The 144,179-nt window shown below is 41.5% G+C and overlaps 4 long non-coding RNA genes and 1 pseudogene across 12 annotated transcripts; 2 read left to right on the top strand and 3 right to left on the bottom strand.

The window, feature by feature from the left end:
* Window positions 1-2,187: 2,187 nt before the first annotated feature.
* Window positions 2,188-42,064, bottom strand: LOC127543121 (rho GTPase-activating protein 20-like; annotated as a pseudogene).
* A 40,245-nt stretch (window positions 42,065-82,309) lies between these two features.
* Window positions 82,310-93,892, top strand: LOC127543190 (uncharacterized). The gene is made up of 3 exons (XR_007949144.1): window positions 82,310-84,098; window positions 88,934-89,782; window positions 93,217-93,892. It is a non-coding gene; the product is annotated as an uncharacterized LOC127543190 (long non-coding RNA).
* A 362-nt stretch (window positions 93,893-94,254) lies between these two features.
* LOC127543189 (uncharacterized) lies at window positions 94,255-108,798 on the top strand. 7 transcript variants are annotated; one of them, XR_007949140.1, is made up of 5 exons: window positions 94,255-95,315; window positions 97,438-97,712; window positions 101,149-101,903; window positions 104,297-104,790; window positions 107,990-108,413. It is a non-coding gene; the product is annotated as an uncharacterized LOC127543189 (long non-coding RNA). The 7 variants fall into 7 exon arrangements; XR_007949143.1 differs by lacking the exon at window positions 97,438-97,712 and having other exon boundaries at window positions 101,640-101,903; XR_007949142.1 differs by lacking the exon at window positions 101,149-101,903 and having other exon boundaries at window positions 97,438-97,688; window positions 104,273-104,790.
* Window positions 97,541-143,571, bottom strand: LOC127543191 (uncharacterized). 3 transcript variants are annotated; one of them, XR_007949146.1, is made up of 4 exons: window positions 113,406-113,737; window positions 113,135-113,229; window positions 108,994-110,421; window positions 97,541-97,630 (listed from the first exon to the last, which is right to left on the bottom strand). It is a non-coding gene; the product is annotated as an uncharacterized LOC127543191 (long non-coding RNA). The 3 variants fall into 3 exon arrangements; XR_007949147.1 differs by lacking the exons at window positions 97,541-97,630; window positions 113,406-113,737 and adding exons at window positions 115,104-115,252; window positions 143,348-143,571 and having other exon boundaries at window positions 108,805-110,421; XR_007949145.1 differs by lacking the exon at window positions 97,541-97,630 and having other exon boundaries at window positions 108,805-110,421.
* LOC127543193 (uncharacterized) lies at window positions 102,115-104,738 on the bottom strand. The gene is made up of 2 exons (XR_007949148.1): window positions 104,640-104,738; window positions 102,115-102,250 (listed from the first exon to the last, which is right to left on the bottom strand). It is a non-coding gene; the product is annotated as an uncharacterized LOC127543193 (long non-coding RNA).
* Window positions 143,572-144,179: the final 608 nt, after the last annotated feature.

The raw sequence follows: 144,179 nt of genomic DNA, 5'->3' as shown, positions 1-144,179 counted from the left end.
CTACCCCACCATCAGGCTTTGGTGGAGCCAAAGCTGTTTCTTGACCCTCGTCCAGGGCTACTGTGCATATGGAAAAGCAATGTATAGAAGGTGTTATCATTTATGCCCCAAGTGGACATTGAATGCCTCCCTCACAAAAGGTGCAACTGGGTCAGGCCTCATGTGTGGTGCTGCCTAGACTCACACCTGTCTGTGGAGATCCCCACTCAGCATCTAACTGAAACCATCAGCAAACATTATTTGTAATAAGGATAAGCTAGAAGTCTTCCCAGTAAGATCAGGAGCAAAACAAGGGTGCCCATTATCAATGATATTATTCAATATTGTATGAGAAATACTAATAGCAAGAAAAGAAGAAAAACAAAGTGAAATAATCAGAATGGGCAATGAGGGAAAAAACTATCTCTTTTTGCAAATGATATGATGATATATTTGAAAAATTCTAGAAATTCAACTAAAAACCTAAACAATAATCTTAGCAAAAGTAGCAGGATATAAAATAAACCCACATAAGTCATCAGTGTTTCTCTATTTCACAGCTTCTTAAACTTTTTACTCTCATGACGCCTTTTTGCCTGAGAAGTTTTTACATGACCCTGGGTGTATAGGTATATAAAATAGGTATACAAATCAAACATTTACCAATAATAAATCATAATTTCACAACCCCCACATTCAGTTAAAAAATCCTATATGGGATAGCAAACCACTGTTTTAGAATCTGGGCTATATAAATCAACAACAAAACCTGCAAGAAAGAAAAGCTAGCTAGATGCCTTAAATCTTTAAAATAACCACAGATGGCATAATATACATGGGAATATACCTGCAAAGATAAACTCAGGAATTACATGAACATAACTATAAAATATTCCTTATACAAATAGAGACAAATTTAAGCAATTGGAGAAATATAAATTATTTATGGATAGACAGAGCCAATATAATAAAAATGACAATTCTTCTGAAACTTATCTACATATTCAATTTTTCTTGTTGTTCAGTCATTTCAGTCACGTCTGACTCTTTGTGATCCCATTTGTGATTTTCTTGGCAAAGATACTGAAGTGGTTTTCCATTTCCTCCTCCAGCTCATTTTATAGATAAGAAGCTGAGGTAAAGAAGGTTAAGTTGAGTTGTCCAGGGGCACACAACTAGAAAGTGTCTGAGTCTGGATTTGAACTCAGGAAGACAAGTCTTCCTAACTTCAGGCCCAGAACTGTATCCACTGCACCAACTAGCTACCCATACTTATTCAATTCCATCCAAATTAAATAACCAAAAATTATTTTATTGAGCTAGAAAAAATTATAACAAAGTTTATTTAGAAGAATGAAAGCTTAAAAAAATTAATGGGGGAAAACATAAAGGAAGGAGATTTAGCAGTACCATATCTTAATCTTGAACTATATTATTAGGCAGTAATTAGCACTACCACCTTTTATTGGTTAAGAAATAGAAAGGTGAGGATCAGTGGAATAGCAGAGGCATAATACAATACATAATACAAACTTATAGTAAATGATTACAATAAACTTGTGTTTTACAAATGTAAAGATTTAAGCTTTGGGCATAAGAATCTATTTTTTGGTAAAAATTGTTGGGAAAACTGGAATAGGGATAGACCAATATCCTTTACTATTTGCCAAGATAAAATCAAAATGGATATGTGACCTAGCTATAAAGGGAGATATCATGTGTAAGTTAGAAGGACATAGAACAGATTACCTATCAGTCCTAAGGATAGGAGAAAAATTTTACAAATAAAGAAGAGGTAGAGAGCATTGTGAGATGTAAAATGGATAATTTTGATTAAATTAAATTAAAAAGGGGTTGTACAAATAAAACTAATGTAGTCAAGATTAGAAGGAAAGTAGAAAATTGGGAAACAATTTTATAGACAGTTTCTCATATAAAGGTCTCATATCTCAAATCTATACAATGTATAAGAATACAAAGGATTATATGTATAATATAATATGTAATATTATGTTATATATAATATGCATAATAATATATAACATTATTGTACATATATAATAATATATAATTAATAACAAATAACAATATAATTAAATATGATTAATAATAAGTAATAATACACAATAATATATAATATTATTATACATATATAATAATATGAATAATATAATAAAATAATGTATGCTTGACTGCTTAGATTTGCTTTCAGTTGACTTTTTTTTCATTTTTAGGCTCATCCAAGTCACATTCACTCAGTCAGAGCCCATGCTATGGCTGTCCTGACCCAGCTTCTTTATTATGTCACTGCAAGGAACATCCACGTCATCATTTAGTTCATTTTCTAAAGCTGTTGGAAAGTCATTTTCTCTGTCACAGATGATTGAAATAAATATCTCTCAAGAGGAAAGCAATTTCTTCTCCAAATATCCTGTAGCAATTTTTAATTTAGAAATTGTACAGTGGAGAGATCTTTTTTGGTGAATTCATTCTCCAGCCCAGGACTGGCAGAAGATGGTGGTCAAAGAATGCTGGGAGCAAAGCACACTGCCAGATTAAAAGACGTCATTTGATTGGATGCAGATTGTTGCACATTGCTGTGCAACATTCCAAATAAACACTGTGGGAGAAAGACACTAGCTCTAGAAAGCTGCTCTATTAACTGTGTTTATCTTCTCTTCATCATTCCTTTGATCTATGATGCAGATCCACTGTTCAAAGAGATCAGATTAAAAAAAAAATACTTCCTAAAATGTTTCAAAGAAAACTCTTGAAGATGCTTGATGTCACAAAAATAGTTTCAGAGTCTTAAGTCCACCTCCATCCCTGAGTTAAGTTTCCCCTTTAACTCTCTGAAGGATTTGATATTCCCAAATAGCCTGAAAATGCCATTTGTGAGAGGCCTTTTTTGATTTAGAAGAAAAAGCATGTCCAAAACAGATTTGGGCAAAGAGCTACTCTGGCATTGAGAATGTTGAATACACTAACATGTTGTCCAGGTGAGAGCCCAGTTTATGATAGTTAAACATCCTCTGGCTGGGATCAGACAGTGGTTGGCTCCTAAGCAAACACCTGGGTGGGCTTCAATATGAAATGGCATCGCATCTCCTGGGGCAGCTGCTCTTTGAGGAAAAACTCCTGGAGGTCCAAAGGAGATGAAGTCCTTTGATTCCCTCATCAGAAATAAAGTGTCTTGAAGGTGGCCCATTTTAATTCCATAACTTACTCATGGATATGGAGCTTCTTTTTTCTTTTTGTGTGAATTCACCCACAGCTAGCAGTCTTTTATAGAACCACTTATTCCTAGCATTGACGAGCCATGGTGATGACTTTATTCACTGTACTGGAATTCTGGATTGTTATTGTTTTGGAGTGAGCACAATTCCCACCGTTTTGTGGAGAGATTTTAAGGGAATGCTCGTTGGATGGTTCCTCTCCTCTTCATCAATATACCTCTGGAAAAGATATATTGGCCTTTTGTTCTAGAGAGCTGAAAGTGACAACCAAATTGACAATAGGCCATCCTAAAACAAATGACTTCATAGCACTCGTATTTCCTTCACCCACTTCATCTGTACATCTTGCTGTCCATGTGTCATTTAATTTAATTTAATTTATTTTTTTATCTTAAGATTGTTCTTATAGGACTCTCCATGCCTCTGGAGACTCAAAGAAAGATCCAGTTTAAGCCACAGATTAAATGGATTAAATGGATTTTTGGCCTAATTAGTAGTTTTAAAGCTCAAGAGAGGCTTGACCTTGGTCAGAACAAACAAATTATTAAACAGGTCCCTGTTGAGTTCATCATGACTGTCAATCAGCAGAGTCCTGCTGGATCCCATAAAAGAATTAAGAAATGTACATAGGTCCAAATTGGCAGATGGACTCTTTCTATTATCATCAGATTAGAACTGCTACTTTTGGCCCAGGCAAAGAGACCTAAGGAATTTGAGTTAATGTTTCCCCAGACAGAAATCCTCTTTTTATCCTGCTACTCTTCACCTTTTAACATCCAGATCAAAATTAATTCTTGGTAAAAGGTGCCATCTCATGCCTGTCAAATTGGCTAAAATGATAGAAATCATTGTGAAATGACAAATGTTGGGAGGGGTATGGAAAATTGGGACATTAATACATTGTTGGTGGAACTGTGAACTGATCCAATCATTTTGAAGAGCAATCTGGAATTATGTGTGCACCCAATAGAGGGAAAAAGGAAAAGAACCTATATGTTCTAAAATATTTCTAGCAGCTGTCTTTATAGTAGCAAAGAACTGGAAATTGTGGGGGTATGCATAAATTGGGAAATGAATAAAGAAGTTGTGGTATATGATTGTGATTGAATACTGTGCTGAAAGAAATTATAAGGTTGATTTTAGGGAAAAAAACCATGGAAAGACTTACATGAAATGAAGAGGGAAATGAGCAGAAGCAAGAGAATGTTAGATACAGCAAAGTATTCTTGTTCAAAGAACTGTAAATGACTAAGTTATTCTGAGTGTTATTTAAAAGCCAAATAAACTACAAAGGAACTTTGAAGGAAGATGTTATTGAATTGTTGAGAAAGAACTTATAAGTAGAAGTATGTATAATATGGTTTTCCATGTATATATGTATGTAATACACCATATTTGTTTCACAAAATAAATTTGGTAGGATTCCTTTTATTCCAATGATTCCAATTTGGAATAAATTATTCCAAATAATTTATTTAATATTGGGATTGGTGTGTTCTTTAAATGTTTGGCAGAATTCACTTATAAATTCATTTAGTCCTGATGCTTTTTTCTATTTATTTATTTTTTAATAACTTTTTATTGATAGAACCAATCAATAAAATTGCCAGGGTAATTTTTTACAGCATTATCCCTTGCATTCACTTCTGTTCCAATTTTTCCCCTCCCTCCCTCCACCCCTTCCCCCAGATGGCAAGCAGTCCTTTACATGTTGAATGGGTTGCAGTATATCCTAGATACAACATATGTGTGTAGAACCGAACAGTTTTCTTGTTGCACAGGGAGAATTGAATTCAGAAGGTAGAAATAACCTGGGAAGAAAAACAAAAATGCAAGCAGTTTATATTCCTTTCCCAGTGTTCTTTCTCTGGGTGTAGCTGCTTCTGTCCATCTTTAATCAATTAAAGCTCTCTTTATCGAAGAGATCCACTTCCATCAGAATACATCCTCAAGCAGTATCGTTATTGAGGTATATAATGATCTCCTGCTTCTGCTCATTTCACTCAGCATCAGTTCATGTAAGTCTTGCCAGTTCTCTCTGTATTCATCCCATTGGTCATTCCTTACAGAACAATAATATTCCATAACATTCATAGACCACAATTTACTCAACCATTCTCCAATGGATGGGCATCCATTCATTTTCCAGCTTCTAACCATTACAGAGAGGGCTGCCACAAACATTTTGGCACATACAGGTCCCTTTCCCTTCTTTAGTATCTCTTTGGGATATAAGCCCAGTAGAAACACTGCTGGATCAAAGGGTATGCACAGTTTGATAGTTTTTTGAGCATAGTTCCAAATTGCTCTCCAGAATGGCTGGATGTGTTCACAATTCCACCAACAATGTACTTGATGCTTTCTTCTTAGGAAGCTCATTGATGGCTTGTTCAATTTCTTTTTTTTTTTAATAGATTTATTTAGATATTCTATTTCTTCTTTATATTTTGTAATTATTTTTCCATTTCACTTAGATTATTAATTTTATTGGCACATATTTGGGCAAAATAACATTTCATCTTCATTAATGGTATGTTTTATTTTATAAAAATATTAAAAATATATATTATTATCTTTTATTTTTGAAATTGGTCATTAGATTGATGTTTGTGATCATTAGATAAGATACTTCAACTTTCTCAGCCTATTCTATAAAATTCTATGAAATGAATCTACTATAACCTCTTCATTTTACAGAGGAGGAAGCTGAGGCCCAGGGAAGAGAAATATTTTGCCCAAGGTCTCATGGATTTAGAGGTGGGAAGGGTCTTAGAGGCCATCTCATCCCTTCATTTCATTTCATAAATAAGGAAACTGGGGGCTTAGGGAAATGATGTGACTTATCCAAGGTCATACACAGGGCCTTAAATTGAAACCTGGACAGGATTTCAGAGGCCAGCTAGTGGAATCTCATTTTACGGAAGGGGAAACTGAGGCCTAGGGAAAGAAAATGACTTGTCCAAAGTCATAAGACAATAAACATAAGAGGTAGAATATGAATCCAGTTTTTGCCACCACTACCATTATATATACATGTGTGTACATATATATATGTATGTGTGTGTGTATATACACAAATATATTCGCATCATTGTATGCATTCATGCAATCCCATGGAGTGTACATGTATATGAATATAGCATACACACACATCCCCTTGCCCTTGCTCAGCATTGCTTGGCTAAGCTGGGGTCCAACCTCCTCGGAGCCAGAAAGGAAGTGGTTAAACCTCCCCAGGGCCAGGCTGTCAGCAAGTCTGGCTCTGACATATTACAGGCCTTGGGTTCTGAGAGTTGATAAGGACAGTGAAGGGAGCCTGGGCAGGTCGGCTGTCCTCAGCTTTTACTCTAATTATGGCGCAAAGAGGACATGGGCGGGCAGGGAAAAGGGACCAGATAGAAGGGTAAAGCAGTGGAGCTCTGAGGGAAGGGAGCAGAGATTGGCTAAGCCCATTCACTTGTTTCTACATCCTGGGGCCAGCCCACCCGTTACCGATGAGGGATCCTCTTGTCTCCCCTCCTTATCAAAACAGCCAGTGTCAGGGAGGAGTGGGCAGCTAGTCAGGTTTCCAGCTGGAAACCCAGAACTTGTGGTCCCTTGAACATAGACACGAAGGAAGAATTCACGGAACTGGAATTGTACTCCGACATGAGTTTCAATTTCATGATGTGGCTTTACTCAAATCCCTTTGTGGGCCTCAGGTCATCTGTAAAAATAAAAAGCTATAATTAGATGATTCGATCCCTTTAAACTGCAATGGCTCCCTATTACTTCTAAGATAATGACAAACTCCTCTGTTAGGAATTTAAAGCCTTTCACACTGTAACTCTGATTTATCTGTCCAGGCTTCCTGCCCATTATGCCCTTGCACATACTCTCCAATCAAACTGGCCTTCCTATTCCTTATAAACTTCATACGATCCCAAATCCCAGAAAAGACGTTAGTGGCTGTCCAGTGCTTTCATTTTTCCAAAGGAAGAAACTGAGGCACAGAACAATTAAGTGACTTGCTCAGTGTCACACAGCTATTAAGGATCAGGCAGAATGTGAACTTGGGTCTTTCCTACTCCAAATCCAATGCTCAATCGACCATGTAGCTGCCTCTCATTCCATCTCCAGACTCTGGGCCTTTGTTCAAGCTGTGCTCCAGGCCTGGAATTCCCTTCCTCCTCACCTTTGGTTCTAAGAATCTTTAGATTCTTTCAAAACTCAGTTCAAGCACTGCCTCCTACATGAAGCCTTCTTGATACTCTGCCCTTCCCGTCCTGTCTACCTTGCCTGTTTGTTTTGTAATGAGTGCCTGTTGTGTTATGTGATGACTGCTGGTTTTGTGATGTGTTTGTTTTCTGCTGTGTATTTGTTTTGTTATATATCTTTGTTTTGTGATGAGTGCTTCTTTTGTGATGTGATGAGTTTGTTTTGGGATGTGTGTTTATTTTGTGATGTGTGTTTGATTTGTGATTTTTTGTGTGTTGTTTTTTAATGAGTGCTTGTTGTGTGATATGTCTGTTTTCTGCTGTGTGTTTGCTTTGTTATGTCTTCGTTTTGTGATAAGTGCTTGAATTGTGAAATGTTTGTGTTGCACAGTGTGTTTGATTTGTGATGTCTGCTTTGTGATGAGGGCTTGTTTTATGAAGTGTTTCTTTATTTTGTCATGTGTATTTGCTTTGTGATGTGTGTTTCTCTTGTGACGTGTGCTTGCTTTGTGATGTCTATTTTGTAATGTCGGCTTATATTGTGAGGTGTGCTTTTTTGTGATGTGTCCTTCTTTTGTGATGTGTGCTTCTTTTGTAATGTTTGCTTGCTTTATAATGTCTATTTTGTGATATGTCTTTCTTTTGTGATGTGTGCTTATATTGTGTTCTGTTGGTTTTCTGATGTGTGCTTCTTTTGTGATTTGTGCTTCGTTTGTGATGTTTGCTTGCTTTGTGATGTCTATTTTGTGATATGTGCTAGTTTTGTGATGTGTGTTTATATTGTTATGTCTTTGTTTTGTAATTTGTGTGCTTCTTTTGTGATGTTTGCTTTCATTGGGTTGTCTATTTTGTGATGTGTGTTTATATTATGAAGTGTGCTCCTTTTGTGATGTGTGTTTGCTTTGTGATGTCTGCTTATATTGTGGCATATGCTTGTTTTGTGATCTGTGTTTGTTTTGTGATGTGCTTGCTTGCGATGTTTGCTTGCTTTGTGATTTCTATTGTGTGATGTGGCTTTGTTTTGTGATGTATGCTTACATTGTGATGTGTGCTTCATTTCTGATGTGTGCTTGTTTTGTGATGTTTGCTTGCTTTGTGATATCTGCTTTGTGATGAGGGCTTGTTTTATGAAGTGTTTCTTTATTTTGTCATGTGTATTTGCTTTGTGATGTGTGTTTCTCTTGTGACGTGTGCTTGCTTTGTGATGTCTATTTTGTAATGTCGGCTTATATTGTGAGGTGTGCTTTTTTGTGATGTGTCCTTCTTTTGTGATGTGTGCTTCTTTTGTAATGTTTGCTTGCTTTATAATGTCTATTTTGTGATATGTCTTTCTTTTGTGATGTGTGCTTATATTGTGTTCTGTTGGTTTTCTGATGTGTGCTTCTTTTGTGATTTGTGCTTCGTTTGTGATGTTTGCTTGCTTTGTGATGTCTATTTTGTGATATGTGCTAGTTTTGTGATGTGTGTTTATATTGTTATGTCTTTGTTTTGTAATTTGTGTGCTTCTTTTGTGATGTTTGCTTTCATTGGGTTGTCTATTTTGTGATGTGTGTTTATATTATGAAGTGTGCTCCTTTTGTGATGTGTGTTTGCTTTGTGATGTCTGCTTATATTGTGGCATATGCTTGTTTTGTGATCTGTGTTTGTTTTGTGATGTGCTTGCTTGCGATGTTTGCTTGCTTTGTGATTTCTATTGTGTGATGTGGCTTTGTTTTGTGATGTATGCTTACATTGTGATGTGTGCTTCATTTCTGATGTGTGCTTGTTTTGTGATGTTTGCTTGCTTTGTGATATCTATTGTATGATGTGGCTTTGTTTTGTGATATGTGCTTATGTTGTGATGTGGGATCTTTTGTGATGTGTGCTTATATTGTGATGTGTGCTTTTGTGATGTGTGTTTGCTTTGTGATGTCCGTTTTGTGATGTGTACTTATATTGTGATGTGTGCTTGTTTTGTGATGTGTATTTTCTGATGTGTGCTTGTTTTGTGATGTCTATTTTGTGATGTGTGATTATTTTGTGATGTACATTTCTTTTGTGATGTGTGCTTGCTTTGTGATGTCTATTTTGTGATGTGTGCTAGTTTTGTGATGTGTGTTTATATTGTTATGTCTTTGCTTTGTAATTTGTGTGTTTCTTTTATGATGTTTTCTTTCATTGTGTTGTCTATTTTGTGATGTGTGTTTATATTATGAAGTGTGCTCCTTTTGTGATGGGTGTTTGTTTTGTGATGTGTATTTGCTTTCTGATGACTATTTTGTGATGCTTGCTTATATTGTGATGTGTGCCTGTTTTGTGAGCTGTGCTACTTTTGATGTGTGCTTTCTTTGTGATGTCAATTTTGTGATGTGTGCTTATTTTGTGATGGGTGTTTATATTGTCACGTGTCATTGTTTTGTGATTTGGGTGTTTCTTTTGTGATGTTTGCTTTCTATGTGTTGTCTATTTTGTGATGTGTGTTTATATTGTGATGTGTGCTTGTTTTGCAATGTCTATTTTGTGATATGTGATTATTTTGTGATGTACGTTTCTTTTGTGATGTGTGCTTGCTTTGTGATGTCTATTTTGTGATGTATGCTAGTTTTGTGATGTGTGTTTATATTGTTATTTCTTTGCTTTGTAATTTGTGTGTTTCTTTTATGATGTTTTCTTTCATTGTGTTGTCTATTTTGTGATGTGTGTTTATATTATGAAGTGTGCTCCTTTTGTGATGGGTGTTTGTTTTGTGATGTGTATTTGCTTTCTGATGACTATTTTGTGATGCTTGCTTATATTGTGATGTGTGCCTGTTTTGTGAGCTGTGCTACTTTTGATGTGTGCTTTCTTTGTGATGTCAATTTTGTGATGTGTGCTTATTTTGTGATGGGTGTTTATATTGTCACGTGTCATTGTTTTGTGATTTGGGTGTTTCTTTTGTGATGTTTGCTTTCTATGTGTTGTCTATTTTGTGATGTGTGTTTATATTGTGATGTGTGCTTGTTTTGCGATGTCTATTTTGTGATATGTGATTATTTTGTGATGTACGTTTCTTTTGTGATGTGTGCTTGCTTTGTGATGTCTATTTTGTGATGTATGCTAGTTTTGTGATGTGTGTTTATATTGTTATTTCTTTGCTTTGTAATTTGTGTGTTTCTTTTATGATGTTTTCTTTCATTGTGTTGTCTATTTTGTGATGTGTGTTTATATTATGAAATGTGCTCCTTTTGTGATGGGTGTTTGTTTTGTGATGTGTATTTGCTTTCTGATGACTATTTTGTGATGCTTGCTTATATTGTGATGTGTGCCTGTTTTGTGAGCTGTGCTACTTTTGATGTGTGCTTTCTTTGTGATGTCAATTTTGTGATGTGTGCTTATTTTGTGATGGGTGTTTATATTGTCATGTGTCATTGTTTTGTGATTTGGGAGTTTCTTTTGTGATGTTTGCTTTCTTTGTGTTGTCTATTTTGTGATGTGTGTTTATATTGTGATGTGTGCGTGCTTTGTGACGTCAGCTTATATTGGAGTGTATGCTTGTTTTGTGATCTATATTTGTATTGTGATGTGTGCTTTTTTTGCAATGTGTGCTTCTTTTTTGATATGTTTGCTTTGTGATGTATGTTTGTGGTAATGTATTTATGAGGTACATCAGGTCTTTCAGGGATCCCAAAACAAAGAATTTCACTGCTAGCAGGGAACCCAAAACACAACTCCAGGCCTCACAGGGAGCCCAAAACATAAAATATCAGGGACACCCCAAAAACAGGACTTCACAATTTTAGACACCCTAAAACCCAGAACATCAAGTCTAGCAGAGACCTTAAAATAAAAAAAATCACAACTAGCAGGGATCCCAAAACAAAGCTAGCAGGGACCACAAAAATAGAATATGAAGGCTTTCAGGGACCCAAAACATCAATGTTGTCAGTCACCCCAAAACACAATATTTGATCTAGCAGGGACCCCAAAACAAAGAATTTCACAGCCAGGAGAGACCCCAAAACAAAGCTCCAGTTCTCATAGGGAGCCTAAAACACACATCAGGCCTAGGAGGGACACCCCAAAAACAGGACATCACAATTTTAGACACTCCAAAATTCAGAACATTAGGTCTTGCAGGGATCCCAAAACAAAGTGTTTCACAGCTAGCAAAGCCACCACAACAAAGCTATTAGGAACCCCAAAATAGAATATGAGAGCTTTGAGGGACCCCAAAACACAGGACATCAGTGTTGTCTAACACCCCAAAACTCAGAACATCAGGTAGGGACCCCAAAACACATCTCCATGTCTTTTTCATTTGGATTTCCAGTCTGAACATTGCCTGTCAATAAACCAGGATCCAGTTTGAATGTTCTCTGACGTCTCCAAATCTATAATTCTGTTACCCTTTCATTTGGAATTCCAATCAGAGCATTGCCTATTAATGAATCGGGATGCAGTTTGAGTGGTCTCTGATGTCCCTAAATCTACAATTCTGTGACCCTTTCATTTGGATTTCCAACCTGAACATTGCCTGTCAATGAATGGAACCCAGTTTGAATGGTCTCTGATCTCCCCAAATCTATAATTGTTACTCTTTCATTTGGATTTCCAACCTGAACATTGCCTGTCAATGAATGGGATCCAGTTTGAATGGTCTCTGATGTCCCTAAATCGACATATTGTCTTGCGCTTTCATTTGGACTTCCAGTTTGAACATTTCCTGTCAGTGAACTGTGATCCAGTTTTAAAGGGCTCTGATGTCCCTAAATCTATAATTCTGATACCCTTTTTGATTTCCAATCTGAACATCTTGTCAATAAACCAGGATCCAGTTGAATGGTCTCTGACATCTCCAAATCTATAATTCTGTTACCCTTTCATTTGGATTTCCAATCTGAACATTGCCTGTCAATGAACTGAGATCCAATTTAAATAGCCTTTGTTGTCCCCAAATCTCTAATTCTGTTACCCTTTCATTTGGATTTCCAGTCTGAACAGTGCCTGTCAGTGAATGGGATCCTATTTGAATGGTCTCTGATGTCCCTAAATCTACACTTCTGTTACCCTTTCATTTGGATTTCCAATCTCAGGATTGCCTATTAATGAACGGGATCCAGTTTGAATTGTCTCTGATGTTCCCAAATCTTTAATTCTGTTGCCTTTTCATTTGGACTTACAGTCTGAACCTTTCCTGTCAAGGAACGAGATCCAGTTTGAAGGGTCTTTGATGTCCCCAAATCTATAATTCTGGCATTTTTTCATTTGGATTTCCAATCTGAATAGTACCTGTCAGCTAAATGGGATCCAGTTCAAAAGGGGATTCAAATATCGATGCCTTGACAATTGCCCCGGTGCTCAGCTGTGCCCCACTTCACGTCTATATCATGAGGAGTTCTCAGATGTCTCAAAGCCATCCTCATTAGGAAAGATTAGTATAGAACCACATCTTATTCTAGATGAGAGCAGACATGGTAAAGGAAAGTTCAGGCTCTATAAGGTTCTGTTGAAGGAACTGGAAGCATTTCGAGAAAAGGCTTGGGAGGTCTTAGATGGCAGTCTTCAAATACTTGCTGGACTGTCACGTAGAAAAGATTTGTTCCACTTAGCCCAGAAAAAAAGAACTAGGACCGCTGGGTAGAAGGTACCGAAAAGGCTTGGTGTAGCCAAAAATATAATTAGAACTACCCGAAAATGGTCTCTGGGCAGCTTAGATGGCGCTGTAGTGGATAGAGTGCCAAACCTGGAAAGAAGCATCTTCCTGAGTTCAAATCCAGCCTCAGACATTTGTTAGCTGTGTAACCCTGTTTGCCTCAGTTTCCTCAACTGTCAAATGAACTGGAGAAGGTAAACCATTGCTGTATTTTTGCCAAGAAAATCCTAAATGGGGGCTCAAGAGTCAGACATCACTGAAACAATTGAATAACAACAATAGAAATTGACTGGGTTGCTCTGCTAAAGGGTTCCCCATCACTGCTATATACAAGCAGAGTGAGGGCTGCTGAAAGGAGCAGATAAAGTTTGTACTAGATGCAATCTGAATCCCTTAGTTCTACCGGTCTGGGATTTTGTCAGAGATTCGTGACCCCCTCCCTGACCTGCCATTACTATAAATATAAATATTAAATATTAAGTATAAAAAATTCACCATCAAATAGAAATATAAACATATTCAGTGTTAAATAGAAATATAAAATATAGATATTTTCAGAATTAATAGAAATATTAATTATACATTTTTCAACTACATAGAAATATATAAAATATACATATTTTCGGCATTAAACTCCTCAGTGTTTACTCCCCATGGCAAAGAACGCTCCTTTAATCCAACTCCCCGAACCTCCCCCTAATAGCTCTTTGGAATATCTGCTCAATAGGAGACCACTTTGCTTTCATCTTAAATCCTTTCTCTCCCACTCCTTTCATCTTGTGGCTATTCCTCCTTCTGGCATAGCCTCCAGGCTTTCCAGCATTGGCTGCAGTCTCCTTTATTTCCCCGATCAGACAGGGGAGTTACAATATTCCTTGCTCCCCTCTGAGACTTGAGGCTCTCCCTCTTCCTCCATCATTCAGTAATCTCACCTGCTTAGAGGTCCAGTCCATATCTGTCATCCAATCAAAATTCTGGTAGCTGTTGCCTAGAAACCTCCAAGACAAACTCCTTCTCTTCTTCCAAAAGGTCTGGGCCTGGCCTTTCCTTCCCACTTCCTGCCCTCATGCTAGGGCATTTCAGCATACTGTTCTTCATTCTTCCTCAAGCGCCCCCCCCCCCCCCCGCCATTTCCTCATCCTGTTCAATTACCACGACCTCTTCCTCCACCCCACCTTAGTCACATACCCAGATATTTTCCCATATCTTCTAGCAGCCCTCTTCAAAACTTCTGTGGGGTGTCTACTTCCCTTCTGTTATGCCACAGTTCTCTTTTATTGTCCTGACTCACTTTCCCTAATTATCCTGACCCAGTCCTGCCTCGGTTTCCCTGCTTCTCAGTTCTGCAACAGCTGCCCTCCCTCTTTATCAGAATAATTGATAGAACATCAGAATGCCTCTCTCCATCCCAAGCTATTAGAATATCAGATACCATCTTATCAAGATGCCTCCCCCGATTGTGTCACCCCCTCTCCAGAGGCTCACCCCACCCTGTCAGAATCCCATTCCCACTCTCAGTACTCTGACTCCGCCCCTGCCTCAGTCTACCCCCTGCATCTGAGCCACAAGTATGTATGTCCTCAAGAACTCTGATTGTTTGCTGGATTCTTGGAGACGATAGTCTCATTCAGCCCTGGGACCAAACATGGATCCATTGATCCCAGTATATCTCTCCATTTAATAAATTACTAAATACTCTCTAATCTCTGTCTTGCTCAGTTTCTTCTGGGTTACATTTGCTTCGGCCCGTGGGCCAGATGTAGCATCTGAGGTCGATTATCCCCCTCACCCAGGGCTGTGAAGTTTCTTTATTCAAAGGCCCACAGAACAAAGTTTTTGTTTTTACCATAGTCCGGCCCTCCAACAGTCTGAGGAACAGTGAACTGTCCCCCTATTTAAAAAGTTTGAGGACCTCTGGTTTAGTATCTCAAACTTGGGTGCCCTAGAAAGCATGATAGTTTCATCACCCACCATGGGGAATCTAGTAAGCAAAGGTACATTTTTTTGTTCTAACTTGGGGGCTCTAGAAAGCAATGGTATATTTTGTCACCCCAACATGGGGGCTCGAGAAAGCAGGTATTTTAATCACCCCAAAGTAGGGTGTCTAGAAAGCAGTGGTACATTTTATTACCCCAACTTCTCTGCTCTAGAAAATAGAACTCAATGCTTGAAGTTTCTCCAACTTGGAAGCCCTAGAAAACAGGATATTTTAATTACCCCAGTGTGGGGATGTGTGGAAAGGTGAAGAATTTAACAGATTAAGCACATATTGATCAGAGACTGTTCACTAAAGTAGATCAGGCCTATAGGCCCCAGTCACGTGATTTTAGATGAGCCCTGGACTGCATCCCATTGTCCAAGAAGGAATTAAGGGGCCGAAGCTGTAGATCACCTTTTTCACTGCATTCCATTGATCAAATAGGGTGATAAAGGTTTATGTAACCAATCACAACCTATAGAGGATGGGATTTGGGGGGTTCTTTGTCTGAAAGCATCTTTAAGTGAATGACACTCCTCCTGTGGGTATCCTTGCTGTCCTTTCGGGCCCACAGGCCAGGACGGTCCGCTTCTCGAGATTCTAATAAAGTCTTTCTGTGCATCATTTGGAGCGACTCCTGAGTAGTCAGTTTGGGGAGGTGCAATTGCCCCAAAGAGTTTTGGGGACTCTCCGGGATGGTGCCTTTTGGGGAGACGGGTGCGCACCTTGAGCGGAGGTGGGCGCCCATGGAGGAATTTTTCCAGTGGTCTCCCACGCAAGCGTGCGCGTCCTTCCTTCCTATCAGACAACGGACCGAAGCAGGGGGACTCAGTGATGTACAGAAACTAATCCTTTGGAAGGAACGAATGTCCTGACTGGCCGGCGCCGTTTAGAATCCGCACCGTGTGGCTCGGTAAGCTCTTGGAATAGTTTGGGGGTCTTATTGGCTGGGTTTTAGGGAACCCGAGGGAATGGCCCTCGCTAAATTTTGTGGAGTGCTGGACTGTGGCAGGCCCCAGGGGTAAAGAACTGCCAAGGGAGGCTGCCGAGAAACTGCTGAACTTAGTTTGGGGAACTAAGTAAGATGGGGAAATCACAGTCCAAAAGTGAGTGTCAGGACCTTAGTCAGGGAATTCTAGTCGACAGCCCATTAGAAAGTCGACTTAAGGACTGGGAGGAACTTCCCAGGTACAAAGGAAAGGACAAAAGAAAGATGGTTCAATATTGCTGCTTTGTTTGGAGCGGCCAAAATATTGGCGGGGGGAGATTTGGTTCCTCCGAGGATTGGGCATGTCGACAATTGAATTTGTATGTGAATGGTAAAGACCCTTTTGACTCAGAGGAATCCGCTTATGCTAATCTCTGGCTTGATGGGTCTGCTAAAGTCTTTTTGTACCAGCCCCAGAAACCACTGTCAGAGAAAACAGAAAAGAGCCAGGGGCTAAAGAGAAAGTAGTAAAGGAAGAGAAGTAAGATTGGGACCCTTTAGAAGCTCTAGCCCCCTCCTCCAGGGGAGCAACAGCCCATTGAGGCCCAGTTTGTGGCTGAAGCTCCTGGAGAGCAGATAAGAAAAGGGCCGGATTCTCCTATTTCCAGGGAATAGCACCTGGTGCAGAAGGCTATTCAGAGCCTCCCCTTTAGGGAGGAGGCAGGATCACTCCCAAGAAAGACGCGGGGTTTAGTGGGAGATATACTTAGAGAGGTGCCCCTCCTAGCTGGGGAGGTTGATATGTTTCCCCTCAGGGAAGTCCCATTAGAAGGGACTCAAGGGGCCATGGGATATGTGAATGCACCCCTATCAAGAAGTGAGGTCTGGGCATTTAAAAAAGAATTAGTTTCTGTTATGGAGGACTCAGTTGGGGCGTCAAAACAGTTAGATCGATTCCTGGGCCCCAGTTTATATACTTGGGGGGAATTAATGCATGTATTGTCAATATTGTTTATTCCTTAAGAGTGCTGCTCAATTCGGGCACAAGCCTTGCGGAAATGGGAAAGGAGGCACCCACCCCTGAATGATGGGGCGGTCCCCATCACAGAAGTATCCTGTGAATGACCCAGGGTGGGATGTAATACTCAGGCGCATAGACAGAATATACAAGATCTGAGGGAGTTAATAGTTGTGGGGGTGAGGGATGCCTTCCCAAAGAGGCAAAATGTAAACAAGGCCTTAGCTATCACCCAAGAAAATTACTAGTCACCAGCGCAGTTCTTAGAATTAGAGAAGGAATAAGTAAATATTCAGGAACAGATCCTGATAGCCCAGAGAATGAACAGATGTTAAAGGTGCAGTTTGGATCTAATGCCTGGCTGGACAGAAATAGGAAGTTACAGTAGACTGAAGGGTAGATGCGGTCTTCTTTGGAAACTTTATTGGAGGAAACTACTAAGGTTTATGTAAGGAGAGAGGAGGACCGGGCTAAGGAAAAAGAGGGGCAGAGAAGGGAATGGGAAAGCACAGGGATAAGAGAGAAAGAAAGAGAAATAGGTTCATGATTCAGCAGATCCATAACTCAGATGCTGCTAAAAAGGAATATAAGGGACCCAGGAGGGGCTGGGAGTCCGAAACAATAAAGGAAAGGGTGCATTGAGGAATCCAAATTTAGAATGTTGGCCACGTGGAAAACAAGGAAACATAAATTGGGTAATTTGTTAACATTGTGAGTTATGCTTTATGGAGTTTTTCTAGCTATTCACTATATTGTGAATCTTCAAAGTTCTGAAGGGAACTGGAAAGAAGAATGCAGGAGATTTATGAAGGATTGATTTGTAGGAGCGAATTGAGAGCCTGAATGATATCAAAAAGGAATCCGTTGGAAAATGAAAGGAAATAAACTGATTGCCTAAATCTTGAGAAGGATTCCTAAGTGGGAAATTGAGTAGAGAAACAGGAGGGAATCCTTTGTCTAAGAGTGCAGGAGTGGGGGAAGGGTGGCCACATGGAATTCCCTCTTCCCCTCTCTCCCCCCCCCCCCCCCCACCAAGTGCGTTCTAATCATTTTCTGGAGTGGCTTGGTTAATTGACTGAATATTTGTTTCTTTGAAACATAATGGTTTTCTTGTTTAAGGAATAGGATCATAAATGCGATCTATAGTTTGAAAGGGTTATTTCAAAAAGTTTAATTGATGTTTTTAAGAACTTTTCAGATTCTTTTATGTGAAAATAGGAAGTTTTAATTAAGTGTATCGATGCCAATTATTTAAAGGGATTCCGAGGATAATAGTTTTTGCCTTTGTCCTTTTGAAAAAGTTTTTGTTATGGACAATATGTAGTTTGGGATTTTTCTGTGTATTGGGTATTTTAAAAGCAAAATGATTGGTATAATTTTCAATTTATGAAACATCTACTTGGGTATGTAAGAATTGTGTGAACATTCTGGGATAAGTTTCTTCCTGTTAAAAGTCTTACAATATGTAGGTGATCCTCTTGTGGCAAGAAGGAAAAAGAGTGACCTTGTCCAAGTCACTATCAGTTTATTAAATTATTTAAGAGTACAGGGACTGTGAATTTCTTAAGACCAAATACAATTTGTGAAAGGCGAGGTAAAACATTTAGGCCATTGTATAAGTGAAGGAAAAAAGAAATTAGATCCTGTAAATTACTTGGGGGAAAGAATGGAAACAGAAAGGTAAGGGATTGGCACACAGGGCATTGGTCACTGAAATTTTGACTAATCTTATGTCACCTAAGAACATTGCAGTGATTCATGTGCAGGGGCACCGAAGAGGAGATTCATTTGAGACAAGAGGCAACTGCTTTGGGAATGAGGAGGCGAAATGGGCTGGAAGAGAGGAATCTGTAAGGACGGAGGAGACGACAGTGCGAATTCTGGCATTCTGCCTCCGATGCCTCCACCTTCTCTTACCCCAGAAGAGAAGCAGGAAATCCAAAGCCTTGGCGCTCAGGAGGAGAAAGAGGGGCCCTGGCTCCTCCCTGACGGCAGAGAGGTACTGACCACAGCGGGTATGGGACATGTGCTCCACCATTTACATCAGGGCAGTCCTTGGGGTGTCCAAGGCCTGTGTGACGCAGTGCTGACTAAGTCTGTGGCACCGGCTTGTACACACTAGCAGGCAACTGATCAGCAGGTGTCCTGTTCGTCAGAGGATGAATGGGGCGGCCCAATGACAAACCCAAAAAGGAGGAAGGCCCCCTAGTATCAGGCCTTTCCAAAGCATTCAGGTGGACTTTACCATCAGTGCTGCCATCAGTGGGGCATCTCAAATAGCTTTTGGTCGTAGTGGACCATCTGACCTCATGGATGGAAGCCTCCCCCAATGCCTGGGCAACTGCCTCAGCGGTTGTAAAAGTCCTCCCTGAGTATATCATTCTAGGGTATGGGTTGATTCGGACCAAGGCACCTGTTTCACAGCTAAGATCCTCCTATTTGTGGCCCAAGCTCTAGAAATATCATGGGTCTTACATATCCCACGACCTCCCCTCTCATCAGGTAAAGTGGAAAGGATGGATAAGGAAATTAAACAGCAACTGACTAAATTGGCTGAGACACAATTGTCCTGGACCAAGTGCCTTCCCCTTGCCTTATTAAGAATAGAACAAAACCCCAAAAGGAGGTGGGATTATCACCTTATGAATTATTGTATGGTCACCCTTATCCAAAAGGGATTCAAAATTCTTCCTGGGATCCAATATTTGACACCAAGGATCTGTTTTTAAAGAAATATGTTCTGTCTTTACTGTAACATCTGAAAACTTCACAACTAAAAGGGCTTATTGCTCAGACTCCTCCCTTAGGATTCACAGTGCACAAGTTTTAGCTTGGCGACCGGGTCCTGGTTTGGACGTGGAAGGAGGACAAGTGGACCCTGAGCTGGGAAGGACCGTTCCAGATCCTGTTGACTTCAGACACGGCGATACGCACCAAAGAGAGAGGTAGGACACATCACACTCAAGTCAAAGGTCCCGTGGATGCGCCAAAGAAGTGGGCAGTAGAGACTGATCCAGGAACATTGAAAGTGCAGCTGAAATTACAGGAAGCTTAGCAAAGACTGATGAATTGTGCAGGTAAAATCTTTTTGACTTATCTCATTTGGGGAACTCTCTTGGGAACTTTTCTTGTTTGTATTAGATATTACATTTTGTTGAACTGTATTGTTAGGATTAGGGATATTATATGCTATCAGGAAGAATGGGGTGTGAACCAAACCCAAAGGGTTGGAGACTGTGCCTTGTATATGCATGTATGATGTTATGTGGGTACATCTTTTGTACTGGTACCTCGAGAGCCAGTGGGGTATGAAAATACCTTTCAAAACCTGATCCAAACAATAGCCACTAGCTTTAGATCGACTGACTGTTGGATATGTGGGGGACCTGATCAACTTACACAGTGGCCCTGGGTTCCTGTTCCCTTGTCTCCGGCCTGAATCTCAAGCAACAGGTCAGTGATACACAACAGAACGGGTTTCTGGTCAGCAGAAGAAAAGCATCACTGGACCCTGACCAGTAGAGTTTTAGGGAGATATTGCCTGAGTCAGTCTGGTACAGGGCCACGGATGGGAGAAAGTGAATGTACATGGACATTTACTTGCAGACCAGAGAAGTGAGCTGTCATAGACTGCAGTAGGTATGGGAATAGATGGGACCAAACCAGTATAACTTGGTATGACGGGTCAGTGGTTCGCTGTATCCAACGTTCTAATAGTAGTGAGGAGTGTGCGAGGAAAATGCCACCTGCCTGTTTAATCCCTGACCCAGAGGGACCCCAGATATGGACATGTGTAACCTTGAATAGCATAACACTAGGTTCAACTTACACTTCGATGGAATGGAAGTGGGAAAAGAGAGGAGGCCCTGTTAGGAAAATGTTTCATAATTTCTGGAGCCGTCAGGATCCAACTGGGGAAAATGGTCGCACCTGCCGATGGGTAGTTGAAAGTCATCTTTGGAGATGTAATTCTAATATGGGAGGAGAGCCTTAGGTCCCTGGGATGTCAGGTATTTTCCACCTTCAAGTGGACCTGTTATATTTTAGTATGAAGATAATCCTGCCCTGAAGGGGCATTATTGGATCTGTGGTCAGACAGCTTATACCCATTTACCCAAAAATTGGTCTGGGGTTTGTTATATAGGTATAATTAGACCTAAATTTTTCTTTCTCCCATCAAGCGTTGGTGGCAATTGGGGATACGGTTATACGAAGATTTGGAAAGGGAAACATGGAATGCGGATTGCTCCTTAACCCTCATTGATACATCTTTGACCCAGACAAATGATGCCAATGGGTGGGGAGATGCCTGGGGAGAATTAGAAAAGAGTACGGATCAGTAACATGGGCCCAGGACGGTAGCTGGGGGCACCGAACGCCGACATATGTGTTAAATCGGTTGATTAGGCTACAGGCAGTCCTAGAGGTAATAACCAACCAAACCGCTCAAGCCTTAGACTTACTGGCTGATCAGGCAACTCAGACAAGGGAAGCAGTGTTACAACATCGGCCAGTCCTAGACTATTTGCTAACAGAAGAAGGAGAGTCTGTGGGAAACTGAATTTGTTCACCTGCTGTATGCAGATTGATGATAATGGGCAAATTGTTAAGGAAATCCTGAAGAACATCCCTAAGGTTGCACATGTACTCGTGGAGGTTTGGAAATCTCCCTTTACAAATGGCTGGTGGTCATGGTCAGTAGAAGCTGGTGGAAATAACTGTTGGGATATGGGTTAATAGCTATAAGTGAAATCATCCCGTTGCCACTATGTTTGCCCCGTATGATTACATTGGTAACAAAAATAGTTCGGAGGTCACTGTCAAGAATCTTACAGAGGATGCCATTAAAATGATGATTTTTACAAAAGGAGGGATGGGAGGCGGTAGCAGGGGATGATCCTGATGAAGCAATTAACAAGCCATGTGTAGCAATGTTAATCGAATTTGACCACAATGTTAGTTCTTCATGAGGAAATATATATACATATATATTTATGAATAACAGGGAGGATTGTGTGGAAAGGTGAAAAACTTACAGATTAAGCACATATTGATCAGAGACTGTTAACTAAAGTAGATCAGGCCTATAGGCCCCAGTTACGTGATTTTAGATGAGACCTGGACTGCATTCCATTGTCCAAAGAAGGAATTAAGTGGCCGAAGCTGTAGATCACCTTTTTCTCTGCATTTCACTGACCAAATAGGGAGATAAAGGTTTATGTAACCAATCACAGCCTGTAAAGGGTGGGATTTGGGGGGTTCTTTGTCTGAGATGTATAAAAGTTGTCAGCATCTTCAAGTGAATGACTCTCCTCCTGTGAGTATCTTTGCCGTCCTTTGGGGCCCCCAGGCCAGGACGGTCCGCTTCTCGAGATTCTAAGAAATTCTTTCTGTGCATCGTTATGAGGGACTCCTGAGTAGTCAGTTTGGGGAGGTGCAATTGCTCCAAACAGGTGGTTTAGAAAGCAGTGGTAAATTTTGTCACCCCAAATTGGGGACTGTAGAAAGCAGGGTATTTAAATCGCCCCAGTGGGGGGGCTCTAGAAAGGAACGGCACGTTTTGTCACCCCAACTTTGGGGCTCTAGAATGCAGGACTCTTTACTTGAGTATCTCCAACTTGGGGTCTCTAGAAAACAGGGTATTTTAATCACCCCAGCATGGGGACTCTGGAAAGCAACAGTATGTTTTGTCACTCAGTCTTTGGGACTCTAGATAGTAGGATATTTGAATCAACCCAGGGTAGGGCTTCAGAAAGCCATTGTACATTTTGTCCCCCCAATCTGGGGGCTTTAGAAAACAGAACTCAAAGGTTTATTCTCTCCCTCTCGCAGGCCCTAGAAAGCAAAATATCTTAATCAGCCTGGCTTTGGGGCTCTAGAAAGAATGGTACATTTCATCACCCCCATCTTGGGGGCTGTACAAGGCAGGATAATTTAATCACCCCGAGGTGGGAGCTCTAGAAAGAAGGGTTTTATAATCACCCCAATGTGGGGGGCTCTAGAAAGCAGGGTATTTTAATCACCCAAGGATAGAGGGGCGTAGAAAACAATGTTACATTTTGTAACCCCAACTTGGGGGGTTCTAGAAAGCAGGATATTTTAATCATCCCAGCATGGGGGCTCTAGAAAGCAATCGTATGGTTTGTCATTCCAGGTTGCAGGCTCTAAAATGCAGGACTCGATACTTTAGTCACCCATGGTTGGGAGGTCTGGAAAGCAGAGTATTTTCATCACCCCAGCATGGGGGTCCTAGAAACCAGGATCTTTTAATCACTCCTGCATGGGGGGTATAGTAAGTAATGGTACAGTCTGTCACCCCAACTTGGGGCTCTGGAAAGCAGGACATTTTAATCTTGCCAGCATGGAGGGTCTAGAAGGCAGTGGTACATTTTGTCACCCCAAAGTGTGGGCTCTAGAAATCAGGGTGTTTTCAACAACCCAGCATGGTGGGGGTCTCAAAAGCAATGGTATGTTACGTCACCCCGACTTGGGGGCTCTAGAAAGCAGGGTGTTTTAATTACCCCAGTGTGGGAGCTATAGGAAGCATGACCCATTTTCTCACCACAACTTGGATGCTCCAGAAAGCAGGATATTTCCATCATCCCAGAATGGGGCCTCTAGAAAGCAATGGTACCTTCTTCAAACCACCTTAGGGGTCCTAGGAAGCAGCCCAGAGCGTGGGGGCTGTACAAAGAAACCGTCAAAAGCAATGGTCCCTTTTGTCACTCGAGGTTTGGGGGTTCTAGAAAGCAGGAAATTTTAATCATCCCAGCGTGGGGGCTCTAGAAAGCAATGGCAGGTTTTGTCACCCCATCTTGGGGACTGTAGAAAGCAGGGTATTTTCATCGCCCCAGTGGGGGGGCTCTAGAAAGCAATGGCAGGTTTTGTCACCCCATCTTGGGGACTGTAGAAAGCAGGGTATTTTCATCGCCCCAGTGGGGGGGCTCTAGAAAGGAATGGCACGTTTTGTCACTCCAACTTTGGGGCTCTAGAATGCAGGACTCTTTACTTGAGTATCTCCAACTTGGGGTCTCTAGAAAACAGGGTATTTTCATCACCCCAGCATGGGGGTCCTAGAAACCAGGATCTTTTAATCACTCCTACATGGGGGGTATAGTAAGTAATGGTACAGTCTGTCACCCCAACTTGGGGCTCTGGAAAGCAGGACATTTTAATCTTGCCAGCATGGAGGGGCTAGAAGGCAGTGGTACATTTTGTCACCCCAAAGTGTGGGCTCTAGAAAGCAGGGTGTTTTCAACAACCCAGCATGGTGGGGGTCTCAAAAGCAATGGTATGTTACGTCACCCCAACTTGGGGGCTCTAGAAAGCAGGGTGTTTTAATTACCCCAGTGTGGGAGCTATAGGAAGCATGACCCATTTTCTCACCACAACTTGGATGCTCCAGAAAGCAGGATATTTCCATCATCCCAGAATGGGGCCTCTAGAAAGCAATGGTACCTTTTTCAAACCACCTTAGGGGTCCTAGGAAGCAGCCCAGAGCGTGGGGGCTGTACAAAGAAACCGTCGAAAGCAATGGTCCCTTTTGTCACTCGAGGTTTGGGGGTTCTAGAAAGCAGGAAATTTTAATCATCCCAGCGTGGGGGCTCTAGAAAGCAATGGCAGGTTTTGTCACCCCATCTTGGGGACTGTAGAAATCAGGGTATTTAAATCGCCCCAGTGGGGGGGCTCTAGAAAGGAATGGCACGTTTTGTCACCCCAACTTTGGGGCTCTAGAATGCAGGACTCTTTACTTGAGTATCTCCAACTTGGGGTCTCTAGAAAACAGGGTATTTTAATCACTCCAGCATGGGGACTCTGGAAAGCAACAGAATGTTTTGTCACTCAGTCTCTGGGACTCTAGATAGTAGGATATTTGAACCAACCCAGGGTAGGGCTTCAGAAAGCCATTGTACATTTTGTCCCCCCAATCTGGGGGCTTTAGAAAACAGAACTCAAAGGTTTATTCTCTCCCTCTCGCAAGCCCTAGAAACAAAATATCTTAATCAGCCTGGCTTTGGGGCTCTAGAAAGAATGGTACATTTCATCACCCCCATCTTGGGGGCTGTACAAGGCAGGATAATTTAATCACCCCGAGGTGGGAGCTCTAGAGAGAAGGGTTTTATAATCACCCCAATGTAGGGGCTCTAGAAAGCGGGGTATTTTAATCACCCAAGCATAGAGGGGCGTAGAAAACAATGTTACATTTTGTCACCCCAACTTGGGGGGTTCTAGAAAGCAGGATATTTTAATCATCCCAGCATCGGGGCTCTAGAAAGCAATCGTATGGTTTGTCATTCCAGGTTGCAGGCTCTAAAATGCAGGACTCGATACTTTAGTCACCCATGGTTGGGAGGTCTGGAAAGCAGAGTATTTTCATCACCCCAGCATGGGGGTTCTAGAAACCAGGATCTTTTAATCACTCCTGCATGGGGGGTATAGTAAGTAATGGTACAGTCTGTCACCCCAACTTGGGGGCTCTGGAAAGCAGGACATTTTAATCTTGCCAGCATGGAGGGTCTAGAAGGCAGTGGTACATTTTGTCACCCCAAAGTGTGGGCTCTAGAAATCAGGGTGTTTTCAACAACCCAGCATGGTGGGGGTCTCAAAAGCAATGGTATGTTACGTCACCCCGACTTGGGGGCTCTAGAAAGCAGGGTGTTTTAATTACCCCAGTGTGGGAGCTATAGGAAGCATGACCCATTTTCTCACCACAACTTGGATGCTCCAGAAAGCAGGATATTTCCATCATCCCAGAATGGGGCCTCTAGAAAGCAATGGTACCTTCTTCAAACCACCTTAGGGGTCCTAGGAAGCAGCCCAGAGCGTGGGGGCTGTACAAAGAAACCGTCAAAAGCAATGGTCCCTTTTGTCACTCGAGGTTTGGGGGTTCTAGAAAGCAGGAAATTTTAATCATCCCAGCGTGGGGGCTCTAGAAAGCAATGGCAGGTTTTGTCACCCCATCTTGGGGACTGTAGAAAGCAGGGTATTTAAATCGCCCCAGTGGGGGGGCTCTAGAAAGCAATGGCAGGTTTTGTCACCCCATCTTGGGGACTGTAGAAAGCAGGGTATTTTCATCGCCCCAGTGGGGGGGCTCTAGAAAGGAATGGCACGTTTTGTCACTCCAACTTTGGGGCTCTAGAATGCAGGACTCTTTACTTGAGTATCTCCAACTTGGGGTCTCTAGAAAACAGGGTATTTTCATCACCCCAGCATGGGGGTCCTAGAAACCAGGATCTTTTAATCACTCCTACATGGGGGGTATAGTAAGTAATGGTACAGTCTGTCACCCCAACTTGGGGCTCTGGAAAGCAGGACTTTTTAATCTTGCCAGCATGGAGGGTCTAGAAGGCAGTGGTACATTTTGTCACCCCAAAGTGTGGGCTCTAGAAATCAGGGTGTTTTCAACAACCCAGCATGGTGGGGGTCTCAAAAGCAATGGTATGTTACGTCACCCCGACTTGGGGGCTCTAGAAAGCAGGGTGTTTTAATTACCCCAGTGTGGGAGCTATAGGAAGCATGACACCTTTTCTCACCACAACTTGGATGCTCCAGAAAGCAGGATATTTCCATCATCCCAGAATGGGGCCTCTAGAAAGCAATGGTACCTTCTTCAAACCACCTTAGGGGTCCTAGGAAGCAGCCCAGAGCGTGGGGGCTGTACAAAGAAACCGTCAAAAGCAATGGTCCCTTTTGTCACTCGAGGTTTGGGGGTTCTAGAAAGCAGGAAATTTTAATCATCCCAGCGTGGGGGCTCTAGAAAGCAATGGCAGGTTTTGTCACCCCATCTTGGGGACTGTAGAAAGCAGGGTATTTTCATCGCCCCAGTGGGGGGGCTCTAGAAAGCAATGGCAGGTTTTGTCACCCCATCTTGGGGACTGTAGAAATCAGGGTATTTAAATCGCCCCAGTGGGGGGGCTCTAGAAAGGAATGGCACGTTTTGTCACCCCAACTTTGGGGCTCTAGAATGCAGGACTCTTTACTTGAGTATCTCCAACTTGGGGTCTCTAGAAAACAGGGCATTTTCATCACCCCAGCATGGGGACTCTGGAAAGCAACAGTATGTTTTGTCACTCAGTCTCTGGGACTCTAGATAGTAGGATATTTGAATCAACCCAGGGTAGGGCTTCAGAAAGCCATTGTACATTTTGTCCCCCCAATCTGGGGGCTTTAGAAAACAGAACTCAAAGGTTTATTCTCTCCCTCTCGCAAGCCCTAGAAACAAAATATCTTAATCAGCCTGGCTTTGGGGCTCTAGAAAGAATGGTACATTTCATCACCCCCATCTTGGGGGCTGTACAAGGCAGGATAATTTAATCACCCCGAGGTGGGAGCTCTAGAAAGAAGGGTTTTATAATCACCCCAATGTGGGGGCTCTAGAAAGCAGGGTATTTTAATCACCCAAGCATAGAGGGGCGTAGAAAACAATGTTACATTTTGTCACCCCAACTTGGGGGGTTCTTGAAAGCAGGATATTTTAATCATCCCAGCATCGGGGCTCTAGAAAGCAATCGTATGGTTTGTCATTCCAGGTTGCAGGCTCTAAAATGCAGGACTCGATACTTTAGTCACCCATGGTTGGGAGGTCTGGAAAGCAGAGTATTTTCATCACCCCAGCATGGGGGTCCTAGAAACCAGGATCTTTTAATCACTCCTGCATGGGGGGTATAGTAAGTAATGGTACAGTCTGTCACCCCAACTTGGGGCTCTGGAAAGCAGGACATTTTAATCTTGCCAGCATGGAGGGTCTAGAAGGCAGTGGTACATTTTGTCACCCCAAAGTGTGGGCTCTAGAAATCAGGGTGTTTTCAACAACCCAGCATGGTGGGGGTCTCAAAAGCAATGGTATGTTACGTCACCCCGACTTGGGGGCTCTAGAAAGCAGGGTGTTTTAATTACCCCAGTGTGGGAGCTATAGGAAGCATGACACCTTTTCTCACCACAACTTGGATGCTCCAGAAAGCAGGATATTTCCATCATCCCAGAATGGGGCCTCTAGAAAGGAATGGTACCTTTTCCAAATCAACTTCGGGGTTCTAGGAAGCAGCCCAGAGCGTGGGGGCTGTAGAAAGAAACCGTCGAAAGCAATGGTCCCTTTTGTCACTCGAGGTTTGGGGGCTCTAGAAAGCAGGAAATTTTAATCATCCCAGCATGGGGGCTCTAGAAAGCAATGGTAGGTTTTGTCACCCCATCTTGGGGACTGTAGAAAGCAGGGTGTTTTAATCACCCCACTATGTGGGTCTAATAAGCAATGGTAAAATTTATCACCCCCAACTTGGTGATTGTAGAGAGAAGAAGAGTCTCCTTGACTCCAGGCTTGGCGCTCAATCCACTATACCATCTAGCTGTACATATCTGTAAGGATATCAGGTAAGGAAATTGAAGCACACAGGGTAACGTGACTTGCCCTAGGTCCACATATCTATAAAATGTCTGAGGCTGGATTCAAACTTAGGAAAAAGAGTCCTCTTGACTCCAAAACTGATGTTCTATCCACTACATCATGTAGTTGTCCCTATCTCCATTTTACTGCTGGGGAAACTGAGGCAGACAGGGTAAAAAAGACTTGCATAAAAATAGACAGCTATGAAATATTTGAGGCTGGGTTTGAACTCAGGATGGGGAGTATTCTTAATTCCTGTCCTGCCACTTTAGTTATTACACCATGTAGCTGTATATAGAAATTGAATTCTGCTTTCTAGAGTCCCAAAGGTTAGGCAAGAAAAGGTACCATTGCTTTCTAGAGGCCCCACGCACACTGGGGTGATTTAAATACTGTGCATTGTGGAGTGCCCAAGTTTAGATGACTAAATTATCGAGTCCTGCATTCTAGAGCCCACAAGTTGGACTGACAAAACGTACCATTGCTTTTCAGAGCTGGGATGATTAAAATATCCTGATTTCTAGAACCCCCAAGTTAGGGGCAGAAATTGTACCATTACTTACTTGACCCAGTACACTGGGATGATTAAAATATCTTGCATTCTACGTGCCCCAAGTTGGGATGACAAAATGTGCCATTGCTTTCTGGACACCCCACGCTGCGGTGATTAAAATAACTTGCTTTTGAGAGTCCCCACACTGGGGTGATTGAAATATCCTGCTTTCTACAGCTCCCAAGATGGGGTGACAAAACGTACCAATGCTTTCTACAGCTCCCAGCTGGTGTGATTATAATACCCTTTTTTCTAGCGCCCCCATGCTGGGGTGTGAAAATTTCCTGTTTTCTAGAGGCCCCAAGATGGGGTAATAAAATGGGCCTTACTTTCTAGAGCCCCCGCGCTCGTTTCTAAGGCCTCCAAGATGGAGAGATTAAAGCATTGAGTTCTGCTTTCTAGAGCCACCAAGTTGGGGTGACAAAATGTACTATTGCCTTTGAGATCCTTTACAATGGGGTGATTAAAATAGCATGTTTTCTAGGGCCCCCAAGTTGGAGAAACTAAAGCATTGAGCTCTGTTTCTAGAGCTCCCAAGTTGGGGTGACAAAATGTACCTTTGCTTTCTAGAGCCACCAAGATGGGCTAATTAAAATTTCCTGCTTTCTAGAGCCCCCAAGTTGGGGTGACAAATTGTACCATTGATTACTGGACCCTTACCCGAGGCTGATTAAAATATCTTGCTTTCTAGGGCCCCCAAGTAGGAGAGACTAAAGCAATAAGTTCTGCTTTCTAGAGCCCCCATGTTTGGCTGATTAAAATGTCCTGCTGTCTAGAGCCCCAAAGTCAGGGTAACAAAACTTACTGTTGCTTTACAGAGTGCCCATGCTGGGGTGAGTAAAATACTCTGCTATGTTGAGCCCCAAATTAGCATGACTAAAGTATTGAGTCTTGCTTTCTAGAGCCCCAATGTTGCGGGGCAAAACATACCGTTACTTTCTATAGCCCCCCACACTGGGGTGATTAAAATATATTGCTTTCCAAAGTCCTCATGTTGGGGTGACAGAATGTACCATTGCTTTTGAGAGCCCACACACTTGGGTGATTACAATATCCTGCTTTATATAACCCCCAAGTTGTGGTGGCAAAATGTACCACTGCTTATTAGAGCCCCCATTCCAGGGTGATTAAAATATCCTGAGATCCCCCAGTTGGAAAGACTAAAGCATTGAGTTCTGCTTTCTAGAGCCCCCAAGTTGGGGTGACAAAATATACCATTGCTTTCTAGACCCTCCTCAGCAGGGGTCCTCAAACTACAGCCCACCGGCCAGATGCTGCAGCTGAGGACGATTATCCCCCTAATCCAGGGCTATGAATTTTCTTTCTTTAAAGGCCCACAAAACAAAATTTTTGTTTTGACTATAGTCCAGCCCTCCAACAGTCTGAGGGACAGTGAACTGGCCCCTTATTTAAAAAGTTTGAGGACCCCTGCAGCCACGGTGTGGTAATAAGACTACCTTACATTCTAGAGCCCCCACAATGGGGTGATGAAAATATCCTGCTTTCTGGAGCCCCCATGTTGAGGTGAGAAAATGTGTCATGCTTCCTATAGCTCCCACACTGGGGTGATTAAAACATCCTTCTTTCTAGAGCCCACAAGTTGGGGTGACAAATTGTACCATTGTTTACTAGACCCCAATTCTGGGGTGATTAAAATATCCTGCTTTCTAGGGTCCCCAAGTTGAAGAGATGAAAGCACTGAGTTCTACTTCCTAGAGTCCCGAAGTCTAGGTGACAAAATGTACTGTTGCTTTCTGGACCCCCCACGCTGGGGTGATTAAAATTTCCTGCTTTCTAGAGCCCCAAAGTCTGGGTGATAAAACATGCTGTTGTTTTCCAGGACTCCCACGCTGGGTTAAGTAAAATACCCTGCTACCTTGAGCCCTCAGGCTGGGGTGATTAAAATTTCCTGCTTTCTAGAGCCCCAAAGTCTGGGTGATAAAATGTGCTGTTGTTTTCCAGGACCCCCATGCTTGGGTAAGCAAAATACTCTGCTATCTAGAGCCCCCAAATTAGAGTGACTAAAGTATTGAGTCTTGCTTTCTAGAGCCCCAATGTTGGGGGGGCAAAATGTACCATCGCTTTCAATAGCCCCCGACACTGGGATGATTAAAATATATTGCTTTCTAGAGTCCTCATGTTGGGGTGACAGTATGTACCATTGCTTTTGAGAGCCCACACACTTGGGTGATTACAATATCCTGCTTTCTTTAGCCCCCAAGTTGGGGTGGCAAAACGTATCATTGCTTATCAGAGCCCCCATTCCGGGGTGGTAAAAAAATCCTGCTTTCTAAGATCCCTCAGTTGGACAGACTAAAGCATTGAGTTCTGCTTTCTAGAGCTCCCAAGTTAGGGTGACAAAATGTACCATGCTTTCTAGACCCCCCACGGTCTGGCGATAAAACTACCTTACATTCTAGAGCCTCCATGCTGGGGTGGTTAAAATATCCTGCTTAGCAGAGCCCCCAAAGTTGGGGTGACAAAATGTACCATTGCTTTCTAGAGCCCCCCTTCTGGGGTGATTAAAATATCAGGCTTTCTAGTGCCCCCAAGTTGGGGTGAGAAAATGTGCCATGCTTTTTATTGCTTGTACAGTGGCGTGACTAAAATACCCTGCTTTCTAGAGTTTCCAACTTGGGGTGACTAAAGTATTGAGTCCTGCTTTCTAGAGCGCCCAGGTTGGAGAGACTAAAGCATTGAGTTCTGCTTTCTAGAGCTTCGAAAATGGGGGGACAAATGTACAATTGCTTACTAGAGCCCCCACAATGAGTTAATTCAAATATCCTGCTTTCTAGTGCTCCCAAGTTGGGGTGACACATTGTACCATTTTTTGTTAGACCTGCAATGCCAGGGTGTTTAAAATATCCTGCTTTCTAGGGCCTCCACCTTGGAGAGACTAAAGCATTGAGGTCTGCTTTATAGAGCCCACAAGTTTGAGTGACAAAATGTACCATTGCTTTCTAGACCCCCCAAGATGTGGTGATTAAAATATCCTACTTTCTAGAGCCCCAAAGTCTGGGTGACTTTGTTTACTAGACCCGCAGTGCTGGGGTGTTTAAAATATCCTGCTTTTTGGAACCCCAATTTGGGAGGCTAAAACATTGAGTCATATATGCGAGAGCCCCGAAGTGTGGGGTTACAAAATATACCATTGCTTTCTAGAACCCCTGCAATGGGGTGATTAAACTATCCTGCTTTCTAGGGAACCCAAGTTGGGGTGACTAAATGTATCATTCCTTTCTAGATCACCTACTCTAGGGTCATTAAAATATCCAGCTTTCTGGACCCCCTAGTTAGGGAGACTGAAGATTTAGTCGTGCTTTCTAGAGCCCCCAAGTCGGGGTGACAAAATGGACTATTGTTTTCTAGACCCCCCATGATGGGTTGATTAAAATATCCTACTTTCTAGAGGCCCCAAGTTGGGGTGACCAAATGGACCATTGCTTTCTAGACCCCACCCCACGCTGGAGTAATTAGAATATCCTGTTTCTAAGGCCCCCAAGTTTGGGACACTAAAGCATTGAGTCTTGCTTTTTAGTGCCCCCAAGTTGAAGGGACAATATAGACCATTGCTTTCTAGACCCCCCACGTCGGGGTGATGACAGTTTGCTAGATTCTAGAGCCCCCCCAAGATGGGGTGATCAAAATAAAGAGGTGCTCTGTCTACTGCATCCTGTAGTCGTCCGCATCTGCATTTTACTGATGGGGAATTTGAGACAGACAGCGTAAAAAGGCTTCCATAAAAATATACAGCGAACTAGTGTATGAGGCCGGTTTTGAACTCAGGATCAGGAGACTGTTTGATCTCTGTCCTAGTGCTTTACCCACTACACCAATTGCTGTATATGAAAATATCTTGTAAATATACGCATATATGCTTACATACATTCATATATATATATATATGTATGTGTATATATATATATAGATGTAGATATCTTGCATGTATATATTAATGTGTGTGTGTGTGTGTGTGTGTGTGTGTGTCTTCTTCTCTCAACATATATCCCTATATATATTTTACAGTTGAGAAAGCTGAGGCACACAGGGATAGGTGACTTGCCTAAGGTCACACAACTACAAAGTGTCTGAGGCTGGATTTGAATTTAGGAAGAAGAGTCTTCTTGAGTCTAGACTTGGCGCTCTAGACCTAGACCAAAAGACATAACTCCTTTTTCTAGATGGGCCCATTCTAAACCATAGTGTTCTAGATTGCCTTAAAAACCGCCGTGTTCTAGGTCACCACATAAGATACGGTTGTCTGTTCTAGATCGGCCCATTCTAGGCTGCTATGCTCTAGACAGCCGTGATCTAGATCACTCCAAAAGGCATGCCATCTGTTCTGGACCACCCCGTTCTAGACCACCAGGTTCTAGGGATGAGGCTCTGGACCGATGTGTTCTAGCTTACCTCAAATGACAGATTGCTCATCTCCAGACCACCATGCTCTAGATCACCCAGAAGGCAAGCCTTTCTGTTCTAGATCACCTTTGGAAAGAGTCAAGGATTCTGTTTGAGATTGGTCTGTTCCACATGCTCGCAGCCTATCCGCTGTGTTCTGGACCTGGGGTTCTAGAATGCCACATTCTAGGTCTGCGGCTCTGGAATGTTGGGTTCTAGATCCTGGGCTCTAGAACATCATCTTCTAGATCACTTTCAGGGGGGCATGTCATTTTTTCCTATGTCACTCAGCTTTCTGAGGCTGGATTCAGACTTAGACACAGGACAATCTTCTTGACTCTACACTTGGCACTCTTTCTACTACACCAAGTAGCTGTCCCTAGCTCTATTTTAGAGATGAAGAAACTGAGGCAGACAGGCTAAAGTGACTTGCCCAGGGTCACATAGCTACAAAGTGTCTCAGGCTGAATTCAAACTTACGAAGAAGTGTCTTCTTGATTCCAGACCTGGCGTTGTATCCACTACATCATCTAGCTGTCCAGACCTGTATTTTACAGATGAGGAAACTTAGGCTGACAGGGTCATGTGACTTTTTACAGTCACACCCTGCTTTTTAGAGCCCCCCAAATTGCGTGACAAATTGCATTACTGCTTTCTACATCCTCCAAGATGGGGTGATTAAAATATCCTGCATGCTACAGCCCCCACGCTGGGGTGATTAAAATACCCCACTTTCTAGAGCTTGCTAGTCGAAGAGACGAAAGCATTGAGTCCTGCTTTCTAGGGCCACCAAGTTGGGGTGACAAAACCTGCCATTTCTTTCTAGACACCCCAAACTGGGTTGATTAAAATATCCTGCTGTCTAAAGCCCCCAAGTTTGGGTGACAAATTTTACCATTGTTTACTAGACCCCCCACGCTGTAGTCGTTAAAATATCCTGCTTTCTAGACCCCCCCCCATGATGGGTTGATTAAATTATCCTGCTAACTAGAGCCCCCAAATTAGCGTGACTAAACTATTGAGTCTTGCTTTCTAGAGCCCCAATATTAGGGGGCAAAATGTACCATTGCTTTCTATAGCCCCCCGCACTGGAGTGATAAAATATATTGCTTTCTAGAGTCCTCATGTTGGGGTGACAGAATGTACCATTGTTTTTGAGAGCCCCCACACTTAGGTGATTACAATATCCTGCTTTATATAACCCCCAAGTTGGGGTGGCAAAATGTACCATTAGAGCTTATTAGAGCCCCCATTCCAGGGTGATAAAAATATCCTGCTTTCCAAAGCCCCCTAGTTGGTTTGAAAAAATGTACTATTGGCTACTAGATGCCACACGCTGAAGTGATTAAAATATCCTACTTTCTGAGATCCCCTAGTTGGACAGACTAAAGCACTGAGTTCTGCTTTTTAGAGCCCCCAAATTGGGGTGACAAAATGTACCATTGCTTTCTAGAGCCCCTCTTCTGGGGTGATTAAAATATCAGGCTTTCTAGTGCCCCCAAGTTGGGGTGAGAAAGTATGCCATGCTTTCTAGTGCCCATACAGTAGCGTGATTAAAATACCCTGCTTTCTAGAGCTTCCAACTTGGGGTGACTAAAATATTGAGTCCTGCTTTCTAGGGCCCCCAAATTGGGGAGATGAAGTGTACTATAGCTTTCTAGAGTCCCCAGGCTATGGTGATTAAAATATTCTATTTTCTAGGGTACCCAAGTTGGGGAGACTAAATGAATCCTGCTTCCTAGAGCCCCCCCAAGTTGGGGTGACAAATCATAACATTGCTTTCTAGAGGCCCCAAACTGTGATGACAAAATGTACCATTGTTTTCAGATGCCCCACACTGGGGCAATTAAAATACTCTGCTTTCTTGAGCTACCTCACTGGGGTGATGAAAATATCCTGCTCTCTAGAGGCCTTAAATTGGGGTGACAAAATGTATCATTGCTTTCTAGACCCCCCCACGCTGGGGTCATTAAAATATCCTGCTTTTTGGAATCCCAAGTTGGGAGGCTAAAACATGGAGTTTTACATTCTAGAGCCCCCTAGTGGAAGGAACAAAATATACCACTGCTTTCTAGACCCCGTTACAATGGGGTGATTAAAATATTTTTCTTTCTAGAGGCCCCACGTTGGGGTGATTAAAATACCCTGCTTTCTAGAGCTTTCAAGTTGAAGAGACGAAAACATTGAGTCCTGCTTTCTAGAGCCACCAAGTTGGGGTGACAAATTTTACCTATGTTTACTAGACCCAAGCTGAGGTATTTAAAATATCCTGCTTTCTAGAGCACTTAAATTGGGGTGACAAAATGTACCATTGCATTCTAGACCCCCCACGATGGGGGGATTAAACTATCCTGCTTTCTAGAGATTCCAAGTTGGGGTGACAAAATATACCATGGCTTTCTAGAGCCCCCATGCTGGGGTGATTAAAATATCCTCCTTGCTAGAGCCCCCAAGTTGAGGTGACTAAAGTATTGAGTCCTGATTTCTAGGGCCCCCAAATTGGGGAGATAAAGTGTACTATAGCTTTTTAGAGTCCCCAGGCTATGGTGATTAAAATATCCTATTTTCTAGAGCCCCCAAAGTGGGGGGAGAAAATATACCATTGTTTTTTGGAGCCCTCTGCTGGATTGTTTAAAACACCCTGCTTTCTAGGGTGTTCAAGTTGAGGTGACAAAACCTATCTTTGCTTTCTAGAGCCCCCATGCTGGCTTGATTAAAATATCCTGCTTTTAGAACTCCCAAGTTGGTAAGAAAATGTACCATGCTTTCCAGAGCCATTATACTGGGGTGATTAAAATACTCTGCTTTCTAGAGCCCCCAAGTTGGGTTGACAAAAAGTACCAGTTCTTTCTAAACCCCCTACAGTGGGGTGATTAAAATATTTTGCTTTATAGGGCCCCCAAGTTGGGGTGACAAATTGTCCCATTGCTTTCTAGCTCCCCCACGCTGGGGTGATTAAAACATCCTGCTTTATAGGGTACCCAAGTTGGGGTGACAAATTGTCCCATTGCTTTCTAGAGCCTCCACACTGGGGCAATTAAAATATCCTGCTTTCCTGAACCTTCAAGTTGAGGTGACAAAATATTTTATTGCTTTCTAGACCCCCCCCATGCTGGGGTGATTAAAATACCCTGATTTCTAGAGCCCCTAAGTTGGGGGGAATATACATACCATTGCTTTCTAGAGCCCTATTCTGGAGTGATCAAAATATCCTGCTTTGTAGAACTCCCAAGTTGGGGTAAGAAAATGTACCATGCTTTCTAGAGCCCCCACACTGGTTGATTAAAATACCCTGCTTTCTAGAGCCCTTAATTTGGGGTGACTAAAGTATTGAGTCCTGCTTCCTAGATCCTGCAAGTTGGGGTGACAAAAAGTACCATTGCTTTCTCAAGCCCCCACACTGGGGTGATTAAAATATCCTGCTTTACATGGCCCCCAATTTTGGGTGACAAAACGTACCATTGCTTTCTAGAGCCCTTACATTGGGGTGATTAAAATATTTTGCTTTATATGGCCCCAAAGCTGGGGTGACAAAATTTCCCATTTCTTTCTAAAGCCCCCACACTTGGGGTGATTAAAATATCCTGCTTTCCAGATGCCCCAAGTGGGGGGGACAAAATGTACCATTGCTTTCTAGACCCCCCATGCTGGTGTGATTAAAATAGACCTTTCTAGTGGAGAAGTCATGAGGCGGGACTCCTTAGGATGGTGGACAAATGAAGCTGAATTGAATTTGTCTTAGATCGAGATGAGGAGAAGATGAGAGAGTAGAAGGGAAAGTCAATAATAGATAGGGTTTAGGAGAGTCAAGGGATTGAAGGTCACAGTGTGGATGAAGAGCAAGGTTATGAAAGGGAAGGTAGAGATAGATGCAAAATGCCAATAGATTAGGGCTGATGAGGACAATTCAGATTTTTTTTTTCTTTTGCTGAGGCAATTGGGGTTAAGTGACTTGCCCAGGGTCACACAGCCAGGAAGTGTTAAGTGTCTGTGACCAGATTTGAACTCAGGGTCTTCGGACTTCAGGCCTGGTGCTCTATCCACTGTGCCATCTAGTGCCCCAGAATTCACTATTCTTGATAGTAGATGTGGTACATTTGTGGGTAATAGCAAAATCAAGAGTGTGATCATCTTTATGTGTAGCAGAAATGGGGTGGAGGAGGAAGAAAAGGTCATGGGAAGTGAATAAATTGAGAGACTGGGAAATTGGGGTATTTGGAGAGGAGTTGATGTGTATGTTGTAGTCTTCTAGTATGAGGCAAGAGTTGGGGAAGAGGTCAAAACTGGGAGCCCTGTGTTAAACTCATCGAGGAAGAAAGGGGAATAATCTGGAGGTGTGCAGACAATAATTACCAGGATTTTGATTGGCTGATAGAGGTAATTAGTATGAACCTCAAGGGAGAGGTTGCCGAGTGATGGAGGTAGGGAGAGAATATGGACATGGCAATGACCCAATCACATTGACCAGTAAGCAAAGTAAAATGAGTGGAGTACTGGAAAGAATACTGGATCATTAGGGAGGATCCAAGTTTCTAATAACAACTAGTGATGGAAGGAGTAAAAAAGGAAGAGATTTAGGGAGAAGGGATGAGAGTACAGTGAACCCAGATGATATTTGCTTAAAACTTTGGGGTAGGGGGGCAGCTAGATGGCACAGTGGATAGAGCACTGGCCCTGAAATCAGAAGGACCTGAGTTCAAATCTGGCCTCAGACACTTAATACTTCCTAGCTGTGTGACCCCAGACAAGTCACTTAACCCCAATTGCCTCAGCAAGAAAAAAAAAAGATTAAAAAAGAAATTTGGGGTAGGAGGGTTGAGAAGGATGGGAATGAAGAACGGAGTGAGCTATGGGGAATAACTGTGACTATGTTGGCGTTGACGTACAGAACTGTGGCTAATGAACCACATGAGCCAACATGAGCTAGGAAGTCTCTACCACAAGTCAAGCACGAGTGGTTCATGTGGACATTTGAATGGAGATGTCTCTAAAGTGGGGGGTGAGGACCTACAGGGATTCAGAGTCACTGATCTATGAATAGTCTGATGGTGTGAGCATGTCCATATTGAATGGAAGGCCCCATTCCTTGTAGACCCTACCCTGCTTTCTCTTAGGGCACATGCTGCACCCATCGAGAGATGCAAGATGAAAAGATACTGGGATGATAGAAGCAAGGATGAGAATGAGAATGAATGTCAGAGATGACCATGGTCTAGCATCAGGAGTGCCAAAACAAAGAGGGAGCTGAGTTTGGCGATGAATAGTGGGGAGCGAGTTTCCTGTCAGCAGAGGTGTTCAAGTGGGGACTGGATGACTCCTCATTGAAGACACTCCTATTACTCTTTTTGAGGTCTGGGTTGGACTTTAGAGCTCTGAAGTTCTAGGATTCTGTTAGGAGCTAGAACCTCTGAAGAAACTGATGGCCCCCCTGAGGCCTAAATCTGCACCGACCCAGTTTTTTAGACAGCAGTATGAAGGAAGGGCTGAGGGAGGGGAGGGGGATTTGAACCATCCCTTGGCTTCCAAGGAGTCATAGAGAAAAAAAGATCGACATGTCACCCAAGAGACAACTGACTTAGAAATTGGGTGGCTGATACTTATTTGGGACCTTCAGTAAATCAGTTCCTTTTTCCAGGCTTTGTTTTGCCTTCATCTTTAAAATTTTGATAACAGGATTCTAGGATTTAGAGCTCAAAGAGACCTGAGAGAAGCTCCCTATTTTACAAAGGAGAGGAAGAGACTTACCCAAGGCCACTCATAGGCTCCTCAACATAGAGTTAGAAGGGACTTTCCTGGTCACTGAGTTCAACTTCTTCATTTTACAGATGAGGAAACTGAGGAAGGGCAAGGACTTGTCTTAAGTTAAACAGATACTAAGTGGTGGAACTGAGATTCAAACCCAGGACTTCTGACTAAAGTTATTTCCACTGTGCTTTCGGTGCTCAGGGTGGTTGTCTAGAAAGTGCTTTGTCTGGACTCAAAGTCCAGAGGAAGGTAGAGTTGAGTGATTGAATGAGGTAACAGGCCTTGGGGCTACCTAGCCTTCATTTAGCTGCAAAGTTTCCTTCTTGCTGCACGAAAGCCATGTGGAAGTGATGCAGTCTGGGTTCGGTGCTAATTTAAGCAGCCTCCAGGGATGGAAAGGACAGGAGGGATTTCCTGGCGTCTCCAAGGCCAGCAAATGGGTTATCATCCCCGGCCTCCAAAGCTCATGCCGGTACAAGGCTGAGTGAGGGGTGTTTGGATGTGTGCACACATTTACATGTGTGTCATGGGAACCGGAAAGATACACACATAGGACTGTTCAATGTATTCCCGAGGTGTCTACACATGTAGAAGCACCTTGTCTGCGTATGAGGCTGTGTGTACACGAGTACTATGTGTACATAGGCAAATTGTGGGAGTTGGAAGCCCACACGTGTGTGTAGTATTAAGTGTGCACCCCAACATCCTTCATGTGTTGGCATATGTGTGTATATGTGGGACAAGATGGCAAAATGACACGTTCAATCTCACGGGTCTAGATCCGGACTCAAAACAGAGATCTTTAATTTCCCATCTCTTTTCACTGACTTCCCATATCTTAGCCATTAGGGGAGCCATAATGGACAGAGTGTTGAGTGGAGGCAGGAAGAGCTGAATTCAAATGTGACCTCAGACTAGCTATATGATTCTAAGCAAGTCATTTAACTGATGCTGCCTCAGTTTCCATGATTGTAAAATGGGGATCATAAGAGCACCTCCCTTCCAAGGTTGTTGTGAAGGTCAAATGAGCTAATCTTGGTAAAAAGTGCTTAGCACAGAGCCAGGCACATAAATGTTGAATAAACATCAGCTAGTATATCTTTTGACAGCTGGGGCATAGAAAGGCTTTGTATGGTCTTGGGTTTTTATGATCCCATCACTGGCAGAACATCTGGCCTTCTGCATACATCTGGAAGATTAAGCTTGTCTAGGAAGTAATTTAGCTAGACAGGTTGGCTGGCTTGCGTTGAGAACGAAATTCCGATGGTGTCTGGGAACAGTGTGTTTCTGGGGCAGGAGCTTTGCCTGGGCTGCTCACATCCCTCGCTGTTCTACTGGGAAAGTCTCTTTTATATCCTGTGCTTCCATTTCCTCCAAAGGGCTTTATTAGAGAGAGGGGCTCATATGGGTCAAGAGCCTCACTCGCAGGCCACAATGAGGGGTTTTCTGTGCTCTGCAAACCTAGGTTTTGCCCCCTACCCAACTAGAGGGCTTGGCTCTACTGGCAACGGGGGAATTCCTAGAGCTGGAAGTAGCTTAGGGATCATCTAATCCAATCCTCTCATTACAGAGGGGGATACTGAGGTCCAGGGAGTGGAAGAAACTTGTCTAACGTCACATATAGGATCATAGACTTCAAGGTCAAAGGATCTTCTGATCTCCTTATTTGGGGGAATTAAAAAAAATATTTTTTAGTTCCACGAGAATTAATTTTCTCTTCTCTTCCACCCCCTGTGGTGATACTCATACATACTCAAACAAAATAAAGTCCCACATTGGCCATATCCAAACACATCTGTCTGATTCTTCATCTTGAATCTGATTGCCTCTCTGGCAGGAGGTGGCGAGCATGCAATGTCACAGGTCCCCCGAAATCCCGGTTGGTCGGTGTATCGATTGGAGTTCTTAAGCCTTATCCAAACTGCCTTTACATTGGTGTTGTTATCGTATAAATTGTCCTCCTGGTTCTGCTCCCAAAGTGTAACCCAAACCTTCATTTTTATCTTTTCTTACGGCACAATGTTGCTCTTGTTCAGTCTTTTCAGTCACGTGACCCTATTCCTGGTTTTCTTGGCAAATTTCTGGCCATTTCCTGCTCCAGCTCGTTTTACAGATGAGGAAACTGAGGCAAGCAGGTTGAAATGACTTGCCCGAGATCACCCACCTAGGAAGTGTCTGAGGCCTTATTTGAATTCAGGAAGAGGATTCTTCCTGACTCTAGGCCCACTACCCTATCTAGAGAGTCATCTAGCTTCCACTTTATTCACATATTATGATTCATTCAGCCGTTTTCCACTGATGGCCATACCTTCTTTCATTTTCAAGAGAAGAAACTTGGGGCAGATAGAGGTAAATGACTCCCCCAGGGTCACACAGATTTGACCCCAGGTTTTCCTAACTCCAGTGTTCTATTTCTGATAAACTTAGCACTCCATTCACTTTACCACACTGTCTCTTTATTGGAAATCCCCACATTGGGAAAGTGGACGGCACCTGCCCTGTCAGCTCATCCCCAAGCCATAAGCACCATGGAAACACATTTAATTTACACAACAATGAAAATGAGTTGGCAGGTCATGCTCTGGGATCTTGGCTCAGACCGTCCGAGGACTCACAAGTCAGACTGTTTCCATTCCAGACACATGTTTAGCCTCCCAATGACACCTCCTTCCTCCCTCCTTTGGCCTGGTCAAGAGAGAGCCTCAAGAGAGTCTCAATCTCACAGCTCTTTTTTTTCTAGCATTGTCTCTTTCCAACATTACTTGAGAGAATGAGTTTGCCCAATTACTGAAATGCAGTGCAAAGTGAGGAGTTAGAATATTCGAACTGAAACCTTTCCCTCAAAATTCAATTCAATTCAATTTAATGCACTCAGAGAGGGCAGTCTAGGCTCACATGGCCACAGCAACAGAGCTGAGACTCTGACCCTTTGTCCATTTTTCAAAACAAATGACCTCACATCACTGAGGATTTTAGCCTCCTCATGCTTTCTCCCATCTCACTGCTCGACCCTGTGGCCACCAGTACCTCCAACATCATGGTCGCATCCTCACTACCATCACTTTAGCTAGGCAATCAGAGTGCTGGCCTTGGGATCAGGAAGTCAAGCTTTTAAGAAACTTCTGTGGACCATATATGTGTCAGGCACTGTGCTAAGGGCTAGAGATACAAATAAAGAAAAAGGCAAATATAGTTCTTGCCTTCCGAGAGCTCACAATCTGATGGAGGAGACAACAGGCAAACAACTATCTATCTTTCTATCTATCTATCTATCTATCTATCTATCTATCTATCTATCAGTCTATCTATTCATCTATTCATCATCTATCTACCTGTCTATCTATTCATCAATCCATTTATCTATTCATCTATCTATCTATCTGATAATTTATAGGTAATCTCAGAGGGAAGGTACCAACATTAGGATCTTCAAGTGAAATATTATAGAGGTAGAAGAAGAGCAAAAATTATCACTGAATAATGGTAAAAATGGAAAAATGGTAAAACTAGGAGATTTTTTCAAAAGTAAAATAGATAAACGGATGGCTAACCTTTAGGGTTTTTTTTAAGTGGAAAACAAAATTGCTCCCATGAGAACTTAAACTGAAGAAAGAATAAAGAAAATTATCAGAAAATATTTTGAATAATTAATGCTAACAAAACTGATAACTTAAGAGGAAATACATGAATATTTACAAAAATACAAAATACCCAGATTAGGATCCAAGGAGACAGAAAGCAAACTACAGAGCAAATGTCCCGAATAAATATTGATGCAAACATTTTAGATAAAATATTAACAAGCAGACTATAACAACTCGCTAAAAAGATTATACACCATAAGTAGGAAATGAATAGGAATGATCAGGAATTCAGGGTTGGTTCAAGCTAAGGAAGATTATAAATATAATAAACTATGTTAATAATATAAATAAAATGTCAAATCTCATCAAAAGCCTTTTCAACATTTATGGATATAATAATATGGCTTTTATTTTTAGTATGGCTATTATTTCCACTAAAAACTCTAGGGATTATGGGAACATATGGACTTTTCCTTAATATAGTAAATAGTATTTAAATGCAGGAGCAAACATAAGTAATAGAGAGATATTACAGGCCTTTTCAGTAAGACCAGAGGTAAAGCAATGATGCCCATGATCACTATTGCCCATTATCATTATTTAAGATAGTGCTTAAAATGCTAGCTATAACCAGAAGAAAAGAAAAAGAAATAGACAGAATTTGCATAGCTAGTGGAAATAAAACAATTACTTTTTTTTTTTTTTTTTTGCTGAGGCAATTGGGGTTAAGTGACTTGCCCAGGGTCACACAACTAGGAAGTATTAAGTGTCTGAGGCCAGGTTTGAACTCAGGTTCTCCTGGCTTCAGGGCCAGTGTGCCATCTAGCTGCCCCTAAAGTGTTTACTTTTTTATAGATGACATGGTAGTGTACTAACTAAACCTTAGATAATTAAGAAAAAAATTAATAACTTCAGCAAAGCTTCAGGACCTATTATAAATCCACATGAATCATAAGCATTCTATATGGTAACCAACAAAACAAGAATGAGAAAAATTCCATTCAAAATAATTAATTATTGAAGTTATTTGGGTGTATTTCTACCAAGGTTCACCCAGAGATTAATTTAACTAAAATTTAAGGAAGTTAGGACTGAAATGTTGGAGAAACATTAATTGCTTCTGAGTAGGTCACGCCAATATAATAAAAAATAACAATGATACTTAAATAAATTTGCTGATTCAGTGCTGTGTCGATAAAAATGTCCCAAAGAATACTTTATAGAGCTAGATAATAATGAAATTAACCATAAAGGAGAAAAAGGTCAACAATCTCAAAGATAACATGGGGGGGGGGTGCTGTGTGGAAGGATGGAAGTCTATCTGTACCAGAACTCAAACTATACTACAAGGCAGTAATCATTAAAACAATGTGGTACTTCTGAATCCAATTCTCCCTGTGCAACAGGAGAATTGTTCGGTTCTGCAAATATGTATTGTATCTAGGATATACTGCAACATATTTAACACATATAGGACTGCTTGCCATCTTGGGAGGGGGTGGAGGGAGGGAGGGGAAAAAACGAAACATAAGCGAGTGCAAGGGATAATGTTGTAAAAAAAATTACCCTGGCATGGATTCTGTCAATACAAAGTCATTATTAAATAAAATAAAATTAAAATTAAAAAAAAAAAAACAATGTGGTACCAATTAAAAAAAGAGAACAGTCAATCAGTGGAACAGATTAGGTATCCAGGATGCAGCACTTTGGTGGATAATGTTTAATAAACCCAGAGATCTCAGTTCCTGGAAGAAGTACTGTCCTTTGATAGAAACTTCTGGGAAAACTGGACTACAGTCTGACAGGAATTAAGAGGAAACTGACACTTTCCTCATGCTGTACACCAAAATGTGATCCAAAATGGATACATGACCCATGAAAAGTCATGTCATAAACAAATTAGAGGAGCGAGGAAGGATTACCATTCTCCTCTGTGGATAGGGGATGAGCTCATGACTAAAGAAGGGAAAGGATCACACAGGATGCAATGAATGATTGCAATTAGCTAAAATCTAAAACTCTTTATTCAAACAAACAAAATCTAGTAAAAAAAAATTAGAAGGAAAACAGAGAACCAAAGGGAAATATTTGCAGCAACTTTCTCTGACAGAGGTCTTCTCTCTAAGATATGGAAAAAAATAGATTCAAATTTATAAAATGAAGAATGATTCCACAATCTCCAGGCTGTCCCCAAAGTCTTAATGCTAAGCATAAAGCGACATTAGTTAAAACTTTAGGAATATCCTGGATGAAGGAAAGCAATAGTTTCAAAGGAAGAAATGCTCTCCTAATCACTAATAGTCAGAGAAATGCAAATTAAAACAACTTTGAGATTCTACCTCACACCAGAAGATGACAAAAAAAAGGGAAAATAACAAATGTTGGAGGGGCTGTGGGAAAACAGGTGCACTGTTGATGGAACTGTGAATTGGTCCAGCCATTCTGGAAAGCCTTTTGGAACTATGCCCAGAAAGTTATTCAGCTGTTCGTGCCCTCTGACCCAGCAGTACTGCAACTAGATCTGGACCCCGACACAAAGAAAGCGGGAAGGGATCTGTATGTACCAAAATATTTATAACGGCTCTTTTCATAGTAACCCCAAGATGAACTAAGATGAGTGTCACCTATCGGGGAGCAGCTGAACAAACTGCCGGACCCGAATGTAACAGAATATTATTATGCTCTGAGAAATGACAAAATGGACACTTTCAGAGGCAATAGACTGTTGTCTATTAACAGATGCAGACTGAAGTGAGCAGAACAAGGAAAAGAACTTAGACAATGTTTACAAGCTTATCCACGAAACAACTCTGAAGTCCTTTGATTGATGCCCCTAGAAACCCAAAGCCCAAAGGAGTGGAGGTGGAACATGCTGGGGGTGGGGGTTGTGATGAATTTAAAATACAGCTCCATTTTCACATGTGACTAACTGTCCAGTTGGATCACGCAACTAAGTATTGAGGACTTTTTTTTTTTTAACATACTAGGTGGGAGTGGGGGAGTAAAAGGAGAACTCGATCGTTTTTTAATGCTTATTAATTGAAAAAATTAAAAGAAGCCAAAGAAACTCTCCACACAAATAAGATCAGCAACCTTTGATTTTATTTGAGAATTGTCTGGGCCACAGAAAGTTTAAGGGACTTGGTCAAGGTCACATAGCCAGCCTCTATGTATCAGTAGAATCTGAATGCAGGGCTTCCTGTCTCCAAGAACTCTCTCTGCCGTGTGGCACTGTCACTTGGAGCAGAGAACTCATTTAAATAGGTCAGCTTGTTGGTGTTCTAACCGGTTGACATCTTTCTCAAACGTTTTATTCTTCCAGCTTTGCATGAATTTATATGTTGGCTCTAATATGTCAGTGGGCTGATTGTACAGGTGGTTGCTTTGGGACGGACTCCCACACCAACAAATTGTTCCTTGCCCGTTAAAATATTATCGATTTCATTTTGGGTTGTTATTCAGCGTGCCCCATGCTTTCTGAGCTTTTCCTCAAAGAACGTATTCATAACTCAGAGAAGCGAGACTTCTGTGTAGTCTATGATTCCCTGGCTCCGTTCCTTAGTCCTAAACTATATTTTCCAGTAAAGTTTCCACCTATGCCCATCTTGGCATTAGAGTCACAAAGAGTCAAAATATATGGGGATTTACTTTGGAGGGCCTTAGGAAGGTTTTTATAGAATGTGGGCTGACTGCGGGATGGACTGAGATGGGCGAGGGACCCTAGCAGAGCCAAGGAGTCTCTGGGTCCTGAAGACAGTAGGAGTCTGATCCCCCTGCCATGGCCAAGTCCATCTTGCTCCTGCCAGGTTTGGAGATGCTTCATCTGGGACTCTGCCGCCACCTAGTGGTTAATGTGTGGCTTCAACCCTAGTTTTATTTCTGTTCATCCTAAACTTATTGGGGAGATATACCCAGGAAAGGGGACCTTTGCTGGGAGACTCATTCCCCAGGGAATATTTTCTTTTCTCCCTTCCCATTATTCTTCTCTTCTGTAATCTCCCTTCTTTTCACTCACTCCTGCCTTCTCTTCTTTTTCCTTTCTCCTTCTCCTTCTTTCTGCTTTTCTTTCTCCTTCTTTCTCCTCCTCCTCCTCTTCCTCTTTTTCTTCCTCCACCTCCTCCTCCTTCTCTTCTTCTTCTACCTCTACCTCTACTTTTTCTTGTTCTTGTTCTTTCTCTTCTTCATCTTCTCCTCCTCCTCCTCTTTCTCTAAAGAAGAGGAATCTACTCCCAAGTCAGCATACTCACTCCCAACATCCTTTTGTTCAAATTCCTCATAAGAAGCAGCCCTCCTTATGTTATTGAGGCTGTGTGTGGTGTGGTGGCTAGAGTACTAGCCTCAGTATCAGGAGACTTGCCTTAGTTCCCTACTACCTGTGTGACTACTCAAATGACTTTCTTCCCAGAATTTCATTCTTCACCTGGAAAATGGGGTTAACAAAACAGTATTGTACTACCTGACCCCAGCAGCCCTTTCCATCCCATGTTCCATGTCTTTCCCCCTAGGTGATCCACTTGGAGCCTACCTCTAGACTTCTTGCCATTGCCTAGCTACCAATGGAACACATAAACGGTGTTCATTCTTGCTCTGGCATTGGCTCCCTTTTCTTTCGGCTTCTTTTTCTGATGGCAACTTTTCTGTTGCTTCTCCTCATCTGAGAAGTGTTGCAGTCTATCCTTGCCTCCCATGGGTCTTTTTATAACCCTTCGGGTGATGCCTCAACTTTAATCCTTCAGAAGCTATGCTATGGCTTTCTAAGACTCTCAGTCATACAGCCACACTAGAAGAATATTGATGTTTAAAAGTGAAATTTTATCGAGAGCGAAGCTCGGGGCCATTAAAAGAACCGTGTGATGTCCAAAGGCAATTCAGCTGGCTCTCCTCTCCCTTTTCAATACTGAGCCTGACTCATTGGTCCTGTTTGGTTTTCTATCCCAGATACATGTATTGATGGACCATACTTCACTCGATCCTCATCCTGACCCTGAGAGGTAAATGCTATCAATATCCACATTTCACAGTTGAGGAAACTGAGGCAAATAGAGATTAAATGATCTACTTGAAGTCACGCAGCCAGTAAGTGTCTGAGGCTGGATTTGGACCATCCTGACTCCTTTGCCATCTAGTCATTCCCCAAAAAGAGGACATCATCCCTTATCAGAAACCTCTCCTCATCTTGAACTTTACGCTGGACATAGGTCTATGTTTTATACCTTGCTTGATATGAATCATCAGAGATAATTACGATCAGATTATTAATATTTAATAATCATTGTTCCAATCACAGAACAATGTTATCCCTGTGGTACTATCCTTGGAGGAATCTTATATCACTTTAACACATGTAAGAGAGATACCTTGTTGGAGGCAAACCTTTGAGATAGACCATTGTGAATTATTTTTAAGACCAAGTGAAATATTGAATGCAAAGTCCTTCGTAAACTTTGAAACACTTTAGACATGCTGGCCATTAATCATATGCTGTTCTATCTCCCTTCACATACTTGAAACTCTAGCCAAACCAGACTGGTTATTCTCTCTCCTCTAATCTGCTGCTCTTTCTGCCCTTTCCATTTCTCCACTAACTGCCAAGGGCTCCTAGGCTTGGGGTCTCCCATTTTTCAATCCAAAACCCTTTTGTTCTTTTATGAAAACGAGTTGAAGCGAGGAAAGGCATCGGAAGGATTAATAAGCAAGCGGTGTTTTAGGAGGCAAATTTTAAATAGATTTTATTCTCCAGGACAAGAATCCCATTTCCAGTTTCCAGTCCTGATCAAGTGCACTATTGTCCATCTCTCTCCCTTTGCACACATTTAAGAATCCAGAATGTCAAGATTTACACAGTAGCTCAAAAAAATTATTGCTGCCACTGAACTCAGCCTTGGCTATGGATATGAATCCGTTCAGTTTGGAAAAGCTGTGTGAAATGCTCTCTCTTCCGATACCTTTAGTCACCCTCTTGGTCCAAGAGAAGCACCTCTAGATGGAGTTGCTCCACCATCTTGGAATCCACCAGGTGGGCCTCCTAGCATCCTCATTGCCCTCAGCCACTGCCTAGCAATAATCAAGTTTCCCACTTGCTCTAATTCTTTCTTCTCAGAGTTTGGCTCTTCTTGAGCCCATTTATTATTGCATTATACAGTTATTTCTTCCACATAACAACTTTCCCCCTTGATATATCGTGGGTCAGCATATGAAATTAAATAGAGATTTTGAGGGAGTTTTGCAGAAGCTACAGCAAAGGCCAACAGGTGATATAGAAAAAGCTTAGAAACTCAAAAATGCATTAAAGGTATATATAGTTTCATATCCTACTAACATAATTTATCTTTCAATACCATAAGAATTCAGACTTCTCTGATATGAAGGAAGGGTCAAAATATTTAACATGGATTTTCCAGTTTGGGGGGCACCGTGCCCCCTAACCCTCATGATGTGCAAGGGATAACTGTATTTGTCAAGGATTTTCTGTTTGTCTTTATCACCGATTTTGCCTTGGAGTTTTCTCATGCTCCGCTGTAAATTTCATGTTGAAAATAGAACATTCCAATAAGTTCTTGGAAGACGTCTTTCCTCATCGCCTCTCATCTTTACCTTGTAGCACTAAGTTTGCTGAACCATTGTTCTGGTGACCTTTGTCCTTGGTGATGATCTCACTTTACTTGAGCTTGCTCTTCTCTGCAGAGGATCCACTAAGGGTGTCATTTACATCCAAATCAAAGGTCACTTGAATCTGAAGAACACCTCTGAGGGCAATAAGGATTTCTCTGAGCTCAAACTTGCCAAGTTCTGGGCCGACATGGAGATTTCCCAGAAGTCACACCAGGTGGGGACAGGGAAGTGAAAGAAGAAAGTTTTCTTTTAGAATGGCCCCCAAAACTAACCTTAGCACAAAGGTTACATATGTTTCTATGCCATCCTGCATAGGTTTTCAAACACTCTCCTAAGTGAAAGCTTCATAACTAATATGAACATCTAGAACATTTGGGAAAGCCATTTGTTCCAAATTCAGTTACAGGTGAACTTGGGATGGCCTCGCTCTGTTGTCAGATACTTGGCCTGTTACCGTAAAAGATTCTGCGCTCTGTTTTTCAATACAGTTGTTATGTGAGATAGAAATTATGTCCCCAAGGCCCTTGTGTCTCCCAACTATTTATTTCCTTTCCTCCCTTCTTGAAAAATAAATCAAATAAACAAACCCTGCATGCATTTGAAAATCAGTCTTTGAAAAGAAGAAACAAAATAAAGAGTAAGAAAATCCTCTCTCTCAAAAGTTCCAAACCGGATTGGAAATGTTCATGGGGTATCTTTGGGTCTTTGTTCAAGCCTTACTTGAGTCAACATGATGTAGTGGAAGTTGGAGTGAGAGAATATGAGTTTGAATCTTGGCTCTGATACCTGCTATCTGGGTGACCTTGGGCAAATCACTTGATTTCTATGTGCCTCAGTTTCCTCAACTGTTATCCCTGTCGAATTACAATCTGTTGGTCAGTAATAACAAAGTTTCTGAGAATTCAATAATGGGGTACGACTCTACCTCTAAATCCTGGAATTCAATATTCCTCAACTTCACCTCTAAGACTACTCCTCAAGTCTACCTCTAAGTCATAGCATTCAATAATGGGGTGCAACTCTCCACCTCTACCACTCCTCAATTTTGCCTCGATGTGTCAGTGACTTGAAGAACCCGATCTTTCTTTTTCCTACAAAATTATCTTCTTGTTCACGATTCTTTGCTAAATTCTGTTAGAAATCAGCCTGCTGCCAGCAGCATAATAAATCGTTAGCCCTTAACTTGAAGATAAACTGAGTTTGCAAAATTCTTTTGCCATACCTGACACTGTCCTCAGGACCTTAATATTGTTGGGGTTGTTGAGGGATAAAGCACTCCAACAACATTTGGGGGTCCCGGGGTCAGTGTTGCAGGTATGGTGAAAGAATTCACAAACTCAGTTTGTCTCCAAGTTAAGGGGCAAACGATTTCTTACATTAAGTGTGATTATTTCTAATTAACACCAATTTTACTAATTAACACTAATGTCACTAATTAATTACTAACTGTAATTATTACGCTGGCTAAGTTCCAAAAGGGAATTAGCAAAGAACTAGGAGCAACAAGATAATTTTATAGGAAAAAGAGAGATCAGGTGCTTCATGTCAGTGATAGACTAATTTTGTGGCCCAGAGGTAGAAGTGAGGAGTGATCTGGATCACTGACTGGCAGATTATGCATCTGACAATCAGCAATGTTTGTGGGACTATCCTAAAGCCAGAAGACTGTAGAATCATTGACAGATTGTTCGAGCAGTAGCACTCTAAGGTCAGAGAGCCTTGGGATCCCTAACATATCTTCTCTAAAATCTAAGGGAAGAAATGTTATTAATATTCCCAGGCCAGAGGACTTTTATAATCATTGACGGACAGATTGCCAGAACAATAGCACTCCAAAATCAGGGGGATCTCTCTACTACTGTTTCCCTTAGAAGTTATATTCCATCAGGGTGTCTTCCCTATTTGGTGGCAACACCACCAATATTTGGTGGACCTTTATGTGAGAACCCTAAATCTTATGTCTTCTTTGCTCAGGTAAGCCCCTTTTCAACCCCTAGCTGGGATACCCCAAGCTCCTAGGAAGGTTAGGTTCCTTCCTAGGTTGCCAGGAGCCCCAAGCTCAGCAGGGACACCTGGACTTCTTGCAATTCTCAGCTTAGTTCTTTGACTAGAAAACCCTTGCTACTTTTTTGATGAGATTCGGTGCAGGGCAGAGAGTTGTGGGAACCCCTTCTGGTTGGGACAGGTCCTTCATAAAAGAATTTACAAACACAAAAAGTTAGACTGGCAGAAAGAAGCTTATGGTTGGCTCTGAGAAGTCAGCCTTTGCTAGGAGGCTGACTTCCTCAGGGGCAAGGACCTGGCAGAGAAGTAAAGGTCTAACAGGGGAATACTGGCAGGGAGATAAAGAGGGGTTAATGCTGAGAAAAGGGTGTCTTCTCAGCAGGCAGGGGGTCCTCTCAGGCAGCTATGCCAAGGAGCAGTCCCTTGGCCTGGCATGCTCCTGCTTTTAGGTTCTCTGCAAAGAAATGAGCCTCAAAGTTGCTCTTTTAAAAGAAATTTGAGACTGAAGTTTCAATTGAATGAGATTACTGTCCCCAGGCCTAGATTTCCAGTTGAATGAGAGCACTTACTGGGAGTGGCCTGAGCCAATGTTCAGCTCAATAGAGATGTCAGGTCCAGATCTACAGCTGGGGCTAAGTAGGAGTGGTCCTGGGCCAATGTTCAGCTCAATAGAGATGTCAGGTCCAGATCTACAGCTGGGGCTAAGTAGGAGTGGTCCTGGGCCAATCTTACTGAAACCACTTAACTGCCCTGAAGGATGGGTCCCTGTCAGGAGAGTTTCAGGGCTCCCCTCAAAGGTCAAGAAGGATATTTTCAAGAAGGACAGTTTCAGGCTTCCCCCATCATTTTCACCCTCCCTGGGATCCCTGAGGAGGTAAAGTGCTATAAGATGAGGAATTCTAAGACTCTTGGTAAAGATGGGACAGTCCACCTCTACCCCTAAGGATCCCCCATCTGTCACCACATGCAGTCCTTATTAGGATGCCCGAGAATCCCTTCTGGGACCACTCCCTTGTCAAGATTCAGCCCTTATGTCCGGCAATATTTCTTCAATTCAGTCTCTTTCCCAGGGATCCCCTGGACCCTCACCTCTCACACCAGTTTCTAAAATCCCCCAAGCTCGGCTCCTATCCAAGGAACAGGACTCCTTTTTCTCTCCCTCAGGATCCTAATTCAGTCACTGCTCCTAAACTCTGCCCATTGAGAGAAGTAGCAGACTCTGGGCATGGAATAGTGCCTTTTTTTCAGAGTGCATGTCTTTTTCAGTGTCAAACCTGTCCCGGATTAAGGAAAGACTTGGCTGTTAACCGTGAGGACACCACTAAATATATGGAGGGCTTTAAAATCATCTCTCTCCAATTTGGTCTGACTTGAGGAGATGTTAACATCCTTATCTCCTCTTGCTGCCCCATAGAGGAGAGAAAGAGAATCTGGGATCTAGCCTAGAAGTTGAGGAATTACATGGCTGAATCCTCTTCCTCCTCTGGCAGATGGCCCTAAAGGATTACTGCTGTCTCAGCCGCAGACCCCCGGTGGGATTATCAGGAGGGAAGTGGAGACACAGAGAGAAGGGGACCATTTTCTAAGCTGCCTCACTGAAGGCACCAAGAAGGCAATTAAGAAGCAGCTTATTTATGAAAAACTTAAGGAAGTTACCTAAGATGCTAAGGAAAATCCTGCCCTCTTTCAGGGGCACCGTGTAGAAGCTCTAAAGAAATACACGAACTCAGATCCCACTGCCCCAGAGGGACCACTGTCCTCAGCATGCATTTTATTAGTCAGGCCACCCCAGACGTTCAGCTAGCCATGGGTCCTCAAACTCCCCAGACACAGCTGTTGGAAACAGCTTTTGGAGTTTTCAGTAATAGGGTTTCAACTACAGTGGAGGAAAATAAAGGCAGAGCCAGGGCCAGGATCCAAGAACAGGCTCAAATTTTACTTGCTGCCAAATCTGGGAACCGTGGGGGTTCGTGCCTCAGATGTCATGGCCAGGGCCATTGATCTCTAGACAGTCCTCAGATGAAACCCCCAGGCCCGTGCTCTAAGTACAAATAGTTGGGGCACTGGAAGAGAGACTGCCCGCAGGGGGTCAAGCCGCCTCTTCCCAAAGGCCTGTCCCCTGGTCTCCTCAGGACCAGGAGTGATGGCGTCTGGGGTTTGGCCAGTCTCCCCCTTACTCCATCACCATGGCCAGGCCCAGGGTAACTTTGGATGTGGCAGGCTAAGTGACTTTGACTTCATGGGAGCCTTGTAGTCATTCCTGCCCCGTCACTCTGACCCCACCCAACCCTCCCTTCATAGGGTGATGGATCCTGAAGGAAAACTTAGCAACTGTTTTGAGAGCTTCCCTCTGCCCCACCAGTTGGATGAGCTGTTGTTCAAACACTCTTTTCTTCTCCTCTCCTCCTGTTTTGTTCCCTTGTTGGGGGGTGACTTGATGGTGAAACTGGGGACCCAATTTTCCCTTCTCAGACTTTGGGTGAGCTTTTTATGCTTCTCTCAAAACCCTCCCTTATTCCGTCGGAAATATGGGAGCCAGTAGATTTCTGTATCTGGGACCCAGGAGTCCCTGGGTAGGCTACTCACACCACCCCCATTTTAGTGCACTTCCGCCATCCCAGGGTGTTCCCCGATAGAAGCCAGAGGCCGGAGAGGGATTGCAATCCCTGATTGAACAATTTCTTCAGCACAAGTTTTTGGCTTCTTCTCAGGTTCCCTGTAATACTCCCATCCTCCCCGTTAAGAAACCAAATGGGGAGTTTGTATGCTACAGGATCTCAGGGCTGTTAATGAGGAGGTTATTCCTATTCAGCCCCCTAGTACCTAATCCCTCCACCATGCTAACTCAGGTTCAGGTGGACATACAATGATTTTCTACTTTCCATCTTAAAGATGCTTTCTTTTGTGTAGCACCACACACAATTTCTCGTTGCCTTTGAATGGGCAAATCCAGGGGAAGCTAATCCCTACCAGCTGACAAGGGCAGTCCTACTTCAGGGCTTCCGACACAGCCCCCATTTATTTGGACAAGAACTGGCTAAAGATTTAAAAGATCTAGAAGTGTTTAAAGCAGCAGCATCCAGTATGTTGATGACATCCTGATCTGCAGCCCCACTAGAGAGGCTTCTCTGGTGGGTGGCTGCCAGAAAAACCCTTAACTTTTCAGGTTTCTGAGGTTCTGAAGTTCCTTTGCCTAAGGTCCACCTTGCCTATCAGTCTGCTAAGTTTTTGGGCTGTGAATTAACTCCCAGCTCCTTTTCACTCACAGCTGAGAGGAAGCAATCTTCTCTCTCTCTAAACCTGCCTCAAAGAAACAGTTCCGTACTTCCCTGGGCTTGCCTGGATTTTGTAGAATTTGGATACCTAATTTGGGGATTATTGTCAAGCCCCTGCGTGATTCTAATCAAGGCCCTGACACACTTCCCCTTGACTGGGGCCCTGATCAGACCAAGGATTTTAAGATCCCGAAAGGTAAATTTATCTCTGCCCTGGCCTTAGCCCTACCTAAAGCCTTTTACACTGTATGTTGATGAATAACAGGCCCAGGCCCCAGGGGTTTTGACTCAGTCCTTAGGCCCTGATCTCAGACCCATTGCCTACTTCTCAAAGAAAGTTGACTTGGATGACCCTCCTGCCTTAGAGCAATGGCTGCTACAATCCTTCTAATGGAGGAAGCCTCCAAGCTCATCTTACGCCAACCATTGGAGGGTCTAACCCCACCCCCTGACTTCAGAGCATCTTGGAAGCCAAAGGTCATCAGAGACTTGCTATGGGAAACTATCAGGCTCACCTGCTAGACACCCCCTCTCCGGGTGTCCCACACTCTCAACCATGGCACCCTGCTCCCTGACAACACTCAGTCAGGAGACATCATTCATAATTGTGAGGAAGCTTTAGATTCTATCTACTCCACTTATCCTGACTGGAGGGACATTACTCTCACAACCCAGACATTGAACGGCTTACTGAGGGGTCCAGTTTGCTTGAAAACAGGGAAAGAAAGGCAGGTTACTCTGTAGTGAGCCTCAAGAATGCCTTGGAAATTAAGCCACTGCCCTCCATGATCTCTGCCCAGAGGGCCAAGCTCTTTGCCCTCACCAGAGCTTTAGAATTGGGGAAAGGAGTGAGAGTGACCAGCTATACTGACTCCAAAAGTGCCTTTCATGTCTTGCTTGCTCAAGGGGTGAGATGGAAAGAAAGGGGACTTTTGTCAGCCAAATATTCCTCCATTAACATGCAGGGGAAATCCTATAATTAGTGCAAGTTGACCATGGACCCTAGAAAGGTTTCCGTTCTCTTTTGTGAAGGACACCAAAAAGAGGACTCGCTTCAGCATGGATGGGGTGGCTGAATCTGAGAGCCTGTTTCCCTTGGCCTGAAGCGAGTCCTCTTTTTGGTGTCCTTCACAAAAGAGAACGGAAACCTTTCTAGGGTCCATGGTCAACTTGCACTAATTATAGGATTTCCCCTGCATGTTAATGGAGGAATATTTGGCTGACAAAAGTCCCCTTTCTTTCCATCTCACCCCTTGAGCAAGCAAGACATGAAAGGCACGTTTGGAGTCAGTATAGCTGGTCACTCTCACTCCTTTCCCCAATTCTAAAGCTCTGGTGAGGGCAAAGAGCTTGGCCCTCTGGGCAGAGATCATGGAGGGCAGTGGCTTAATTTCCAAGGCATTCCAAGGCAGAACAACATTGCAACGGTGCCTAGTATAAAATTGTGATTTCTAACTTTTAATCTGTTGCATTGATTCGTAAGCAAAAGCAACAAAATAAAAAAAAAACTGCAAAAGGGAAAAATAGAGCTCTGCGTGTGTCTGTGTGTGTGTGTCTGTTTGCTTTGCATTTTGTGTTCTGTGTTCAAAAGTTAGCAAGCTTGTAAGAGATAAGAATTCAGCCTCTGTGTTTCAGGCTTAGAAAATATCAAGTTTGAAAAATCTTTCTCTCTCTCTGTCTCTGGCTGACTGCAGAAGCCTGTGAAAAAAAGGGAGAAAAGGGAAAGAAGGGAAGAAATAAAAAAGAAATGAATTAAAAAAAATAGATTGAAAGGGATTTGAAAGTTTGGAAAGGCAGAGAAAAGCACTAAACGGGCTTGGAAGTTCACAGACACCCCTTTGGATTCTGGAAGGGAAAAGGAATTCAAGGTGAAACAAACTTCTCTCTGGGGGGTGGAGGTTCTGGAAAAAGCCCCTAGTCTGTTTGCTGATTTAAGAGCTTTGTTAAGTTTTAAGAACAATGACTTAGAAATTTGAAAATCCATTGTTTGAAAACTAGGTTATGATTTTTAATTGTTTTAATTTGTAAGTGAATGGAACTGGCTAAGTCTTTCCCGAAAGGAATTTGATAAAGAAGTTTGGGATGGTTCTGAAAAAAAAATTGTGAGAAATGATTTTGCTCTAGCCTTTGCATGCTAGATTTGTTTATTCTGAGTATAAGATCTTGGAATCTGAGTATTGATAACTTTCTTACTAAAAAGGAAGAAAGAAGAAAAAAAAAAGAGAGAGAACAATAGAATTCCAATTTAGCCTGGGCTGGGTCACAGAAGCTCTGCCTGGAGATGCTAATTACTGTCAGACAACATTCAGGCAGAATTAAAAAAAAAAAAGCATTTGTAAGAGCCCTGGTTCGGAGTTTGTTACCTTCTGAAATATATTGAGTTATTTGTTAACATAAGTTATACTTTAAATCCAGCTCTGCTGGACATGTGGGGGTTTTGTGGAGGTTTGGGCTATTCACTATAGTATGAATCTTATAGGTTTTTGAAGGAAAAAGGAAAGAGGAATGCAGGTGATTTAGGAAGGACTGATTTGTAGGGGCAACTAGAGGTTTGCATGGTTTTAAGAAGTGAAAAGAAGACTTTGGGGAGTAGGTGAAGAGGTGGGGGAGGGAGCCACCCACCCCCACTGCCCTCTGCTACTTTACCAAAGAGCATCTGGGTAGAAAAGTTCTATAAGGAGATTTTTCAAGTCTATAGCTAGGGAGAAAGAGAAAGTTGGAAATGGGTGGATTTGAGAAGAAACCTGATGTGGAGAAACTGATGGGTTAAATCTTGAAAAGGATCCCCATGTAGGAAATTGAGTGGGGAACCTGAGGGAAGTTTTTTTTTTTAGGGGGCAGGAGTGGGGGGAAGGGTGGCCACGTGGAATCCTCTCCTCCCCTCACCCCCCTGAGTATGTTCCTGCCGTTTTTTTTTCCTTACCTGATTATGTCCAGTGCAGCAAACTGGGATTTAAAGGAACAAGCTTACTTTTAGATTAATTGATTGAATTATTTGTTTCTTGATACATAAATGTTTTCTTGTTAAAGAGTATGGTCATAAATGTGATCCATACTGTGGTACGAATCTTTCTTTTTTTTTTTTTAATAACTTTTTATTGACAGAACCCATGCCAGGGTAATTTTTTACAGCATTATCCCTTGCACTCACTTCTGTTCCAATTTTTCCCCTCCCTCCCTCCACCCCCTCCCCCAGATGGCAAGCAGTCCTTTACATGTTAAATAGGTTACAGTATATCCCAGATACAATATATGTGTGCAGAACCGAACAGTTCTCTTGAACACGGGGAGAATTGGATTCAGAAGGTAAAAATAACCCGAGAAGAAAAACAAAAATGCAAGCTGTATATATTCATTTCCCAGTGTTTTTTCTTTGGGTGTAGCTGCTGCTGTCCATCCTTGATCAATTGAAACTGAATTAGATCTCTTTGTCAAAGAGATCCACTTCCATCAGAATACATCCTCAAACAATATCATTGTTGAGGTATATAATGATCTCCTGGTTCTGCTCATTTCACTTAGCATCAGTTCATGTAAGTCTCGCCAGTCCTCTCTGTATTCATCCTGCTGGTCATTCCTTACAGAAAAATAATATTCCATAACGTTCATATACCACAATTTACCCAACCATTCTCCAATGGATGGGCATCCATTCATTTTCCAGTTTCTAGCCACTACAAACAGGGCTGTCACAAACATTTTGGCACATATAGGTCCCTTTCCCTTCTTTAGTATCTCTTTGGGGTAAAAGCCCAGTAGAAACACTGCTGGATCAAAGGGTATGCACAGTTTGATAACTTTTTGAGCATAGTTCCAAATTGCTCTCCAGAATCGCTGGATGTGTTCACAATTCCGCCAACAATGTATCAGTGTCCCTGTTTTCTCACATCCCCTCCAACATTCCGCATTATCTTTCCCTGTCATTCTAGCCAATCTGACAGGTGTGTAGTGGTATCTCAGAGTTGTCTTAATTTGTATTTCTCTGATTAATAATGACTTGGAGCATCTTTTCATATGGCTAGAAATAGTTTCAATTTCTTTGTCTGAGAATTGTCTGTTCATATCCTTTGACCATTGGAGAATGGCTTGATTTCTTATAAATCAGAGTCAATTCTCTATATATTTTGGAAATGAGGCCTTTATCAGAACCTTTGACTATAAAATGTTTTCCCAGTTTATTGTTTCCTTTCTAATCTTGTCTGCATTAGTTTTGTTTGTACAAAACCTTTTCAATTTGATATAATCAAAATTTTCTATTTTGTGGTCAATAGTGATCTCTAGTGCTTCTTTGGTCATAAATTCCTTCCTCTTCCACAGGTCTGAGAGGTAAACTATCCTATGCTCTTCCAATTTATTTATAATCTCATTCTTTATGACCTAGGAGTCATGAACCCATTTTGACCTTATCTTGGTGTATGGTGTTAAGTGTGATTCAATGCCTAGTTTCTTCCATACTAATTTCCAATTTTCTCAGCAATTTTTGTCAAATAATGCATTCTTATCCCCCAAACTGGGGTCTTTGGGTTTGTCAAACACTAGATTATTAAAGTTATTGGCTGTTTTGTCCTTTGAACCTAACCTATTCCATTGATCAACTAGTCTATTTCTTAGCCAATACCAGATGGTTTTAGTAACTGCTGCTTTATAATATAATTTTAGATCTGGTACAGCTAGGCCACGTTCATTTGATTTTTTTTTTCATTAATTCCCTTGAAATTCTTGACCTTTTGTTTTTCCATATGAACTTTGTTGTTATTTTTTCTAGGTCATCAAAATAGTTTTTTGGGAGTCTGATTGGTATAGCGTGAAATAAATAGATTAGTTTAGGTAGTATGGTCATCTTTATTATATTTGCTCGCCCAATCCAAGAGCATTTAATATTTTTCCAGTTGGTTAGATCAGACTTAATTTGTGTGGAAAGTGTTTTGTAGTTTTGCTCATAAAGCTTCTGATTTTCCCTTGGCAGATAGATTCCTAAATATTTTATACAATCAGTAGTTACTTTAAATGGAATTTCTCTTTATAACTCTAACTGTTGGGTTTTGTTAGTGATATATAAGAATGCTGATGACTTATGTGGGTTTATTTTGTATCCTGCAACTTTGCTAAAGGTATGGATTGTTTCTAATAACTTTTTAGTAGAACCTCTGGGGTTCTCTAAATATACCATCATATTATCAGCAAAGAGTGATAATTTGGTTTCCTCATTGCCTATTCTTATTCCTTTAATCTCTTTCTCAACTCTTATTGCCAAAGCTAGCATTTCTAATACAATATTAAATAGTAACAGTGATAGTGGGTAACCTTGTTTTACTCCTGATCTTCTTGGGAATGGTTGCAGTTTGTCCCCGTTACATATGATGCTTACTGCTGGTTTTAAATAGATGCTACTGATTATTTTAAGGAAAAGTCCATTTATTCCTATACTCTCAAGAGTTTTTAATAGGAATGGATGTTGGATTTTATCAAATACTTTTTCTGCATCTATTGAGATGATGATATGGTTTTTGTTAATTTGATTATCAATATGGCCAATTATACTGATAGTTTTCCTAATATTGAACCAGCCCTGCATTCCTGGTATAAATCCTACTTGATCGTGGTGTATTATCCTGGGGATGATTTTCTGTAGTCTTTTTGCTAATATCTTATTTAAGATTTTAGCATCCATATTTATTAGGGAGATTGGTCTATAATTTTCTTTCTTTGTTTTCAACCTACCTGGTTTAGGTATCAGTACCATGTCTGTGTCATAAAAGGAATTTGGTAGGACTCCTTCATTCCCTATTTTTTCAAATAGTTTATAAAGCATTGGGGCTAATTGTTCTTTGAATGTTTGGTAGAATTCACATGTAAATCCAGCTGGTCCTGGGGATTTTTTCTTAGGGAGTTGATTAATAGCTTGTTCTATTTCTTTTTCTGAAATGGGACTGTTCAAGCAATTTACTTCCTCCTCTGATATCTGGGAAGCCTATATTTTTGAAGGTAGTCATCCATTTCACTCAGGTTATCAAATTTATTGGCATAAAATTGGGCAAAGTAACCCCTTATTATTTCTTTAACTTCCTCTTCGTTGGTGGAACGTTCTCCCTTTTCATTTTTAAGACTACTAATTTGATTTCCCTCTCTCCTTTTTCTAATCAGATTTACCAAAGGTTTATCAATTTTATTGGTTTTTTCATAAAACCAACACTTAGTTTTATTTATTAGTTCAATAGTTTTTTTACTTTCTATATTATTAATTTCTCCTTTTAATTTTAGAATTTCAAGTTTAGTAATTGATTGGGGGGTTTTTAATTTGGTCTTTTTCTAGCTTTTTAAGTTGCAGGCCCAATTCATCGAGCTTCTCTTTCTCTATTTTATTCAAGTAAGCCTCTAAGGATATAAAATTTCCCCTTATTACCACTTTGGCTGCATCCCATAAATTCTGGTATGATGTCTCACCATTGTCATTATCTTTGAGTGAAATTATTAATTGTGTCTATAATTTGCTGTTTCACCCAATCATTCTTTAAGATAAGATTATTTAGCTTCCAATTACTTTTTGGTTTATTTATACCTAACTTTTTGTTGAATGTACTTTTTATTGCACTGTGATCTGAAAAGAAAGCATTTACTATTTCTGCCTTCCTGCATTTAATTTTGAGGTCTTTATATCCTAATATGTGGTCAGTTTTTGTGTAGGTTCCATGAACTGCTGAGAAGAAAGTATACTCCTTTCTGTCACCATTCAGTTTTCTCCAGAGATCTATCATACCTAATTTTTCTAATATTCTATTTATGTCTTTAATTTCTTTCTTATTTGTTTTGTGATTTGATTTATCTAAATCTGAGAGTGCAAGATTGAGATCTCCCACTATTATAGTTTTGCTGTCTATTTCTTCTCACAACTCCCTTAACTTCTCCTTTAGGAAGTTAGATGCTATTAACTCCTAATAGCATCTTGGTACATATATGTTTAATACTGATATTGCTTCATTGTCTATAGTACCCTTTAGCAAGATATAGTTTCCTTCCTTATCTCTTTTAATTAGATCAATTTTTGCTTTTGCTTGATCTGAGATAAGGATGGCTACCCCCTGCTTTTTTGACTTCACCTGAAGCATTATAGATTCTGCTCCAGCCTTTTACCTTTACTCTGGATGTATCTCCCTGTTTCAAATGTGTTTCCTGTAAACAACATATTGTAGGGTTCTGACTTTTGATCCAGTCTACTATTCACCTCCTCTTTATGGGAGAGTTCATCCCATTCACATTTACGATTAAAATTACTAATTCTGTATTTCCTGCCATCCTAATATCCCCAGATTACACTTTTCTTTTTCTTGCCCTCCTTCCCTTCTTCCCTAGTATTAAACTTATTGGTCCCACTTGTGTCACGCAGCTCTTCCTCTTCAATATCCCTCCCTCTTCCCTTTGAATCCATTTCCCTTTCTTCTACCCTTCCCTTATTACTCTTTTTACTTTTCCCTTTTCCTCTCCCACTTTTTAATGAAGTGAGAGAAGAATCTCTGTAAAACAAATATGTCAATTATTTCCTCTTTGAGCCAACTCTGATGAGAGTAGGATTCACACAATGTTTCTCCTCCTCTCTAAGTTCCCTCAGATATGATAGGTTTCCTTTGCCTCATCGTCGCATGTAGTTTCCCTCTTTTTATCTCCCCTTTTCACTTTTTCTGACACTATCCCCTTTCCATTTCTACTTCCCTTTTTTATGTTGTATCGGTAAAGTCAAATTATACATATGGTTTTTATGTATATCCACAACAGAACTATAGTTCTCAAGAGTTCCTTTTACCTTTTTCTACTTCTCTTGAGTTCTGTTGTTGGAGATCAAATTTTTTGTTTAAGTCTGGTTTTTTCCTTAGAAACAAATGGAATTCCTCTATTTCATTAAATGTCCATCCATGGAAAAAAATACTCAGCTTAGCTGGGTAGTTTATTTTTGGCTGCATTCCAAGGTCTTTTGCCTTTTGGAATATCTGATTCCAGGCCCTTTGATCCTTTAATATTGAGGCAGCCAGATCTTGCGTGACCCTTATTGTGATATCTCGGTATTTGAACTGTTTTTTCCTGGCTGCTTGTAAAATTTTTTCTTTAATCTGAAAATTCTGAAGTTTGGCCACAGCATTCCTTGGAGTCTTTATTTTAGGGTCTTTTTCAGAAGGTGTTCGATGAATTCTTTCAACACCTATTTTACCTTCCGGTTCTATTACTTCTGGGCAGTTCTCTTTGATGATTTCCTGTAAAATAGTATCTAGGCTCTCTTTTTCATCATAATGTTCGGGTAGTCCAATGATCCTGAGGTTATCTCTCCTAGATCTATTTTCCAGGTCTGTTGTTTTTCCAAGTAAATATTTGACATTTTTTTCCCAATCTTTCATTTTTTTGGTTTTGCTTGACTGATTCTTGATGTCTCAATGAATCAGTCATTTCTATTTGTTCAGTTTTTAGTGAGATATTTTCTTCATTAGCTTTTTTACTTTTTGTATATGTCCAATTGAGTTGTTTTGCTCTATGGAATTTTTTTCCATTTCACTAATTTTTTTTAAGTGAGTTATTTTCTTTTTCCAGTTCATAAATTCTGTTTCCCTGCACTTCTTGGGAATTTTTTACCCTTTCCAATTCACATTTCAGTTCTTTTTCCACTTTATCAAATTTTTCTTTTAGTGAGTTATATGCCTTTTCTGTACTCTTTTGCATAGCTTCTCTTTCCTTTCCCCATTTTTCTTCTAGTTCTCTTTTAAGGTTTTTAATAGTCTCCTCTAGGAGAGCCTTCTGTATTGGGGACCAATAATTGTCTGGAGACTGCTATTAGTTTCTTCAGGGTTGAAAAGCTGTTCTCTTTCTGTATAGAAACTATCAATCTTCTTTTGATTTTTTTACTCATTTTGTTAAAGCCTGTAGGGTCTACCTTCAGGGCCAGGGGGTTACCAGCTTCCTCTGCAGAGCAGTGCAAGGTGTATGGATGGGTAGCTGTCCTGCCAACTGGCTACAAAGAGTAATGAAGTACTGGAGTGCTCTGGGAAAGAGTTCCCCACCTGGAAGTAACTCAGGCCTGCAGGGCCAAGCTGGGAAAGTGCCCTGCAAAGAACACCCCCCTCCCCCCCGCCCCTCTCCGCTGTGTGAAGATAACGACTGCCCTGGGGCTAGACACTGAACAGTGAGAGTTTCACTACTCCAAGCCAAAGTCTGCCCTGGGGCTATGGGTATTAGCAATTGAGCAGTGAATGGACTTGCAGGGACCAGAAGTGTCTCTCTGCCCCAGAAGCACAGTCTGCTGGGGAAGTTCTATTGCCCCAGGCCAAGCCTCCCCCTCCTCCCCCCCCCCCCCCCCCCCCCCGCCCCCGTGCTGATTAGAGGCTGCCCAGGCTGTGCCACCCTGCCATGCAGATTTGTAACTGCCCCCGCAAAAGCCCCGAACTGCAGGATGTGGCTGCAGGGCTGCATTAAAGTCTGCCTGAGTCACTTCCAGGTTTGAGGGGTTACAGCCAGATCTTGTTAGGTTCTGGCATTTTTTAGAGTACCCTCTGTTTTAGGCTTTAATTTCTCTGCCAGTTTACGGCTTTGTAGGCAAGACAGAGCAGTTAGCCTATAACAGAGTCATCTCTATAACTTCTCTAGCCACAGAGATCACCCCCGCCCGTGGTCTGCTCAGGACGCTAGTCTCTCACTGCCTGCGCTGGTCTGTTCCTGGCCCCTCAGGACAGACCTTTCCTGGCGATCTTCCAGATTGACTTCAGCTGGTAAGTTTTGTGTTTCTAATCTTTATGAATTTAAGCAGTGAAGAGCAATTTTTGAGGCTGAATTAAATAGTTGGTTATGAGGGGAATGAGAGGAGCTTAGAGAGTTGTGTGTGCCTTCTCCACTATCTTCAGTACAAATATTTCTAAAAGTTTAATTGCTATGTTAAAAACTTTCTTGAATTCTTTTATGTAAAATTGGGTATTCATATAAGTTTAAATTGATTGTATTGGGCTATCCTGAGGTTATTTAAAGGGCCTCTGAAAATAGTAGTTTTTTTCCTTTGTCCTTTTGGAAATGTTTCTGTTATGGACAATATGCAATTTGGGATGGTTTTCTATGTATTGGGTATTTTAAAAGCAAAATGATTTCTATGTATAATGTTTACTCATGTAACCTCTACTTAGATATGATAATTGTTCTAAGTTGTGAACTTACTGAGACAAAATTTCTTTCTGTTATTACTATAAGGTTATGGTAAATCTTTGTTTAGGAGTTATCAGAAATTTGATTAATGGAGTCTGTTATTGGAGGTAAATTTTCTTGGGTTTATAGTTAATTAGTTAATGCTGTTTAGGAGTTTTAAAGCTCCACCCTCTGACAGTTACTGGGACAATTGATTGGAATAAAACTGGGTTAAGGCTATTTTATGCTGTATATGCTGAAGGTTGTTTTAACTGCTTATGTTATGTTATAGTTATGTTCTTGTAATTTTTCCTTCCTTAACTGGTCTCTATGATCAGAGCAATGGTCAATAGAAACTGTTAATGAAATTCAATTATATCATACATACCTGGCTATTTTCAGTCTGGTTCTATGTAACCATTGTATCCTAACTGCTTGGGCAACTGAGTATTTCACCTGGTCATCTGTCTGTTACTGGATATTTGTGTTTTGTTTCTTTAAGGTTTCTACATGATAAGAGGACAACGAACAGGGGTCTGTGAGACCTCACTGATGTTACAACTTGGGACTAAATCTGTTTGCCTGGCCTGTAAAGCAAACTCATCTCTTCACGTAGGCAACAATTTATTTTGGCCTCCTCTTATTGTGCAACAGTCTGGTGAATTGAGTCTTTCTATCTGAGACTGATCTAATCTTTCTTTGTTAGATTTGTGTTTTTGTTCTAGATTTTGGTCAGATTACAGATATTGGCTTGCTTCTGGAACCTGGATCAGCTTTGATTGACAGCATGACACACCCACTCTGCATGGAATGAGAGCCTCCTATCACTTCACAGCCTGAAGAAGCAGTTTTAAAATGAGACCATGGACTGGACCCTGCATCTAGTGTACTTTGGACTGATATGAGTGACCTTGGGAATGGTGGATGACTGACTGTTAGATCTTGCCTGGATCATCTATTACTGTGTGTTTAAGATTTGGGATGGGATTTGTTAAAAACTGTGTAATTATTGCTGTTATGTTTGAGGGATTTTTAGGAACCACTACTGTAATAGTCTGTTATGTATGGGGATTTTGGTTCACTCTTGGGATTTATATAGGGAATGGTCACTTGATAATTCCTTTCTGGGAGGAAAAAAAAGGGGAGGAAGAGATAGAACATTGGGGAAACTGGTATATTTTTTTTTCTCAAAATACCTGAATGGGAACCCCTAGCTCCTATTCACTTTGCTTTAGACACTTCTGCCCCACCCCCTATCTCACTAGTTCAGATTGAATTTGGATGCTTTAGCTTTGGAATCCCTTATTTTGTTAAAATTGCCCTGGCAGACTCAGTTTTGGGGATTATTTTGGTTAGAAAAGTTTTAGAAATCAGACAACTATCTTGGGACTGGCAGTCTCTCTGATCTGTTTTTCTTCAGTCCTGTAACCCCAGTTCATTCATTAGTACCTCGGCATTTCAAAGGACCTTGTTTGATATCAGGCATCTAAAAGTTTGGGGATTGCTTGCCTTGATGGTCTACTGTGCTTAATCTGCTCTGCAATCTGATCCTTTCTGCAGCCCAGTCTGTTTCTCTGGGCATGGTTCAGGTGCAGCTACTACAGCCTCACCCTTCTCCTTTGGAGAGATCTGCCCCTCTGAATGGCTTGAGCCCTTGGCCCTTCTGCTCTGTAAGCAGAGACTGAGTTAAATGCACAAATGACTACAGATTTAACTCACAACGAACTGTCCATCTCAAACTGGATTCTCTGGCTGAGATGGTGCCTCAACTGTAGAGGACCTGACAGCTTGCAACAGGGAGCCTTTGTATTGCTGTTAACTCTGGGATTATCATTTTTCTAGTTTTATTTAATGTCGGGCCACAGTTCTCTTTAATTGTCCTGACTCAGTTTCCCTAATTGGTTCTGCCTCAGCTTCCCTAAATTGTTCTCTCTCAAGTCTCCTTAACTGTTCTGCCTGATCCCCTTAGTTGCAAACCCCTTTCTGGTTCATTAAGGACTGAGGGCCACTTGCTCTAAGGGTATAAAATGTTAATGTGAGACTCAAGGGGGAAGTCCAGACTTCCTGGCTTCTATCAGAATGTCCAGTGTGTCCCACTATGCTGTCAGAATCAGATCCATAGTCTGTTCCCACTCTCTGTCTTCTGACCCTGCCCCTGCCTTTGTTTACCCCTGTGGTTGTGCCATGTGTGTGTATACATGTCATTGAGAACTCATATTAACCACTGGATACTTTGAGAATAGAGTCCTGTCCAGTCACTCAAACTGTCCCCTTGATAGAATGTTGGGACCTCTCTGGTCTCTGTCTTGCCTCAGTCTCTCCGGCCTTACATTTGCCTTGTTAGTTCTCAGGTTAATACAGACATTAGGACCCTAGAGGGTTTCCTTACTCGTCTAGGAAGGTTAGTGGGCTCCCTGGCAGAAGTTACAGACCTGCCGTGGGTTAGATCCACTGTTTGTGAAGCAAGGGGTCTGTGTGTGGCACTGGGAGCATCTTGCTGCTTCTATGCAAATCGTTAGGTGTCATTAGGGAATCTCTTGCTTCTCTGTGTAAGCAGTTAGATGACCGAGAGGCCAGTCGTGAGGCTTCAGTCACTCTGTGACTGGCTGACCACTCTCCTCGGGAGGTACCGACCCAGTCCTCTTGTTCCTTTTCCTCCTCCTCATAGCTCCCTGCATAAGAAAATGCCTCATCTCTTATGTTCAGGATCGCATACAGACCCTGGAACTTTTCACTCTTAAAAGGCTTGTTCCCGGTTGGCCTCAGATGAGGCTCACAACTATGAGCATAAAAGGGGGGGAGTGAAATGGACAAAGGACTGGCCTTCCCTCTCCTCCCTCAGTCTTAAGTTAAAGGGTCTGTGGCTCGCAGAGAAAAGTCCGCTCAGCTATATTAAAGGAGGTGCTTCGCACTTCAAAGTACCTGTTCAACAATGGGTGAACAAGAATGCTTATAAGGCTGTCCTTACTTCAGTTGGGCACAGAACCATGCCAGAATCCTACTGGAAGTCCATCCTGGCCATGCACACCATCTAGGCCAGTTACGAATAAATTATTTCTAAATTATGAATTACTATGGCCGTCTTGAACTTTATTGCCTGGGCTATTTCAAACACCCCCTGGACGCTGCTGCCACCATCTTCAAGTCCTTCCTCCTCAGTGTGGATTCAGCTAGGCAAGGCTGGCTCTGTGCCGCTTATCGGCCTGAAACAGCTCTGGGTGAGACCTTCCCGCTTGTCCCAAATGAATCTGTGTTCTGGTTGCTTGGGCTGGGGGGTGGAGGAGTAGCTCCTAGGGAGGCTGCGGCCATAACCCTAAGTCTATCTAGCCTTGGGAGTGCCACACATAGTGCTGGCTGTCAGATAACAATCTGGTGGGCAGTAATAACAAAGTTTCTGAGAATTCCATAGTGAGGTACAACTCCACCTCGAAGCCATTGAATTCAATAATGGATACAACTAACTGTACCTCTACCACTCCTCAGTTTGGCCTCTAAGCCATAACATGGGCATATCACTGACCTGAAGAACTTACTCTTTCTTTCTTTTTCCTGTAAAACTGTCTGCTTGCTCCTGATTCCTTGTTAAATCACCTTGGAACTTAGCCTGTCAGCAAGCTTGATAGTTCTTTGCCCCTTAACATGGAGACAAACTGGGTCTGCGCATTTTTTCACATACCCATGATACTGACCTGGGGCCATAATATTGTCGGGGTGTCTTCCAGTTCAACACTCCTATGACTGCTGCCTTCCTTTGGGTCAGCCCACCACAGCACTCTGCCTCCTGGTGTCTCTCCCCTAACTCCACTCTGCTTCCCAACCCCACTTCTCCTCCTTACAGCTAACTCTTTTGAGGTGCTAAGTCCCTGTTAGAATTTAGCCTGCCAGCTAAGGGCTTGCCCCAACCTAATGGGGTGCTCCCTTTCTGCTGGGTAATTGGGAGTTCCACTGAGGAACTGGTCTTTCATACACTCTCCCACTCTATTTCATATTCACCATTCCTGGTGTCAATTGCATCCCTTCATTTTGTCTGTAACCCCTTTCCCTAGATAAATCTACCTTTTGCCAAAAAGAATGGCCATTGTGGATTCTTTTCGTTACTGAACCTCAACTTTTGTTGTCTACCATCATCTGGTATCTACATCACTCACATCACATAGAACTGAGTGTCCCATCTCCCCACTCCCACCCCTTTATTTCCATGATGGGGGCTCAGGATCAAGTCCCTATGTAGACAGACATGGTGGTAGAGAACAACAGAGCCTGACCTTTCTCCTCCTTATACCTAATCCTGGTGTTGTACTAGCTCCTGCTTGCCCCATCCTCCCGCTTACCTAAGCATTTTGTCTAAGCCAAATGCAATATCCTTGTAGCTCTGTGGCCAGAGTGATGAGGTTTGGCACAGGGCAGAGTTGTGGGAACCCCTCCTGGTCTGCGCAAGTCCTTTGGAAAAGAATTTACAAACTCAAAAAGTTAGACTGGCAAAAAGGAGTTTATTGTTGGCCCTGAGAAATCAGCTTTTGCTAGGAGGCTGACTTCCTTAGTGGCGAGGTCCCGACACATAAGTAACGGTCTAGCAGACAAATCCTGGCAGAGAGATAAACAGAGAGGTTAATGCTGAGAAAAGGGTGTCTTCTCAGTGGGCAGGAGGTCCTTGCGGGCAGCTATGCCAAGGAATGGTCCTGTGGCCTGGCGTGGTCTTGCTTTTAGGTTCTCTACAAAGAAATGAGCCCCAAGGTTGCTCTTTAAAGGAGATTTGAGACTGAAGTTTCAATTGAATGAGATTATTGGCCTCAGGCCTAGATTTCTAGTAGAATGAGAGCATTTACTGGGAGTGGTCCTGAGCCAATGTTCAGCTCAATAGAGTCCCAACAAGATAACAGAATGAAGCCACTTATCTTGATTCCCTGAGGCGGGCCTCTCCCAGGAGAGTTTCTCCAGAGTTCAAGGAGAGTTTCTCAAGCATTTACCCCAATGACAGGACAGTTTCAGGGTCCCCCCCATCATGAGCACCCTCCAGCACCCCTGTTATCAAAGCTCCCCTGCTCTCGATAAGGTTATGACTACTGACTTGCTTCTGTATCTTCCTGCTTACACAATTAATACTCTCTACCTTGTGGTTTTAGCCTTTATAAAACCCTTGCCTCCCACTGTTTGGGGCTGCTTGATTTAGGTCCCGCTATGTCCCTTGCAACCACTGGCAAATAAACTACACTTGAAATTAGACCAAGTCTCCCTAGGTACAACACTAGGTGTGGGCTCCATGTGCCCTGTTAGAATAATTATTTCAAACAGGAAGCTCTCATCCCAGATCCTTCTTCCTCTCATAGGAAAGCTCTCAGAAAAGAGCTCCTTGCTCTCAGTTCTCTTATCTGCCATTTACTTGAACTTTACCCCATAAGTGAAATGATCTTCCTTACTCTCCCAGCTCTTGACCTCTTGACCTCTCTGCAGCATCTGGCTCTGGTGCACCCACCAGCCCTCCTCACTTCTGGCCTCTCATTGGCTTTTCACCATACTGATATCTCTTCTTTTTCCCATCTGTCCCTCAACCCTTTCCTATTCTCCTTTGTTGGATCTCCATCATAAAGTACTATTGCTTTATACATCCTCCAAGATGGGGTGATTAAAATATCCTGCATGCTACAACCCCCACGCTGAGGTCATTAAAATACCCCACTTTCTAGAGCTTCCAAGTCAAAGAGACGAAAGCATTGAGTCTTGCTTTCTAGAGCCAACCAGTTGGGGTGACAAAATCTGCCATTTCTTTCTAGATACCCCAAACTGGGTTGATTAAACTATCCTGCTTGCTAGAGGCCCCAAGTTGGGGTAACAAAATATATAATTGCTTTCTAGAAACCCCCACACTTGGGTCACAAAAATATCCTGCTTTCTAGAGCCCCAAAGTTGGGGTGACAAAATGTACCATTGCTTTCTAGACTCCCCACGATGGGGTGATTAAATGCTCCTTCTTTCTACAGGTCCTAAGTTGGGGTGACTAAGGTATTAAGTCCTGCTTTTTAAAGGCCCCAGGTTGGAGAAATTGAAGCATTGAGTTCTGCTTCCTAGAGCGCCCAAGTTGGGATGACAACATGTACCATTGCTTTTTAGACCCCTCATGCTGGGTTGATGAAAACACCTTGCTTTCTAGAGTTCACACTTTGAGGTGACAAAATGTACCATTGCCTTCTATACCCCCACGCTGGAGAAATTAAAATACCCTGCTTTCTGAAGCCCCAAGTTGGGGTGACAAACTATACCATTACTTGTTATACCCCCCACGCTGGGGAGATTAAAATACGGTGCTTTCTAAAGCCTCCAAGTTGGGGTGGAAAATGTACCATTGCTTTCTAGAGACCCCAGGTTAGGGTGACTAATGTATCGAGTCCTGCATTTTAGAGCCCACAAGTTGGAATGACAAACATTACCATTGCTTTCAAGAGCCCCCACACTGGGGTGATTAAAATATCCTGCTTTCTCGAGCCCCCAAGTCTGGATGACAAATTGTACAATTGCTTACAATACCTCCCATGCTTGGGTGATTAAAATATCCTGCTTTCTAGAGCCTTTAAGTTCGGGTGACAAAAAAGGACCATTGCTTTCTAGAGGCCCCATTCTGGGATGATCGAAATATCCTGCTTTCTGGAGCCCCCAAGTTGGGGTGAGAAAATGTGTCATGCTTCCTATAACTCCCACACTGGGGTGATTAAAACACCCTGCTTTCTAGCGTCCCCAAGTTGGAGAGACTAAAGCATTGAGTTCGATTCCTAGAGCCCCAGAGTCTAGGTGACCAAATGTACTGTTGCTTTCTGGACCCCCCACGCTGGGGTGAGTAAAATACCCTGCTACCTTGAGCCCTCAGGCTGGGGTGATTAAAATTTCCTGCTTTCTAGAGCCCCAAAGTCTGGGTGATAAAACGTGCTGTTGTTTTCCAGGACCCCCATGCTTGGGTAAGCAAAATACTCTGCTATCTAGAGCCCCCAAATTAGAGTGACTAAAGTATTGAGTCTTGCTTTCTAGAGCCCCAATGTTGGGGGACAAAATGTACCATCACTTTCAATAGCCCCCGACACTGGAATGATTAAAATATATTGCTTTCTAGAGTCCTCATGTTGGGGTGACAGAATGTACCATTGCTTTTGAGAGCCCACACACTTGGGTGATTATAATATCCTCCTTTCTATAGCCCCCAAGTTGGGGTGGCAAAACGTATCATTGCTTATCAGAGCCCCCATTCCGGGGTGGTAAAAAATCCTACTTTCTAAGATCCCTCAGTTGGACAGACTAAAGCATTGAGTTCCACTTTCTAGAGCTCCCAAGTTGGGGTGACAAAATGTACCATTGCTTTCTAGACCCCCCACGGTCTGGCGATAAGACTACCTTACATTCTAGAGCCCCCAAGCTGGGGTGGTTAAAATATCCTGCTTAGCAGAGCCCCCAAAGTTGGGATGACAAAACGTACCATTGCTTTTTAGAGCCCCCCTTCTGGGGTGATTAAAATATCAGGCTTTCTAGTGCCCCCAAGTTGGGGTGAGAAAATGTGCCATGCTTTTTATTGCCTGTACAGTGGCGTGACTAAAATACCCTGCTTTCTAGAGTTTCCAACTTGGGGTGACTAAAGTATTGAGTCCTGCTTTCTAGAGCGCCCAGGTTGGAGAGACTAGAGCATTGAGTTCTGCTTTCTAGAGCCTCCAAAATGAGGGGACAAAATGTACAATTGCTTTCTAGAGCCCCCATGATGGGGTGATTAAAATATCCTGCTTTCTGGAGTTCCCATGCTGGGCTAATTCAAATATCCTGCTTACTAGAGCTCCCAAGTTGGGGTGACACATTGTACCATTGTTTGTTAGACCTGCAATGCCAGGGTGTTTAAAATATCCTACTTTCCAGGGCCTCCACCTTGGAGAGACTAAAGCATTGAGTTCTGCTTTCTAGAGCCCACAAGTTTGGATGACAAAATGTACCATTGCTTTCTAGACCCCACAAGATGCGGTGATTAAAATATCCTACTTTCTAGAGCCCCAAAGTCTGGAAAGCAGACTTGCCCAGAAGGCAAGTCTCTGTGTTCTAGATCACCCCCAGAAGAGGGTCAAGGATTCTGTTGGAGATCAGCCCGTTCCAGGTGGCCGCAGTCTATCTGCTGTGTTCCAGAGCCAGAGCTCTAGAAGTCGCGTTATAGGTCGGGGCTCTAGAATGTTGGGTTCTAGACCCAGGGCTCTGCAACGTCCTCTTCAAGATCACTTTCAGGGGCCATGTCTTTCTCTTCTACGTCACTCAAGGTTCTCAGACTGGATTCAAACTTAGCAAGGAGAATCTTCTTGACTCTACACTTGGAGCTCTTTCTACTACCACAAGTAGCTGTCCCTAGCTCTATTTTACAGATGAACAAATTGAGGTACACAGGGTAAAGTGACTTGCCCAGCATCATATAGCTATAAAGTGTCTCAGGCTGGCTTTGAACTTTGGAAGAAGAGTCTTCTTGACTCCAGACCTGCTGCTCTATCCACTACATTATGGAGCTGGCCATATCTGTTTTTTTGTCTGATAAGAAAACCGAGGCTGACAGCGTAATGTGACTTCTTTTTTTTTTTTTAGGGTGACACAGCTACAAACTGTCTGAGGTGGGATTCGGACTTACGAAGAAGAGTCTTCTTGATTCCAGACCTGGCGTTGTATCCACTACATCAACTCGCTGTCCAGACCTGGATTTTACAGATCAGGAAACTTAGGCTGACAAGGTAATGTGACTTTTTATGGTCATACCCTGCTTTTTAGAGCCCCCAATTTACCTGATTAGAGTTGGATAGCTTAAATAATGACTTAAATGTTATCTCATTTCCTCCTCACCAAGTAAGATAAGTGCTATTATAGGTCCCATTGTGAGGTTAAGTGTAAGCTGTTAAGTATCTGACTTTTTTTATGCAGAGGCAATTGGGGTTAAGTGACTTGCCCAGGATCACACAGCCAGGAAGTGTTAAGTGTCTGAGGTCAAATTTGAACTCAGGTGCTCCTGACTTCAAGACTGGTGCTCTATCCATTAGGCCATCTAGCTGTCCTTATCTGACTTTTTTTGGTCCTTCATTCTCAGAGGTTGATGACATCAGGGAGGTGACACCACAACATATAAGTGAATTGGATTTAAGTGAGGGAGGGCTGAGCAAGGTCGCCTGCTTCACTTTCCCCTCTAGAACTATCTGGGTCCAATGGCCAGATATAGCTCAGGATGCCTGGAGATGGCTCCGGATGAAATGGAAGACCTTGGCCTTTTTAAGCTAAGGAGTTCAACAGGTCTGAGTTTGATGGAACCCACACCCTTTCAGGAATTAAGGCTAGGTAGCAATTAAAGTAAAGAATCTTTTCTTTCACCTTGTTCCCCCCACCCCCTGCCAAAAAAACATCTAAATAAATAAATGAATGAATCTGGAAAGGGAACCCCCTCACCCAGGTTTCTGCTAAAGAAATGATTGATATTTGCATCCAGTCTCAATCAATTAGTACCCAAATAACGACCAAATAGGGCTTGGCCTAGGACCTACTCATGGCTAATTAGAATCAGATTGGTTTTGGTTTAAGGCATGATCCTTAATAAAGAACTCTAGCCAGTAATCTACAAAATATCTTGAGAAGATTCAGAGGTACAAGAGAGAAAAAAAGATGCATCTGTAGGTAAGGGTGGTCAGAGGGAGGAAAGGAGAGAAGGAGAGAAGGAAGGAAGAATGAAAGGAAAAGGAAGGAAGGGGGAAAGGAGGGAAGGAAAAGGGAAGAAGTGAGTGTTGGAATCTTTACAAACTGTTAAGTCATTAGACTTGATAGAGACAATAATTATCTAATTTAGCATGGTTCAATATCCTTGATCTAATCTTACAAGGAGATGTTTTGGGCCAGAACTTGAAATAAGGTACTAAAGTAGAACTAATTGATACAATGCTTGTGTTCATACCTTTACTCATTGGAGTTCACAAGTTTGGGAGATTTCAGGGTTTAGTATGAGATACCCGAATTCACACATCGCTTGAAGCTTTTAGGGCCAGAGAGCACTATGGGAGAAAACCCATAATTCCATTCTCTGATATATAAGAAGAAAGCAGAGGCCCAGTTAAGGGAGTTCAGCTGAATTAGATTGGAGAGGAGCATGCTGGGACAGACACAGAGCACTCTGGGAGATGGAGAGCCAGAAGCCCTCTCTCAGAGGCAAGACAGATTCAACTTGGTGCTGGCTCTGGAGGCTGAAGGAAGCAGAGGCAGAAGCAAAGGACAAAGCTGCAAGAGCTCTTAGAACCAAGTAGAGAGATAGGCCTCAACTAACCGGGCTATTTTGGAAGGAGAAAATAAATGTTTGCATTTTTACCAGCTGGCTGCATTTTGGGTGATTATTACCTTTGACTGAAACCAAGGCTGCCTCCAGAAAACCTCCCTGAAAAACCTGCTTTTTCCTAGAGAGAATTATTATTTTAAAGAAGAAAAACACCCCACAAGTGAGGAAGGAAGGAAGGAAGAGAAGGAGGGAGGAAGGAAGGAAGGGAACGAGGGAGAGAGAGGAGAGAAGAAGGGAGGAAGGAAAGAAAGGAGGAAGGGAGAAAAGAAGGAAGGAAGAAAAGGAAGGGAGAACAGAGGGAGGTAAGGAAAGAAGGAGAGAGGGGAAGGAGGGGAGGAGAAAAGGAAGGAAAGAAGGAAGGAAAGAGGGAAAAGGGAAAAAGGAAAAGGGAGGAAGGAAGGAAGAGGAAGGAGGAAAGAAGGAAGGGAATGAGGGAGGGAGAGAATAAGAAAAGGAGGGAGAGAATAAGAAAAGAAGGGAGGAAGGAAAGAGAGGAGAAAAGGAAGGAAAGAGAGGGGAAGGGAGGAAAGGAGAGAAGAAGAGAGGAAAGGAGAGAAGGAGACAGGGAAACTTCATGAAAGGAGGAAGGGAAGGAGGGAAGGAGAAAAGGAAGGAAAGGAAGGAAGGAAGGAAGGAGGGAAGGAAAAGGAGGAACAGAAAGGGAAGGAAGGAAGAGAAGAAGGGAAAGAGGGAAGAAGGGAGGGAAGGAGGGAAGAAGAAAAGGGAGGAAGGAAAGAAAGGAGGAAGAGAGAACAGAAGGAGGAAGGGAGGAAGGGAGGAAGACAGGGAGGCACAGAATCATTCTTCCAACTGACCAATTCCAGGTTATAGGTTTGTGATTCAGCTTTACAGGTTGTTGTTTGTCCTTCATTCTCAAAAGAAGACCATGATCATCATGGGAGGTGAATTAGATTTAACTGAGGGAAAATTTTAGTGAGAAGTGAGGCAAAGGTCACCTGCCTCCCCTCCAGAACCATCTGAGTCCAGTGGCAAGATTCAAACAGAGTGTAATGCTGGAGAAACTGAGGCGAGATTAGAGAATTTTTAATATTTTATTTATTGGAGAGCTTAATTGATTGATTGGATTGGACTCTCATCTCAAAGTATCCAGTATTGAATATGAGACTCCAAGGATTTTTATAGGACTTTAATGAGAAGAGAAACAAAGGCAGAAGGCAGAGAACGGGAATTTTCAGGGATGGACCATAAATTTGGTTCTGACGGGTTGGGGGTGAGAACTATAAATTCTTATAAATTGGGAGTTAACCCAGGGAGTATCCAGCTAGAGCCAGGAAGTCTGGATGTCAATCCAGAGGATGTCAATTAAGTGTCTGATATAGGACATCTGGAGTCTTATCTCTTGGAAAGCCAGATCTCTACAGCTGTAATTATCTCAGCCCTAATGAATAGAGAAGGGTGGGGGGCATAGCATACTAACTCAGGGAAATTGAGATATTATAATTCAGGGAAACTAATGCAGGGAAAGTGAGGTAGAACAATTCAAGGAGGCTGTGACATAACAAGAGGTATTTTGAAGTCCAAGTCCAGTTCTCTCTCTACTGTCACATTTTCTAACCAAGGCTGCTCCCTAGAGCTCTGTCCTGGGTCCTCTTCTCTTCATTCTCTGTACCTTCTCTAGTCAGTCCCCATGAGTTTGCCTATTCAGATGACTCTCAGATCCATATATACAGTCCTGACCTCTCTCTCTTACCCCAGATTGGAGTCAGTAAGTGTTTGCTGCGTATCTCCAGTTTTACGACTCTTTGGCAACTCAAACTCAAACTATCCCATATAGAACTTGTCTCCTTTAAAATCTACCAGTACTCAAAATCTTAAAATGAGTGTTGACCGTTTTTACATGTAATTGGCAAAAAATAAAGTAAATTTTTTTTTGGGAAAAAGTCTTCCAAACTTCCTTATTTTGACTGAGGAAAATGGATTGAGGTTATTAAAAATGATCGACTCTTTTCTCTTTCACATCCGGTCAGTTGCCAAACCTGTCAATTTCACCTACACAACATAGCTCATAGCTCATCCATAACACTCATAACTATTTACATGGCCACCACGCCCTGTTCATTCTCTCATCACCTGTAATTCAACTATTGCTATAGCCCCTCATGCTTCCCTTGCTTCCAGATTGTCCTTAACTTCCATTCCAGATGTGTTATCTCTTATTTCTTTGGTGAGATATGTTACCAGAGACTCCAAGTTTTCTAGTCTGCTAATTATTTCTGTTGTACAGATCATAAATTTGACTTGTGACCATTTTTATTTCTCTTTTAAACTGATCAGGAACATGCTATTGTGGATCATGCCTCTCCTGAAAATCTAGAGTCCTTTGACCTCACCTAGGATTGACTGTAGAGTGCTATAGGGCTATACATGTGTTGTGCCCCAGTTCCCTCTATCCCTCTGTTTCCTGGCCAAGTGGCAAAAAGAGATGTTATGTGACTCTAACAGGCTGAGTAACTGTTTTTCCCTTTGAATCTCCTCAGCACTAGGAGGAGGCTGAATTAGGAGGTAGAATCAAATTCTGTTGCAATTATGTATGTTGGCCTACATATCCCTGCTGCCAGGAGCATGGTGGGCCGTGAAAGGTTGCTGAGTGAGCTTGGAAGGGGTTAGGGGTTAGGAATTAACCTATTCTGCCGTTCATCGAGTTTGTACTTTGTTTGGATTCTTGGTGTCCTAGACTATGGAAACAGCTGAAATCGTTTTCTCTCTTGCATATAATTCCAATTTTGGATCACTTATGAGGACTGTAGAAATTGTCTAATCCTAAATTTTGTTGGTCACATCTGCAGCCTCCTAACTGGATTCTCAGTGTCTCTCTTTTCTCTAATCCATCCTCCACAGAGCTGCCAAAACAACCTTCCTAAAGTCCAAGTTCCCTGCTCAAGAGGCTTCTGTGGCTTCCTATTACTTCTAGAATCAAATGAATCAAAATTAGTTCTAGAATCCTCTGATATTTAAAGCCTTTCCCAGTTTTTTCCAGTGTGCTTTCCAAGATTATTTCCCATCACTCTCTTTCCCACATTCTATATTCTGCCAAACCAACCAACCCACTGTTTTCCTCCAAACTCAGCATTCCGTCCCCTATTTTGTTGCCTTTGAACAGGCTTTCCCTGCTATACCTGGAATACTTTCACCACTGCCTCATAGAAACCTTAGGTTCCTTCAAGGTTCAGTTTATATGTTACCAACCACAGGAAGCTTTTCCTGATCTCTGTCCCCTCCCAACCTTTCAGTTCTTTGGGCTGTCTCCCTCTTACAGTAATATTGGATTTCATTCTTTGTCTAACAGTTTTTTTCCCCAAGCAAAACATAAGTATCTTGAGGTAGGGATTTCTCATATTGTTATTCTCTTTCCAGTACCTTGTATGTGGTAGACATTCAATACTTGAATGCATTGGAGTCAACCAAATGGTCCCTTACCAACTCCAGGAAGATTTTCCAGATCTCTGTCCTGTCCCCTCCCCACATGTCACTGGTTGAGGCTGTCTCCCTCCTGCAGTGATGTAGGATATCCTTCTCTGTTAAACCACTTTATTCCCAAGTTTCTTGAGGTAGGGACTTCTCATCTTCTTTTTCTCTTTCTAGGACCTTGTGTACAGTAGGCCTTCAATACTTAGATTTGCGTGTTGGATTGGTTTGGATTCCACCTAACTGGTCTGCTACCACCTCCGGAAACCTTTTCCTGATCACTATCCCCTCTCCACCTGTCACTGGTTCAGGCTGTCCCCCTCCTGGAGTGACATTGGATTTTCTTCTCTATTCAACTGTTTTAACTCTAGCAAGACATAAGTTTGTTGAGGTAAAGGCTTCTCATCTTGTTTTTCTCTTTCCTGTGCCTTGTATACAGTAGGCATTCAATACTTAAGATGTACTTGTTGGCTTGGATTGGTTCTTTACCATCTCTAAGAAGCTTTTCCTGAACTCTGTCCACTCCCCACCTGCCAGTTGTTGAGGCTACCTGCCTCCTACTGTGACACCAGATTTCCTTCTCTGTTTAACTGCTTTACCCCAGTAAAACATAATGTTCTTAAGATATGGAATTCTCATTTTGTTTTGCTCTTTCCATTGTGTTATATGTAGTATGCTTGCAATATTTAGCATTGCTTGTTGGATTGGATTGGATTGGATTGGATTCCACCAACTGGTTGGTTACCAGTCCAGGAACCTCTTCCTGATTTTTGTCCCCTCCCCAGCTGTCACTGGTTGAGGCTGTCTCCCTCCTGCCATGACATTGGATTTCATTCTGTGTTTACCACTTTTATCCCCAATAAAACCCAAGTTTCTTAGTTTCTTTCTTTCTTTCTTTTTTGACATTGACATAATTATTTTTATTTTTTCAATTTTTAAAAAATATTTTTATTTAATTTATTTATTTATTTTAATTATTATAACTTTTTATTGACAGAACCCATGTCAGGGTAATTTTTTACAACATTATCCCTTGCACTCACTTCTGCTCTGATTTTTCCCCTCTCTCCCTCCACCCTCACCCCTAGATGGCAAGCAGTCCTATATATGTTAAATATGTCGCAATATAGCCTAGATACAATAAATGTTTGCAGAACCAAACAGTTCTCTTGTTGCACAGGGAGAATTGGATTCAGAAGGTAGAAATAACCCGGGAAGAAAAACAAAAATGCAAACAGTTTACATTCATTTCCCACTGTTCTTTCTTTGGGTGTAGCTGCTTCTGTCCATCCTTGATCAATTGAAACTGAGTTAGGTCTCTTTGTCAAAGAAATCCACTATATTCATCCTACTGGTCATTTCTTACAGAATAATAATATTCCATAACATTCATATACCACAATTTATTCAGCCATTCTCCAATGGATGGGCATCCATTCAATTTCCAGTTTCTAGCCACTACAAACAGGGCTGCTACAAACATTTTGACACATACAGGTCCCTTTCCCTTCTTTAGTATCTCTTTGGGGTATAAGCCCAGTAGTAGCACTGCTGGATCAAAGGGTATGCACAGTTTGATAACTTTTGGGGCATAATTCCAGATTGCTCTCCAGAATGGTTGGATTCGTTCACAACTCCAACAAGGCATCAGTGTCCCAGTTTTCCTGCATCCATCCCCTCCAACATTCATCATTATTTTTTCCTGTCATCTTAGCCAATCTGACAGGTATGTAGCGGTATCTCAGAGTTGTCTTAATTTGCATTTCTCTGATCAATAGTGATTTGGAACACTTTCATATGAGTGGTAATAGTTTCAATGTCATCATCTGAAAATTGTCTGTTCATATCCTTTGACCATTTATCAATTGGAGAATGGCTTGATTTCTTACAAATTAGAGTCAATTCTCTATATATTTTGGAAATGAGGCCTTTATCAGAACCTTTAACTGTGAAGATGTTTTCCCAGTTTGTTGCTTCCCTTCTAATCTTGTTTGCATTCGTTTTGTTTGTACAAAGGCTTTTTAATTTGATATAATCAAAATTTTCTATTTTGTGATCAGTTATGGTCTCTAGTTCATCTTTGGTCACAAATTTCTTCCTCCTCCACAAGTCTGAGAGATAAACTATCCTATGTTCCTCTAATTTATTTATAATCTCGTTCTTTATGCCTAAATCATGGACCCATTTTGATCTTATCTTGGTATACGGTGTTAAGTGTGGGTCCATGCCTAATTTCTGCCATACTAATTTCCAGTTTTCCCAGCAGTTTTTGTCAAATAATGAATTCTTATCCCAAAAGTTAGGATCTTTGGTTTTGTCAAACACTAGACTGCTTTAGTTGACTATTCTGTGTTGTGAACCTAACCTATTCCACTGATCAACTAATCTATTTCTTAGCCAATACCAAATGGTTTTGGTGACTGCTGCTTTATAATAGAGTTTTAGATCAGGTTCAGCTAGGCCACCTTCATTTGATTTTTTTTTTCATTAATTCCCTTGAGATTCTCCACCTTTTATTCTTCCATATGAATTTTATTTTTTCTAGATCATTAAAATATTTTCTTGGAAGTCTGATTGAAAACCCAAGTTTCTTAAGGTATGGACTTTTTATCTTGTTTTTCTCTTTCCAGTGCCTTGTATACAGTAGGCATTCAATACTGACTTTTTCTTGTTTGATTGGATTGGATTCCATCAACTGGTCTGGGACCACCTACAGAAAGTTTTTACTGAACTCTATCCCCTCCCCACATCTCATAGGTTGAGGCTATCTCCCTCTTGTAGTGATATTTAATTTTATTCTGTGTTTACCTACTTTATCCCTGATAAAACCTAAGTTTGTTGAGGTAGGGATTTTTCTTCTTGTTTTTCTCTTTCCAGGGTTTTGTGTCTTGTAGACCTTCAGTGCTTAGATTTGCTTGTTGAATTGGATTGGACTGCACCAACTGGTCAGTTACCAGGTCTAGGGACCTTTTTAGTGATTTCTGTCCCTCCATATCCATCACTGGTTCATGCTGTCATCCTCCTGAGAGGACACTGGATAGCCTTGTCTGGGTAATCACATTCTCCCCAGTAAAACATAAGTTTCATGACGTATGAACTTCTCATTTTCTTTTTCTCTTTCAAATGTCATATATATTAGGCGTTACTTAGCTTTGCTATCAAACTATGCACACCCTTTGACCCAGCAGTGTCTCTACTGGGCTCATATCCCAAAGAGATCATAAAGGAGGGAAAGGGACCCACATGTGCAACCAATGTTTGTGGCAGCCCTCTTTGTAGTGGCAAGAAACTGAAAACTGAGTGGATGACCATTGGCTGGAGAATAGCTGACTAAATTATGGTATATGAATGCTATGGAATATTACTGTTCTGTAAGAAAGGATCGGCAGGATTATTTCAGAGAGGACTGGAGAGACTTACATGAACTGATACTAAGTGGTATGAGCAGAACCAGAAGATCATTGTACACGGCAACAGCAAGATTATCTGATGATCAATTCTGATGGACATGGCTTGCTTCAACAATGAGCTGATGAAAACCCAGTTCCAATTGTTCAGTGATGAAGAGAGCCATCTACACCCAGAGAGAAGACTGTGGAATCTGATTATGGATCACAACAGAGCATTTTTACTCTTTCTGTTGTTTGCTTGCATTTTGTATTCTTTCTCAAGAAAACAATATTTTTCCTTCTTGATCAGATTTTTCTTGTGTATAAATATGTATACATATATTAGAATTACCATATACTTTAACATATTTAACATGTATTGGATGACCTGCCATCTAGGGAAAGGGGTAGGTGGAAGGAGGAAAAAATTTGGAACAGAGGTTTTGCAAGCATTAATGTTGAAAAAATTACCCAGGCATATGTTTTGTAAATGATAAGCTTTAATTTAAAAAAAAAGAATTTTAAAAACATAAAAGAAAAAAAAGTTAGCTTTGCTTGTTAGATTCGATTGGATTTCAACACCTGGTCTGGGACCAACTACAGAAAGATTTTCATGATCTCTGACCACTCCCCATATATTACAGGTTGAGGCTGTTTACCCTCCTGAGGTGTGAAATTTCTTCTCTGTTCAACTGTTTTACCTCCAGCAAAACATAAGCTTCTTGAGGTAAGGGCTTCTCATTTTCTTTTTGTCTTCTTGTGGTTTGTATATATTTTCCTGAAGCCTGTTCACTTCCCACCTGTCAGTTGTTGAGGATATTTCCTCCAGCTATGACACTGGATTTCTTTGTCTGTTTAACTGTTTTATTGCCAGCGAAACCTAAGTTTGTTGAGGTAGAGACTTCTCATCTTGGTTTTTGTTCCTGTATCTTGTATATTGTAGGCCTTCAATACTTAGATTTGCTTCTTTGCTTTGGATTCCACCCACATGTCAGTTACCACCTCCAGGACTGGATTGGATGTCACCAAATGGTCCGTTATACCTTCCCTGAAGCTTTTCCTGATCTCTGTCTTTACCCTGCCTCTTCCTGGTTCAGGCTATCTCCCTCTGAGAGTCACATAGGCTTTGTTTCTCTGTTCAACTGTTTCATCTCCAACAAATCAGAAGCGTCTTGAGGTAAGGCCTTCTCATTTTCCTTTTCTTTTTCCTCTGTGTTTTGTATACATTTTTCGGAAGTCTGTTCACTCCCTACCTGCCAGTTCTTGAGGTTTCCTCCCTCCTACTTTGACACTGGATTTCCTTGTTTTATAGCCAGTAAAATCTGTTTAATGAGGTAGGGTTTACTTATCTTGATTTTGCTTTCCAGTACCTTGTATACAGTAGGCATTCAATAGTGAGATTTGCTTGTGGATAAAATTGGATTCCACCAACTGGTCTAGGACCACCTATGGAACCTGACCTCTTTCCTGTCCCACATATCACTGGTTGAGGCTGTTTCCCTCCTGCTGTGATAGCAGATTTATTTACCTGTTTAACTGTATTATTGCCAATAAATTATAAATGTCTTCAGATAAGTACCCCTCCTCGTGGTTTTTCGTTTTGCTTCCTTGTATATTGAAGGACTGATCAATATTTGGATTTACTTGATGGATTGGTTTGGATTTCGCCAACTCTCCTGAGACCATTTTCGGATTGCTTTAACAGATCTCTTATCTCCTCCTTGCTTTTCACTGATTGGGGCAGGATTCCTCCAGCTGTGACACAGGATTTCCTTCTCTGTTTAACTGTTCTGTTGTCAGCATAACTAAAGTTTGTGAAGGTAGGGCCTTCGCATCATGTCTTTTCTTTCCTCTGCCTTGTATAGAGTAGACTTTGAATACTGAGATTTGTTTGTTCAATTGGTTTGGATTCCACGAGCTCTCTCGGGAGACCATTTTCAGATTGCTTTAACAGATCTCTATCTCCTCCTTGCTTTTCATTGGTTGGGGCTGTTTCCCTCCTGCTGAGATGCTAGGTTTTCTTTTCTGTTTAACTGTTTAATTGGAAGCATAACTGAAGTTTCTTTAGGTATGGCCCTCTTGTCCTGTTTATTTTTTTTTTCCTGTGGCCTGTACACAATAGGCTTTAACTATTTCGATTTACTTTTAGGATTGGTTTGGATTCTACCAACTCTTCAGAGATCATGAAAGGAATGATTTTCTTGATCTCTATCCCCTCCTTATATTTCTCTGTTTGGGGCTGTTTCCCTTCTGCTGTCATCCTCCATTTCCTTGTATACATGTTCCTGAAGCTTGTGTACTTCACAACTGTCAGTTATTGAGGTTTCTTCCCTCCTGCCACCACCCTGGACTTCCTTGTCTGTTTAACTGTTTTTTTGTCAGAATAACATAATTTTGTGAAGGTAGGGTCTTCGCAGCGTGTCTTTTCTTTCCTGTGTTTGTATATAGTGGACGTTGAATACTAAGATTTGCTGGTTCAATTGGCTTGGATTCGAGGAAGTCTTCTGAGACCATTTGTGTTTTTTTTTTTTTTTTCCTGATCTCTATCCCTTGCTTACATTTCACTGTTTGGGCTGGTTCTTTCTTGCTGGAACACAGGATTTCCTTGTCTGTTTAACAGTTTTTTTTTTTTTGTTAGCATAACGTAATTTTATGAAGGTAGTGTACTCGCATCTTGTCTTTTCTTTCCTCTGCCTTGTATAGAATAGACGTTGAGTACTGAGATCTGCTCGTTCAATTGGTTTTTATTCCACCAGCTCCCCGGAGACCATTTTTGGATTGCTTTTCCTGATCTCTCTCTCTGCTTTACATCTCACTGGTTGGGCCTGGATCCCTTCTGCTCTGAAACTGGATTCCCTTGTCTGTTAATTATTTTATTGTCAGCATTACTTAAGGATCTTGAGATAGGTCCCTCTCGTCTTTTTTTTTTGTATTTTGTTTTTCTTTTCTGGGCCTTGTACACAATAGACATTGAATATTTCGATTTTCTTGTTAAATTGCTTTAGATTCTAGCAACTGTTCCGAGAACATTTACAAATTCTTTTTCCTGATCTCTATCCCCTCCTTACTTTTCACGGTTTGGGGATGTTTCCCTTCTGCTGTCATCCTCCATTTCCTTATATACATGATGTTCCTGAAGCTTGTACACTCTACACCTGTCAGTTATTGAGGTTTCTTTCCACCACCCTGGACTTCCTTGTCTGTTTAACACCGGTTTTTTTGTCAGCATAACATAATTTTGTGAAGGTAGGGCCTTCACATCATGTCTTTTCTATCCTCTGCCTTGTATAGAGTAGACCTTGAATACTGAGATTTACTCGTTCAGTTGGTTGGCATTCCACCAGCTCTCTGAAGACCATTTTCGGATTGCTTTAACAGATCTCTATCTCCTCCTTGCTTTTCACTGGTTGGGGCTGTTTCACTCCTGTTGAGATGCTGGATTTTCTTTTCTGTTTAACTGTTTTATTGGAAGCATAACTGAAGTTTCTTTAGGTATGGTCTTCTTGTCCTGTTTATTATTTTTTTTTCCTTTGGCCTGTACACAACAGACTTGAAATTCTTCAATTTACTTTTTAGATTCTTTGGATTCTACCAACTCTTCCGAGATCATGTTAGGAATGATTTTCTTGATCTCTATCCCCTCCTTACATTTCTCTGTTTGGGGCTGTTTCCCTTCTGCTGTCATCCTCCATTTCCTTGTATACATTTTCCTGAAGCTTGTGCAATCCACAATTGTCAGTTATTGAGGTTTCTTCCCTCCTGCCACCACCCTGGACTTTTTTGTCTGTTTAGCAGGTTTTTTTGGTCAGCATCACTTCAGTTTGTGAAGGTAGGGCCTTCGCATCATGTCTTTTCTTTCCTCTGCCTTGTATAGAGTAGATGTTGAGTACTGAGATGGGCTCGTTCAATTGGTTTTTATTCCACCAGCTCCCCGATACCATTTTCAGATTGCTATTTCCTGATTTTATCCACTCCTTACATTTCACTGTTTAGGCTGGGTCCTTCTTTCTGTGATACAGAATTTCCTTGTCAGTTTAACAGTTTTATTGTCAGCATTATGTAGGTTTGTGTAGGTAGGGTCTTCTCATCGTGACTTGTCGTTGCTGGGTCTTGTATACAGTTGATTTTGAATAATGAGATTTGCTAGTTCAATTGTTTTTTATTCCACCAGCTCTCCTGAGACCATTTTCGGATTGGTTTTCCTGATCTCTGTCTCTGCTTTACATTTCACTGGTTGGGGCTGGATCCCTTCTGCTCTGACACTGGATTCCCTTGTCAATTATTTTCTTGTCAGCATTACTTAAGTATCTTGAGGTAGATCCCTTTCGTCTTGTTTTTTTTTTTTCCCCTGGGCCTTGTACACAAGACACTTTAAATACTGCGATTTTCTGGTTCAATTGGTTTTTATTCCACCAGCTCTTCTGAGACCATTTTCGGATTGGTTTTCCTGATCTCTATCCCCTCTTAAGATTTCACTGTTTGGGGTTGGTTCCCTGCTGCTGTGACACGGGATTTCCTTGTCAGTTTAACATTTTGGTTGTCACCATAATTTAATTTTGTGAAGGTAGACTCTTCTCATCATGGTTTTTCTTCCCTGTGTCTTGTACAGAGTAGACTTTAAATACTGAGATTTGCTCGATCACTTCGTTTGGATTCCACCAGCTCTCCTGAGACCATTTTCTGATTACTTTTCGTTACTTTTCCCTCTTTGGGGCTGTTTCCCTTCTGCTGTCATCCTCCATTTCCTTGTATACATTTTCCCAAAGCTTGTGCACTCCACACCTGTCAGTAATTGAGGTTTTTTCCCTCCAGCCACCACCCTGGAATTCCTTGTCTGTTTAACTGTTTTTTTTTTCTCAGAATAACATAATTTTGTGAAGGTAGGGTCTTCACATCGTGTCTTTTCTTTCCTGTGCCTTGTATGTAGTAGCGTTGAATACTGAGATTTGCTGGTTCAATTGGCTTCCATTCCAGCAAATCTTCTGAGACCATTTTTTTCCCCAGATCTTTATCGCTGGCTTATATTTCACTGTTTGGGCTGGTTCTTTCTTGCTGGAACACAGGATTTCCTTGTCTGTTTAACATTTTTTTTGTCAGCATAATATAATTTTATGAAGGTAATGTATTTGCATCATGTCTTTTCTTTCCTCTGCCTTGCATAGAGTAGATGTTGAATACTGAGATGGGCTTGTTCAATTGGTTTTTATTCCACCAGCTCCCCGATACCATTTTCAGATGGCTTTTTCTGATTTTATCTACTCCTTACAGTTCACTGTTTAGGCTGGGTCTTTCTTTCTGTGATACAGAATTTCCTTGTCAGTTTAACAGTTTTATTGTCAGCATAATGTACGTTTGTGTAGGTAGGGTCTTCTCATTCTGACTTTTCATTGCTGGGTCTTGTATACAGTTGATTTTGAATAATGAGATTTGCTAGTTCAATTGTTTTTTATTCCACCAGCTCTCCTGAGACCATTTTCGGATTGGTTTTCCTGATCTCTGTCTCTGCTTTACATTTCACTGGTTGGGGCTGGATCCCTTCTGCTGTGACACTGGATTCCCTTGTCTGTTAATTATTTTATTGTCAGCATTACTTAAGTATCTTGAGGTAGGTCCCTCTCGTCTTGTTTTTTTTTTTTTTCCCCTGGGCCTTGTACACAAGACACTTTGAATACTGCGATTTTCTGGTTCAATTGGTTTTTATTCCACCAGCTCCCCTGAGACCATTTTTGGATTGCTTTTCCTGATCTCTATCCCCTCCTAAGATTTCACTGTTTGGGGTTGGTTCCCTGCTGCTGTGACACGGGATTTCCTTGTCAGTTTAACATTTTGGCTGTCAGCATAATTTAATTTTGTGAAGGTAGACTCTTCTCATCATGGTTTTTCTTCCCTGTGTCTTGTACAGAGTAGACTTTAAATACTGAGATTTGCTCGATCACTTCGTTTGGATTCCACCAGCTCTCCTGAGATCATTTTCTGATTACTTTTCGTTACTTTTCACTCTTTGGGGCTGTTTCCCTTCTGCTGTCATCCTCCAAATATTTCCTTGTATACATTTTCCCAAAGCTTGTGCACTCCACACCTTTCAGTAATTGAGGTTTTTTCCCTCCTGCCACCACCCTGGACTTCCTTGTCTGTTTAACTTTTTTTTTTCTCAGAATAACATTATTTTGTGAAGGTAGGGTCTGCGCATCGTGTCTTTTCTTTCCTGTGCCTTGTATATAGTAGTGTTGAATACTGAGATTTTCTGGTTCAATTGGTTTCCATTCCATCAAGTCTTCTGAGACCATTTTTTTTTCCTGATCTCTATCCCTTGCTTAAATTTCACTGTTTGGGCTGGTTCTTTCTTGCTGGAACACAGGATTTCCTTGTCTGTTTAACATTTTTTTTTTGGTCAGCATAATATAATTTTATGAAGGTAATGTATTCACATCATGTCTTTTCTTTCCTCTGCCTTGTATAGAGTAGACTTTGAATACTGAGATTTGCTCGTTCAATTGGTTTTTATTCCACCAGCTCCCCTGAGAGTATTTTTGGATTGCTTTTCCTGATCTCTATGCGCTCCTTACATTTCACTGGTTGGGGCTGGTTCCCTGCTGCTGTGACACTGGATTTCCTTGTCTATTTAACTGTTTTATTGTCAGCATTACTTAAGTTTGTGAAGGTATGCTCTTCTCATCGTGACTCTTCTTTGCTGTGTCTTTTATACAGTCGACTTTGAACAATGAGATTTACTCGTTCAATTGGATGGGATTCCTCGAGCTCTCAAGAGATCATTTTCGCATTACTTTAAAAGATCTCTATCTCCTCCTTGCTTTTCACTGGTTGGGGCTGTTTCCCTCCTGCTGAGATGCTGCGTTTTCTTTTCTGTTGAACTGTTTAATTGGAAGCATAACTGAAGTTTCTTTAGGTATGGCCCTCTTGTCCTGTTTATTTTTTTTCCCATGGCCTGTACACAATAGGCTTTAACTATTACGATTTACTTTTTAGATTGATTTGGATGACCAACTCTTCAGAGATCATGAAAGGAATGATATTCTTGATCTCTATCCCCTCCTTAAATTTCTCTGTTTGGGGCTGTTTCCCTTCTGCTGTCATCCTCCATTCCCTTGTATACATGTTCCTGAAGCTTGTGTACTTCACAGCTCTCAGTTATTGAGGTTTCTTCCCTCCTGCCTCCACACTGTACTTCCTTGTCTGTTTACCAGGATTTTTTGGTCAACATCACTTAAGTTTGTGAAGGTAGGGCCTTCACATCATGTCTTTTCTTTCCTCTGCCTTGTATAGAGTAGATGTTGAGTACTGAGATGGGCTCGTTCAATTGGTTTTTATTCCACCAGCTCCCCAATACCATTTTCGGATTGCTTTTCCTGATTTTATCTGCTCCTTACTTTTCACTGTATAGGCTGGGTCCTTCTTTCTGTGATACAGAATTTCCTTGTCAGTTTAACAGTTTTATTGTCAGCATAATGTACGTTTGTGTAGGTAGGGTCTTCTCATTCAGACTTTTCTTTGCTGGGTCTTGTATACAGTTGATTTTGAATAATGAGACTTGCTCGTTCAATTGTTTTATATTCCACCAGCTCTCCTGAGACCATTTTCAGATTGGTTTTCCTGATCTCTGTCTCTGCTTTACATTTCACTGGTTGGGGCTGGATTCCTTCTGCTCTGAAATTGGATTCCCTTATCTGTTAATTATTTTATTGTCAGCATTACTTAAGTATCTTGAGGTAGGTCCCTTTTGTCTTGTTTTTTGTTTGTTTTTTTTTTTCCTCTGGTCCTTGTACACAATACACTTTGAATACTGTGATTTTCTTGTTAAATTGCTTTGGATTCTACCAATTGTTCTGAGAACATTTATAAATTCCTTTTCCTGATCTCTATCGCCTCCTAAGATTTCACTGTTTGGGGCTGTTCCCTGTTCCAACTGTTCCCTGCTGCTGTGACATTGGATTTCCTTGCCTGTTTAACTGTTTTATTGTCAGGTTAACTGAAGTTTGTGAAGGTAGGTTCTTCTCATCTTGACTCTTCTTTGATATGTCTTGTATACAGTCGATTTTGAACAATGAGATTTGCTCTTTCAATTGGTTGGGATTCCTTGAACTCTCCGGAGACCATTTTCGGATTGCTTTAACAGATCTCTATCTCCTCCTTGCTTTTCACTGGTTGGGGCTGTTTCTCTCCTGCTGAGATTCTGGGTTTTCTTTTCTGTTTAACTGCTTAATTGGAAGCATAACTGAAGTTTCTTTAGGTATGGCCCTCTTGTCCTGTTTATTTTTTTTCCTATGGCCTCTACACAATAGGCTTTAACTATTTCGATTTACTTTTTAGATTGGTTTGGATTCTACCAACCTTTCAGAGATCATGAAAGGAATGATTTTCTTGATCTCTATCCCCTCCTTACATTTCTCTGTTTGGGGCTGTTTCCCTTCTGCTGTCATCCTCCATTTCCTTGTATACATGTTCCTGAAGCTTGTGTACTTCACAACTATCAGTTATTGAGGTTTCTTCCCTCCTGCCACCACACTGGACTTCCTTGTCTGTTTACCAGGATATTTTGGTCACCATCACTTAAGTTTGTGAAGGTAGGGCCTTCGCATTATGTCTTTTCTTTCCTCTGCCTTGTATAGAGTAGATGTTGAATACTTAGATTGGCTCGTTCAATTGGTTTTTATTCCACCAGCTCTTCTGAGACCATTTTTGGATTCCTTTTCCTGAGCTCTAGCTGCTTCTTACATTGCACTGGTTGGGGCTGGTTCCCTGCTGCTGTGACACTGGATTTCCTTGTCTGTTTAATTGTTTTATTGTCAGGATAACTGAAGTTTGTGAAGGTAGGTTGTTCTCATCATGACTCTTCTTTGATGTGTCTTGTATACTGTCGACTTTGAACAATAAGATTTGCTTGTTCAATTGTTTTTTATTCCACCAGTTCTCCTGAGACCATTTTCCCACTGCTTTTCCTGATCTCTATCTCTGCTTTACATCTCACTGGTTGAGGCTGAATTCCATCTGCTCTGACACTAGATTCCTTTGTCTGTTAATTATTTTATTGTCAGCATTACTTAAGTATCTTGAGGTAGGTCCCTCTCATCTTGTTTTTTCTTTTTTTATTTTTCTGGGCCTTGTACACAAGACACTTTGAATACTTCCATTTTCTTGTTAAATTGCTTTGGATTCTACCAACTGTTGTGAGAACATTTACCAATTCTTTTTCCTGATCTGTATCCCCTCCTAAGATTTCACTGTTTGGGGCTGGTTCCCTGCTGCTGTGACACGGGATTTCCTTGTCAGTTTAACTTTTTGGTTGTCAGCATAATTTAATTTTGTGAAGGTAGGCTCTTCTCATAATGGCTTTTCTTTCCTTTGTCTTGTACAGAGCAGACTTTAAAGACTGAGATTTGCTCAATCACTTCGTTTGGATTCCACCAGCTCTCCTGAGATCATTTTCTGATTACTTTTCGTTACTTTTCACTCTTTGGGGCTGTTTCCCTTCTGGTGTCATCCTCCATTTCCTTGTATACATTTTCCCAAAGCTTGTGCACTTCACACCTGTCAGTAATTGAGGTTTTTTCCCTCCTCCCACCACCCTGGACTTCCTTGTCTGTTTAACTGTTTTTTTTTTTCTCAGAATAACATAATTTTGTGAAGGTAGGGTCTTTGCATCCTGTCTTTTCTTTCCTGTGCTTTGCATATAGTGGACATTGAATACTGAGATTTGCTGGTTCAATTGGCTTGGATTCCAGGAAGTGTTCTGAGACCATTTTTGTTTTTTTGTTTTTTTTTTTTCCTGATCTCTCTCCCTTGCTTACATTTCACTGTTTGGGCTGGTTTGTTCTTGCTGGAACACAGGATTTCCTTGTTTGTTTAACAGGTTTTTTTTTTTTTGTCAGCATAACATAATTTTATGAAGGAAGTGTACTCGCATCTTGTCTTTTCTTTCCTCTGCCTTGTATAGAATAGGCGTTGAGTACTGACATCAGCTCGTTCAATTGTTTTTTATTTCGATTGCTTTTCCTGATTTTATCCACTTCTTACAGTTCACTGTTTAGGCTGGGTTCTTCTTGCTGTGAAACACAATTTCCTTGTCAGTTTAAACAGTTTTATTGTCAGCATAATGTACGTTTGTGTAGGTAGTGTCTTCTCATAGTGACTTTTCTTTGCTGTGTCTTGTATACAGTTGATTTTGAATAATGAGATTTGCTCGTTCAATTTTTTTTTTATTCCACCAGCTGTCCTGAGACCATTTTCGGATTGCTTTTCCTGATCTCTGTCCGCTCCTTACATTTCACTGGTTGTGGATGGTTCCCTACTGCTGTGACACTGGATTTCCTTGTCTGTTTAACTGTTTTTTGTCAGCATTACTTAAGTTTGTGAAGGTAGGCTCTTCTCATCGTGACTCTTCTTTGCTGTATCTTGTATACAGTCAACTTTGAACAATGAGATTTGCTCGTTCAAATGGATGGGATTCCTCAAGCTCTCCGGAGACCATTTTCGGATTGCTTTAACAGATCTCTATCTCCTCCTTGCTTTTCACTGGTTGGGGCTGTTTCCCTACTGCTGAGATTCTGGGTTTTCTTTTCTGTTTAACTGTTTAATTGGAAGCATAACTGAAGTTTCTTTAGGTATGGCCCTCTTGTCCTGTTTATTTTTTTCCCATGGCCTGTACACAATAGGCTTTAACTATTTCGATTTACTTTTTAGATTGGTTTTCATTCTACCAACTCTTTAGAGATCATGAAAGGAATGATTTTCTTGATCTCTATCCCCTCCTTATATTTCTCTGTTTGGGGCTGTTTCCCTTCTGCTGTCATCCTCCATTTCCTTTTATACATGTTCCTGAAGCTTGTGTACTTCACAACTGTCAGTTATTGAGGTTTCTTCCCTCCGGCCACCACCCTGGACTTCCTTCTCTGTTTAATTGTTTTTTTTTTTTTTTCAGAATAACATAATTTCGTGAAGGTAGGGTCTTCGCATCATGTCTTTTCTTTCCTGTGCCTTGTATATAGTAGACGTTGAATACTGAGATTTGCTGGTTCAATTGGATTCCATTCCAGCAAGTCTTCTGAGACCATTTTTTCCCCCTGATCTTTATCCCTTGCTTACATTTCACTGTTTGGGCTGGTTCTTTCTTGCTGGAACACAGGATTTCCTTGTCTAACATTTTTTTTTTGTCAGCATAATAATTTTATGAAGGTAATGCATTCCCATCATGTCTTTTCTTTCCTCTACCTTGTATTGAGTAGACTTTGAATACTGAGATTTGCTCGTTCAATTGGTTTTTATTCCACCAGCTTACCTGAGATCATTTTTGGCTTGTTTTTCCTGATCTCTATGCGCTCCTTACATTTCACTGGTTGGGGCTGGTTCCCGGCTGCTGTGACACTGGATTTCCTTGTCTATTTAACTGCTTTATTGTCAGGATAACTGAAGTTTGTGAAGGTAGGTTCTTCTCATTGTGACGCTTCTTTGATGTGTCTTGTATACAGTGGACTTTGAACAATGAGATTTGCTCGTTCAATTGGTTTTTATTCCACCAGCTTCCCGGAGACCATTTTTGGATTGCTTTTCCTGATTTTAATCCACTCCTTACAGTTCACTGTTTAGGCTGGGTCCTTCTTGCTGTGATACAGAATTTCCTTGTCTTTTTAAACAGTTTTATTGTCAGCATAATGTACGTTTGTGTAGGTAGGGTCTTCTCATCGTGATTTTTCTTTGCTGTGTCTTGTATATAGTTGATTTGAAATAATGAGATTTACTCATTCAATTGTTTTTTATTCCACCAGCTCTCCTGAGACCATTTTCAGATTGGTTTTCCTGATCTCTGTCTCTGCTTTACATTTCACTGGTTGGGGCTGGATCCCTTCTGCTGTGACACTGGATTCCCTTGTCTGTTAATTATTTTCTTGTCAGCATTACTTAAGTATCTTGAGGTAGGTCCCTTTCTTCTTGTTTTTTTTTTCCCCTGGTCCTTGTACACAAGACACTTTGAATACTTCGATTTTCTTGTTAAATTGATTTGGATTCTACCAATTGTTCTGAGAACATTTATGAATTCTTTTTCCTGATCTCTATTGCCTCCTAAGATTTCACTGTTTGGGGCTGTTCCCTGTTCCCACTGTTCCCTGCTGCTGTGACACTGGATTTCCTTGTCTGTTTAACTGTTTTATTGTCAGATTAACAGAAGTTTGTGAAGGTAGGTTCTTCTCATCGTGACTCTTCTTTGATATGTCTTGTATACAGTCAATTTTGAACAATGAGATTTGCTCTTTCAATTGGTTGGGATTCCTCTAACTCTCCGGAGACCATTTTCGGATTGCTTTAACAGATCTCTATCTCCTCCTTGCTTTTCACTGGTTGGGGCTGTTTCCCTCCTGCTGAGATGCTGGGTTTTCTTTTCTGTTTAACTGCTTAATTGGAAGCATAACTGAAGTTTCTTTAGGTATGGCCCTCTTGTCCTGTTTATTTATTTTTTTTCCTATGGCCTCTACACAATAGGCTTTAACTATTTCGATTTACTTTTTAGATTGGTTTGGATTCTACCAACTCTTCAGAGATCATGAAAGGAATGATTTTCTTGATCTCTATCCCCTCCTTACATTTCTGTGTTTGGGCCTGTTTCCCTTCTGCTGTCATCCTCCATTTCCTTGTATACATGTTCCTGAAGCTTGTGTACTTCACAACTGTCAGTTATTGAGGTTTCTTCCCTCCTGCCACCACCCTGGACTTCCTTGTCTGTTTAACTGTTTTTTTTTCTCAGAATAATATAATTTTGTGAAGGTAGGGTCTTCGCAGCATGTCTTTTCTTTCCTGTGCTTTGCATATAGTGGAAGTTGAATACTGAGATTTGCTGGTTCAATTGGCTTGGATTCCAGGAAGTCTTCTGAGACCATTTTTGTTTTATGTTTTTTTTTGTTTTTTTCCTGATCTCTATCCTTTGCTTACATTTCACTGTTTGGGCTGGTTCGTTCTTGCTGGAACACAGGATTTCCTTGTCTGTTTAAGAGTTTTTTTTTTTTTTTTTTGTCAGCATAACATACTTTTATGAAGGTAGTGTACTCGCATCTTGTCTTTTCTTTCCTCTGCCTTGTATAGAATAGGCGTTGAGTACTGAGAACTGCTCGTTCAATTGGTTTTTATTCCACCAGCTCCCCGGAGACCATTTTTGGATTGCTTTTCCTGATTTTAATCCACTCCTTACAGTTCACTGTTTAGGCTGGGTCCTTCTTGCTGTGATACAGAATTTCCTTGTCTGTTTAAACAGTTTTATTGTCAGCATAATGTACGTTTGTGTAGGTAGGGTCTTCTCATCGTGATTTTTCTTTGCTGTGTCTTGTATATAGTTGATTTGAAATAATGAGATTTACTCATTCAATTGTTTTTTATTCCACCAGCTCTCCTGAGACCATTTTCGGATTGCTTTTCGTGATCTCTATCTCTGCTTTAAATCTCACTGGTTGGGGCTGGATCCCTTCTGCTCTGAAACTGGATTCCCTTGTCTGTTAATTATTTTCTTGTCAGCATTACTTAAGTATCTTGAGGTAGGTCCCTCTCGTCTTGTTTTTTGTTTTTGTATTTTTCTGGGCCTTGTACACAAGACACTTTGAATACTTCCATTTTCTTGTTAAATTGCTTTGGATTCTACCAACTGTTGTGAGAACATTTACCAATTCTTTTTCCTGATCTGTATCCCCTCCTAAGATTTCACTGTTTGGGGCTGGTTCCCTGCTGCTGTGACCCGGAATTTCCTTGTCAGTTGAACTTTTTGGTTGTCAGCACAATTTAATTTTGTAAGGTAGATTCTTCTCATCATGGTTTTTCTTCCCTGTGTCTTGTACAGAGTAGACTTTAAATACTGAGATTTGCTCGATCACTTCGTTTGGATTCCACCAGCTCTCCTGAGATCATTTTCTGATTACTTTTCGTTACTTTTCACTCTTTGGGGCTGTTTCCCTTCTGCTGTCATCCTCCAAATATTTCCTTGTATACATTTTCCCAAAGCTTGTGCACTCCACACCTTTCAGTAATTGAGGTTTTTTCCCTCCTGCCACCACCCTGGACTTCCTTGTCTGTTTAACTTTTTTTTTTCTCAGAATAACATTATTTTGTGAAGGTAGGGTCTGCGCATCGTGTCTTTTCTTTCCTGTGCCTTGTATATAGTAGTGTTGAATACTGAGATTTGCTGGTTCAATTGGCTTCCATTCCAGCAAGTCTTCTGAGACCATTTTTTTTTCCGGATCTTTATCGCTTGCTTATATTTCACTGTTTGGGATGGTTCTTTCTTGCTGGAACACAGGATTTCCTTGTCTGTTTAACATTTTTTTTTGTCAGCATAATATAATTTTATGAAGGTAATGTATTCACATCATGTCTTTTCTTTTCTCTGCCTCGTATCGAGTAGCCTTTGAATACTGAGATTTGCTCATTCAATTGGTTTTTATTCCACCAGCTTCCCTGAGAAGATTTTTGGATTGCTTTTCCTGATCTCTATGCGCTCCTTACATTTCACTGGTTGGGGCTGGTTCCCTGCTGCTGTGACACTGGATTTCCTTGTCTATTTAACTGTTTTATTGTCAGCATTACTTAAGTTTGTGAAGGTATGCTCTTCTCATCGTGACTCTTCTTTGCTGTGTCTTTTATACAGTCGACTTTGAACAATGAGATTTACTCGTTCAATTGGATGGGATTCCTCGAGCTCTCAAGAGATCATTTTCGCATTACTTTAAAAGATCTCTATCTCCTCCTTGCTTTTCACTGGTTGGGGCTGTTTCCCTCCTGCTGAGATGCTGCGTTTTCTTTTCTGTTGAACTGTTTAATTGGAAGCATAACTGAAGTTTCTTTAGGTATGGCCCTCTTGTCCTGTTTATTTTTTTTCCCATGGCCTGTACACAATAGGCTTTAACTATTACGATTTACTTTTTAGATTGATTTGGATGACCAACTCTTCAGAGATCATGAAAGGAATGATATTCTTGATCTCTATCCCCTCCTTAAATTTCTCTGTTTGGGGCTGTTTCCCTTCTGCTGTCATCCTCCATTCCCTTGTATACATGTTCCTGAAGCTTGTGTACTTCACAGCTCTCAGTTATTGAGGTTTCTTCCCTCCTGCCTCCACACTGTACTTCCTTGTCTGTTTACCAGGATTTTTTGGTCAACATCACTTAAGTTTGTGAAGGTAGGGCCTTCACATCATGTCTTTTCTTTCCTCTGCCTTGTATAGAGTAGATGTTGAGTACTGAGATGGGCTCGTTCAATTGGTTTTTATTCCACCAGCTCCCCAATACCATTTTCGGATTGCTTTTCCTGATTTTATCTGCTCCTTACTTTTCACTGTATAGGCTGGGTCCTTCTTTCTGTGATACAGAATTTCCTTGTCAGTTTAACAGTTTTATTGTCAGCATAATGTACGTTTGTGTAGGTAGGGTCTTCTCATTCAGACTTTTCTTTGCTGGGTCTTGTATACAGTTGATTTTGAATAATGAGACTTGCTCGTTCAATTGTTTTATATTCCACCAGCTCTCCTGAGACCATTTTCAGATTGGTTTTCCTGATCTCTGTCTCTGCTTTACATTTCACTGGTTGGGGCTGGATTCCTTCTGCTCTGAAATTGGATTCCCTTATCTGTTAATTATTTTATTGTCAGCATTACTTAAGTATCTTGAGGTAGGTCCCTTTTGTCTTGTTTTTTGTTTGTTTTTTTTTTTCCTCTGGTCCTTGTACACAATACACTTTGAATACTGTGATTTTCTTGTTAAATTGCTTTGGATTCTACCAATTGTTCTGAGAACATTTATAAATTCCTTTTCCTGATCTCTATCGCCTCCTAAGATTTCACTGTTTGGGGCTGTTCCCTGTTCCAACTGTTCCCTGCTGCTGTGACATTGGATTTCCTTGCCTGTTTAACTGTTTTATTGTCAGGTTAACTGAAGTTTGTGAAGGTAGGTTCTTCTCATCTTGACTCTTCTTTGATATGTCTTGTATACAGTCGATTTTGAACAATGAGATTTGCTCTTTCAATTGGTTGGGATTCCTTGAACTCTCCGGAGACCATTTTCGGATTGCTTTAACAGATCTCTATCTCCTCCTTGCTTTTCACTGGTTGGGGCTGTTTCTCTCCTGCTGAGATTCTGGGTTTTCTTTTCTGTTTAACTGCTTAATTGGAAGCATAACTGAAGTTTCTTTAGGTATGGCCCTCTTGTCCTGTTTATTTTTTTTCCTATGGCCTCTACACAATAGGCTTTAACTATTTCGATTTACTTTTTAGATTGGTTTGGATTCTACCAACCTTTCAGAGATCATGAAAGGAATGATTTTCTTGATCTCTATCCCCTCCTTACATTTCTCTGTTTGGGGCTGTTTCCCTTCTGCTGTCATCCTCCATTTCCTTGTATACATGTTCCTGAAGCTTGTGTACTTCACAACTATCAGTTATTGAGGTTTCTTCCCTCCTGCCACCACACTGGACTTCCTTGTCTGTTTACCAGGATATTTTGGTCACCATCACTTAAGTTTGTGAAGGTAGGGCCTTCGCATTATGTCTTTTCTTTCCTCTGCCTTGTATAGAGTAGATGTTGAATACTTAGATTGGCTCGTTCAATTGGTTTTTATTCCACCAGCTCTTCTGAGACCATTTTTGGATTCCTTTTCCTGAGCTCTAGCTGCTTCTTACATTGCACTGGTTGGGGCTGGTTCCCTGCTGCTGTGACACTGGATTTCCTTGTCTGTTTAATTGTTTTATTGTCAGGATAACTGAAGTTTGTGAAGGTAGGTTGTTCTCATCATGACTCTTCTTTGATGTGTCTTGTATACTGTCGACTTTGAACAATAAGATTTGCTTGTTCAATTGTTTTTTATTCCACCAGTTCTCCTGAGACCATTTTCCCACTGCTTTTCCTGATCTCTATCTCTGCTTTACATCTCACTGGTTGAGGCTGAATTCCATCTGCTCTGACACTAGATTCCTTTGTCTGTTAATTATTTTATTGTCAGCATTACTTAAGTATCTTGAGGTAGGTCCCTCTCATCTTGTTTTTTCTTTTTTTATTTTTCTGGGCCTTGTACACAAGACACTTTGAATACTTCCATTTTCTTGTTAAATTGCTTTGGATTCTACCAACTGTTGTGAGAACATTTACCAATTCTTTTTCCTGATCTGTATCCCCTCCTAAGATTTCACTGTTTGGGGGCTGGTTCCCTGCTGCTGTGACACGGGATTTCCTTGTCAGTTTAACTTTTTGGTTGTCAGCATAATTTAATTTTGTGAAGGTAGGCTCTTCTCATAATGGCTTTTCTTTCCTTTGTCTTGTACAGAGCAGACTTTAAAGACTGAGATTTGCTCAATCACTTCGTTTGGATTCCACCAGCTCTCCTGAGATCATTTTCTGATTACTTTTCGTTACTTTTCACTCTTTGGGGCTGTTTCCCTTCTGGTGTCATCCTCCATTTCCTTGTATACATTTTCCCAAAGCTTGTGCACTTCACACCTGTCAGTAATTGAGGTTTTTTCCCTCCTGCCACCACCCTGGACTTCCTTGTCTGTTTAACTGTTTTTTTTTTCTCAGAATAACATAATTTTGTGAAGGTAGGGTCTTTGCATCCTGTCTTTTCTTTCCTGTGCTTTGCATATAGTGGACATTGAATACTGAGATTTGCTGGTTCAATTGGCTTGGATTCCAGGAAGTGTTCTGAGACCATTTTTGTTTTTTTGTTTTTTTTTTTTCCTGATCTCTCTCCCTTGCTTACATTTCACTGTTTGGGCTGGTTTGTTCTTGCTGGAACACAGGATTTCCTTGTTTGTTTAACAGGTTTTTTTTTTTTTTGTCAGCATAACATAATTTTATGAAGGAAGTGTACTCGCATCTTGTCTTTTCTTTCCTCTGCCTTGTATAGAATAGGCGTTGAGTACTGACATCAGCTCGTTCAATTGTTTTTTATTTCGATTGCTTTTCCTGATTTTATCCACTTCTTACAGTTCACTGTTTAGGCTGGGTTCTTCTTGCTGTGAAACACAATTTCCTTGTCAGTTTAAAACAGTTTTATTGTCAGCATAATGTACGTTTGTGTAGGTAGTGTCTTCTCATAGTGACTTTTCTTTGCTGTGTCTTGTATACAGTTGATTTTGAATAATGAGATTTGCTCGTTCAATTTTTTTTTTATTCCACCAGCTGTCCTGAGACCATTTTCGGATTGCTTTTCCTGATCTCTGTCCGCTCCTTACATTTCACTGGTTGTGGATGGTTCCCTACTGCTGTGACACTGGATTTCCTTGTCTGTTTAACTGTTTTTTGTCAGCATTACTTAAGTTTGTGAAGGTAGGCTCTTCTCATCGTGACTCTTCTTTGCTGTATCTTGTATACAGTCAACTTTGAACAATGAGATTTGCTCGTTCAAATGGATGGGATTCCTCAAGCTCTCCGGAGACCATTTTCGGATTGCTTTAACAGATCTCTATCTCCTCCTTGCTTTTCACTGGTTGGGGCTGTTTCCCTACTGCTGAGATTCTGGGTTTTCTTTTCTGTTTAACTGTTTAATTGGAAGCATAACTGAAGTTTCTTTAGGTATGGCCCTCTTGTCCTGTTCATTTTTTTCCCTATGGCCTGTACACAATAGGCTTTAACTATTTCGATTTACTTTTTAGATTGGTTTTCATTCTACCAACTCTTTAGAGATCATGAAAGGAATGATTTTCTTGATCTCTATCCCCTCCTTATATTTCTCTGTTTGGGGCTGTTTCCCTTCTGCTGTCATCCTCCATTTCCTTTTATACATGTTCCTGAAGCTTGTGTACTTCACAACTGTCAGTTATTGAGGTTTCTTCCCTCCGGCCACCACCCTGGACTTCCTTCTCTGTTTAATTGTTTTTTTTTTTTTTCAGAATAACATAATTTCGTGAAGGTAGGGTCTTCGCATCATGTCTTTTCTTTCCTGTGCCTTGTATATAGTAGACGTTGAATACTGAGATTTGCTGGTTCAATTGGATTCCATTCCAGCAAGTCTTCTGAGACCATTTTTTCCCCCTGATCTTTATCCCTTGCTTACATTTCACTGTTTGGGCTGGTTCTTTCTTGCTGGAACACAGGATTTCCTTGTCTAACATTTTTTTTTTGTCAGCATAATAATTTTATGAAGGTAATGCATTCCCATCATGTCTTTTCTTTCCTCTACCTTGTATTGAGTAGACTTTGAATACTGAGATTTGCTCGTTCAATTGGTTTTTATTCCACCAGCTTACCTGAGATCATTTTTGGCTTGTTTTTCCTGATCTCTATGCGCTCCTTACATTTCACTGGTTGGGGCTGGTTCCCGGCTGCTGTGACACTGGATTTCCTTGTCTATTTAACTGCTTTATTGTCAGGATAACTGAAGTTTGTGAAGGTAGGTTCTTCTCATTGTGACGCTTCTTTGATGTGTCTTGTATACAGTGGACTTTGAACAATGAGATTTGCTCGTTCAATTGGTTTTTATTCCACCAGCTTCCCGGAGACCATTTTTGGATTGCTTTTCCTGATTTTAATCCACTCCTTACAGTTCACTGTTTAGGCTGGGTCCTTCTTGCTGTGATACAGAATTTCCTTGTCTTTTTAAACAGTTTTATTGTCAGCATAATGTACGTTTGTGTAGGTAGGGTCTTCTCATCGTGATTTTTCTTTGCTGTGTCTTGTATATAGTTGATTTGAAATAATGAGATTTACTCATTCAATTGTTTTTTATTCCACCAGCTCTCCTGAGACCATTTTCAGATTGGTTTTCCTGATCTCTGTCTCTGCTTTACATTTCACTGGTTGGGGCTGGATCCCTTCTGCTGTGACACTGGATTCCCTTGTCTGTTAATTATTTTCTTGTCAGCATTACTTAAGTATCTTGAGGTAGGTCCCTTTCTTCTTGTTTTTTTTTTTCCCCTGGTCCTTGTACACAAGACACTTTGAATACTTCGATTTTCTTGTTAAATTGATTTGGATTCTACCAATTGTTCTGAGAACATTTATGAATTCTTTTTCCTGATCTCTATTGCCTCCTAAGATTTCACTGTTTGGGGCTGTTCCCTGTTCCCACTGTTCCCTGCTGCTGTGACACTGGATTTCCTTGTCTGTTTAACTGTTTTATTGTCAGATTAACAGAAGTTTGTGAAGGTAGGTTCTTCTCATCGTGACTCTTCTTTGATATGTCTTGTATACAGTCAATTTTGAACAATGAGATTTGCTCTTTCAATTGGTTGGGATTCCTCTAACTCTCCGGAGACCATTTTCGGATTGCTTTAACAGATCTCTATCTCCTCCTTGCTTTTCACTGGTTGGGGCTGTTTCCCTCCTGCTGAGATGCTGGGTTTTCTTTTCTGTTTAACTGCTTAATTGGAAGCATAACTGAAGTTTCTTTAGGTATGGCCCTCTTGTCCTGTTTATTTATTTTTTTTCCTATGGCCTCTACACAATAGGCTTTAACTATTTCGATTTACTTTTTAGATTGGTTTGGATTCTACCAACCTTTCAGAGATCATGAAAGGAATGATTTTCTTGATCTCTATCCCATCCTTACATTTCTCTGTTTGGGGCTGTTTCCCTTCTGCTGTCATCCTCCATTTCCTTGTATACATGTTCCTGAAGTTTGTGTACTTCACAACTGTCAGTTATTGAGGTTTCTTCCCTCCTGCCACCACCCTGGACATCCTTGTCTGTTTAACTGTTTTTTTTTTTTCTCAGAAAAATATAATTTTGTGAAGGTAGGGTCTTCGCAGCATATCTTTTCTTTCCTGTGCTTTGCATATAGTGGAAGTTGAATACTGAGATTTGCTGGTTCAATTGGCTAGGATTCCAGGAAGTCTTCTGAGACCATTTTTGTTTTTTTGGGTTTTTTTCCTGATCTCTATCCCTTGCTTACATTTCACTGTTTGGGCTGGTTCATTCTTGCTGGAACACAGGATTTCCTTGTCTGTTTAAGAGTTTTTTTTTTTTTTTTGTCAGCATAACATACTTTTATGAAGGTAGTGTACTCGCATCTTGTCTTTTCTTTCCTCTGCCTTGTATAGAATAGGTGTTGAGTACTGAGAACTGCTCGTTCAATTGGTTTTTATTCCACCAGCTCCCCGGAGACCATTTTTGGATTGCTTTTCCTGATTTTAATCCACTCCTTACAGTTCACTGTTTAGGCTGGGTCCTTCTTGCTGTGATACAGAATTTCCTTGTCTGTTTAAACAGTTTTATTGTCAGCATAATGTACGTTTGTGTAGGTAGGGTCTTCTCATCGTGATTTTTCTTTGCTGTGTCTTGTATATAGTTGATTTGAAATAATGAGATTTACTCATTCAATTGTTTTTTATTCCACCAGCTCTCCTGAGACCATTTTCGGATTGCTTTTCGTGATCTCTATCTCTGCTTTAAATCTCACTGGTTGGGGCTGGATCCCTTCTGCTCTGAAACTGGATTCCCTTGTCTGTTAATTATTTTCTTGTCAGCATTACTTAAGTATCTTGAGGTAGGTCCCTCTCGTCTTGTTTTTTGTTTTTGTATTTTTCTGGGCCTTGTACACAAGACACTTTGAATACTTCCATTTTCTTGTTAAATTGCTTTGGATTCTACCAACTGTTGTGAGAACATTTACCAATTCTTTTTCCTGATCTGTATCCCCTCCTAAGATTTCACTGTTTGGGGCTGGTTCCCTGCTGCTGTGACCCGGAATTTCCTTGTCAGTTGAACTTTTTGGTTGTCAGCACAATTTAATTTTGTGAAGGTAGATTCTTCTCATCATGGTTTTTCTTTCCTGTGTCTTGTACAGAGCAGACTTTAAAGACTGAGATTTGCTCGATCACTTCGTTTGGATTCCACCAACTCTCCTGAGATCATTTTCTGATTACTTTTCATTACCTTTCCCTCTTTGGGGCTGTTTCCCTTCTGCTGTCATCCTCCATTTCCTTGTATACATTTTCCCAAAGCTTGTGCACTCCACACCTATCAGTAATTGAGGTTTTTTCCCTCCTACCACCACCCTGGACTTCCTTGTCTGTTTAACTTTTTTTTTTCTCAGAATAACATAATTTTGTGAAGGTAGGGTCTTCGCAGCGTGTCTTTTCTTTCCTGTGCTTTGCATATAGTGGAAGTTGAATACTGAGATTTGCTGGTTCAATTGGCTTCCATTCCAGCAAGTCTTCTGAGACCATTTTTTTTTCCGGATCTTTATCGCTTGCTTATATTTCACTGTTTGGGATGGTTCTTTCTTGCTGGAACACAGGATTTCCTTGTCTGTTTAACATTTTTTTTTGTCAGCATAATATAATTTTATGAAGGTAATGTATTCACATCATGTCTTTTCTTTTCTCTGCCTCGTATCGAGTAGCCTTTGAATACTGAGATTTGCTCGTTCAATTGGTTTTTATTCCACCAGCTTCCCTGAGACCATTTTTGGATTGCTTTTCCTGATCTCTATGCGCTCCTTACATTTCACTGGTTGGGGCTGGTTCCCTGCTGCTGTGCCACTGGATTTCCTTGTCTGTTTAACTGTTTTATTGTCAGCATTACTTAAGTTTGTGAAGGTAGGCTCTTCTCATCGTGACTCTTCTTTGATGTGTCTTGTATACAGTCGACTTTGAACAATGAGATTTGCTCGTTCAATTGGATGGGATTCCTCGAGCTCTCAAGAGATCATTTTCGGATTCCTTTAAAAGATCTCTATCTCCTCCTTGCTTTTCACTGGTTGGGGCTGTTTCCCTCCTGCTGAGATGCTGGGTTTTCTTTTCTGTTGAACTGTTTAATTGGAAGCATAACTGAAGTTTCTTTAGGTATGGCCCTCTTGTCCTGTTTATTTTTTTTTCTATGGCCTGTACACAATAGGCTTTAACTATGTCGATTTACTTTTTAGATTGGTTTGGATTCGACCAACTCTTCAGAGATCATGAAAGGAATGATTTTCTTGATCTCTATCCCCTCCTTACATTTCTGTGTTTGGGGCTGTTTCCCTTCTGCTGTCATCCTCCATTTCCTTGTATACATGTTCCTGAAGCTTGTGTACTTCACAACTGTCAGTTATTGAGGTTTCTTCCCTCCTGCCACCACACTGGACGACTTCCTTGTCTGTTTACCAGGAGTTTTTGGTCAACATCACTTAAGTTTGTGAAGGTAGGGCCTTCACATCATGTCTTTTCTTTCCTCTGCCTTGTATAGAGTAGATGTTGAGTACTGAGATGGGCTCGTTCAATTGGTTTTTATTCCACCAGCTCCCCGATAGCATTTTCGGATTGCTTTTCCTGATTTTATCCGCTCCTTACATTTCCCTGTTTAGGCTGGGTCCTTCTTTCTGTGATACAGAATTTCCTTGTCAGTTTAACAGTTTTATTGTCAGCATAATGTACGTTTGTGTAGGTAGGGTCTTCTCATTCAGACTTTTCTTTGCTGGGTCTTGTATACAGTTGATTTTGAATAATGAGACTTGCTCGTTCAATTGTTTTATATTCCACCAGCTCTCCTGAGACCATTTTCAGATTGGTTTTCCTGATCTCTGTCTCTGCTTTACATTTCACTGGTTGGGGCTGGATTCCTTCTGCTCTGAAATTGGATTCCCTTATCTGTTAATTATTTTATTGTCAGCATTACTTAAGTATCTTGAGGTAGGTCCCTTTCATCTTGTTTTTTGTTTGTTTTTTTTTTCCTCTCCTCCTTGTACATAAGACAGTTTGAATACTTCGATTTTCTTGTTAAATTGCTTTGGATTCTACCAATTGTTCTGAGAACATTTAAGAATTCTTTTTCCTGATCTCTATTGCCTCCTAAGATTTCATTGTTTGGGGCTGTTCCCTGTTCCCACTGTTCCCTGCTGCTGTGCCACTGGATTTCCTTGTCTGTTTAACTGTTTTATTGTCAGGTTAACTGAAGTTTGTGAAGGTAGGTTCTTCTCATCTTGACTCTTCTTTGATGTGTCTTGTATACAGTCGACTTTGAACAATGAGATTTGCTCGTTCAATTGGTTGGGATTCCTGGAGCACTCTGGAGACCATTTTCGGATTGGTTTAGCAGATCCCTATCTCCTCCTTGCCTTTCACTGGTTGGGGCTGTTTCCCTCCTGCTCAGATGCTGGGTTTTCTTTTCTGTTGAACTGTTTAATTGGAAGCATAACTGAAGTTTCTTTAGGTATGGCCCTCTTGTCCTGTTTATTTTTTTTCCTATGGCCTGTACACAATAGGCTTTAACTATTTCGATTTACTTTTTAGATTGGTTTGGATTCTACCAACTCTTCAGAGATCATGAAAGGAATGATTTTCTTGATCTCTATCCCCTCCTTATATTTCTTTGTTTGGGGCTGTTTCCCTTCTGCTGTCATCCTCCATTTCCTTGTATACATGTTCCTGAAGCTTGTGTACTTCACAACTATCAGTTATTGAGGTTTCTTCCCTCCTGCCACCACACTGGACTTCCTTGTCTGTTTACCAGGATATTTTGGTCACCATCACTTAAGTTTGTGAAGGTAGGGCCTTCGCATTATGTCTTTTCTTTCCTCTGCCTTGTATAGAGTAGATGTTGAATACTTAGATTGGCTCGTTCAATTGGTTTTTATTCCACCAGCTCTTCTGAGACCATTTTTGGATTCCTTTTCCTGAGCTCTAGCTGCTTCTTACATTGCACTGGTTGGGGCTGGTTCCCTGCTGCTGTGACACTGGATTTCCTTGTCTGTTTAATTGTTTTATTGTCAGGATAACTGAAGTTTGTGAAGGTAGGTTGTTCTCATCATGACTCTTCTTTGATGTGTCTTGTATACTGTCGACTTTGAACAATAAGATTTGCTTGTTCAATTGTTTTTTATTCCACCAGTTCTCCTGAGACCATTTTCCCACTGCTTTTCCTGATCTCTATCTCTGCTTTACATCTCACTGGTTGAGGCTGAATTCCATCTGCTCTGACACTAGATTCCTTGTCTGTTAATTATTTTATTGTCAGCATTACTTAAGTATCTTGTGGTAGGTCCCTTTCGTCTTGTTTTTTTTTTTATTTTTATTTTTTGGGCCTTGTATACAAGACACTTTGAATACTTCCATTTTCTTGTTAAATTGCTTTGGATTCTACCAACTGTTGTGAGAACATTTACCAATTCTTTTTCCTGATCTGTATCCCCTCCTAAGATTTCACTGTTTGGGGCTGGTTCCCTGCTGCTGTGACCCGGAATTTCCTTGTCAGTTGAACTTTTTGGTTGTCAGCACAATTTAATTTTGTGAAGGTAGATTCTTCTCATCATGGTTTTTCTTTCCTGTGTCTTGTACAGAGCAGACTTTAAAGACTGAGATTTGCTTGATCACTTCGTTTGGATTCCACCAACTCTCCTGAGATCATTTTCTGATTACTTTTCGTTACTTTTCACTCTTTGGGGCTGTTTCCCTTCTGGTGTCATCCTCCATTTCCTTGTATACATTTTCCCAAAGCTTGTGCACTTCACACCTGTCAGTAATTGAGGTTTTTTCCCTCCTCCCACCACCCTGGACTTCCTTGTCTGTTTAACTGTTTTTTTTTTTCTCAGAATAACATAATTTTGTGAAGGTAGGGTCTTTGCATCCTGTCTTTTCTTTCCTGTGCTTTGCATATAGTGGACATTGAATACTGAGATTTGCTGGTTCAATTGGCTTGGATTCCAGGAAGTGTTCTGAGACCATTTTTGTTTTTTGTTTTTTTTTTTTCCTGATCTCTATCCCTTGCTTAAATTTCACTGTTTGGGCTGGTTCTTTCTTGCTGGAACACAGGAGTTCCTTCTCTGTTTAACAATTTTTTTGTCAGCATAACATAATTTTATGGAGGTAGTGTACTCGCATCTTGTCTTTTTTTTCCTCTGCCTTGTATATAATAGGCGTTGAGTACTGAGATCAGCTCGTTCAATTGTTTTTTTATTTCGATTGCTTTTCCTGATTTTATCCACTTCTTACAGTTCACTGTTTAGGCTGGGTCCTTCTTGCTGTGATACAGAATTTCCTTGTCTGTTTAAACAGTTTGATTGTCAGCATAATGTACCTTTGTGTAGGTAGAGTCTTCTCATAGTGACTTTTCTTTGCTGTGTCTTGTATACAGTTGATTTTGAATAATGAGATTTGCTCGTTCAATTGTTTTTTATTCCACCAGCTCTCCTGAGACCATTTTCTGATTACTTTTCGTTACCTTTCCCTCTTTGGGGCTGTTTCCCTTCTGCTGTCATCCTCCATTTCCTTGTATACATTTTCCCAAAGCTTGTGCACTCCACACCTGTCAGTAATTGAGGTTTTTTCCCTCCTACCACCACCCTGGACTTCCTTGTCTGTTTAACTGTTTTTTTTTTTTCTCAGAATAACATAATTTTGTGAAGGTAGGGTCTTTGCATTGTGTCTTTTCTTTCCTGTGCTTTGCATATAGTGGAAGTTGAATACTGAGATTTGCTGGTTCAATTGGCTTGGATTCAGGAAGTCTTGTGAGACCATTTTTGTTTTTTGTTTTTTTTTGTTTTTTTCCTGATCTCTATCCTTTGCTTACATTTCACTGTTTGGGCTGGTTCGTTCTTGCTGGAACACAGGATTTCCTTGTCTGTTTAACAGTTTTTTTTTTTTTGTCAGCATAACATAATTTTATGAAGGTAGTGTACTCGCATCTTGTCTTTTCTTTCCTCTGCCTTGTATAGAATAGGCGTTGAGTACTGACATCAGCTCGTTCAATTGTTTTTTTATTTCGATTGCTTTTCCTGATTTTATCCACTTCTTACAGTTCACTGTTTAGGCTGGGTTCTTCTTGCTGTGAAACACAATTTCCTTGTCAGTTTGAACAGTTTTATTGTCAGCATAATGTACCTTTGTGTAGGTAGGGTCTTCTCATAGTGACTTTTCTTTGCTGTGTCTTGTATACAGTTGATTTTGAATAATGAGATTTGCTCGTTTGTTTTTTATTCCACCAGCTCTCCTGTGACCATTTTCAGATTGCTTTTCCTGATCTCTGTCCCTGCTTTACATTTCACCGGTTGGGGCTGGATCCCTTCTGCTGTGACACTGGATTCCCTTGTCTGTTAATTATTTTATTGTCAGCATTACTTAATCATCTTGAGGTAGGTCCCTCTCGTCTTGTTTTTTGTTTTTTTATTTTTCTGGGCCTTGTACACAAGACACTTTGAATGCTTCGATTTTCTTGTTAAATTGCTTTGGATTCTACCAACTGTTGTGAGAACTTTTACCAATTCTTTTTCCTGATCTCTATTCCCTCCTTCGAGTTCACTCTTTGTGGCTGTTCCCTGTTCCCACTGTTCCCTGCTGCTGTGACACTGGATTTCCTTGTCTGTTTAACTGTTTTATTGTCTGGATAACTTAAGTTTGTGAAGGTAGGTTCTTCTCCTGGTGACTCTTCTTTGCTGTGTCTTGTATACAGTCGATTTTGAATCATGAAATTTGCTCGTTCAATTGGTTGGGATTCCATGAGCTCTCGGGATACCATTTTCAGATTGCTTTAACAGATCTCTATCTCCTCCTTGCTTTTCACTGATTGGGCCTGTTTCCCTCCTGCTGAGATGCTGGATTTTATTTTTTGTTTCACTGTTTTATTGGTAGTATAACTGAAGTTTCTTTAGGCAGAGCCCTATTGTCCTGTTTATTTTATTTTATTTTTCTGTCCCATGTACACAGTACACTTTAAATACTTCGATTTACTTTTTAGTTTGGTTATGATTCTACCAACTCTTTCGATATCATGACAGGAATGACTTCCTTGATCTCTATTCCCTCCTTTCATTTCATTGTTTGGGGCTGTTTCTCTTCTGCTGTCATCCTCCATTTCCTTTTATACATTTTCCTGAAGCTTGGTCACTCCACACCTATCACTTATTGCCGTTTCTTTCCTCCTACTGTGACACTGGATTTCCTTGTCTGTTTAACTGTTTTTTTGTCAGTATAACTTAAGTTTGTGAAGATAGGGGCTTCTAATTGTGACTTTTATTTGCTGTGTCTTGTATACAGTCGACTTTAACTAATGAGATTTGCTTGTTCAATTGGTTTGTATTATATCAGCTCTCCTGAGACCATTTTCAGATTGTTTTTCCTGATATTTACCTCCTCCTTACATTTCACTGGTTGGGGATGGTTCTCTGCTGCCGTGATACTGGATTTCCTTGTGTGTTTAACTGTTTTATTGGAATTGAAATGTAAGTTTATTGAGGTAGCGCCCTCTCTTCTTTTTTTCTTCCTTTTTTTTTTTTAAGGTTGCCTTGTACACAATAGTCTTTCCATACTTCTATTTACTTGTTAGATTGCTTTGGATTCCACTAACTGTTCTGAGACCATTTACAAAATGCTTTTTCTGATCTCTACTCCCTCTTTACATTTCACTGATTGGGGCTGTTTCCCTCCTTCTGAGATACTGGATTTCATTGTCTGTTCAACTGTTTTATTCCTATGTAAACCTTAAATTTGATGAGGGAGGGTCCCGTGGTTTTGTTTGTTTTTTTCCTTTGACTTGTACAAAATATGCTTTGAATACTTCTATTTACTTGTTAGACTGGTTTGGATTCCACCAACTGTTCTTAGACCATTTATGGATGGCTTTTCTGATCTCCACTCCCACTTTATATATCACTATATGGGGCTGTTTCCTTTCTCCTCTGATACTCCATTTCCTTGTATACATTTTCTTGACGCCTGTTTACTCCACCTTTGTTATTTATTGAGGTTTCTTCCCTCCTGCAATGACATTGGATTTCATTCTATGTTTAACAGTTTTATCCCCAATAAAACCTAAGTTTCATCTAGGAGGGACCTTACTCTTTTTCTTCTAATCCCTTACATACAGTAGGCCTTTAATGCTTAGATTGGCTTGTTTGCTTGGATTGTATTCCAACATTTAATAAGTTACAAGCTGTAGCACCTTTTCTTGATCTAGGTCCCCTCCCTATCTGTCAGTTGTTGAGGTTTTTTTCCTCTTGCTGTGACAATGGATTTCATCCTCTGTTTAACTCTTTTATCCTAAGAAAAACATAAGTTTATTTAGGTCGGTATGCTTCATTTTGTGTTTCTCTTTCCAGTGTCTTGTATATTCGGCCTTCAGAACTTAGGTGTGCTTGTTGGATTGGATTGGATTCCACCCACTGGTCCCCTAACACTTTCAGGAAGATTTTTCTGATCTCTATCCCCTCTGACCCTGTCATTTGTTGATGCTGACTCCCTGAGGAAGGGACATTGGATTTCATTCCCTGTGCAACTGGTTTATCCCCACTAAAACACGAGGTTTTTGATGCAGGGACTTTCCATCTGGTCTTTCTCTTTCTAGTGCTTTGTATATTGAAATCTTTAGCTTTTCTTTTTCTATAAGATTGGATTCCACCAACTAGTCCGGTACTTTCAACCGGAAGCTTTTCCTGCTCTCTATCCACTCCTCACCTGTCCGTTTTTGAGGCTATCTTCCCCCTGTTATTTATCTGATTATTTGTTTTATTGCCATTAAAACCTAAGTTTCTTGAGGTAGGGACATCTCATCTTGTTTTTTTTTCTTTCTACTATCTTGTATACAGTAGGTTTTCAATACTTGGATTGGCCTGTTGGATTGGATTGGATTCTGCTAACTGGTCCCTACCACCTCCAGGAAGCTTTTCCTGATCTCTGTTCCCTCTCCACCTGCCACTTGTGGAGGCTGTCTCCCTCCTGCTGTGACACTGGATTTCCTTGTCTGTTGAACTGTTTTATCACCAGTAAAACATAAGTTTCTTGAGGTGAGGACTTCTCATTTTGGTTTATTTTCCTAGTTCCTTCTATGTAGTAGGCCTTCAATACTTAGATGTTCTTGTTAGATTGGATTCCTCCAACTGGTCTCTCACCCCTACAGAAACCTTTTCCTTTCTCTGTCCCTTCCCCACCTGTCACTTATTGGGGTTGTCTCCCTCCTGCTGTGACACTGGATTTCATTCTCTGTTTAACTGTTTTATCCCCAGCCAAACATTAGTTTCTTGAGGTCAAGTCTTCTCATCTTGTTTTTTCCTTCCTTTGCCTTGTATCTTGTAGGACTTCAATCCTTAGATTTGCTTGTTGGATTGGATTGCTTTCCACTAACTGTTTCATAGTGGTGAATTCTTCTAACACCTCTCTTTTGATCCCTCTAAACACTGTCCCCTGGTCTTGACCTCCTTAACCCCCATCTTCCAAAGGAGAGGAAGCCATCTTTTTTTTTTAATTCAGAGTTTATGTAAGTTATTTTCTATTTAAATAATTTGCTCTTATAGCATTGAATGTGTACTTCAGTGGGTTACAGAAAGACCCTACATTTCTCCCAGTAGAATATGAGGAAAAATCTAGTACAGTAAAACTTACCTGAATCTACCTTTGTAGAGAATAGTGTGTTCTGGGTAATTCACATATAACCTGAAAAACCTCATTTGTTTTAACTTGTTGATGAAAACCTTTGTAAAAATGCATTCATGAGTTTATGCTTTAGTAGACTTAACATAAATTTGCTTTGACAGTTTATGACATCACATTGTTGTGTCATTTTTTTCAATATTAGTTAACATAAGATCATAAAATTAAGTCTGGCAGGTCCCCTGGACACCATCTACTTCAGTTCTCTTATTTTATTGATAAGACAACTGAGGTCTATCAGAGATTAAGTGTCTTGCTCACGCTTACACAGATAGTACATAGTAGAGGCAGGAGATGAGCACAGCCCCTCTGACCCCCAATCCAGTACTTGTTCCTTTATATCATGGTATCTTCATTAAGATCGTATGATAGAAGCCTGTATCAGATCCCTTGCTGTCTTGGGGAGGGGTGAAGTAAGGGAGGCAGGGTAGGAGACGCCAAGTCTTACAAAAATGAGTGTTGAAAAGTATCTTTACATGTATTTGGGGAAAGAAAATATCATTGAGATAAAAGATTGTATGATATAAAAAGAATACTGAATTTAGAATCACATAATCTGAATTTCAGTTGAGGTTTAACTGTTTACATGATCTCAGATAAAACATCCAAACCCTGTCCCAAAGAGACCATCTATTCTAACTTTTGTCCCCATGTGCGAGATTCCTAGTTACAGCTTTGCCTGCTAATATTACACAGGCCCTACTGACTGAAAGGTAGCTTGAGATGGGCTAGGGACCCAGACCAACCTGTCCCAGGGCTTCCTGGACCCTTGTTAAAGTTACTATACTGAAAGAAGTTTGGGGAGACCCTTTTAATGCCACTATTTTGCCATCTAGTGGCTCATGATGTTGCTACAATCTGAATTTCATTACTCTCCATGCCATCAAATTGTTTTTCCAATGTCCATATTTGTATATTTCTTTAAGAACAAACTGTTTGAACTATAAATTCATTTTCTTACACAATTCTTATTCTTTTTATGTTGCAATGTTTGTGCATATTGATGACTATTGAGTTGACAATAAAAAGAAATATTTTTAAATACCTTTTTTTCTCCTGTCTTCTCTTTCTCCTTCTATCTCTTTTTCCTTTCTTGCTGTTCTCTCTTCCTCTTTCTCATCTTTCAGCTCTTCTCCCATCCTGAAATAAGGAACCATTTCTTGATTAACTCACCACAAAGGATTAATTTCAGCCCATGCCCTGTCCTGCTTGTCCAGTTAATCCCCCATTACTTTCATAATTGGGGCTATGAGTAAATGAAAGTCAGTAATGGGAATTCTAGCCAGCTTATTGTCTTCTTTTATCAGGAAACCTACTGAAATTTCTTCATCAGATTATCCACTCTGGGATTAGGTCCCCAACTCTTCCCTGATTCTATCAAACATGCTTTTTATCTCCCCAACTCTTCCCTGGTTTCTTCCCCCTTCCTTCCAACTATAAAAATTGCCCTTTCCCAAAGTATGTCACAAAGTCACCTTTGGATTTTGTCTGTGACCTTTTCTTGTAAATAAAGATACCTTTTGGCAAAGAAAACACCATCAGGGATTTATCACAAGCGCCTTTCCCTTCATTCCTCATCTTTCCAATCGGTCATTGCTCTCCTAAACCTCATCATTAACATTTAACCAGATGGAGCCCAGGGGTCTGGGTCAGAAGAACATTGCACTCCAGCCATGAAAGGCTGGGGGGGAGGGTTCTCCCCAACTGACATATTTGAAAACATCTTTCAATAAATATCTTTTTACTTTACAGTTATCTTTGGTGGGTGCCGTGGTGTTGTGGTTTAGAACTAGGTTTAGAACAAGAGTTTGTGCCACCAAACTGCTGCCAAAGGCCCAGGTGAAGGGTCTAGTCTCTGACACATACTGGGTATGTGACTATATGAGGTACTCACGAGTTAAGTGACTTTCCAGGGACCCCAGAGAGGGTCTGAGGTGACTTTTGATCTCAGTTCTTCCTGACTCTCTACTATAGCACCCTGTCTCTTCTCCATCTCTTCTTCTCTCCCCCTTTCCTTCCTCTTTTTTCTTGTCCTCTCCATTTCCTTCTCCCCATCATTTCTTTTGCTCTCCCTTTCCTTTTTTCTCTTTCTCTTCCCCCTTTCTCCCTAGTTGAATCTTCCCCCTTTCACTCTCTTCCCTCTTATCCCATCCTCCTATTGTTCTTGTGACTCTAGGATGTCCCTGCTGGCATTTTACAGGAAGTGAACAGGGTGGACAGAATACCAATGAAGTCCAGGATGATCTGAGGGCGAATCTGCCCTCAGATGCCCCCTAGCTCTGTGACCATGGGCAAATCACTTCACCTTTTTCTGTCTCTGTCTCTTCTTCTGAGAAATGGGCATAACAGTAACATCCACCTTCCAGGGTTGTTGTAAGAATCAAATGAGATCGATACTTGTGAAGTGTTTTACTAGAAAACTGCTAGATAAAATAATTATTCTTGGAAGATACAGCTGGAACTCAGGGGGTGAATGACCTGCTCTCAGCCAATGGCTCCAGCCTGGGGGTTTGGACACCATTCTCCCCATTCCCACAATCCTGGTCTTCTCCCTCACATGCTACCCTGCCCTCATTGTTGACCCTGGCAAGCCCTGCTTTGCTAGCCTCCTGACCCCTTCCCTAAGTCAGTGCTGCTTTGAGTGGTCATTTCCGGGAAGAAACAATGGAAGCCACTTGAACAATGATTTGGGGCTCAGAGGACAGTTCTGAATGGGTCACAGCCAAATCCCTCCCCTTTCCAGGTCTTGTTTGTGGATACTGGGGAAATTACATTTAACCCAAGCCCCATACCTCCTGCTGGGCATCACTGTCTGTCTGGCTCCTTAGAGCTTTGTCTTTCTAAGGGACAGAGACACTATCCCCTCCTCTACAGGGACCACTTGGATCTGTGATACAATCTCAGGGATTGAAGGGGCCTCAGAGGTCACTCCCCCCTCCCCACCACCATGAATTCTATTTTCTGGGCTAAATAATCCTCATTTCTTTAATTGAACAGGGGGATTTTAGGCTCACCAGGATTCAGCAGACTTAATGGAAAGGTTCAAATGCCATGTCCAACTGTCAATTTCTTCTGTAATTTTGTGGAAGACATTTCTCCTCCCTGGCTTCAGTATTGTTTTCTGTAAAATCAGTGATTCTTTATGTGGCCTCAGTTTCCCGCTCTGTTAAATGAGAGGATTGGACAAGCTAGCATGACTGAGTTTTTTTTTCCAACTTGGGAAGTATATGGTCTTGGGCCAATCACTTCCTCTCCATAGGCCTCAGTTTCTTTCTCTATAAAATGATCAATGATTGATTCTTTATGTGACCTTCCTCTTCCTGAGCCTCAGTTCCTCCTTCTTTTAAATGAGAGAACCAGACAAGCTAGCATGACTCTGAGTTGTTTTCTAACTTTAGATACACTTCCTCTCCCTGGGCCTCAGTTTCCCCCTCTCTAAAATGATCAGTGATCCTTCATGTGACTTTTCCCTCCCTTGGCCTCAGTTTCCCCTTCTGTAAAATGAAGGGGACTGAATCAGATGGCCACTGAGGTCCCTTCCAACTCTAATCTAGACTTAAATTTGAGTGTAGGCTTTGCAGTGTACTACAAGTGATCTTGGTGTGATCTTGGTGTGACTATGGAGTGACCTTGGCATGGGCCTTCTCTGCTATATAAAATAATAACCCTGAAGATTCCTTCCCAACTGTTTGGAACTGAATGGCACCAAGGTTGAGAGAATGTTATGGGCTCTAACAATCCTAAACTGAAACATTCTAGCATGGGCAGCCAAGGCTAGAGCTGGGTCCTATACCATCCTACCCCCTCCTTTCTTGAGTTGACAGCTGGCCACCCAATCAGGCCTTAGGTCACAAGCTCCCATTGTGACCCGGCTGGGCTCAATTTGCTTATAAAGCAGACGGAGGCTTGAGTACAAGCACTTTAACACTCAACACATCTAGCCTTAACACCAGTACCTCTCCTGTACAAGGTAATGGAGCGTCAACAAAAAAATTCTGGGAGAAATGACCCCAAAACCTTGGTGGGCCTGAAAAAAACACAGAAGAGAAGAAACATCATCTACCGGATGCCATCTAGAACGAGAGAGAGTTTCCATCAAATAAAACATCCTAATGACAGTGGTAAGAACGAGATAACAACAACTAGCCAACTAGCAGGAACAGCAAAACATCATCTAAAACGGAGGAATACGAAACATCTAACGGGGAGAAAATCAGTACATCTAACGGGGAGGAAAGGAAGAACTGTAATTGGAAGAAAACCAGGTCATCTAACAGGGAGGAAAGGAAGACATCTAATGGGGAGGAAAGCAAAACACCTAACAGCGAGGAACCAAGGCAGGCTACCACTGAAACACCTCCTCACCCCCGATAACTCTACTTCCAGCTACACTGATTCTACTTCTGAATGTGGCAGTGACCAAGAATCAAAATTTTGCCTAGAACCCACCAAGTGCGAGACTCGACCATGGTCAAGCGACAATTTGTGGTCCCATTTAAGATCAACAACAGATTCAGAAGTAGCAAGGGACCCGGATATTGACACCTCCGATGATGATGAGAGCACATCTACCACTGATACAAATTCAGGCAAAGTTTGGAGAAGGGAAACATCTGGTTCGAAGAGACTGTACTCTGTAACATCAAAATCGCCTTGCAGGGACAACCGGGGCAGGAAAAAGAAAAGAACTCCCTAATACCAACAAAACAGGATTGGGGAAAGAAGCTAGAGCTGCAACGTAGGACCACGAAACACCCATTTGGTCATTGACGATCAACTCAATAAAATTGAAAAATAACCTTCACCCAATTGTTCTCTTTGATTTTGTGATGTGTGAATTTCTGGGTAGCAATTGGTAGAGAGGAGGAAGTGGAGGGAGGAGAGGGAGAGGCAGGCCAGAGGTAAATGGGGTGGGGAGAGCATGTTTCCCAAATTCTTCCAGCACCTGGGTTCCCTTTTTATAAAAAATTAAGATGAGTACTTTGGGCTAGGGTGGAGGGAGGGACATGTGTATGTACTCAAACATGTTTTTAAAATATTTTAGCTACATAGGCTTATCAAAATAGTAAACAAGAGATTTTTTTTTTTTTTGGTTTACATGTTAGATGAGAGATCCTTAACTTTTATTTGTACTGGACACTTTTACCAGAATCTGGAGAAGCCCAGGGCGCCCTTCCTCACTGTTTTTAAGATTTAAAAAAGCTTCATAAAGTTAAATTGTATTAGAAACAGTATAGTAGAGATTGTTTTTGGTTTACAAGTTAGACTAGATGAGAGATTAGAGATCTTTAACCTGTTTAATGCCTTGGCCCCTTTTGTCATAATCTGGAAAAGCCCAGGGCCCACTTCCTCACAATCATGTTATTAGAACATTTAAAAAAGCTCCATAGTGTTACAAATTGTATTAGAAATGGTATAATAGAGATTGTTTTTGGTTTATATGTTAGACTAGATGAGAGATCTTAACCTTTTTTTCTGTTCTGGCCCCTTTTGTCATAATCTGGAGAAGCCCAGAACCACCTTCCTCACAATCATGTTTTTAAAACATTTAAACAAGCTCCCTAAAGTTACAAATAGTGTTAGAAATGGTACAGTACAGATTGTTTTTGGTTTATAGGTTAGACTATATGAAAGATCCTCAACCTTTTTTGCTGTTCTGGCCCCTTTTGTCATAATCTGGAGAAGCCCAGGGCCCCCTTCCTCACAATCATGTTATTAGAACATTTAAACAAGCTCCATAAAATTACAAATTGTGTTAGACATGGTATAGTAGAGATTGGTTTTGGTTTATATGTTAGACTACAGGAGAGATCCTTAACCTTTTTTCTGTTCTGGCCCCTTTTGTCATAATCTGGAAAATCCCAAAGACCCCTTCCTCACAATCATGTTTTTAAAACATTTAAACAAGCTCCATAAAGTTACAAATAGTGTTAGAAATGGTACAGTACAGATTTTTGGTTTATATATGAAGACTACATGAAAGATCCTTAACCTTTTTTCTGAACTGGCCCCTTTTGTCATAATCTGGAGGAGCCCAGGGGTCACCTACCTCACAATCATGTTTTAATACATTTAAAAAAGCTCCATCAAGGTATAATTGTATTAGAAATGGTACAGTAGATTGTTTTTGGTTTACATGTTAGACTAGATGAGACATGCTTAATCTTTTTTTCAATTGTGGCCCCTTTTGTCTCAATCTGGAAAAGCCCAGGGCCCCCTTCCTCACAATCATGTTTATTAGAACATTTAAAAAAAGCTCCATACTGTTACAAATTGTGTTAGAAATAGTATAGCAGAGATTGTTTTTGGTTTATATGATAGACTATATGAGACATCCTTAACCTTTTTTCTGTCCTTGCCCCTTTTTTCAATGATCTGGAGAAACCCAGGGCCCCCTTTCTCACAATCATGTTTTTAATACATTTTAAAAAGCTCCATAAAATTACAGATTGTGTTAGAAATGGTATAGCAGAGATTGTTTTTGGTTTACAGGGTAGACTACATGAGAGATCCTTAACCTTTTTTCTGCCCTTGCCCCTTTTTTTCATGATCTGGAGAAGCCCAGGGCCCCCTTCCTCACAATCCTGTTTTTAAAACTTATTTTAAAGAACCACACAAGCTTACAAATTGTATTGAAAACCAGTGGTGGAAATCTAAACCAATGCAAGTTTGCACACCCCAGCTCAGGAGGAGCCCTTGGCCTGGATGGTCTCATGACCTCCATTGACAACAGTCCAGAATTCTATTAACAATCAGTTAACTGCCCTGTACAGAGTAGAATGAACCCAGGTTCTCTGGCTCCAGGCTGGGTACTCTGCTGCCTCCAACCCCCCTAGGCTTTAAAGGCACCCTCTCCCAAATGTCAGGGGGAGGGCAGGCTCCATTATTGCCAGGCTCTCCCCTCTCCAGTCATCTCTGGGAAAGATAGCCCCTTGTCCCTAAAAATTGTTTCCAAATCTGAGGATTCTTGGAACCCAGCTCCCCTAACTCTCTCACTTTACAGATAAGGAAACTGGGGCTCCCAAAGAAGTGACTTGCCTAAGTTGGAAGGTGGCCTTCTCTCCAGGCCTAGGGTTGCCATTCAATTCTATGAGCATCCATGCACTTGATGAGTGATCCTTAACCTTTTTTTCTGAACTAGCCCCTTTTCCCATAATCTGGAGAAGCCCAGGGCCTCTTCCTCAGAATCATGTTTATAGAACATTTAAACAAGCTCCATAAAGTTACAAATTGTGTTAGAAATGGTAGAGATTGTTTTTGATTTAGAGGTTAGACTACAGGAGAGATCCTTAACCATTTTTTCAGAACTAGCCCCTTTTGTCATAATCTGGAGAAGCCCAGGGCCCCCTTCCTCACAATCATGTTTTTAGAACATTTAAACAAGCTCCATAAAGTTACAAATTTTATTAGAAATGGTACAGAAGACATTGTTTTTGGTTTAGAGGTTAGACTACATGAGACATCCTTAATGTTTTTTCTGCCCTGGCCCCTTTTCTCATAATCTGGAGAAGCCCAGGACCCCCTTCCCTCACAATCATGGTATTAGAACATTTAAAAAAGTTCCATAGTGTTAGAAATTGTAGTAGAAATGATATAGCAGAGATTGTTTTTGGTTTATAGGTTAGACTACATGAGAGATCCTTAACCTTTTTTCTGAACTAGCCCATTTTGTCATAATCTGGAGAAGCCCAGGGGTCACCTACCTCACAATCATGTTTTTAGAACATTTAAAAAAAGCTCCATAAAGTTATAAATTGTGTTAGAAATGGTACAGAAGACATTGTTTTTGGTTTAGAGGTTAGACTACATGAGACATCCTTAATGTTTTTTCTGCCCTGGCCCCTTTTCTCATAATCTGGAAAAGCCCAGGGCCCCTTTCCTCACAATTATGGTATTAGAACATTTAAAAAAGCTCCATAAAGTGACAAATTGTGTTAGAAATGGTATAGTAGAGATTGTTTTTGGTTTATATGATAGACTACATGAGAGATCCTTAACTTTTTTCTTCCCTGGCCCTTTTTGTCATAATCTGGAGAAGCCCAGGGGTCACCTACCTCACAATCATGTTTTTAGAACATTTAAACAAGCTCCATAAAGTTACAAATTGTATTAGAAATGGTAAAAGACAGATTTCTTTTGGTTTATATGGTAGAATACAGGAGAGATCCTAAACTTTTTTTTGTTCTGGTCCTTTTTGTCATAATCTGGAGAAGCCCAGGGCCCCCTTCCTCAAAATCATGTTATTAGAACATTTTCAAAAGCTCCATAAAGTTATAAATTGTACTAGAAATGGTAAAGCAGAGATTTCTTTTGGTTTATACGTTAGACTACATGAGAGATCCTTAACCTTTTTTTCTGTTCTAGCCCCTTTTGTCATAATCTAGATAAGCCTAGGGCCCCTTTCCTCACAATCATGTTTTTAAAAAATTGAAAAAAGCTCCATAAAGTTACAATTATATAAGAAATTGTATAATAGAGATTATTTTTAGTTTATAGATTAGACTACATGAGAGATCCTTAACCTTTTTTTGCTGTTCTGGCCATTTTTGTCATAATCTGGAGAAGCCCAGGGTCGCCTTTCTCACAATCATGTTTTTAAAACATTGAGAAAAGCTCCATAAAGTTACAAATTGTTTTAGAAATAGTATAGCAGAGATTATTTTTGGTTTATATGTGAGACTACAGAAGAGATCCTTAAACTTTTTTTCTGCCTTGGCCCCTTTTGTCATAATCTGGAGAAGCCCAGGGCCCCCTTCCTCACAATCATGGTATTAGAACATTTTCAAAAGCTCCATAAAGTTATAAATTGTACTAGAAATGGTAAAGCAGAGATTGTTTTTGGTTTATATCTTAGACTACAGGAGAGATCCTTAACCTTTTTTTCTGTTATGGCCCCTTTTTTCATAATCTGGAAAAGCCCAGGGCCCCCTTCCTCACAATTATGGTATTAGAACATTTAAAAAAGCTCCATAAAGTGACAAATTGTGTTAGAAATGGTATAGTAGAGATTGTTTTTGGTTTATATGCTAGACTACATGAGAGATCCTTAACTTTTTTCTTCCCTGGCCCTTTTTGTCATAATCTGGAGAAGCCCAGGGGTCGCCTAGCTCACAATCATGTTTTTAGAACATTTAAACAAGCTCCATAAAGTTACAAATTGTACTAGAAATGGCAAAGCACAGATTTCTTTTGGTTTATATGGTAGAATACAGGAGAGATCCTAAACTTTTTTTCTGTTCTGGCCCTTTTTGTCATAATCCGGAGAAACCCAGGGCCCCCTTCCTCAAAATCATGTTATTAGAACATTTTCAAAAGCTCCATAAAGTTATAAATTGTACTAGAAATGGTAAAGCAGAGATTTCTTTTGGTTTATACGTTAGACTACATGAGAGATCCTTAACCTTTTTTTCTGTTCTAGCCCCTTTTGTCATAATCTAGATAAACCCAGGGCCCCCTTCCTCACAATCATGTTTTTTAAAAATTGAAAAAAGCTCCATAAAGTTACAATTATATAAGAAATTGTATAGCAGAGATTATTTTTAGTTTATAGATTAGACTACATGAAAGATCCTTAACCTTTTTTTCTGTTCTGGCCCCTTTTGTCATAATCTAGATAAACCCAGGGCCCCCTTCCTCACAATCATGTTTTTAAAAATTGAAAAAAGCTCCATAAAGTTACAATTATATAAGAAATTATATAGTAGAGATTATTTTTAGTTTATAGATTAGACTACATGAGAGATCCTCAACCTTTTTTGCTGTTCTGGCCCCTTTTGTCATAATCTGGAGAAGCCCAGGGTCGCCTTTCTCACAATCATGTTTTTAAAACATTGAGAAAAGCTCCATAAAGTTACAAATTGTTTTAGAAATGGTATAGCAGAGATTATTTTTTGGTTTATATGTGAGACTACAGAAGAGATCCTTAAACTTTTTTTCTGCCTTGGCCCCTTTTGTCATAATCTGGAGAAGCCCAGGGCCCCCTTCCTCACAATCATGGTATTAGAACATTTAAAAAAAGCTCCATAAAGTTACAAATTGTTTTAGAAATGGTAGAGATTGTTTTTGGTTTATAGGTTAGACTATATGAGAGATGCTTAACTTTTTTTTCTGCCCTGGCCGCTTTTGTCATAATCTGGACAAGCCCAGGGCCCCCTTCCTCACAATCACATTTTTAAAACATTTAAACAAGCTACATAAAGTTACAAATTGTACTAGAAATGGTAAAGCAGAGATTGTTTTTGGTTTACAGTGTAGACTACATGAGAGATCCTTAAATTTTTTCTTCCCTGGCCCTATTTGTCATAATCTGGCAAAGCCCAGGGAGTCACCTTCCTCACAATCATGTTTATTAGAACATTTTAAAAAGCTCCATACTGTTACAAATTGTGTTAGAAATGGTATAGGAGAGATTGTTTTTGGTTTATATGATAGACTACAGGAGAGATCCTTAACCTTTGTTCTGCCCTGGCCCCTTTTTTTCATGATCTGGAGAAGCCCAGGGCTCCCTTCCTCACAATCCTGTTTTTAAAACTTATTTTAAAGAACCACACAAGCTTACAAATTGTATTGAAAACCAGTGGTGGAAATGTAAACCAATGCAAGTTTGCACACCCCAGGTCAGGAGGAGCCCTTGGCCTGGATGGTCTCATGACCTCCATTGACAACAGTCCAGAATTCTATTAACAATCAGTTAACTGCCCTGTACAGAGTAGAATGAACCCAGTTTCTCTGGCTCCAGGCTGGGTACTCTGCTGCCTCCAACCCCCCTAGGCTTTAAAGGTACCCTCTCCCAAATGTCAGGGGGAGGGCAGGCTCCATTATTGCCAGGCTCTCCCCTCTCCAGTCATCTCTGGGAAAGATAGCCCCTTGTCCCTAAAAATTGTTTCCAAATCTGAGGATTCTTGGAACCCAGCTCCCCTAACTCTCTCACTTTACAGATAAGGAAACTGGGGCTCCCAAAGAAGTGACTTGCCTAACTTGGAAGCTGGCCTTCTGTCCAGGCCTAGGATTGCCATTCAATTCTATGAGCATCCATGCACTTGATGAGTGATCCTTAACCTTTTTTTCTGAACTAGCCCCTTTTCCCATAATCTGGAGAAGCCCAGGGCCTCTTCCTCAGAATCATGTTTTTAGAACACTTAAAAAAGCTCCATAAAGTTACAAATTTTATTAGAAATGGTACAGAAGAGATTGTTTTTGGTTTAGAGGTTAGACTACATGAGACATCCTTAATGTTTTTTCTGCCATGGCCCCTTTTGTCATAATCTGGAGAAGCCCAAGGGTCACCTTTCTCATAATCATGTTTTTAGAACATTTAAAAAAGCTCCACAGTGCTACAAATTGTAGTTACAAAATGGTATAATAGAGATTATTTTTAGTTTAAAGATTAGACTACATGAGAGACCCTTATTCTTTTTTCTGAACTAGCCCCTTTTGTCATAGTCTGGAGAAGCCCAGGGGTCACCTTCCTCATAATCATGTTATTAGAACATGTTTAAATGCTCCATAAAGTTACAAATTGTATTAGAAATGTTATAGTAGAGATTATTTTTGGTTTATAGATTAGACTATATGAGAGTTCCTTAGCCTTTTTTTAATGTTCTGGACGCTTTTGTCATAATCTGGAGAAGCCCAGAGCCCCCTTCCTCACAATCATGGTATTAGAACATTTAAAAAAGCTCCATAAAGTTACAAATTGTGTTAGAAATGGTATAGCAGAGATTGTTTTTAGTTTATATGATAGACTACATGAGAGATCCTTAACTTTTTCTGCCTTGGCCCATTTTATCACAATCTGGAGAAGCCCAGGGCCCCCTTCCTCACAATCATGGAATTAGAACATTTAAAAAAGCTCCATAAAGTTACAAATTGTGTTAGAAATGGCAGAGATTGTTTTTGGTTTATATGATAGACTACATGAGAAATCCTTAACTTTTTCTGCCTTGGCCCCTTTTGTCATAATCTGGAGAAGCCCAGGGCCCCCTTTATCACAATTGTCTTTTTAAAACGTTGAAAAAAGCTCCATAAAGTTACAAATTTTACTAGAAATGGTAAAGCAGAGATTTCTTTTGGTTTATATGTTAGACTACATGAGAGATCCTTAACCTTTTTTCTGAACTAGCCCCTTTTGTCATAATCTGGAGAAGCCCAAGGGTCACTTACCTCACAATCATGTTTTTAATACATTTTAAAAAGCTCCATCAAGGTACAATTGTATTAGAAATGGTACAGTAGAGATTGTTTTTGGTTTACATGTTAGATTACATAAGAGATCCTTAACCTTTTTTTCTGCCCTTGCCCCGTTTTTTTGTGATCTAGAGAAGCCCAGGGCCCCCTTTCTCATAATCATGTTTATTAGAACATTTAAAAAAGCTCCATAGTGTTACAAATTGTGTTAGAAAGGGTGTAGTAGAGATTCTTTTTGGTTTATAGGTTAGACTACATGAGAGATCCTTAACCTTTTTTTGCTGTTCTGGCCCCTTTTGTCATAATTTAGAGAAGGCCAGGGGTCCCCTTCCTTTCTAACAATCATGTTTTTAAAACATTTACAAAAGCTACAGAAAGTTAAAATTGTAGTAGAAATGGGATAGCGGACATTGCTTTTGGTTTATATGTTAGACTAGATGGGAGATACTTAACCTTTTTTTTTTCTGTTCTGGCCCCTTTTGTCATAATCTAGATAAGCCCAGGGCCCCCTTTCTCACAATCATGTTTTTTAAAAATTGAAAAAAGCTCCATAAAGTTACAATTATGTAAGAAATTGTATAATAGATATTATTTTTAGTTTATAGATTAGACTACATGAGAGATCCTTAACCTTTTTTTCTGTTCTGGCCACTTTTGTCATAATCTGGAGAAGCCCAGGGCCCCCTTCCTCACAATCATGTTTTTAAAACATTTAAACAAGCTCCCTAAAGTTACAAATAGTGTTAGAAATGGTACAGTACAGATTGTTTTTGGTTTATAGGTTAGACTATATGAGAGCACCTCAACCTTTTTTGCTGTTCTGGCCATTTTTGTCATAATCTGGAGAAGCCCAGGGTCGCCTTTCTCACAATCATGTTTTTAAAACATTGAGAAAAGTTCCATAAAGTCACAAATTGTTTTAGAAATGGTATAGCAGAGATTATTTTTGGTTTATATGTGAGACTACAGAAGAGATCCTTAAACTTTTTTTGTGCCTTGGCCCCTTTTGTCATAATCTGGATAAGCCCACGGCCCCCTTCCTCACAATCATGGTATTAGGACATTTAAAAAAGCGGCACAGTGTTATAAATTGTGTTAGAAATGGTATAATAGAGATTGTTTTTGGTTTACAGGTTAGACTATATGAGAGACCCTTATTCTTTTTTTCTGAACTAGCCCCTTTTGTCATAATCTGGAGAAGCCCAGGGTCACCTACCTCACAATCATTTTTTTTTAAACATTGAAAAAAGCTCCATAAAGTTATGAATTGTGTTAGAAATGGTAAAGATTATTTTTGGTTTATATGCTAGACTACATGAGAGATCCTTAACTTTTTTCTTCCCTGGCCCTTTTTGTCATAATCTGGAGAAGCCCAGGGCTCACCTACCTCACAGTCACGTTTTTAGAACATTTAAACAAGCTCCATAAAGTTACAAATTTTGTTAGAAATGGTACAGTAGAGATTGTTTTTGGTTTAGAGGTTAGACTACATGAGACATCCTTAACTTTTTCTGCCTTGGCTCCTTTTGTCATAATCTGGAGAAGCCTAGGGCCCACTTTCTCACAATCGTCTTTTTAAAACATTGAAAAAAGCTCCATAAAGTTACAAATTGTAGTAGAAATGATAAAACAGAGATTGTTTTTGGTTTATAGGTTAGACTACATGAGAGATCCTTAACCTTTTTTTCTGAACTAGCCCCTTTTGTCATAATCTGAAGAAGCCCAGGGTCACCTACCTCACAATCAATTTTTTTTTAAACATTGAAAAAAGCTCCATAAAGTTATGAATTGTGTTAGAAATGGTAAAGATTATTTTTGGTTTATATGCTAGACTACATGAGAGATCCTTAACTTTTTTCTTCCCTGGCCCTTTTTGTCATAATCTGGAGAAGCCCAGGGCTCACCTACCTCACAGTCACGTTTTTAGAATATTTAAACAAGCTCCATAAAGTTACAAATTTTGTTAGAAATGGTACAGTAGAGATTGTTTTTGGTTTAGAGGTTAGACTACATGAGACATCCTTAACTTTTTCTGCCTTGGCTCCTTTTGTCATAATCTGGAGAAGCCTAGGGCCCACTTTCTCACAATCGTCTTTTTAAAACATTGAAAAAAGCTCCATAAAGTTACAAATTGTAGTAGAAATGATAAAACAGAGATTGTTTTTGGTTTATAGGTTAGACTACATGAGAGATCCTTAACCTTTTTTCTGAACTAGCCCCTTTTGTCATAATCTGGAGAAGCCCAGGGGTCACCTACCTCACAAACATTTTTTTTAGAACATTTAAAAAAGCTCCATAAAGTTATGAATTGTGTTAGAAATGGTACAGTAGAGATTGTTTTTGGTTTATTTGTGAGAGTACATGAGAGATCCTTAATTTTTTTCTGCCCTGACACTTATGTCATAATTTGGAGAAGCCCAGGGCCCCTTTCCTCACAATCGTCTTTTTAAAACATTGAAAAAAGCTCCATAAAGTTACAAATTGTACTAGAAATGGTATAACAGAGATTGTTTTTGGTTTATAGGTTAGACTACATCAGAGATGCTTAACGTTTTTTTCTGTTCTGGCCCCTGTTGTCATAATCTGGAGAAGCCCAGAGACCCCTTCCTCACAATCATGTTTTTAAAACATTGAAAAAAGGTCCATAAAGTTACAAATTTTACTAGAAATGATAAAGCAGAAATTTCTTATGGTTTATATGTTAGATTACATAAGAGATCATTAACATTTTTTCTGCCCTTGCCCCTTTTTTCATGATCTGGAGAAGCCCAGGTCCCCCTTCCTCACAATAATGTTTATTAGAACATTTAAAAAAGCTCCATAGTGTTACAAATTGTGTTAGAAATGGTAGAGATTGTTTTTGGTTTATATGTGAGACTACATGAGAGATCCTTAACCTTTTTTTGCTGTTCTGGCCAATCTTTTCATAATCTGGAAAAGCCCAGGGCCCCCTTCCTCATAATCATGGTATTAGAACATTTAAAAAAGCTCCATAAAGTGACAAATTGTGTTAGAAAGGGTATAGTAGAGATTCTTTTTGGTTTATTGGTTAGACTACATGAGAGATCCTTAACCTTTTTTGCTGTTCTGGCCCCTTTTGTCATAATTTAGAGAAGGCCAGGGGTCCCCTTCCTTTCTAACAATCATATTTTTAAAACATTTACAAAAGCTACAGAAAGTTAAAATTGTAGTAGAAATGGGATAGCGGACATTGCTTTTGGTTTATATGTCATACTACATGAGAGATACTTAACCTTTTTTTCTGTTCTGGCCTCTTTTGTCATAATCTGGAGAAGCCCAGGACCCCCTTCCTCACAATCATGGTATTAGAACATTTTAAAAAGTTCCATAGTGTTAGAAATTGTGTTAGAAATGGTATAATAGAGATTGTTTTTGGTTTACAGGTTAGACTACATGAGAGATCCTTAACCTTTTTTCTGAACGAGCCCCTTTTGTCACAATCTGGAGAAGCCCAGGGTTACCTACCTCACAATCATTTTTTTAAAAACATTGAGAAAAGCTCCATAAAGTTACAATTGTATTAGAAATGGTACAGTAGAGATTGTTTTTGGTTTAGAGGTTAGACTACATGAGACATCCTTAACTTTTTCTGCCTTGGCCCCTTTTGTCATAATCTGGAGAAGCCTAGGGCCCACTTTCTCACAATCGTCTTTTTAAAACATTGAAAAAAGCTCCATAAAGTTACAAATTGTAGTAGAAATGATATAGCAGAGATTGTTTTTGGTTTATAGGTTAGACTACATGAGAGATCCTTAACCTTTTTTCTGAACGAGCCCCTTTTGTCATAATCTGGAGAAGCCCAGGGGTCACCTACCTCACAATCATTTTTAAGAACATTTTAAAAATCTCCATCAAGTTATGAATTGTGTTAGAAATAGTACAGTAGAGATTTTTTTTTGGTTTATTTGTGAGAGTACATGAGAGATCCTTAATTTTTTTCTGCCCTGGCACTTTCGTCATAATTTGGAGAAGCCCAGGGCCCCCTTCCTCACAATCATGTTTTTAAAACATTGAAAAAAGCTCCATAAAGTTACAAATTGTAGTAGAAATGATAAAACAGAGATTGTTTTTGGTTTATAGGTTAGACTACATGAGAGATGCTTAATGTTTTTTTCTGTTCTGGCCCCTGTTGTCATAATCTGGAGAAGCCCAGAGACCCCTTCCTCACAATAATGTTTTGAAAACATTTAAACAAGCTCCCTAAAGTTACAAATATTGTTAGAAATGGTACAGTACAGATTGTTTTTGGTTTATAGGTTAGACTATATGAGAGCGCCTCAACCTTTTTTGTTGTTCTGGCCGCTTTTGTCATAATCTGGAGAAGCCCAGGGTCGCCTTTCTCACAATCATGTTTTTAAAACATTGAGAAAAGCTCCATAAAGTTACAAATTGTGTTAGAAATGGTATAGCAGAGATTGTTTTTAGTTTATATGATAGACTACAGAAGAGATCCTTAAACTTTTTTTCTGCCTTGGCCCCTTTTGTCATAATCTGGATAAGCCCAGGGCCCCCTTTCTCACAATCATGGTATTAGGACATTTAAAAAAGCTGCACAGTGTTATAAATTGTGTTAGAAATGGAGATTGGTTTTGGTTTAGAGGTTAGACTATATGAGAGACCCTTATTCTTTTTTCTGAACTAGCCCCTTTTGTCATAATCTGGAGAAGCCCAGGGTCACCTACCTCACAATCATTTTTTTTAAAACATTGAAAAAAGCTCCATAAAGTTATGAATTGTGTTAGAAATGGTAAAGACTATTTTTGGTTTATAGGTTAGACTACATGAGAGATGCTTAACGTTTTTTTCTGTTCTGGCCCCTTTTGTCATAATCTGGAGAAGCCCAGAGACCCCTTCCTCACAATCATGTTTTTAAAACATTGAAAAAAGGTCCATAAAGTTACAAATTTAACTACAAATGGTATAGCAGAGATTGTTTTTGGTTTACAGGGTAGACTACATGAGAGATCCTTAACCTTTTTTCTGCCCTTGCCCCTTTTTTTCATGATCTGGAGAAGCCCAGGGCCCCCTTCCTCACAATCCTGTTTTTAAAACTTATTTTAAAGAACCACACAAGCTTACAAATTGTATTGAAAACCAGTGGTGGAAATCTAAACCAATGCAAGTTTGCACACCTCAGGTCAGGAGGAGCCCTTGGCCTGGATGGTCTCATGACCTCCATTGACAACAGTCCAGAATTCTATTAACAATCAGTTAACTGCCCTGTACAGAGTAGAATGAACCCAGGTTCTCTGGCTCCAGGCTGGGTACTCTGCTGCCTCTAGCCCCCCTAGGCTTTAAAAGCTCCCTCTCCCAAATGTCAGGGGGAGGGCAGGCTCCATTATTGCCAGGCTCTCCCCTCTCCAGTCATCTCTGGGAAAGATAGCCCCTTGTCCCTAAAAATTGTTTCCAAATCTGAGGATTCTTGGAACCCAGCTCCCCTAACTCTCTCACTTTACAGATAAGGAAACTGGGGCTCCCAAAGAAGTGACTTGACTAAGTTGGAAGGTGGCCTTCTCTCCAGGCCTAGGGTTGCCATTCAATTCTATGAGCATCCATGCACTTGATGAGTGATCCTTAACCTTTTTTTCTGAACTAGCCCTTTTCCCATAATCTGGAGAAGCCCAGGGCCCCTTCCTCAGAATCATGTTTTTAGAACATTTAAACAAGCTCCATAAAGTTACAAATTTTATTAGAAATGGTACAGAAGAGATTGTTTTTGGTTTGGAGGTTAGACTACATGAGACATCCTTAATGTTTTTTCTGCCATGGCCCCTTTTGTCATGATCTGGAAAAGCCCAGGGGTCACCTTTCTCATAATCATGTTTTTAGAACATTTAAAAAAGCTCCATAGTGCTACAAATTGTGTTACAAAATGGTATAATAGAGATTATTTTTAGTTTAAAGGTTAGACTACATGACAGACCCTTATTCTTTTTTCTGAACTAGCCCCTTTTGTCATAGTCTGGAGAAGCCCAGGGGTCACCTTCCTCATAATCATGTTATTAGAACATGTTTAAATGCTCCATAAAGTTACAAATTGTATTAGAAATGTTATAGTAGAGATTATTTTTGGTTTATAGGTTAGACTATATGAGAGATCCTTAACCTTTTTTTCTGTTCTGGCCCCTTTTGTCATAATCCGGAGAAGCCCAGGGGTCACCTACCTCACACTCACGTTTTTAGAACATTTAAACAAGCTCCATAAAGTTACAAATTTTATTAGAAATGGTACAGTAGAGATTGTTTTTGGTTTAGAGGTTAGACTACATGAGACATCCTTAACTTTTTCTGCCTTGGCTCCTTTTGTCATAATCTGGAGAAGCCCAGGCCCCCTTCCTTACAATCATGGAATTAGAACATTTCAAAAAGCTCCATAAAGTTACAAATTGTGTTAGAAATGGTATAGCAGAGATTGTTTTTAGTTTATATGATAGACTACATGAGAAATCCTTAACTTTTTCTGCCTTGGCCCCTTTTGTCATAATCTGGAGAAGCCCAGGGCCCCCTTTATCACAATTGTCTTTTTAAAATCTTGAAAAAAGCTCCATAAAGTTACAAATTTTACTAGAAATGGTAAAGCAGAGATTTCTTTTGGTTTATATGTTAGACTACATGAGAGATCCTTAACCTTTTTTCTGTTCTGGCCCCTTTTGTCATAATCTGGAGAAGCCCAGGGGTCACCTACCTCACAATCATGTTTTTAGAACATTTAAAAAAGCTCCATAAAATTACAAATTGTGTTAGAAATGGTACAGTACAGATTGTTTTTGGTTTATTTGTGAGAGTACATGAGAGATCCTTAATTTTTTTCTGCCCTGACACTTATGTCATAATTTGGAGAAGCCCAGGGCCCCCTTCCTCACAATCGTTTTTTTAAAACATTGAAAAAAGCTCCATAAAGTTACAAATTGTACTAGAAATGGTATAATAGAGATTGTTTTTGGTTTATAGGTTAGACTACATGAGAGATGCTTAACGTTTTTTTCTGTTCTGGCCCCTGTTGTCATAATCTGGAGAAGCCCAGAGACCCCTTCCTCACAATCATGTTTTTAAAACATTGAAAAAAGGTCCATAAAGTTACAAATTTTACTAGAAATGGTAAAGCAGAAATTTCTTTTGGTTTATATGTTAGATTACATAAGAGATCCTTAACATTTTTTCTGCCCTTGCCCCTTTTTTTCGTGATCTGGAGAAGCCCAGGTCCCCCTTCCTCACAATAATGTTTATTAGAACATTTAAAAAAGCTCCATAGTGTTACAAATTGTGTTAGAAATGGTAGAGGTTGTTTTTGGTTTATATGTGAGACTACATGAGAGATCCTTAACCTTTTTTTCTGTTCTGGTCAATTTTTTCATAATCTGGAAAAGCCCAGGGCCACCTTCCTCATAATCATGGTATTAGAACATTTAAAAAAGCTCCATAAAGTGACAAATTGTGTTAGAAACGGTATAGTAGAGATTCTTTTTGGTTTATTGGTTAGACTACATGAGAGATCCTTAACCTTTTTTGCTGTTCTGGCCCCTTTTGTCATAATTTAGAGAAGGCCAGGGGTCCCCTTCCTTTCTAACAATCATGTTTTTAAAACATTTACAAAAGCTACAGAAAGTTAAAATCGTAGTAGAAATGGGATAGCGGACATTGCTTTTGGTTTATATGTTACACTACGTGAGAGATACTTAACCTTTTTTTCTGTTCTGGCCTCTTTTGTCATAATCTGGAGAAGCCCAGGACCCCCTTCCTCACAATCATGGTATTAGAACATTTTAAAAAGTTCCATAGTGTTAGAAATTGTGTTAGAAATGGTATAATAGAGATTGTTTTTGGTTTACAGGTTAGACTACATGAGAGATCCTTAACCTTTTTTCTGAACTAGCCCCTTTTGTCATAATCTGGAGAAGCCCAGGGTCACCTACCTCACAATCACTTTTTTTAAAAAACATTGAGAAAAGCTCCATAAAGTTACAATTGTATTAGAAATGGTACAGTAGAGATTGTTTTTGGTTTAGAGGTTAGACTACATGAGACATCCTTAATCTGTTTTTTTCTTCCCTGGCCCCTTTTGTCATAATCCGGAGAAGCCCAGGGGTCACCTACCTCACAGTCACGTTTTTAGAACTTTTAAAAAAGCTCCATCAAGGTACAAATTTTATTAGAAATGGTACAGTAGAGATTGTTTTTGGTTTAGAGGTTAGACTACATGAGACATCCTTAACTTTTTCTGACTTAGCCCCTTTTGTCATAATCTGGAGAAATCTAGGGCCCACTTTCTCACAATCGTCTTTTTCAAACATTGAAAAAAGCTCTATAAAGTTACAAATTTTACTAGAAATGGTAAAGCAGAGATTGTTTTTGGCTTATATGTTAGACTACATGAGAGATCCTTAACCTTTTTTCTGAACTAGCCCCTTTTGTCATAATCTGGAGAAGCCCAGGGGTCACCTATCTCACAATCATTTTTTCTAAAACATTGAGAAAAGCTCCATAAAGTTACAATTGTATTAGAAATGGTATAGTAGAGATTGTTTTTGGTTTAGACGTTAGTCTATAGGAGAGATCCTTAACCATTTTTTCTGAACTAGCCCCTTTTGTCATAATCTGGAGAAGCCCAGGGCCCCCTTCCTCACAATCATGTTTTTAGAACATTTAAACAAGCTCCATAAAGTTACAAATTTTACTAGAAATGATTTAGCAGAGATTGTTTTTAGTTTATATGTTAGACTAGATGAGAGATCCTTAACCTTTTTTTCTGTTCTGGCCCCTTTTGTCTCAATCTGGAGAAGCCCAGGGCCCCCTTCCTCCCAATCATGTTTTTAGAACATATAAACAAGCTCCATAAAGTTCCAAATTTTATTAGAAATGGTACAGAAGAGATTGTTTTTGGTTTAGAGGTTAGACTACAGGAGAGATCCTTAACTTTTTCTGCCTTGGCCCCTTTTGTCATAATCTGGAGAAGCCCAGGGTCGCCTTTCTCACAATCATGTTTTTAAAACATTGAAAAAAGGTCCATAAAGTTACAAATTTAACTACAAATGGTATAGCAGAGATTGTTTTTGGTTTACAGGTAGACTACATGAGAGATCCTTAACCTTTGTTCTGCCTTGGCCCCTTTTTTTCATGATCTGGAGAAGCCCAGGGCCCCCTTCCTCACAATCCTGTTTTTAAAACTTATTTTAAAGAACCACACAAGCTTACAAATTGTATTGAAAACCAGTGGTGGAAATGTAAACCAATGCAAGTTTGCACACCCCAGCTCAGGAGGAGCCCTTGGCCTGGATGGTCTCATGACCTCCATTGACAACAGTCCAGAATTCTATTAACAATCAGTTAACTGCCCTGTACAGAGTAGAATGAACCCAGGTTCTCTGGCTCCAGGCTGGGTACTCTGCTGCCTCTAGCCCCCCTAGGCTTTAAAGGCACCTTCTCCCAAATGTCAGGGGGAGGGCAGGCTCCATTATTGCCAGGTTCTCCCCTCTCCAGTCATCTCTGGGAAAGATAGCCCCTTGTCCCTACAAATTGTTTCCAAATCTGAGGGTTCTTGGAACCCAGCTCCCCTAACTCTCTCACTTTACAGATAAGGAAACTGGGGCTCCCAAAGAAGTGACTTGCCTAAGTTGGAAGGTGGCCTTCTCTCCAGGCCTAGGGTTGCCATTCAATTCTCTGAGAATCCATGCACTTGATCTACCAGATTCAGTTTCCTCAGCAAACTCCCTCTTCCCCATCTGATGATCCAATGGAATCCTTTTTCAGAGCCTCTCAATGAACACAGAGGTGCTAGGTCTTTCTGCATGTACTGGTTGCTGGGCAACTAATTTGCAAGTGAATTGTTACTACTCCCTCCCCACCCCCCAATTTTCTTGGCCACACAATCTGCCCTGTGATTGTCACTATGTTTAAAGAAATGATACACCTCCCCACCCCAAAATCTATCCACATGTGGACTCCAAATAAAAACCCTGTGATTACACATTCCAAATCTGACCCCTTTGCATAATGGGAAACTGAGGCTCAGAGACAGGGAAACTTGGGACTGTCATGGCCGCGGGGATGTTGTTTAGAGAGCAAGTGTGACTTCTCTGATTTTACAGATGGAGATAGCAAGGCCCAAACGATGAAGTGACTAGCCAAAGACAAATTCCCCATACTCCGAGCTGTGCACAAGGTAGAGTCAGGACTGTACAAGGCTCTAGGGTTGGAAGTCTGGGACTTAATCAGAGAAAAGGGAGCAGATGCTAAATGAATTTCCCAGGTAGAGGCCCCACGGGGGGGAGGATATCTTTTAGATTCACTCAGGGGACTAAGCCCTATTCATTAGAGCGGACCACCAGGATCGCCCTCCTCTAAGTATTTCCAGTTCATTTAACATCTGGCCCATTTTCTCTAATGAAGCTGGGTGATGGCTAAACGTGATAGAAACAAGATGGGAGATAACCAAGTTCCCCCGGACTCCCCACAGAGAAAGGAAAGCTAGTGGATGCCCCTGGCCCACCCCATTTCCTCGGGGCTTATGGGAGTATATGGAAACGAGGCAAGCAAGGAGATACAACATACATCTTTAGAGGAAGTCTCCATAGTGGAACCACAGAAATACTAAGAAACCTTTACAGATATCCAAATTGGGGTAGGGGGTCTTTTGAAAGCCTTTCCTATGGGGGGAAACTTTAAAATGGACATTTATATAGTGCTTTAAGGAACACTGTGAAGGGAAGAGTAAAATAATCCCCATTTTATGGAAAGGAATGAATATAAAAGAACTTTCCCAAGGAGCTATTTTGCCAGAGCTAGGCCTAGGCCTTTTAGGGCAGTCATCTGCCTCCTAGCCCCCTCCCCCCTCCAGGACTTAGGTCACAAGTCCCATTGTGATCTGGGCCCCGTGCAGCAGTCATGGCCTTGCTCTGATTGGCTGTTGAGACTATAAAATCAGCTGCAGGGGCCCCAAGGCCCTCATACAACAAAGGGGCTGTAGAGCGGAGACTTCCTGTGTTATTTGGGCCTGTTACACTCCCCCGCTCAGGGACCATCAAGTTAGCTGCAACTTTTTTTATTTCTTTCTAAAGATGGGACGCAGCAAGAAAGTATCCACCCCACCCCGTCAAGTTATCACCCTGAAGCCGACCAAGACACTTCGTTGGATAGATCACATCCATCCCAAAGAAGTCAAGGAAGGCGGCACAAAGGCGAGTTCTCTGGTTATCCCCAAACCGCCCCAGCAGCCTCTACACTGGGCCCCACCAGGTGGCCCCAACAATCGCAACGGACCTTTCTTCATGGGATTTACGAACACCAAGGCCGAAGACACCGCATCCCAACTTCCAGATCTACCTGTGGAAGCAGACAGCATGGCATCCGTCCCCGGGAGGCAGTTTCAGAACGAGGATATGTGGCCCCAGTTGTCTCCCCAGTGGGGTACCGGCCCCATCAGCATCCAGCCGGAGGGTAGCAACCTCCTGACACGAACTTTTCAAAGGAGGGAAGCCAGACCCCGTCCTCCCAACTGGGGTCGATGGCCTCCGATGTCTTTCCTGTTACCCTGCATGGATGGCATGCCCTTTCTGGGCAACAGGATGCATTTCTAACAACAGGGGGGCCATGACAAAGGGGAGAAGGAGGAAGTGAGTTAGGGCCTCAGTGGGGACTTGTTTCCCACCATGTTGACTGCTGTTGATGGATGTATCCAGGAAAAATAAACTGGGATGGCCTATGAATTGTGTTTTCTTATATTTTGTAACCTGGGAGGGCCTTTGGGCAGTGGGAAAGGGACTGGGTTACCTGAGGGTGCAGCACATTGGAGTCCCCTAAGCTTATGGTCTCCCAAGGTTCTGGAAGGACTGGGTTTAGAGTGGGGCTGTCCCTGTTGGGGGCGGGGAGCGATTGGGAAGGTTTGTAGACTTCCTGGGAGGTCCTGGGTAACTGGAAGGGGCCCAGTCAAATGAGGGTGGAGCACATCGGAGACCCTAAACCCATTGTCTTCCAAGGTTCTGGAAAGGTAAGGTTGAGAGTGGGCAGTCCCTGTTGTGGGGAGAGATTTTGGGGGGGAAGGGTTAGAGTTCCTGGAAGGACTTGGGGGTACAGGGAAGGGGGCTGGTGGTTAACTGATGGTAGAACACATCTGAGACCCCAAAACTCTTTGTCTTACCAGGTTCTGGAAGGACTGGGTTTAGAGTGGGTCTCTCCCTGTTGGGGGTAGAGATCTGGGGGTGGAGAGAATTGAAGAACTTCCTGGGAGGGTCTGGATAGCAGAAAGGGGGGGGTAGGGTCAATGTTCCCAAACTTGTTCTTCCAAGCTTCTTAAAGAACTGGATAGTGGGGCTGTCCCTGTTGTGGGGGTGGGGAAAGAAGAGTTGAAGACTTCCTGGGAGGAGGGCCTGGGTGGTTGGAAGGAACTTGGTCAACTGACAGTGGAGGACATCTGAGACCCCTAAACTCATTGTCTTTCAAGCTTCAGGAAAGGTAGGATTGAGAATGGGGCTGTCCCTGTTGTGGGGAGAAGGGTTAGAGTTCCTGGAAGGGCCTGGGTAATGTTGGGAAGCGGGCTGGTCAGCTGAGGAATACACATCAAGAGTCCCCTAAACTCATTGTCTCCCAAGCCTCTGGGAGTACTGGGGAGAGTGGGGCTGTCCCTGTTGGGGGCAGTGATTTTTGTGGGAGGGAAAACGTGAAGACATCTTGGGAGGGCCTGGGTAGTGGGAATGGGGCTGGTCAACTGAGGGTGGAGCTCACTGGAGACCCCAAAACTCTTTGTCTTTCCAGGTTCTGGAAGGACTGGGTTTAGAGTGGGGCTGTCCCTGTTGGGGGGGCAGAGATTGGTGGGGGAGAATTCATAAAGATTTTCTGGATAGCAGGAAGGGGGCTGGTCAACTGAGGGTGGAGCACATCAGAGTCCCCCTAAAGCCATTGTCTTCCAAGGTTCTAGAAGGGTTGGGTTTAGGGTGGGGCTGTCACTGTTGCGGGGGGGGGGGGGGGGGGGGGGGGGGAGTGATTCAGAGAGGGGAGAAGGTTTTAATTCTTCCTGGAAGGGCCTGGGTAGGGGGAATGGGGGAAAATGGGGCTGATCAGCTGCTGGTGGAGCACATCGAAGTCCCCTAAACCTATTGTTTTCCAAGATTCTGGAAGAAACGGTTTGGAAGTTGGGCTGTCCCAGTTAGGGGAGAGATTTTGGGGGAGAAAGAAGGGTTGAAGACTTCCTGGGAGGAACTGTGTAACTGGATGGGGCCTAGTCAACCAAGGGTGGAGCACATCAAGGCCCCCAAAACTGTCTTTCCAGGTTCTGGAAGAATTGAGTTAGAATGGGGCTGTCCCTGTTGGGGGGAGAGATTTTGAGGAAGAGAAGGCTTGAAAACTTCCTGGGAGGGCCTGGCCAGTGGGAAAGGAGGCTGGTCAACTGAGGGTGGAGCAAATCTGAGACCCCTAAACTCACTGTCTTAAGTAATGAAGGACAGGGGTTAGAATGGGGCTGTCCCTGTTGGAGAGAGAGATTTTGGGGGGGGGGAGAAGGCTTGAAGACTTCCTGAGAGAAACTAGGTAGCGGAACGAGGCCTGGTCAACTGAAAATGAAGCACATCGGAGACCCCTAAATTCATTGTCTTCCTAGCTTCAGGAGAGGTAGGATTAAAAATGTCCCTGTTGGGGGAGAGATTTTGGGGGAGGAGAATGGTTAAAGCATTCCTGGAAGGGCCTGGGTACCAGGAAATGGGGGGGAGGGTGGAATACATGTGAGACCCCTAAAATCATTGTCTTCTAAGTAATGAAGGACTGGTTTAGAGTGAGGATGTCCCTGTTAGGGGGAGAGATTTTGGGGGAGAAGAAGGCTTGAAGACTTCCTGGGAAGGTCTGGGTATCTGGAAGGAGCTTGGTCAACTGAGGGTGGAGCTCATTGGAAACCCCAAAACTCTTTGTCTTTCCAGGTTCTGGAAGGACTGGGTTTAGAGTGGGGCTGTCCCTGTTGGGAGGCAGAGATTGGTGGGGGAGAATTCATAAAGATTTTCTGGATAGCAGGAAGAGGGCTGGTCAACTGAGGGTGGAGCACATCAGAGTCCCCCTAAAGCCATTGTCTTCCAAGGTTCTAGAAGGGTTGGGTTTAGGGTGGGGCTGTCACTGTTGCGGGCGGGGGGGGTGGGGGGGGTGGGGTGAGTGATTCAGAGAGGCAGGGGGAGGTTTTAATTCTTCCTGGAAGGGCCTGGGTAGGGGGAATGGGGGGGAATGGGGCTGGTCAGCTGCTGGTGGAGTACATCGAAGTCCCCTAAACCTATTGTCTTCCAAGGTTCTGGAAGAAATGGGTTTGGGAGTTGGGCTGTCCCAGTTTAAGGGGAGAGATTTTAGGGTGAAAGGCTTGAAGACTTCCTGAGAGGAACTAGGTAGCGGGACGAGGCCTGGTCAACTGAAAATGAAGCACATCGGAGACCCCAAAACGCTTTCCACGTTCTGGAAGAATTGGGTATGTGTGGGGCTGTCCCAGTTGTGGGGAGAAATTTTGGAGGAGAAAGAAGGCTTGAAGACTTCCTGGGAGGGACTGGGTAGTGGTAAGGGGGCTGGTCAACTGAGGGTGGAGTGCATTGAAGACCCCAAAACTCATTGTCTTCCAAGATTCTGGAGGGGCTGGGTTGATAAAGGGGCAGTCCCTGTTGGGGGGGATAGATTTTGGGGGGGCAAAGAGCATGTGAAGAGTTCCTAAGAGGGCCTGGGTGGCAGGAAAGCAGATGGTCAACTGAGGGTGGAGCACATCTGAGACCCCTAAACTCATTGCCTTCCAAACTTCAGGAAACTTAGGGTTGATAGTGGGGCTGTCCCTATTGGAGGAAGATATTATGGGGGGAAGAGAAGGCTTAATGACTTCCTGGGAGGGCCTGGGTGGCAGGAAAGGGGCTGGTCAACTGACAGAGGACATCGAAGACCCCTGAACTCATTGTCTTCCAGGCTTCAAGAAATACAGGGTTGAGTGTTGCTATCCCTGTTGGGGGGAGAGAATTGGGAGGTAAGAAGGATTAAAATCTTCCTGGAAGTGCCTGGGTACAGGGAAGGGGGCTGGTCAACTGAGGGTGGAGCACATCGGAGACCCCTAAACTCACTGTCTTCCTAAGAAATGAAGGACTGGGGTTAGAATGGGGCTGTCCCTGCTGGGGCAGAGATTGGAGGGAGGAGAGGTGGCTTGAAGACTTCCTGGGAGACCGTTGTTCAATGGAGGGTGGAGCATATCAGAGTCCCTAATGCTCTGTCTTCCAAGGTTTTGGAAGGGTTGGGTTTAGAGTGGGCCTGTTGGGGGGAGAGATTTTAGGGGAGACAAGGCTTGAAGACTTGTTGGGAGGGCCTGGGTAGCTTAAAGGGGCCCAGTCAATTAAGGGTGGAGCACATCGAAGTTTGCCTTCCAAACATCAGGAAACTAAGGGATGATAGTGGGACTGCCCCTGTTGGGGAAAGAGATTGGGGGGAGGAGAAGGCTTGAAGACTTCCTGGGAGGCCCTTGGTAACCATAAGGAGGCTGTTCAACTGAAGGTGAAGCACATCAGAGACACCAAAACTCATATTGCCTTCCAAACTTCAGGAAATGTAGGGCTGATAGTGGGGCTGTCCCTGTTGGGGGGAGAGAATTGTGGGCGGGAAGAAGGTTTGAAGACTTCCTGGGTCTGGGTGGTTGGAAGGGGCCTGGTCAACTGAGGGTGGAACACATCGGAGACCCCTAAACCCATTGTTTCCCAAGGTTCTGGAAGAAACGGTTTGGAAGTTGGGCTGTCCCAGTTAGGGGAGAGATTTTGGGGGAGAAAGAAGGGTTGAAGACTTCCTCGGAGGAACTGTGTAACTGGATGGGGCCTAGTCAACCGAGGGTGGAGCACATCGGGGACCCCAAAACTCTGTCTTTCCAGGTTCTGGAAGAATTGTGTTAGAATGGGGCTGCCCCTGTTGGGGGAGAGATTTTGAGGAAGAGAAGGCTTGAAAACTTCCTGGGAGGGCCTGGCTATTGGGAAAGGGGGCTGGTCAACTGAGGGTGGAGCACATTGGAGACCCCTAAACTCACTGTCTTCCTAAGTAATGAAGGACAAGGGTTAGAATGAGGCTGTCCCTGTTGGAGGGGAGAAGGCTTAAAGACTTCCTGGGAGGGCCTGGGTGGCAAGAAGGAGGCTGGTCAACTGACGGTGGAGGACATTGAAGACCCCTGAACTCATTGTCTTCCAAGCTTCAAGAAATGTAGGGCTAAGAATGTTGCTGTCCCTATTGGGGGGAGAGAATTGGGAGGTAAGAAGGCTTGAAAACTTCCTGGGAGGGCCTTGGTACAGGGAAGGGGGCTGGTCAACTGAGGGTGGAGCACATCTGAGACCCTAAACTCACTGTCTTCCTAAGTAATGAAGGACAGGGGTTAGAATGGGGCTGTCCCTGTTGGGGTGAGAGACTTTTGGGGAGAGAAGGCTTGGAAGACTTCTTGGGAGGGCCTGGGTGGCAGGAAGGAGGCTGATCAGCTGAGAATGGAGCACATCAGATTCCAAAACACTTTTGTCTTTCAAACTTCAAGAAACTTAGGGATGGTAGTGGGACTGTCTATTGGGGGGAGAGATTTTGGGGAGGAGAAAAGGCTTGAAGACTTCCTAGGAGGGCCTGGATGACAGGAAAGGGGCTGGTCAACTGAGGGTGGAGTGCATCTGAGACCCCAAAACTACTGTCTTCCAAGATTCTGGAGGGGCTGGGTTGATGGTGGGGCTGTCCCTGTGGGGGGAGAGATTTGGGGGGTGGAAGAGAAGGCTTGAGGACTTCCTGGGAGGGCCTCGGTGGCAGGAAAGGATCTGGTTAACTGATGATGGAGGACATCGAAGACCCTTGAACTCAATGTCTTCCAAGGTTCTAGAAGGGTTGGGTTTAGAATGGGGCTGTTCCTGTTGTGGGGAGAGAATTGGGGAGGGGAGAAGACTTAAAGACTTCCTGGGAGGGCCTGGGTGGCTGGAAGGGCCTGGTCAAGTAAGGGTGAAGCACATCAAAGATCCCTAAACTCTGTCTTCCAAGCTTCAGGAAATAGAGGGTTAAAAGTGGGGCTGTCCCTGTTGGGGGAAGAGATTTAGAAGGGGAAAAGGTTTGAAGACTTCCTAGGATTCCTGGGTAGCAGGAAGGGGGCTGAGAAACTGAGAGTGGAGCACATCAGAGTCCCCTAAACTCATTGTCTTCCAAGCTTCTGGAAGAATTGGGTTTGTGTGGGGCTGTCCGTGTTGTGGGGTGAGAATTGGAGCAGGGAGAAACCTTGAAGCCTTCCTGGGAGGGTCTGGGCAGCAGGAAGGGGCCTGGTCAACTAAGGGTGAAGCATTTTGGAGACCCCAAAACTCTTTTCAGGTTCTGCAAGGACTGGGCTGAGAGTGGGTCTGTCCCTTTTGGGAGGAGATATTTTTGGGGGGAGAAAAGACTTGAAGACTTCCTGGGAAGGTCTGGGGAAAGGGCCTGGCCAACTGAGGATGTAGCACATTGGAGACCCCAAAACTCTTTGTCTTCCTAGGTTATGGAAGGACTGGGGTTAGACTGGGGCTGTCCCTGTTGGGGGGCAGGAACTGGGCGTGTAGAAGGCTTGGAGACTTCCTGGGAGGCCCTTGAGAGCTGTAAGGGGACTCATCTCATTGCCTTCCAAACTTCAGGAAACAGGGTTGATAGTGGGGCTGTCTCTGTTGGGGGGAGAGATTTTGGGAGGGGAAGAAGGGTTGAAGACTTCCTGGGAGGGCTAGATGGCAGGAAGGGGCCTGGTCAACTGAGGGTGAAGCACATTGGAGACCCCAAAACTCATTGTCTTCAAGCTTCTGGAGGGGCTGGGTTGATGGTGGGGCTGTCCCTGTGGGGAAAGAGATTTTTGTGGGGAGAGAAGGTGTGAAGACTTTTTGGGAGGGCCTGGGTAGCTGGAAGGCACCTGGTCAACAAAGTATAGCACATCAGAGACTCCAAAACTCTTTCTTTACAGGTTCTGGAAGAATTGGGTTTATGTGGGGGCTTCTTCCCTGTTGGGGGAAGATACTTTGCGGGGAAGAAAAGGCTTGAGGACTTCCTAGGAAGGTCTGGGCATCTGGAAGGGGCCTGGCCAGCTAAGGGTGGAGCACATTGGAGACCCCAAAACTCTTTGTCTTCCAAGCTTCAGGGAAATACAGGGTTAAGAATGGGGCTATTCCTGTTGGGGGAGAGATTTTTTTGGCCGGGAGAAGGCTTGAAGACTTCCTGGGAGAGCCTGGATAGTGGTAAGGGGCCCAGTCAACTGAGGGTGGAGCACATTGGAGGTTCTGGAAGAAATGGGTTGGGAGTGGGGTTGTCCCTGTTGGGGGAGAGATTTTGGGGGAGAAGGAAGGCTCAAAGACTTCCTGGGAAGCCCTTGGTAGCCATAAAGGGGCTGGTGTTCGGAGTGTGGAGCACATCGGCGTCCCCTAAACTCACTGCCTTCCAAGGTTCTTCAAGGACTTGGTTGAGAGTGGGGCTGTCGCTGCTGGTGGAGGGATTGTGGGAGAAGGTTTGGAGACTTTTCACAGTGGTAGGGGAATCCGAGGGACTCTTTCTAAGGGAGGGTGCACTTGGCAGTGTGTATTTTGCCTCTGTCACTTACTGCCTGAAGCAAATCATCAAACTTTGGGGGATTTCCCGTTCTCTCTCCATAAAATGAAGCTGTTGAAGCAGAGGAGAGAGCATCGGGTCTGAACCCAGAGGGTCTGAATTGAAACTGTACCCCTGCCCCCACCCTTGAGATCTTGGAGAAAGAACTTGTTCTTTCTGGGTCTCAATTTTCTCAAGGACGGGGAAGTTGTTTCTGAGGTTCCTTCTAGCTCCAGATCTTTGATTCTGCCATCTCCAAGGTAATGGAATGGTGGCAGTACAGAAGTGTCTAACCTCGTCATTTTACAAGTGGGGAAACTGAGGCGCACAAAGAGATCATAGGTTTGGAGCTAGAAGGAAGCTCAGAAACAATTTTCCTCCTATTTTATAGATGAGGAAGTTATGTTTAGAGAGTTTTGCTGATTTCTCCAAGGTCACACACAGGTAATAAGTAACCAAGCTGGGATTTCCGTGATTACAAGGCCTCTGATTCCCCGCCGGAGTCGTACCATCTTACCTGGTCCTCTTTCCTCTCTGTTGCTCCCCCATGTCCTCAGTAGATGTCCTTTTGGCCTTCTGGGAGACGCTCTGAGAGCCCTCTGTGAACCATCTGAGGGGTATCCCAGAGGCAGAAGACGTCTGGCCCAAGCCTCTTCCCAGTTATCTAGAGAAATGAAACATGGCAGTTTGGCTAGAGGGAAGGCCTAGCTTCAAATACCGCCAACATTAGTGACCCGACCCTGGGCCGATATCCTCCTGCCTCAGTGTTTCCGTTTCTCCCTCAACCTCCAAAAGCTCTTGAATCCTATGGATTTGTCACAGAAGAGACTCTTGGGAAACCTGGAAACATTCCCTGGCCAGTGGCTTTCCTCTATAAGGTCCAAGAAGAGACTGTTTTTTCTCTTTTTCCCCCTTCCCCCTCCAAGAAAATGGAGTAGCCCTTTGGAGCTGGGAAAAGCCCCACTAATGATCAGAGCAGCTCCTGGGAGAGGTCCTGCCCAACTGCCCAAGGAACCCATACCTGAGAACGGTGCTTCCTTGCTTGGAACTTGTACGGGAGGGGGTCCAAGCCCAGGGCCCCCTGGGGCCTAAGGGCACTGAGTCTGAGGGCCATGGCTTGCCAGGCCTAGGCCTTTTAAAGCAGAGAATCCAACTGTCAAGCAGGTCATGGGAAGCATTTCTGCCACAAGGGGGCTCCATTCCCCCATTATTAAGATCACCACCAAAGCTTTTTCAAGACTTTTTATTGGGTCATTTCAAACAAGGACCCCCAAACCTTCAGTCCCTTTGCCCCATTTTCCCATGGGACTCCAGGTTGGGAGAGGGAGGTTCTCCATGGAACCTCCTAG

This window comes from Antechinus flavipes, chromosome X (assembly GCF_016432865.1).
Source record: "Antechinus flavipes isolate AdamAnt ecotype Samford, QLD, Australia chromosome X, AdamAnt_v2, whole genome shotgun sequence".
Lineage (NCBI taxonomy): Eukaryota > Metazoa > Chordata > Mammalia > Dasyuromorphia > Dasyuridae > Antechinus > Antechinus flavipes.
This window is presented reverse-complemented; position numbering and strand designations above follow the sequence as displayed.